The 144,179-nt window shown below is 38.4% G+C and overlaps 1 protein-coding gene and 2 pseudogenes across 2 annotated transcripts; 2 read left to right on the forward strand and 1 right to left on the reverse strand.

Moving 5' to 3' along the window:
- On the forward strand, positions 4,984–9,411 carry Gm18797 (predicted gene, 18797; annotated as a pseudogene).
- On the forward strand, positions 19,443–20,335 carry Rhoay-ps1 (ras homolog A translocated to the Y, pseudogene 1; annotated as a pseudogene).
- Positions 30,305–94,539, reverse strand: Zfy2 (zinc finger protein 2, Y-linked). Of its 2 annotated transcripts, NM_009571.2 has the most exons (9): positions 94,279–94,539; positions 74,182–74,251; positions 57,515–57,602; positions 45,409–45,960; positions 41,193–41,342; positions 40,265–40,405; positions 34,019–34,141; positions 32,621–32,761; positions 30,305–31,594 (listed from the first exon to the last, which is right to left on the reverse strand). In NM_009571.2, exons 3-9 carry the CDS (start codon positions 57,573–57,575, stop codon positions 30,429–30,431), a joined length of 2,334 nt encoding a protein of 777 aa, NP_033597.2. In that variant the 5' UTR covers positions 57,576–57,602; positions 74,182–74,251; positions 94,279–94,539; the 3' UTR covers positions 30,305–30,428. The 2 variants fall into 2 exon arrangements, with proteins under 2 accessions (NP_033597.2, XP_017174179.1); XM_017318690.2 differs by lacking the exons at positions 57,515–57,602; positions 74,182–74,251; positions 94,279–94,539 and having other exon boundaries at positions 30,306–31,594; positions 34,019–34,170; positions 40,261–40,405; positions 45,409–45,953.
- Between the last annotated feature and the right edge of the window lie 49,640 nt (positions 94,540–144,179).

The following is a 144,179-nucleotide window of genomic DNA, read 5'->3' on the forward strand; positions in this document are numbered from 1 at the left end:
TGAGGTCATTGCCCATGCCTTTTGGCTGGTGATCTTCCAGCATCATCCAATTTTAAGAAATTAAGAGTAAATATCGTAAGGGATAGAGCCATCTTTGGCGTCATAGCCTCTCTTCCCCCCTTTTGTTTTTGCAAGTATTGTTTCAAAGTACAATGGGCTCTTTCAATGATGCCTTGGCCCTGTGGATTATAGGGCAACCCAGTAATATGTTTCACTTGCATTTGTTTGCAAAATTGACTAAATTTAGAAGAAGTATATGCAGGATCATTATCTGTCTTTAGCAGCAGGGGCTTGCCCCATGCAGCCCAAGCCTCGAAGCAGTGGAATATGACATGAACTGCCTTTTCCCCTGTCAAGGGAGAGGCACGTAGGACACCAGAACTGGTATCAATGGACACATGTACATATTGTAATTTACCAAAAGCTGGGATATGTGTGATGTCCATCTGCCAAACATCTAGGGGTCGCAATCCGTGAGGATTAACACCCACAGAAGGTGCGTTAATAAATTCTACACATTTACCACACTGTAGGACAATATCTCAAGCTTCTGTTCGTGTGAGCTTAAACTTTTGTCACAATGTAGAAGCAGGGACATGGTAAAGTTGATGAAAATTCTTAGCATTTTCTATAGAACTTTGTGATTGGAAAACCATATCTCTGGTGGCTGAATCAGCAATTGCATTTCCCTTAACCATAAGTCCAGGTAATCAACTCAGAATGAAAAGCCAGTAGCTATCAACAAGGCGGAGGTGCCACTGCTAGCCCTATGGCCACAGCACCCTCACCGCAATTCTCAAGTGAGATTTAATACCTCATGAGTCAGGACTATTCCTATCAGGACATTCAGAAAGCTTTGGCCATTGCCCACAGCAACATTGAGATAGATAAAAATATCCTCCGGGAATTTGTTTCTATTTCTTTTCCTGCCCAGGTAGCCATCTAGCACATCTCTTGTTTGATAGACTAAGTGGGAAGGAAAGTACTGTTCTGTGGTTAATTGATTCTCTGACCTAACACTGGCCACTCCAAAGTGCTGTTTCTATAGGAGTGTTGAATTTGCTTTTGTTTTTTAAAGAAGTTTTAATTCTCCTAGTTACCTAATGACCGGTTTGAGATAGAGGCCTTCATATACATTCTCTATTCCCTCCAGGACATAGCCTGTAGGAGTCGGTTGCCTTGATGCCAGGTGTAGGTACTTGACTCCCAGCCACAGTGCAGCTAACTTATCAGTTTCTGCTGTGCAGAATGAGACTGCTTTTTATACAAGTTAAAGAATGGACAGCCTGCAGATAAAGTTTTAACTAATTATATTTTCCAACACGAACCACAGAACAACAATCATTCAAACATCCAAACAAAAACAAACATGAATTGACAGACATATGGACAATTTGGTGCACCAAAAATGGACAATAGACAGACAGGGAATAGAACTTGATGTCTCAAAGGGACACAGATATCCTAACCGGAGCTAAAAATATCTCCATAAGAGCCAGAGAGGAAGCAGGACGTCTCCCGTTTTCCTTCTGTCCCTAGGAGGGCTCTGAAATAGCTTATTTTCATTTTTTCTCTTTTTTGCTAAAAGATCCCAAACAGGGGATAACTGCTTTTCTGAAACTTATTTTCTCTCTCTCTCATGTTCAGACTCTAATTCTTTATCTCCTTCTTCTGCGAATTCTGCCAGAGAAGGGAGGGGAGGCACAGTGGCTGCTTTAGATAGTTATTCCTCTTTCCCTGAGAGCTATCTTTAAGCCTTTGATGAAGGCTGCCTCTTTAGTCAAAGTCCTTGAGAGGAGGGTAAATTGACTTAATTTTTTGATCTTCATTCTTTATTTTATCTTTTGAATCTCTATGTTTTGGTTTCTTTTCCTTTTCTCTTTTTATATCTCTTCCTTTACTTATTTTTCTGCGTGCACCTTCTTTTTCATTTCTCTCTGTTTCTGACATGCTTCCTGCTGCTCCTGCAAAAGTCGCTGCCCTTCCTTAACAGCTGGTTCATATTTCTTGTCCTGGATAGACTGGCCAGTATCAAGACAAGAAAGAAAACAAGCAACACAACTCCAGCGACAATTACCTGATCTATTCCGATAGAAAGCATACCTCTCAGAGACTTATATTAATTTCTTTTTACTTACCGGTACCACCGTTCCCCAGCTGAAGAGTACTGAATCCACAAATTCGAATCCTTCTCAACAGTCTGTATTGTGGGAACATTTCATTGATCACTCCTTCCCCATGATGCAGTTCTCAATCCTCCCTGTAACAGGGGGTCTTCCCTCGTGCCTGAAGATGTTTCTTTTCCCAGGTTTCAGCACCACTTGTGCGCACCCGACTCTGCAGCAAAACAGATGCCACAACAGGATCCTTCTGTACATGTTTATTGGGAGAGCTTGATTGCAGAGGTGAAAAGACCCGAGCCTCAGAACTGGCGCTGCTTCTGTAGGCCTAGGAGAGGCGTGTTTCACACCCAATTGGTTATGCTTTCAGTACCTCATTTACATGTCCACACCCAATTGATCTATGCATTCAGTACCTCATTTACATGCCTCATTTACATATCTACACCAGATTGGTCACGCATTCAGTACCTCATTTACATACCTTAGGGCAGGCAGTGACTCGGCAAAAAACTCTACTGTACATGCGCACATTGGTTGTTTACCCAAACTTATGGGTGGTGGCCAGCAGTAGCCAGTGCCAACTTTTAATGGTGTATGTGGCTTCCCACACAGAAGTTCTGGGCATGAGTAAATTCAATGACATTGGTCCCATAGAGATCAAAGTTCTGGGTATGGGAAGTCTGGGGAAGGAGGGTGAGAAGTGGTAGCACAGAATAAAGGGAAGGTTGGCTCTGTGATATGGGCTGCCTAGGAAGCCAAGAGTTCACTCTGGAACTTTTCACAGCAAATTGGGCTGGTCTCCAGCTCATCTTAGTCCTCTTGCCTGAATGCTGGGATTAAAGCCAAGATGCCTTGATAGAACAGGGCCTTACTTGTGTCTCCCACCTCCAGTGCCCCATTCCTTTCTGTGACGCTGGACTGATTCTCGACTATTGTCTGGCACACTACTTATTCCTTGGTTCATTTGACATGCCTCCACCCAGTACCCCCGTTTTTTGTTTTATTTTAGACAATTATATTTTCTCTTTTACGCTCTAAAAGGATGGAGTGACTAGGTCCTTTTAGTGTGTGTGATTGGTAAGCTGGTTTCTGGTAGACTAATGGCTGGAAAGACGGCTCAGTTTGTAAGAACCCTTGCTCTGTAAGCTTTATGGCTGAGTAAGAACCTTTGCTCTGAAAGCTTTATGACTGAGTTTAAATTTAGAATAACCATTCAAAATGTTGTTATGCAGTCAGGAAGACAGCACATGGAGGTAACCACTACACTGGGGGTTGGAGGAAGCAGATAAAGATGGATCCTGATGGGGGCTCACCTCAGTCGTACAAACTGCCTCATTGAGACAATGTATGAAGACAGTGTGGCAGTGATGGAAGAGTTTAGGAGGGGAGTCTACAGTACTTTAAAACACAGCAATTTGTGTGTGCAGTAGGCCAAAACCAGTGAGTCCCAGCAAAGGTGTGAGATAACAAAGCTTCTGTAGAGATGATATCCCTTAAATTAAGACACCTGCAGAAAACTAAAGTGAGATGTGTGAGATCAGCCACAGTCAAAGTAGCATGATGTTTCATAATCTGTTTGATAGAAGTGAGGTACTCATGAGTCTTACATATTTGATACTGGTTTCAGTTCTCTTAGCATGCCGAACTTTACTCCTAAAATATTTATCTAGATAACCCTGGTATCAACTCCTTTTTATTGTCCAGACTTGAATGAGTGTGATGCTGAGTACTCAAGGTGATACCTGTTTGCTACGAAGTCTTTCTGCATGCATGAACTGAAACTGATCAGTGATGAGAGGGGACCAAAGACTCCTTTTTTTTTTAATGTTTTGTAGCCCCTCTATAGAACCTTGAGCTCTGTCAATACAACCTGTTTGAAAGAAAGTTGTCATTGTGGATGATGGCATGCACCTGCAATCCTGGCACTCAGAAGGTAGATGCAGGAAGATTGGAAGTTCAAGCCCAGCCTTAGTTATGGAGCAAGAGGCCAGCCTGGGCTATGTGAATCCCCGTCTCCAAGTCAACAAGCTCATGAAAAAGAATTGCTTTTGTTTTCAACATGTACAGACTTTTTCTTCTCTATAGTCACTAAATATTAGTAACATATGAACATTAATATAGCAAGTCAGTTGGTTAACTTCTTGCTGTGCTCTCACAAGTTCTTGAGTTTGATCCCCAGAACCTCTGTAAGAAAAGTTAGGTCCTATGGCTTGTATCTTTACAGAGCTTGTTCGTAATGCTTGGGAGATAGAGACAAGTAGATTTCTTTTTGTCTTGTGTATTTATTTTTTTTTGTGTGTGTGTGTCTATGTTTTGAGATATGTCTGAGAGCTGCAGACATTTGTGAGCAAATTAACCAAGTTCCTACTTTCTGAGAGAGCAAGAAGCACTCATTCTCAGCCACTGAACAAGACCTGGGACTAAGGAGACATCAGTTCCCTTCCCCATTTTGTTTTTCTGCATTGAAACAGAAACCAGATGTGGTCTCACCTTCCTACCACTCAGAGTCTGAATATGAATGAGTGAGACTGTGGCCCTTTTGTTTGTTGTGGGTAGCCCTTGGCTAGTTTTGAACTCTGAATCCTCCTGAGTTGATTTCTGAAGGGCTGGGATGAGTGTTGTGTACTGTATGCCTGTGCTTTTGATGGATATGCTTTGGTTTGTTTGTTTTTCCTTTGTTTGTTTGTTTGTTTGTATGGTTTTTGGTTGGTTGCTTTCTTGCTTGTCCCTATCTGAGTAGACCTTGCAATTGAAAGAAAGCTGAAGTTTCTTAGGGTTGGACTGTGAGGTTTTTGTACTTGATCTTGGGAGGGTGGCAAAGACACAGATTGGACTGGCAGTCTTCTCCATCTTTTTCATTTTCCAGGTCCCTTTAGTATCTGTGATACCTCCAGCTTCTCTGAGTACATCCATAGAGGCATTGTCAGTCAAGTTTTCAGTACCTCAGAAGATCAGTTTTGTGAGTAGGTGGTGAGGGCCTGTGAGTAGAAGGACTCCTGCTTTTGAGATTTATAAGTTGTTTCATATCTGGTCTTGTGATGCTCCATTATCCACAGAAACCCCTAGTTGCCTTGCTGGCAGAGCCAGAGTTTGTGGTCACAGATTTTGCTAAGTGCTGTCATCCTGCTCAGCTCCACATTGGCTTCCAGGCCCTGCATCAGTTCTGTACTCAGCACAGCAGGCCTCCTTGGCCCCATAATGAGGTAAATGAGTGGGAAGCCAGCCAGGAACCTTTGATTTGTCTGTTTCCTATACCTGTTCTTACTCCAGTAGGGCCTGATAAGCTCTATCCAGGTTCCTTTTGTCCGAAAACCAGGAGGATGCTGCAGAATTGGTGACCTTAGCACAAGCTGTGAATGATCAAGCTTTGCCAGCAGTTCAGCAGCATTGCCTGGACATAGAGCTTATCCAGAAGTTGGCCTGTGTGGCAGCTGGGGATCTGGCACCCATGAATGCCTTCTTTGGTGGATTGGCTGCCCAGGAGGTCATGAAGGTGAGCCCTAGTGGGAAAGGGTGTGGCTGGTGTGTGCTTCTGATGCCATCACTGTCTTTTAGTCCAGTTAGGCTACTGCTACTGACAACCTTCTTTCCCCAGGCTTGTTCTGGAAAGTTTATGCCCATTAGGCAGTGGCTGTACTTTGATGCCCTTGAATGTCTCTCGGAGCACAGAGTAGCCTTCATGGAAGATAAGTGCCTGACAGTCAGTGCATGAGAACTGTGGGAAACTTTGGGAATGTCTTGAGGAAAGTGGTGCTCTAACCTGTCTGTACTCATTTACATAAATTCAGTACAAGAACCATTAGGAAGCACAAGTGGCTGCATTTAGATCAGACCTACAAGAGAAGCTTGGCAAGCAGAAATACTTCCTGGTGATTGACACTAATGGCCTCTGTTCACCCTTTCTGAAAGGATCTCTCTTTCTCTGATTCCTTTGGAGAGGGGTCTTTTAGTTTTTCATGTCCTGATCAAATCACCTATTCTGTTTTGTGGTGGGTGGAGGAAAGACTTCAGGTATCTCTTTTTCTTTCGCCCCTCTCAGTCACCCATAGGAATGTGCATCCCTGTGAACTAAATGTTTGTTACTACACAGTCTTGTGTTCAGTTGGTGTTTTCTTTTGGGAGTAAGGAGTGGTGGGTTAGCGTATGCCATCCCTATTCACTCAGATCAGATGGTTTACCAACTTCTAGGTAAGTGCAGGTGCCATTGGCTGTGAGCTGCTCAAGGACTTTGTCATGATTGACCTTGACTGTGGGGAGGATGAAGAAATCAGTTACAGACATGGACACCATTGAGAAGTAAAACCTGAACAGTTTCTCTTCTGTCCCTGGGTCGTCACAGTGCGTAGGATGGCATGTCTTTTTCTCTATCTATTTGATTCTAACTTAATTGGCTTAGATGTTTCTCACCTCCCCTCCCCTTCCATCTCCTCCCCTCCCCTCTTTATTTTTTTCCTTTAGTTCCCTACTGTTTTTCAGGCATTCAGGTGTGAGGTCAATAGACATTTTTACCTGTCACAATTTTTTCATTTGCCTGGTTTTCCCTCCCTACCTAAGCTTGGATGCTCAGGCATTGAACATGTGACATTGTGAGATGGGTAATAGAGTCATAGCTGGGCATTCACTACAGGTCAGTGTTACCTTGATTGTCTTGCTGAGAATTCATCTTTCCTTTGCTTTGTTTTTCATCAAGCACCCTAGACTATAGATTTAGAAAACATAAAGTAACAAAAGAAATGTTCCTGGCTTCCTCTAATGGGAAGATTGGAGCAAGTGAGATGCTTCCTGATTGCATTTTGGTGTCCTCCACCCGTAACCCTGAGTCTGTAAGACTCAATAATAACTTAAATGGTATTAAATAATATTTGTCCTTCCTCTCCCAGATTGCTCTCTCAGTGGAAAGGACAAATTTCTTCCACAATTTTAAGAAGCCAGTTCAGGGAAGCTGGGAAGCTGTTTTCTAGATAACTAGGATCTGGTTACCAAAAAAGAAAAAAAAAAAAAAAAGGGAAGAGAGCTGCACATAGTGCATATGGACTAGTACTACTAGTACACTAGGATCCCACTCATTCATACATGTACTACGCATTGTATATATGCTTGTGTGTTATACACCTGTACTTGTGTGTACACATACAGACAGACAGACACATACACTCAGCTGTTGTAAGAGAGTATGTAACCTAACACATATTTATAAAGATGTGAGTATGGTCTGAGTCCTCAGGGGTGTTATGTATTGGAAGTAATTTTGCTGGTAAATGCTTATGCTTATCTCATCTGTTCTTGACAGATGACAGTGTTAAGTGGACTAAAACTTTTAAATATTCTGCTTAAGATACTAACATGGAAAGGTGTGGCACTTATGACCTATACTCCCAAAGCTTCTTTGACCTCATTGGGCTACTGTTGCAGTAAGTGGCATATGGTTAATATTAGAATTTCAAGTGTGTAAGAGAAGTAAAGAGGAACAGAGAAGTAGCAATTGGAAAATGTCAGGAGGGTGCTTGTTTTCAGGGTTTATGAAGGCTTTCTCCTAGGGAAATGAACCTATCCATGGTGAAACAGTACCGGTATGTGGGTAGACAGTTGACCATGCAAAAGTAGTAGAAGCCTGAGGAAAAATATGACATTTGGGTGTGTGGTATTTAAAGAACCGAAGGTTCTGGTGGAGGAGGCCACAACCCATTTATATCACAAGCGAAAGTAGAACCAGAGGAAGTTTAGTCTTTCTCTGCAGATGCAGGAAATGGTCTCTCCCTTTGACCTGACAGTGCATAAACCATTGTACACTACAGAAGAACAGTGTGTGCATCTCAGCAAGAAATGTTTGTGACAATCCCAGATTTGAGTTGGCCCCAGTTTATATTTGCTGGTCATAATCCTTCAAACCGTCATTAGCTGGGGTGGTTATCAGCACACAGACTTAACACACACACAGCCGCCCTACATTCCCATGTGGAAACGTGCAATTCATATCTGAGCCTTACCTCCACAATGATCTGCTAGCAAATATGGCTGGGAAATTCAGGGAATAGTCATGGCATGATTGGTGTACCTAGTGGACATCACAACTGAGCATCTCAGAGTGTGAATACCTGCATATGTGTGTGTGTGTGTGTGTGTGTGTGTGTGTGTGTGCATGTGTGTGTATTTATAAAGTGTTTTGTTTTGTTTTATGTTTGAGTGCTTTGGATGTCATTAATTGAAAGTAGAGTAGCTTTGGGGCTATTCTGACCTCGTTTCTTGTTTCAGTACCCAAAATATTGTGTGGTGCCAAATTTCATTTATAATCCTTAAAAAAACATGATTTATTTATTTTATATATTTGAGTACACTGTCAATGTCTTCAGACACACTGGAAGAGGGCATTGGATACCACTATGGATGGTTGTGAGCTACCATGTGTTTGCTGGAACTTGAACTCTCAAGACCTCTGGCAGAACAGTCAGTGCTGTTAACTGCTGAGCCATCCCTTCAGCCCTTCCTTTATAATCCTTAAAGCAAAACAAGACAGAATTTTTATGAATAATAGAAATGTAGCTGTCATAAAAGAACATTCTAATGTACTTTATAATATCTGTTGTGGCAAGCCAGTTGGGATTGGCACAGTTAGAGCCTGGTTGACTTTGAGCCTAACCTTTTATGAGATAAATCGTGGGATACCTCTGTGGACTTTTGCTGCATCAGTGCCTGAGAAACAACTCTGTTTTTCATATAGCCCACCCAGAAATTAAAGGCTGCAGCAGTGGGTGACATAAATCCACACATCAGGGTATTCAGCCACCAGAATCGAGTAGGCCAGAGACAGAACACATCTATGATGATGACTTCTTCCAAAAGCTGGATGGTGTGGCCAATGCCCTAGACAATGTGGATGCTCATAAGTTTGGAGTTGAGTGATGAGGACAAGATCAGGGTAGAGTGTATGTATGAGGATCTTGTGTTCCCGTCTTGCCTTGGTTTTTTGAGATGGGGTTTCTCTGTTTAGCCTCGGCTGTCCTGGAAATCACTCTGTAGACCAAGCTGACCTGAATTCCTGTCTTATGTAAGCTTGCCTGCTACTCATCTGCCATTTCTTCCCATCTCCCTGAAGGATTATATGTGGACTGCCATTATGTTTACTATTTTAAGCCTCTGCTGGAATCAGGCATGATTCCACCAAGAGCAACGTGCAGGTGGTTGTTCCTTCTTGACAGAATCTTACAGCTCAAGCCAGGACCCACCTGAGAAATCCATCCCCATCTGCACACTGAAGAACTTCCCTAATACCATTGAGCACACCCTGCAGGTGATCAACTTTGGGAGGAATGGGAGGTGGAAGAGTTAGGTCATCAACCCTTTGCCAGTCTCATGCTACAGATGTCTAGTTTCTGATGTGTTCTGTGTCCAGAACACATCCCATGTCTTTATACCAATCCTATGTGTATCAGCCCACATGTATTATCTATGTATCAGACATGGTTTCTTTGGGGTCATCCATTTCTGGTTGACAGAACTCAAGATTGTACAAGTTCAAGCCAGGCAAAATCCCAACACAAAGAAGGGAAAGACCACACAAAGTTCCAGCTGTAACAAAGCTTAAAAAGGAAAACAAAACAAAACAAAACAAAACAAAACAAAACAAACAAAACAAAACATTGTCACAATGGGATGTTAATGGAATCTATCAACCACATTCCAGGGTAGGCTCCATGCCTAGAAGAAGGTGGCCAGGTGGAACTCAGGTTTTTTTCTTGTGCACTTCTGTTTTGGTATTACTTGTCTTGCTGGTGGTTTTTAATTTCTTTATTTCTTTTGGGTTTTACTTTTTATAGTGTTTTCTTGAGAGATGGCATGTGAGTTCAGTGACTGGGGAGTTTAGGAGGTTCTGGGAGGGGTTGGCAAATGGAAAAAAGCAATCTAATTTCGAAAGAGTTAAAGAGAACATCAATGTGTCTGAACAGTGAGAATGATCCATAAGCAATGCTTTTTGCTACACAAATCATCTATTGTTGTCTCTGCAGATTTTCTAAATTACCTGTAATAGTGAGTACATTTTTGGTGTGTTAAACTCTTACCCAAAGTGTTAAGTTAAACACCTGGTTTTTCAGTGTGGTTTCTGTCTGTGTTGTCAAGTACATACTCGTGTGTGTCCTCTAGCTGGACAAAATGAATGCTGCACTGGAAACTAAACCCAGAGCCTAGTTCTGCTTGTGTTCTTCCAGTCCAATGGGGCCCAGCAAGTTTGGGTAGGGGGTTGTTTGGTTTCTGTTTGCTCCTAGGCTCATACTGTCAGTATTTTGAGGCCATGCCAAGGAGGTGGAGATCAGGAAGGAATAGACTAGAGAGTTCCAACTGAATTACCTTATCCTGTTTCTTGTTCCAGTTTATAAAATGTCTCTGAGTCTGCACAGCAGGCAGAGAAGCGCAAAAGGTTTTAGAATGTGTTTGGTAACTTTGTAGGAGGAGACCTGTCAGGTCCTCAGATTCCTCATCTGTAAATGTGCATTGAAGTAATACCTACCAGCTAGATTTTATAAAGCACTTAGGCTGGATATGGGCTGTTCATATACTTTGGTAAAATTCTTAGCAGTGGGTTGGTAGTTGGCAGTATATTCAATCTTGTAGTATGCATGTGCTCAAACCCTAACTTTGATGAGTGTAAATGCTAGTTTCATCAGAGACTTAAAACCAGGTGGCTGCACTGGTTTTATTCCACTGCAATGGGTCATAAAACCAGGCAAGTATGTGTGAGAGTTAGAATTTGGAACTTGTATGTCCAGTGTCTTTATACATGCCCCAGACCGTTTCAGCAGTGACCTCCTAGTTCTCAGAAACCTTGGTGAGGGGAAAACAAAGCAAAATAAAACAACAACAACAACAAAACAAAACAATCAAACAAACAAAGAGGAATTCCTGTTGAGACTTGAGTACTGTTCTTCCCAGTACTAAGAGTAACTGCCAATGGGTCATTGTTCTCTTAAGTGTGACTTCTTCCTTTCCATCTCTCTTTCTTATTATCCAAACACATCAAACCTTTATTGCCATGAACATTCTAGGTTCTCACACATACATACTTGGCTGCAAAGTATGACCTCTGGTCTAAAACACCTGGGTACTCTCATTGTACAGGTTAATGAAGTCTTCACCCAGAACAGTCTTTACTAACTGGTTATCTCACTAATGTGTACAAAATGGTTCTGAGATTTTTGTTTTTGTTTTTGTCCACAGATCTTTGAGGTCCTCACAAATTCTGAGCGAAAGCAGGATGCTACTCAGTATCTGTGCCAGAGTTGCAGACAGGGTTTTTTTTTTTTTTTTAACGGTTGGGAGAGCCCACTAGGCTTAGTGATTCAAAACAGGCCCTGAACTACAGGAAATCAGCTCTTCCTTGAATGAGAAGGAAGGACCCTTATCCTAACTGATAAGAAAAGCCTTTGGCTTCACAGCTGCTGAGAAAACTTCTCTCAGGAAGACCCTGCACCCCTCAGAATACTAAGCAAGAATCCTAGCATCACAGACAGTAGAAGAGAGTGTGGAGACTGGAATTCTGTTCTGATGGAACAGTGTCAGGAGCCTGAAGGGGGGTGTAGGACACTGCAGCAGAGTTTACCTCTGAGATGATTGTCATACACTGAGCATTGCCCACCATTCCTCAACACAGCCATGCTGCAACCTCTGAAGCCCTTGGCATAGGGCACCTCAGCAGCAATAATTGGCAGTACTTGGGGGATTTGAAGCATCCCTAGGGACAAGGCCTTACTGCTGATGGTGGAAATTTAGGAGGTTATGGAGGTGGACACCCAAGTGCAGGAAGAGTAGAGGCAAGAAGAGGATGAGGCCAGAGACAAGGCTCAGGAAGGCCTGGGGGAATAGTCTGAGTAGTCCAATAAAACACCATTCCCCATGGAAGAACTGGAGCTACTGCAGTCCCAAATAGACTCAGTCAATGCCAAACCCAGCAGGGTGCACAAGAGGGTCAAGAGCCATGTGGCTGAGAGGAACAGTTCCCACCTGGGAAGCAGACAGGCTGTGATCCAGCAAGAATCCTAGCATCACAGACAGTAGAAGAGAGTGTGACTTCAGGGTCACATCAATATTCTTAGTGATGTTCACACTTCAGGGGAGAGCAAATGTAGAAGAAGATACTTGGGTAGGACATCGGTGGAGTTGCAAATGGGTCTGTCTCTCTCAGTGTGTGTGTGTGTGTGTGTGTGTGTGTGTGTGTGTGTGTGTGTGTGTGTGTGTGTGTGTGTGTGTGTGTGCGCGCGCGTGCGTCTGGTTATGCGTGTGTACACATGTACAACTGGGTGACTGTGATTGTCTGTCATGTGTGCAATGGAGAAAGCCAGTGTTAGTTAGGGTTGATTGCTCTGTTCACAGACACCATTACCAAGGCAACTTATATAAGGACAACATTTAATTGGGGCTCGATTACAGGTTCAGAGGTTCAGCCCATTATCATCAAGATGGGAGCATGGCAATATGTAGGCAGTTTGGCACAGGAGGATCTGAGAGTTCTACATCTTCATCTAAAGGCTGCTAGCAGAATTTTGACTTCCAGGCAGCTAGGGTGAGGGTTTTTTGGTTTTGTTTTTCCTTTTTTTACTAGATATTTTCTTTATTTACATTTCAAATGTTATCCCCTTTCCTGGTTTCCCCTCTGAAAACCCCCTATCCTCTCCCTAGGGTGAGGGTCTTAAGGCCAAACCCACAGTGACACACCTACTCCAACAAGGCCAAACCTCTAAAAGCCACTTCCTGGTTGAGTATATACAAACCATCACAGCCAGGCCAAGAATAAAGATTCAGCCTTCCCAAGGAAATCTTGGAACATCATATCGAAAATAAAGCCAGAAGCCCTCTTTCCTGATTCCTTCTCAAATTTATGCCTGATTTCATAAAATGTTCATAACTAAGCCCCTGCCACAATGGGAACTCTTCCCATCACTATATACTACGTGAAGACAGTGAACAGCACACTGTTCTGGGAGCTTCTAGGGGCCTTATGCCTTTGCAAGATGGACTTTGACTAGTTGTTTCTTCCAAGAATCATGTATCTTGGCCTCTCAAGCACCTATCTTCTGTCCTTGCTAACTCCTCCCTGTGTGTGGATATGGTCTATGGACACCAGCAATGGGCACAGGGAAGCACCTTTCAGGATGCTTGCAGGAAACTATTTCTTGGCACAAACCAAAGTACTGAAATCAGATACCACACCCAAATAAACATCTTCTTGAGGAAAAGAAGTCCTTGTCTGCTGTAAATACCCAAATCTAGAGGAATTGGCACAGGAAAGAAAACAAACATATTTATACACACACTCACTCAAAGACAGACAGACAGACACACACACACAGACACACATACAGACAGACAGAGACAGACAGACAGAGACAGACAGACAGAGAGACAGAGGGAGAAAGAGAGACACAGACAGAGACACAGACAGAGACACACACACACAGAGAGAGAGAGAGAGAGAGAGAGAGAGAGAGAGAGAGAGAGAGAGAGAGAGAGAGAGAGAGAGAGAGAGAGAGAGAGAGAGAGAGAGAGAGAGAGATTGAGAGAGGATGGGGAGGTAGAGAAGTTTTCCCAGAAAGGAAAATTTAGAGATAAACCACCATTAGGCACTCTTGGAAATTTCCTGGGTAATAATTCTTAACTTGTAAGGATTTGGGAAAATGAAGAACTCTAAAGAAAACTATCTCCAAACTGGTTTCTTTTGGGAACTTAACACAGTCCTAGGAAATTTTCTTGTATTTTGCACACTGTATCTTGAGTATTCTAAGTTTCTGGGCTGATATCCACTTATCAGTAAGTGCATATCAAGTGAATTCTTTTGTAATTGGGTTAACTCACTCAGAATGATATCTTCCAGATCCAACCACTTGCCTAAGAATTTCATAAATTCATTGTTTTTAATAGTTGAGTAGTACTCCATTGTGCAAATGGAGTACCACATTTTTTTTTTTTTGTATCCATTCCTCTGTTGAGGGACATCTGGGTTCTTTCCAGGTTCTGGCTATTTTAAATAAGGCTGCTATGAACATAATGGAGCATGTGTCCTTATTACCAGTTGGAACATCTTCTGGGTATAAGCCCAGGAGCAGTATGGCTGGATCCTAGAGTAGTACTATGTCCAATTTTCTGAGGAACCACCAGACTGATTGCCAGAGTGGTTGTACAAGCTTGCAATCCCACCAGCAATGGAGGAGTGTTCCTCTTTCCAGACACCCTCGCCAGCATCTGCTGTCACTTGAATTTTTGATCTTAGCCATTCAACTGGTGTGAAGTGGTGGAATCTCAGGGTTGTTTTGATTTGCATTTCCCTGATGATTAAGGATGTTGAACATTTTTTTCAGGGGCTTCCCTGCCCTTCAGTATTCCTCAGATGAGAATTCTTTGTTTAGCACTGTACCCTATATTTCAATGGGGTTATTTGAATTTCTGAAGTCCAGCTTCTTAAGCTCTTTGTATATATTGGATATTAGTCCCCTATCAGATTTAGGATTAGGATTGGTAAAAAATACTTTCCCAATCTGTTGATGCCCTTTTTTTCTTATTGACAGTATCTTTTGCATTACAGAAGCTTTGAAATTTTACGAGGTCCCTTTTGTCAATTCTTGATCTTACAGCACAAGCCACCACCACTGCCTGGCTCTTAGTTCGGTTCTAATCGGGATGTTGGGCACCTACTTGTTGCAGTAAATAAATCTCCAACCCCAGTAAAGCCATGTGAAGAACACACATCTCAGTTATAATATTTATAAGCTGCACAACTAGATTGGACAGATTTACCACTATTCTATTTCCTGGCTATGAGATCTCTTGCTACTTGTAGTTTCTCTAGGTCATGTGGTTCTGCTCATCTTCCTTTCACCTCCTCTTCCTCAGTCTTCCTCTGATTGCTCTGTCTCTTCATCCCCTCTCCTCTTTCCTTTCTTCTCCCTCTCCACAACTTCCAGCCCACCTTTCCTTTCCACTGGGGAATCATAGGCTCTAGCCTTTATTTGACCAGTTAAAATGGGGAGAAACTTCATATGAAGTCACCTGAGTGTGTTATCCACTCTTCCTTGAGTCAACCTATCTTGAGGAAACAGAATTAGCATCAAAATACCAACAGTACCAGGGAAATCCACAACATGCACCAACTTGCATTCCTTTTTATTGTTGTTGTTGTTATTGTTGTTGTTATTATTATTAATTTATTCACTTTATATTCCAATATCAGCTGCCCTGCTCCTCAGAGTGCCCCTCATGAGATTCTCTGCCCATTCTCCCTCCCCTTCTCCATTCCTAAGGAAGAACCCACCTCTGGGTGCTCCCCAGAGTAGCCTGCTACCTGAAGCAGATCAAGTCTCTGCAGGACTAGGCACATCTTCTCCTTCTGAAGCCAGAAAACTCAGACCATTTAGGGGAACAGGATCCACAGATGGGCCACTAGCAGACTGAGAGATAGCCCCTGCTCCAGTTGTTGAGGGACATACACGAAGCCTTGACTGCTCATTTGCTATGAATGCAGGCAGCCTATGTCCAGACCGTGTTCACCTTTTGGATTTTTGGTTTGTTTGCTTTTCTTTTCTTTTCTTTTTTTTTTTTGGCTTTTGATTGTTTCTTTGTTTGGCATTGGGAATTGATCCCCTGCCAGGGCCAGGATCTACATGAATTGACTCTGTTGGTCTTCCAGTGAAGTCCCTGTCCTCAGAGGGTCCCTCCTCCCTTCTACCACTTTTTCCATAACACTTACCAAACTCCATCTAATGTTTGGCTATGGGTCCCTACATCTGTTTCAGTGAACCATTAGGATTAACCTCCAGAGGAGAGTTATGCTAGGTTCTTAACTGCAAATGTAACGGAGAATCATTACTACTCAGGGATTGGTTCTGGTCCGCGGGATGAATTTCAAGTTGGGCCAATCATTCTTTGGCAATTCCCTAAGTCTCTGCTCCATATTTGTCCCTATACTTGCTGTCATTGGGATGAATTTGGGGTCCAAGAGGTTTTGTGGGTGGGATATTGTCCTTATCCCTCTACTGCCTCTAGTGGAAGTGGCCACTTCTGGGTACATATTCCCTACTTCTAGGAGTCTCAGCTAGTTGCCCCCATAGACTCCCTGGGGTCTCCACCCATCCCAGGTCGATGGTATATCCTATAGAGGTTGCACCCTCCCTCCACACACAGACACACACAGACACACAGACACACAGACACAGGGATACACATAAACACACACACATGGACATGGACACACACACACAGACAGCAGATTTGTCTTCTCTCTCCCCTAGTCTCCCTACATCTGATCTACCCATGACCTCCTACACTACTGTCCCCATCTCCTCTCCCGACCAGTTCCCTCAGTTCCTCGGTCTCCTATATCTGTCTTGTTTCTTCTCCAAAGGAAGATTCAATCATCCTTCCTTGGGCTCACCTTGTTACTTGGCTTCTTTGGGACTGTTGATTATAATGTGTTTATCCTATACTTTATTGCTAATATGCACTTATCTGTGAGTACACACCGTGCCTGTGCTATTGAGTCTGGGTTACCTCACTCAGGATGATATCTTCTAGTTCCATACAGTTGCCTGTGAAACCCCTGATTTTCTTGTTTTTAATGGCTGAGTAGCCTTCAATTGTGTAAATGAACCACATTTTCTTCATGTGTTCTTCAGTTGAAGGTTATCTAGGTTGTATTCAGTTACTGGTTATGAGTAAAGTTGTTATGATCATAGTAGAGCACGTGTCCTTGTGGAATGGTGGAGCAACTTTTGAGTATATGCCCAGGAGAGAATTATTCCCAATATTTTGAGAAAGTGGCAACTTTATTTCTACAGAGGTTGTACAAGTTTGTACTCTCGCCAGCAATGTAGGTTTCCCTTGCCCTACAAACTCCACAGCCTGTGCTGTCACTTTGAAAGTCTGACATAAACCCCATTGGTCTTCATATAAGGACCAGCCCTGTTTCAAAAAGGAGACCAAAAGGCACCAGCTCCAGAAACAGGTGATAAAATCCAGGAAGAAGTTCATAAAACCTCCTCCTAAAGGACAGCCTGGGCATAACCACCAGAATTGAAAAATATCTTATCTCAAGCATGGTCCATCTCTGCTTGGCAGCGCTATCTCATTCAGTGGTCTAAATGTTCATGACATTTGAATGCAGACCACTGGATTCACCTGGCACAAGCCAGTCAGAAGCCATCCCGTGTGACTGACTCCTGTAGCACCCACCAGTGAAATGTTAGATTACCTAGTCCTTCTACAAAATTCCACTAACCCATTTAAGAAGGCCTGCATCTAGAGTTGCCATATAAAAATGGTTGACTCCTGCCTGCTGGTTGTTTCTGCAGGAAACACTCTGTCTTTGCATACCATCTGAGTTTGGGGTCTTCTTTCAGTGATATTCAGACCCTGACACACTGAGTTTTTGATGTTAGCCATTCTGATGAGCGTAAGGGGGAATCTGGGTTGTTTTGATTTGCATTCTCCTGATGACTAAGGTCACTGAACATTTCTTTAAGTGCTTCTAGTCCATTCGAGATTGCTCACCACTTGGGATTTCTCTGTTTAGCTCTGTACCCATTTTTAAATTGGGTTATTTGATTAGTTGGTACCTAACTTCCTGAGTTCTTTATAGAATTGGATATTGGCTCTTTGTCAGATGTAGCGTTAGTGAAGATAGTTTCCCATCTGTAGCATGTAAATTTGTCCTATTAAAGGTGTCCTTAGACTTATTGAAGCTTTTCTGTTCGATGAGGTCCTGTTTATTAAGTGTTGGCTGTAGTGGGTTGGCCTGATTCTACTTGTATTCTAACACCTCTACTGATTCTATAAGAGGTAGTTCCCTCACCCCCACCCCAAGAGCAGACTATCTAGTACTCAAGTGTTACCATTTCTCCCCATTTTAACTGGACAACGAAACACTAGATAGAGCCTATGCTTGGGCAGTGGAATGGAAAGGAGGGATTGGAGGCTCCAAAGAGGCTTGCAGATAGAGAGAGATATGGAAGAGAAGAAGAAGAAGACAGAGTAGGGGGAAGCCCCCATGGAACAGAAACACGTGGTCAGGAGAAACAGCAAATAAAAACAGCAAATAAATAGAGTAGTGGAATAAGCTAGTATAGTCCTAGATCTGCTCAGTCTAAGCATATGGTTTACAATGAAAGTATCTAGATTGTGTGTTGTGTATGCGATCTTAGTAGGATGGCAAAGGTCTGTAACAAATTGGCACACTAAGGTCTAATTGGCACACTAAATGTCTGGCTTAGAACTGAGCTAACCTGAGATAAAAGCCTCCCACACTCCTGAATATAAACAACTAGGGTTGTGCTCTAAAGCTGCAGAGGGTGGAAATAAAGTGTGGAGTGGGTCTAAGAGGTGTACAGAGAGATAACTGTGAGGCTCCCTCCCCACTGCCTATGCTCCAATAGGAGGCAGGACCAAGACATGAGGTGGTGCCAGTGCCACAAACACAGTCTGGGGTTGCCTGGGGCTGAGAGAAAGACCAGGGACACTGGGGCCGGCTGCCTGAGATGCAGCCTTCACAGCTGAGGATCAACAGCTGTAAAATATGCAGCTAAATTTCCAATCCTTCTCACAGGCATAGGGGTCTGATCTGGGCATCTCTGCCCCTAGTCAGGCTTCAGGCTTCTCTTGCTCATTTTCCTTATCCCCAAGTTTGTGTAGGACACTGTGCAGCCAGACCCCTTCTCCCGACTACTTCTTTTCTTGTAGGCTGCCTGAGATCGGTGGTACACAAGCTGCAGGCAGCAGCCCAGACAAAAGACACGCTAAAGCTCAGATGTACAGAAGCCAAGGGTCTTTCAACAGTCAGCCTCTGGCTTAGCATAAAAAGAATCGGAAAGGACTGCAATGTCCTCAATCGAACACCAGAGGGAGGCAGACAAAGGAACAAGAAGCTCCAGGTCCAAGAATAAGAATTCCACATTGATAGGGCAGGAAGGAGGGAGTGGGTAAGTGGGTGGAAGAACACCCTCACAGAAGCAGGGGGAGGGAGGATGGGATAGGGGCTTCCAGAAGGGAAACCGGGAAAGGGGTTAACACTTGAAATGAAAATAATGATAAAAAATAAAAGGACGACCACTCGTGCTCTCACCCCAACAGCGATTCTCTCTTTAGTCATCTGTCTGCCAAAGAGGTGCTAGTCCTTGTCTCAGTACTTGTGGACTGGAGAACTGGCAGAATCGAGAACTGGTGGACTCGCTGACCCGTGGCGGACCGGCGGACTAGCTTACCTGTGGACTGGCTGACTGGCAGAATCCCGGACTCTAGGACAGGCGTCCTCAGCTCAAAGAGGCTGGACTCAGAGTAGTCGCCTTGAGCCTTGCATCTGAGACGTTCCAGGTAGTTTGTACAACTGCATCCCAGAAGCTGTGTGTTTTCAGCACCTTCATAAGTGATGGCTGCCATCTGGACGACTATTGTTGGTGATGGAGCTTGTAGAATAAGAAATGCTTGCTCATAGTCCTCAGCAAGGACCAGTTTCCAGAAGTTTATGTACCCACAGTGTATGAAAACTACGTGGCAGATATTGAAGTGGATGGAAAGCAGGTAGAGTTGGCTTTATGGGACACAGCTAGACAGGGAGATTATGACTGCCTGAGGCCTCTCTCCTATGCAGACACTGATGTTATACTGATGTGTTTTTCCATTGACAGCACTGATACTTTAGAAAACATCCCAGAAAAATGGACTCCAGAAGTCAAGCATTTCTGTCCAAATGTTGCCATCATCCTAGTTTCGAACAGGAAGGAACTTTGGAATGAAGAGCACACAAGACAGGAGTTAGCCAAAATGAAGCAGGAGCTGGTAAAACCTAACAAAGGCAGAGATATGGCAAGCAGGATTGGCACTTTCGGGTACATGGTGTGTTCAACAAGAACACCCAGTGATGGAGGGAGAGAGGTTTTGCAGATAGCCAGGAGAGCTCCTCTGCAAGCTAGACGTGAGAAGAACAAGTCTGGGTGCCTCATATTCTGAAGCCTTGTGAAGCATAGCCTCTTGCAGTTAATTGCAAGTGCTGGTTATTAATCTTGGTGTCTGCTTACTGGTCTTTTCATTTGTCTATAATTTACCTAAGATTGCAAATCAGAAGTCATCTGGCTACCAGTATTTACAAGCCAAGCATGATTATTAATGATGTCCAACCTGTCTGACTAGACAGGGTCCTTCTGACACTGCTTTAACAGCCCTCTCAGTACTCCACCTGACACTAGCCGCTAATTCAAAGAATTTTTCTTTTAATTTTTAAATTTTTCTTTTTTATTAGATATTTTCTTTATTTACATTTCAAATTTTATCCCCTTTTTTCATTTCCCTTCTGAAATCCACCCTATCACATTCCTCCTCCCCCTGCTCACCCACTCACCCACTCCCACTTCCTGGCCCTGGCATTCCCCTATACTGGGACATAAAACCTTCATAGGACCAAGGGCCTCTCCTCCCACTGATGACTGACTAGGCCATCCTCTGCTACGTATGCAACTGGAGTCATGAATCCTACCATGTGTATTCTTTGGTTGTTGGTTTAGACTCTGGGAACTCTTGGGTTACTCGTTAGTTCATTTTTTGTTCCTCCTTTGGGACTGAAACCCCTTTAGCTCCTTGGGTACTTTCTCTACCTCCTTCATTGGGGACCCTGTACTCCATCCAATGGATGCCTGTGAGCATCCTCCTCTGTATTTGTCAGGCATGGCAGAGCCTCTCAGGAGACAGCTAAATCTGGCTCCTAACAGAAAGCACTTGTTAGCATCTGCCTAGTGTCTGGGTTTGGTGGTTGTTTGTGGGATGGATCCCCAGCTGGGGCAGTCTCTGGATGTTCATTCCTTCAGTCTCTGCTCCGAATTTTGTCTCTGTAACTCCTTCCATAGGTATTTTGTTCCCCCTTCTAAGAAGGATCAAAGTGTCCACACTTTGGTCTTCCTTCTTCTTGAGGTTCATGTGTTCAAAGAATTTCTTAACTTCCTGCTTCTTTCTAGAAAGAGAAACAGTTGGTGACTTTTGTGAACTGGGCTGTAACTACTTAATAATAAACATATCCTGCCTATTTTCTGTCAGCTACAAGAACACTGGTGAGTCACTACTCCAGAGCTTTACTTCTGAACAGACTCCACTGGCAGAGCTCTGGGATGGGCATCCAATTTTTTGCAAACTTGCTCAGCCAGAAATGCCCAAGACCACTGCAGCTGTAGCAGAGTTACACAGTTCTGTAGTCTCATGTTAGTTACCTTATAGTAATGTATGTTACCAAAACATAAGTATATCTACCCCAGACTAGATGTAGTATTTTTTGTATAATTGGACTTCCTAATACTGATATTTGTCATTCCCACCGAAACTATTGCTGCTGCTGCTGTTTCTTCTCTTTCTTCATTTCTTTTTCTTCCTTCCTTCCTTTCTTTCTTTCTCTTTCTTTCTTTCTTTCTTTCTTTCTTTCTTTCTTTCTTTCTTTCTTTCTTTCTTTCTTTCTTTCTTCCTTCCTTCCTTCCTTCCTTCCTTCCTTCCTTTCTTTCTTTCTTTCTTTCTTTCTTTCTTTCTTCTTTCTTCTTTCTTTCAAGGGCATTTGGAAAAAAGTCAGATGGAAAGTTCAGTTTTAAAATTCTCATTTTGTCACTTTCTCTGATAAAATATGGCCATACCTCCCTATTCAGCCCTATATATCATTCCAGTACTCCTTTCCAGACTGGACTAAATAAATAGGAATTTGACCCCTGAAGCAATTATACTTTGGAGCTGACATAGCCCTCTAAGGTGGACTGCAGGGTCTAGCTCTAAGTCATAGTGCTCTTTTCTCCACACTATATCCAAGTTGCCTCTCAGAGGAGCCACAATTCTTATGGGTGGCTGTGGGTGGGGCTAGAGAGACCTCTTCTCTCCACCTGACTATACTTCTTTCTGAACCAGTTAATTTCTCCAACTAATAGAATAAAGGCAGTTTTCTAAAGAAGAAAATAAAAGACAGCAAAAGACAGCAAATTGCTCTTGGATTGTATGTGATGCTATTTTGAACATTTGAAAAGGGTGGATTTAAAGGAAAGTGACATTTTGCCAGCTATCATTACTACTATGTTAAGTTTCAATTGTACCTTCATTTGGTGTGTCTTCACAAAACAACAACCACGCAGAAAAACAGTGCCCTGGGGAAAAACCCAGGAGGCTTGGGAAAGGATTTAAAAGATTTTATACAACAGAATGAGAACAGTGCTAAGGAGTAGAGCGGAGAATATTAATAAATGTTTTAAGTCAGAGTGTGGAGACTATTCAGATTGCTGGGAGACAGGAAGAGAAAAGGGCTGTCCTTCTCCAGGACCAGTGACTGGAGACCAGAGGACCGCTTGAGCAGTTACCATGTTTGTCTTGTGTGTGCCTTTCTCTACTTTCTCTGACTCTAATCAGCTGGTGATCAGCTTGGTTTTGGTTCTGAAGACTCCATGAAGGAGTTGTCTGTCAGGAGTTGCCAGAAGCGGTGGATAGACGTGCCATAAGGCCATGGCAAGGAGAGTCCTGGAGGATGCTCCAGACTCTCAGCGGGAAGTCAGATCCTAGAGGGTTCAACTTCATCTAGGGTTAGTGGCAAAGAGTCCACTACCAAGTTATTCAGTGTGTCTTCTGTGGTGCTCATGACAGGAGCACACTGGTATTTTATTTTTCATTTCTCTTTTTGCGTGTGGACTAGGACTGACGTTATTTTTGGACAGATTGGGACATGGACCTTCCACCCATCTGAGATTTACTCTAGAACATTGGAAGGAGGTTAAGACTAGAGCTCACAATCTTTCAGTAGATGTAAAGAAAAATAAATGAATTACATTTTGCTCCTCAGAGTGGCCCACCTTCCAGATTAGATGGCCTCCTGGGGGTTCTTTCTCTCTGCCTCTTATATTGGCTATCAAGAGGTATATTTTTGGCTCTGGCTCTAAGCGGTACACCGACCAGAGCCCATATATCATAATGTGGAAAGATCTGGTCACTGATGCTCCTTTGTGGGTTCGCCCTTTTGTTTCCTTTTCAGGACCAACACCCACATGAATCCTCGCTCATCCTTCAAGACAGGCCCAAGAAAGAGGTTCTCCCCACTAAGGATACTGATTGTCTCCTTCTTGATCTCCATCCCCCTTATCCTCCCTCTCTCTGTCCTCAGGCTGCTCAAGCTGAAGGGCCTTCAGCCTTACCGTCCTGCCTGGGGAACCAGGAGACTTAACATCCTCGTCCCTTCTCTGGTGAGAGGGACCCGCCCAAGGGACTCAGAAACAGCAGGGTGGGGGCGGGGGGCAGGGAGGCCTGAGGGAACCCATATTCTGCCCCTCTGAGCCTAGGGTCCCCTGATGAGCAGGGTCATCAATCCTTACAACATTGGCCATTTTCCTCGGCTGATTTATATAATTGGGAAACTCATAACCCTTCATTTTCTGAGAATCCTCAGGGTCTGACGAACTTAATTAAATCACATGGGATTATTGTCAGCAACTGCTTCAGGTAATTTTTACCACAGAGGAAAAACAGCGAATCCTCTTGGAGGCCAGGAAGAATGTCCCAGGGGAGGAAGCGGCATCCTTCCGTCCTGTCTGTGGATATTAATGCAGGCTTCCCATTGATCAGACCTAACTGGGGCTTCAACACCACGGAAGGTAGGGAGCACCTGAAGGTCTACCACCAGGCTCTGATGGCAGGTCTCAGAGGGGCAGCATGCCACCCCACCAATTTGACTAAGGTAAGGGAAGTGGTGCAGGGGCCGAATGAGTCCCCCTCTGCCTTCCTAGTGACACATGGAGGCCTTTTGCCAATTTCCCCCCTATGATCCTAGCAGTGAAGATCATAAGGCAACAGTTCTGTTGACTTTATCTACCAATTTAGCAGAGAGAACAGGAAAAGTTGCAGAAACTTGAAGGCTTACAAGACAGGTCCTTAAGAGAATTAGTGCAAGTAGCTGACAAGGTATAACATAACCAAGGGTCAGAAGAAGAAATCTAAGTATTATATTTCAGGATTACAACATCTGGTGGAACAAATTGTTCACAACTGAGTGCCTTGCCAAAAGGTAAATGCTTGCAGAAGCAAAACTGCCCTGGGTAAGAGACTCCAAGGAGATAGATGGAGAACCTACTGTGAAGTGGACTTCACTGAAGTAAAACCAGGCAAGAACGGCTGTAAGTACCTTCTAGTGTTTGTAGATACTTTTTCAGGATGGGTACAAGCTTTCCCCACTAAGAAGGAGACGACCTACTTAGTTGCTAAGAATATACTGGAAGAGATCCTTCCTCGGTTTGGAGTACCCAAGGTGATAGGAGGTCAGACCTACCTTAAGGTCGGCCCTACCTTAGTTGCCAAGGAAAGTCAGGGAGTGTCCAGGAAGGTCTATTGGAAATTACATTGTATCTATAGACCTCAAAGATCAGGGCAGGTAGAAAGAATGAATAGAACTCTAAAGGAGACATTGACTAAGTTGACCATGTAGACTGGAGCAGACTGGGTGGTGTTCCTTCTCCTAGCCCTGTTTAGGGTCAGAAATACCACTTCCCATTTCAGTTTGACACCCTTTGAAATCCTGTATAGGACCCCAGAACCCCTAACTCTACTGAAGGACATTATAGAGCCAACCTTCCATAGTAATAATGATTTATATGCTAGGTTAAAAGGTCTACAGGTGGTGCTGAAAAAAGTATGGTTCCAGTTGGCTGCTGCCCACGAACCCCACATGCCTGAGGCATCACATCCATTTCAGATTGGAGTCTTAGTCTACGTGAGATGACATCATGGCCAGACCCTTGAGCCCCGGTGAAAAGGACCCTACTTAGTACTGTTAAAGTGGACAAAATCACTCACATGTGAAGCCTGTCCCCTCAACAGAAACCAAAGTTCCAGAGGACAACCTGACCTAGAAGGCCCAGACTACAGGGAACCCTCTGAAACTAAAAATCACCAGGAAGCCTAAAGATGCAAGTCCTTCTCCAGATATGGTGCCTTAACATCCTCCTCTAGTGTTTTACCAGCCCAAGTCCCCACCAGCCACATAACCTAACTTGGCAAGTAATAAATGAGGTGGGAGACACTATTTAGAGCTTATCCAAGGTCACCACTCCATCTACCTGGTAGCCTGTCCTTTCCACTGACATCTTTAAGATGGCTATAGGAGCCCCTCATGGTTGTGGCCTGGGGCGGTATTCTGATACTCAGAAGGCACCTTCAACAATTCTCTGTATGTAGACAGCATCAGAAAGACCCCTGGGGAAGTTGCTCTACCCGATCTGATAGAAGCATGCTCCAAACCCACCCCTTCTATGTCTGTCTCAGGTTCCACCAGAGGCTGTCCCTCAATCCAAAGTGCGGAGGTATGGCCCACTTCTTCTGCAAGAACTGGGGTTGTGAGGCTTCAGATGAGGCCTACTGGAACCCCACCTCAAGCTGGGATTATTATTAAAGTAAAAGCCAATTATACCCTAGAGCCCTACGTGCCTGGTGCCATCTGCTCTGTATTACTTTCACCAGGGAAGCAAGCTCTAGAATAGACAAAAGGATAGACTTGGGGTCTTAGGCTTTACAAAGAATGATGTGATAAGGGATTGTTATTCACTATCAAATTAATAATAGAGATCCCCTACACTCCTTTAGGCCCCAACGAAGTCTTGGTGCTATTTAAAATAAACCCTAGACCATCACCATTGCCCCATTTACATGGTACTGAGACTTCTTTGAAGAGAGTCACTGAGACTGATCTCCTCAACCTGACCCATCTAGTTCAAGAGGCTTTCAGAGTTACTAATATAACTAACCATGAAGGCACTAAATCATGTTGGCTCTGTTATGATGTGGCACCCTCTTACTATGAATGCATGACATTTATAAAGGCAACCAATCACTATGACGAAGCCACAACATGCCGGTGGAAACAACAGAGCACTAGGCTCACCTTACCAGTGGTCAAGGACTATGTGTAGTAACAGTTCACCCAGCTGCCCCATCTGCAAATAACCACCTATGTAATAAAACCATGTCCAATATTCAAAAGGATGGACCATCTAGAGACTGCCATATCCAGGGATCCATCTGATAATCAGCCTGCAAAGCTGACACCACTGCATATACTAGCAAGATTCTGCTGAAAGGACCCTGATATAGCTGTCTCTTGTGAGACTATGCCAGGGCTTAGCAAACACAGAAGTGGATGCTCACAGTCAGCTATTGGCTGGATCACAGGGCCCCCAATGGAGGAGCTAGAGAAAGTACCCAAGGAGCTAAAGGGATCTGCAACCCTATAGGTGGAACAACAATATGAACTAACCAGTACCCCCGGAGCTCCTGTCTCTAGCTGCACATGTATCAAAAGATGGCCTAGTCATCCATCAGTGGACCCATTGGTCGTGCAATCTTTATATGCCCCAGTACAGTGGAATGCCAGGGCCAAGTAGTGAGAATGGGTGGGTAGGGGAGTGTGGGGGAGGGTATGAGGGACTTTTGGTGTAGCATTGGAAATGTAAATGTGGAAAATACCTAGTAAAAAAATTAAAAAATAAAATAAAAGTAAATACTTTAAGAATAGAAAAAAAAAAAAAAGAAGTAATCCTTTGTCCTGCTCCTTTCCGGGACAAATACTCCTCCTTCCTTCCTTCCTTCCTTCTTTCCTTCCTTCCTCCTCCATCTTTTTCTCTTATCCCTGCCCCTTGTTTCTCTGGGATAAATTCATCTTTGGGCTGAGAACTTAATGCTGAGGATCCTGAGCTGTTACTTTCCCTATCATAGAGGAATGGTACAGGATGGAAAGATGAAATGCAGAAAATATATTAAGTGTAAAACTGGGTGATAACAAGCCAGATCCTGTTTGAATTTCAGGACAAGAGGCTAGAAGCCTACTTAACACATCAAAGTAGACCTGGCCTATAGGTTCTCCCAGAATTCTTCAGTCCCTACCCATTAATGGGTATGGCTGGCACACCCCACCCTCTATTTTGAACTCTTTTGCCTAGGTGTTAGGCTTGCTCTTCCCCCAGAAGCTCACATATGAAATACACACACATGAAATAAACACAAACACACACATCAGACATTTTGGTTACCCATTCTTTTTTTTTTTTTTTTTTTTTTTGTATTTTTTGTGTCTTTGTCCTCTTGGCTGCTGTACTTGGTTCCTCTCCCACTCTTCCCCTTTCTCTTTCTCCCACATGGCTCAGGGTCATGACTACTCTGAACTCTCCAGATGTCCCTGCCTCTGGCTATGTGCTCCCTTTTATCTTCAATAAACTTTCTTGTTCACCATACCTAGGAGCAGGTATTCCCTTTTTGTTTCTTATTTTCTTCATTCACCTGGTGTCCAAAACTGGTAGTGGCTCCACCCATCAAATTTGATTCTGGAGTCTACCTCTTCAGCTGCTTTTTCCCTCCACCTTATCTAACTCCATCTCTCCTCACCTACGCAGCAAGTGTCCTCTCTCCCTTTTATACTCTTTTTGGCTGCCCACTTCATAAGCACCTCTCATTCACCTGGCTATGGGCATATCTCTACTATATTCTTTGAGACTCATCACCTGGGCAATTCTACTTACTAAGACAATTGCACCTGTCCAGTTGTTTTCTCTACCTGCTCTGTCCTCTTTGTCTCTCATGCTCTACTGGCTGTTATTACAAATGTCCCTGCTTTGTCTACTTTCCTTATGAAAGCCACACAGGTGTACCAGGAAGCTACCTCATACCCTATCAGGTTCCCATCATCTGTAAAAGGGTGCTTTTCTTCTGTGCTTTGGGACATTTCTCCCTGACAAATCTCTCTGGGACCCAAAGATAGAAACAGAGAATTTATTCTTACAGGCTATCCCCTGTAACTTGAGAGGCAGAGGCAGGTGGATCTCTTAGTTCAAGGGCAGCCTGGTCTACAGAAGTTCTAGGACAGCCAAGAGTACATAGAGAAACCCAGTCTCCAAAAAGAAACAAACAATCAAGCAAACAAAATAAAACAATAACAACAATGACAAAATAAATGAAAACCCAAACAAACTACAAGTTGTTCCTGATCTCTAACATGTATACTATGCCTCACATACACACACACACACATGCACAAATATATTTTTCAAAAAATGACACACTTTCTTCCCATTAACTGTTGTTATTGCTTGGTATCAAATACAATAAACACTTATTAACAGGAAAATAATTTTATTTTATTTCTGTATGTTACTCTCAAGTACACATTGACAATATTACTTCTTTTAAGCATGTTGTTTTATTTCATAATGTGTAAAAGAAAAGATGGAATAGTTAACAGGCAATTTCAAATTAATTTCCTTTAAGACTTTGTATTTTTTATAAAGTTTTGGCTAGAACAAGTCTTCTATCTTTGGTAATCATTAAAACAAAATCAAACAATACTTTTATAGTAAATATATCACTTTACCAGTAAATATATTTTCTTTACCAAACTTTTAATTACTTTTCAAAAATCTAATATACTAAGATATACTAAAATAAAACAATTAAGTGTAACTATAAGAAATACAAAGTTTAAAAAGTGCTATTTTAAGTTTATTTAAACTCTTATAGTTAAGATTTTCACCCAAATGTATACTTTTATGTTACTTCAGGAAACAGCAAAATGAACAGATTCTTAGCTATAAAGAACAGAGTTTTACAGAACACTACACTGAATAGTAACTAAATTCTGAAGAGGATAAACAAAGGTGTTAGAAGGTAGGGTTGGTTCCAGTCTGGCCTTTGCTTAGCAATAACCTAATTCTTATGTAGCTAAATAATTTTAGCAGTGAACTTAAATCTAGCATATTGCAGAAGATGTCAAGCATCAATTACTTAAGAGTTCTAATCCTATGAATATATCAGTTAATAATAAGTATCACTGGCACAAAAATAAAAGTAGCAGCAGAAACAGAATATGAAGTACCATAAGAGCCAAAGGTGCTGCTTATCAAATAGGAAAGTTCTTCCCACATACCAGTAGCTTAGTAAAGGAATAAAAGAAATGTTTTCTTCAAAATTTATAATAGTCAAATCCAATAAGCTGGATTCATTTAATATGTAATACAAGTACATTAATTAATTACAAGTAATTAATGTAATTTAATGCCTTAAATTGTTATTTCTCAAAAATGAAAATAACCATTTTTTATTTTCTAGTGAATACCAATATATATGCTATCAAAGGAAAAAAGCTAAGAAAAATAAAAGACTGGCTGAAATTGCCCATTCTATATTCTTAGAGAACTTACTAAGTTTGTAAAATGTCGTAACTGCTTCTATGTTTTTCTGTCCATTAAAGAGAAGATTCAAAGAAAAATAAAGTCCTGTGTTACAGCTTTCCAAAAAAATTCAAGTACAAAGCTGAAATTGTATTAAAATATTCTATCTATAAAAAAACTTTACCTTCTGTTTTTCAACTATTAAGGTCAAGGAGAATACCATTATTTTTACTCTTTCTAATTCTCCACTTGAGTTTTAGCTATTCTGAATACTAAGTATACAAACTATATTATATATCTTTGGGTTTTTTGAGGCTATTGTAAATTAAATAATTTCATTAAAAATTTGTTATTTTAAGGAAGGGACAGATATACCTAAAATTTAAACTGCATTTCAATGCCAAACTTATAAAGTACATTTTAGTCACAATGGACTTCTACAAATCTGCAAAACTTAATCTATATTAGTTCTTGTTTATAGAACAAAACTTCAAGACAAACAACAAGTCATAACAAAACAAGAAAAAACAAATATTTTCATTAAGATTTTCAAAATGTGTTATATAGGAGGAAAAAAAATACTACAAGCCAAATGAAAATGATGACTAAACAAAAATGAAAACTAAGCCCAAATCCAGTCAATATCTTGTAATCAGCAGTGGTAGACACTCAAATAAGAGTTGCATTGTCAAAACTCTAAATATATTAAGACTAGGAAATTATTTCCCTATTTTCACAGTGAGACACATCAAAAAAAACCTCTCATTTATGTTAGCAATGTATATATTTTGTATCAATGCTACTTCTCATGTTACTTATATTACTTTCTTTTTTTTTTTTTTGTAAGAAAAATACCACCAAGATGAGTAAGGTATGGTAGCTAGGCTTCTGAGACTAAAAACTCAATACAAGAATAGGGATTGTGTTGTTAAAATTTCTCTCACTTTGTCAGTCTGTAAAGGATATATAGAATACCCTATTTAATAAAACATAAAGTCAAATCGAAGCAATATCATATTTATATTCACTTGACAAATTCATGACATTGAATGTGAACAAGGATGCCTACTTTTAAAATGAATTTCCTGCCTGAATGCCAATGTCCCCATACGTTAGGATTACACACTTAGGCCAGGCCAACTTCTTTATGATGTCGCATTATGTGTTGATTCTTTTCCGAGGGTCTCCGGAATCCTTTCTTGCAGAAGTCACAGCGGTGAGGATAGTCTTTCGTATGAATGGAGATAACATGGCGCTTAAAACCTGAGGCATCTTTGGTGCTATATTCACAGTACTCACACTGATAGACTTTTCGGCTACTGTGGGTCTTCATATGCGTTTGAAGCTCACACTGTTGTTGAAATTCCTTTTTACATCTCTTACACTTGAATGGAACATTCTTTGTGTGAGCTGAGAGAATATGGTGACTAAGCAGAAATGGATCTGGACTCTTAAAGTCACAGTGTCTACATTGGTGCATTTTTTTACTTTTATGGGTAGCCACATGCTTCTTGAGTTCTGAAGGCCTATGAAATCCTTTGCTGCACATGTCACATTTATGAGGATACGCCTTTGTGTGAACGGAAATTATGTGTCGCTTTAAATCACTTGAGTTTGAACTCTTATGGTTGCAATGTGAACATTGATGTGTTCTGCTTTCTTGGTGCAGAACGGCATGTTGCTGAGCCTCTTTGGTATCTGAGAAAGTCAGGAGACAGATGCCACACTTCAGTGGTATCTCTTTACTATGCTTAGATTTTATATGAGTTTTCAAGTTGGAAGAGTCTGCAGACTTGTACTCACAATACTGACATTCATAGGGCTTCTCTCCTGTGTGAACTCGTATGTGCTTTTTGAGTGCTGATGGGTGACGGAAACCTTTACCACATTCTCCACAAATGTGAGGAAATTTCTTCCTGTGGACCACCAAAAGGTGGTGATTCAATAATGTCTGTTCAGCTGTTTCATAGTCACAGAACTTACACTTACATGTTTTGTTGACTCCTTTTTCTGTATGCATTGTCCCAGCATGAGAAAGATTCTTCCTACAGTCATCACATTCGGTGGTCTTTTCTGTCTTAATGGTTAGCTTGTGGCTCTCCATGTGATTATGTAAGCTTATCTTCTTGTTGGTACTGTAATCACACTCAGTACAGTGATATTTTTTATTAGCAAGGTATTCAGGATGGTTTTTTATGTGTCTTTTCAAAAACCTTTTGGTCTTAAATTTTTTCCCACAAAACATGCAAGGATAGACACGTAAAGTTTGTCCATCAGGAGCAACAAATATTGCTAAGAAGGGAACAAAACAGGAAAAAAATTAAACTACATACCTTTTTGTTTCTTCACTAAGTTTAAAGTACATTTCTAAACTTTATCAGTTTTTAACATTCTTTTAACTGATTTTCAACATATATAATGTAATCATAAGAAAAGAACCTGATCCACTATGCTTGGATTACTTTCATTCCTTCCACTTAAAAAAAATCAATGAAGCTTTATCACATTAGAGGCCTATAGAAAAATAATTTTCAAATAAAGCTAAATACTTAATTAGGTTCACTATAACCTGAACCCCAAACTTTTAGTAATCTCTGACATATTCCAACAGTGCTTATAAAAATGGAATACACATAGCTATATTCTTCCTAAACACACATCTTAAAATGAATTCAACAAAGAGTCACATCTTGTTAACAAACTGCTCTCCTGTCTCTCTAAGATATGTTTGTTTAAATGCTATGTTTAGAGGCCCATAATTTCAAGTATTGAGGGAAGAGGCAAAAGGACCACAAATTCATTGCCAGCCTGACCTGCAAAGGAGAGATATGTCTTCAAAACATAGAAAATAAAGAAAAGAGTGATTGTTTTAGCTTCACATTAAGCAAACTAATAGTCAAGTATGAGGGCTCATAACAATAATCACACCTTGAGGAAGCTGGGTTGCTACAAGTTTTAAGTTAGTCTTGGCTAAAATATGAGATCCCATTAAAAAAAGGATAACATTAATGGCTTTATTTTTTGTTTAAACAAAACAACCAGGAAGTTAAGTAATTTTTCCTTAATATTTGATCTACAGTCTGTTTGTTGTTTTCCAAAGCAAGCTATTCATGACTATCAGTGAATGAAAACTTGAATTTTCAAATTCAATGCACAAAAGCTACCAGGTGGTGATTAGTCAAAACAAAACAAAACAAAACAAAACCCAAAACAAAAAAAAACAAACAAAAAAAAAACATTATACTCATGTCAACATGCAACAGCATTTCCTCATATAATTTTAGAACACTGTACACAATAGAATTATTTCTTCCTTACCTGACTGGTACTGTTTGGATTCAGGTCTTTTTTTCTTTTTTGATTTTTGTTTTGGTACTCTGTCAAGGCCACCAGATTCATCATGGTGTAACATAGCACTGGCAGTGGCATTCTGCACTTCAATTTCATCAGAATTATTATCTAACAATGTACACCAAAAACATGATAAAATAGTACAGAATATTAGGAAGTATTTATTGAGTACTACAACAGTGAAAAGTAAGATCCGATTAATAATGTCAGAAACACCTTTTTTAATGAAATGGAATTAAGAATACATTTAGTTGGTAGTTCGCCAAAACTGTAAAGTTAGATGCCAATACAAAAGAAAGCAAATTCCAGGTACAAAGTATGTGTAATTTTAATTAGGAAAAAGTTAAAGAAAATTTGAATTATATATTCTTAGTTCCCTATTTTTTTAATCACTTACTGAATTTAAAATAAGATCTTAAGATCTCAGAAACCATTTCTTTGTAAATGGGTAAGAGGCTGGAAAGACAGCTTACTTAGGTGAGAAAGTACTTGTGTGAGGCTTTGGGTTTGAAACTGATACCATGTTTTTGGCTTTTTTTTTTTTTTCTTTTTTAAGGCTGAATATAGAGGTACATTTTGTAATCCCAGTACTGGAAAAGCAGGGACAAGTGGATTCCTGGCCAGCTAGCCTACTGAGCTTCAGGTCTCAAAAAACAAGGTAGATTTTATCTCCTGAGAAACAATACAAAAGGCTGTCGTTGGTCTCCATTGTGAAGCAGTTTCTATTTTACAGAGAAGTTTGCTAAACAATGGTATGTTTTAAACAGAGGCAAAGCTTTCTAGACTGAGGTAAAGTTCTTGAAGCTCAGTACACAAAGCAAAAGCTTCAGGAAGTCCCTGAAACTGATTGTTCACACTGTGTCCCTTTTGCCTTAATCATATTTAATTAAGCAGTAGGAAAGGTAGAAAGAACTGTCAGATAGGCTAAGTGACCCTGAAGAAGTTCAGAACAGGTGTGCTACCTGGAAGTGAGAAATACTGCCTACAACAGTCTTCAGCTTGTCAAAATGTTTACACAGGTTTCCAGATTTCATTTGCCATGTTGAGATAGGTTCTAGCAAAGCAGTTTGCTGTCTTTGGATCATTTCTCTTCCTGTAAGTAACCCAGGATTCCTAAAAATAGCTTCAATAAACTGAAGGGCTCACAAATTTGGACATCAACAATATTCATATTTTGGTTTCTGTCATTGTTTCTCTATCTGGAATGATTAGACATGTCTTAACATCTGTCCTGGACTAATGCTACACAACTGGCTCTACATACATGAGCCCATCCATGCATCCACATTCATACACATCCTCATGTACTCCATACCTCCAACAAGAATAACTAAATAAGTATTAAATTTTCACGCTGTTACTTACCATAAGCTGCTGTCCATGCAATAGGTAGGAAAGCTGCTTTTATTTCACTGACATCCATCTGTTGCTCATGCTCAGGAGTATCTGCAGCTGTGCCACCAGCATCTTCATCTCCTACAATTACTTCTATAGAAAACTCATTTATTTTGCCATATCTATATACAAATTATCCTTTTTGTGACTATGTTTAGTATAATATCAGCAAAAATAAATTACTTCCAAAAATTATAGTATTCAATGAAAATGGAGTACATTCCACATTTTATACCCAATAATTTATCTTTATTTGTGATTTCAAGGAAAAATCTTACCTAATAATCCTAGGCTATTCTGAAATTCAATTTACCACAAAATTTCCCTATTTCAGTCTTTCAAGTGCTAGGATTAAAAGTGTATGCTATCAAGAAATCATCCATCCTGACCAAGTAGGTTTTATTCCAGGGATGCAGGGATGGTTTAATATACGAAAATCCATCAATGTAATCCATTATATAAACAAACTCAAAGACAAAAACCACATGATCATCTCGTTAGATGCAGAAAAAGCATTTGACAAGATCCAACACCCATTCATGATAAAAGTTTTGGAAAGATCAGGAATTCAAGGCCCATACCTAAACATAATAAAAGCAATCTACAGCAAACCAGTAGCCAACATCAAAGTAAATGGAGAGAAGCTGGAAGCAATCCCACTAAAATCAGGGACTAGACAAGGCTGCCCACTTTCTCCCTACCTTTTCAACATAGTACTTGAAGTATTAGCCAGAGCAATTCGACAACAAAAGGAGATCAAGGGGATACAAATTGGAAAAGAGGAAGTCAAAATATCACTTTTTGCAGATGATATGATAGTATATATAAGTGACCCTAAAAATTCCACCAGAGAACTCCTAAACCTGATAAACAGCTTTGGTGAAGTAGCTGGATATAAAATTAACTCAAACAAGTCAATGGCCTTTCTCTACACAAAGAATAAACAGGCTGAGAAAGAAATTAGGGAAACAACACCGTTCTCAATAGTCACAAATAATATAAAATATCTCGGCGTGACTCTAACTAAGGAAGTAAAAGATCTGTATGATAAAAACTTCAAGTCTCTGAAGAAAGAAATTAAAGAAGATCTCAGAAGATGGAAAGATCTCCCATGCTCATGGATTGGCAGGATCAACATTGTAAAAATGGCTATCTTGCCAAAAGCAATCTACAGATTCAATGCAATCCCCATCAAAATTCCAACTCAATTCTTCAACGAATTAGAAGGAGCAATTTGCAAATTCATCTGGAATAACAAAAAACCTAGGATAGCAAAAACTCTTCTCAAGGATAAAAGAACCTCTGGTGGAATCACCATGCCTGACCTAAAGCTTTACTACAGGGCAATTGTGATAAAAACTGCATGGTACTGGTATAGAGACAGACAAGTAGACCAATGGAATAGAATTAAAGACCCAGAAATGAACCCACACACCTATGGTCACTTGATCTTCGACAAGAGAGCTAAAACCATCCAGTGGAAGAAAGACAGCATTTTCAACAATTGGTGCTGGCACAACTGGTTGTTATCATGTAGAAGAATGCGAATCGATCCATACTTATCTCCTTGTACTAAGGTCAAATCTAAGTGGATCAAGGAACTTCACATAAAACCAGAGACACTGAAACTTATAGAGGAGAAAGTGGGGAAAAGCCTTGAAGATATGGGTACAGGGGAAAGATTCCTGAACAGAACAGCAATGGCTTGCTCTGTAAGATCGAGAATTGACAAATGGGACCTAATGAAACTCCAAAGTTTCTGCAAGGCAAAAGACACCGTCAATAGGACAAAAAGACCACCAACAGATTGGGAAAGGATCTTTACCTATCCTAAATCAGATAGGGGACTAATATCCAACATATATAAAGAACTCAAGAAGGTGGACTTCAGAAAATCAAATAACCCCATTAAAAAATGGGGCTCAGAACTGAACAAAGAATTCTCACCTGAGGAATACCGAATGGCAGAGAAGCACCTGAAAAAATGCTCAACATCCTTAATCATCAGGGAAATGCAAATCAAAACAACCCTGAGATTCCACCTCACACCAGTCAGAATGGCTAAGATCGAAAATTCAGGTGACAGCAGATGCTGGCGTGGATGTGGAGAAAGAGGAACACTCCTCCATTGTTGGTGGGATTGCAGGCTTGTACAACCACTCTGGAGATCAGTCTGGCGGTTCCTCAGAAAACTGGATATAGTACTACCGGAGGATCCAGCAATACCTCTCCTGGGCATATATCCAGAAGATGCCCCAACTGGTAAGAAGGACACATGCTCCACTATGTTCATAGCAGCCTTATTTATAATAGCCAGAAGCTGGAAGGAACCCAGATGCCCCTCAACAGAGGAATGGATACAGAAGATGTGGTACATCTACACAATGGAGTACTACTCAGCTATTAAAAAGAATGAATTTATGAAATTCCTGGCCAAATGGATGGACCTGGAGGGCATCATCCTGAGTGAGGTAACACATTCACAAAGGAACTCACACAATATGTACTCACTGATAAGTGGATATTAGCCCAAAACCTAAGATACCCAAGATATAAGATACAATTTCCTAAACACATGAAACTCAAGAAAAATGAAGACTGAAGTGTGAACACTATGCCCCTCCTTAGAAGTGGGAGCAAAACACCCTTGGAAGGAGTTACAGAGACAAAGTTTGGAGTTGAGATAAAAGGATGGACCATGTAGACACTACCATATCCGGGGATCCATCCCATAATCAGCTTCCAAATGCTGACACCATTGCATACACTAGCAAGATTATGCTGAAAGGACCCTGATATAGCTGTCTCTTGTCAGAGTATGCCTGGGCCTAGCAAACATAGAAGTGGATGCTCACAGTCGGCTATTGGATGGATCACATGGCCCCCAATGAAGGAGCTAGAGAAAGTACCAAAGAAGCTAAAGGGATCTGCAACCCTATAGGTGGAACAACATTATGAACTAACCAGTACCCCGGAGCTCTTGACTCTAGCTGCATATGCATCAAAAGATGGCCTAGTCGGCCATCACTGGTAAGAGAGGCCCATTGGACACGCAAACTTTATATGCCCCAGTACAGGGGAACGCCAGGGCCATAAAAGGGGAGTGGGTGGGTAGGGGAGAGGGGGTGGGTGGCTATGGGGGACTTTTGGTATAGCATTGCAAATGTAAATGAGCGAAATACCTAATAAAAAATGGAAAAAAAAAAGTGTATGCTATCATGTCTTGGTTTCTATTTTTTTTTTCTTTTTCTTTTTCTTTTTCTTTTTTTTTTTTTTTTGTTTTTTTCAAGACAGGGTTTCTTTGTGTAGCCTTAGCTGTCCTTGACCTCAGAAATCTGCCTGCCTCTGCCTCCCAAGTGCTGGGATTAAAGGTATGCTCCACCACGCCAGGCTATTTTTTTATTTTTTTAAAGCAACAATTTAAACACAGCAAGAACTTTAAGTCTCTAAAGAAAAAAAAACTAACTAAGGCCTCAGAAGATGAAAAGATCTCCCATGCTCATAGATCTGCAGGATTGACATAGTAAAAATGGCCATCGTACCAAGAATAATCTACAGATTCAATGTAATCCTTACCAAAATTCCAACTCAATTCTTCACAGAGATAGAAAGAGCAGTTCTCAAATTCATGTGGAATAAGAAAAAACCCAGGATAGCAACAACTATTCTCAATAACAAAAGAACTTTTGGGGAATTGCCATCCCTGGTTACAAGCTGTACTACAGAGCAATATGATAAAAACACCATGGTATCGGTACAGAGACAGGTCAATAAATGGAATAGAATTGAAGACCCAGAATTAAACCCACACACCTATGGTCACTTGATCTTTGAAAAGGAGCTAAAACCATCCAGTGGAGGAAGAAAACAAAAACAAAAACAACAACAACAACAACAACAACATACTCAACAAATGGTGATGGCTCATAGAAGAATGCAAATTGATCTTATCTCCTTGTACAAAGCTCATGTCCAAGTGCATCAAGGACCTCCACATAAACCAGACACACTGAAACTAATAGAAGAGAAAGTGGAAAAGAGCCTCAAACACATGGACTAGGGGAAAATTTCCTGAACACCAATGGCTATGCTCTCAAATCAACAATAGACAAAAGAGACCTCATAAAATTGCAAAGCTTCTCTAAGGCAAAGGACACTGTCAATAGGACAAAATGGCAACCAACAGACTGGGAAAAGATCTTTGCCAATCATACATCTGATAGAGGGCTAACATCCAATATATACCAAGAACCCAAGAAGTTAGACTCCAGAGAACCAAATAATCCTATTTAAAAATGGGGTACAAAGCTAACAGAGAATTCTAAACTGAGGAAACTTGAATGGCAGAGAAGCACCTAAGAGAAGCACCTTCAACATCCTTAGTCATCAGGGAAATGCAAATCAAAATCACCAAGATTCCACCTTACACCAGTCAGAATGGTTAAGATAAAAAAAAAAAAAAAAAACTCAGATGACAGCAGATGCTGGCAAGGTTGTGTAGAAAGAGGAATACTCTTCCGTTGCTGGTGGGACTGCAAGCTGGTACAACCACTCTGGAAATCAGTCTGGTGGTTCCTCAGAAAATCAGACATAGTATTACCCAAGGACCCAGCTATACCACTCCCAGGCATGTGCCCAAAAGATGCCCCAACATATAACAAGGACACATGTTCCACTATGTTCATAGCAGCCATATTCATAATAGTTAGAAGCTGGAAGGAAGCAGATGTTCTTCAACAGAGGAATGGAAACAGAAAATGTGATACATTTACACAATGGAGTATTACTCAGCTATTAAATTAAAAACAATGACTTCATGAAATTCACAGGCAAATGGATGGAACTAGAACATATCATCCTGAGTGAGGTAACCCAGTCACAAAAGAACACACACTGTATGCACTCACTGATAAGTGTATGTTAGCCCCAAAGCTCAGAATACCCACAATACAACTCACAGACCACATGAAACTCAAGAAGAAGGAAAACCAAAGTATGAAAGTTTCATTCCTACTTTGAAGGGGGAACAAAATAATCATAGGAGGTAGATACCTGGGAGGGAGAAAGGAGGGGGAGGTAAAAAGGCAGGGTCAGGATTAGGTGTGGGAGAAGATGAGGGAGAGGTACAGAGGATCAGAAAACAGAACAGACATGTGCAGTCATGGGGGATGAGGAATTGGGGGTAGCCACTAGAAAGTCCCAGATGCCAGGAAAACAAGAGGCTTCCAGGACCCAAAAGGGATGACCTTAGCTGAAATACCCAGCAAAGTGAAGAGAGAGCCTGTTTAAGATCAAATCAAGAGATTAGGCATGGCCCCCCAATTGAGGGATGGGGTCAACCACTCATCTCTAAAATATTAATCTAGACTTGCTCCTGTCTAAAGTAAATGCATAAAAAGTGTAACAGAGCCTGAAGGAAAGGCCATCCAAAGACTGCTCCACCTAGGAATCCATGCCATCTGCAGACACCAAACCCGGATACTATTGCTTCTGCTTCCAAGAAGCGCTTGCTGATAGGAACCTGGTATAGTTGTCCCCTGAGAGACTCTGACAGAGCCTGACCAATAAGACATGCAAATGCTCACAGTCAACCATCTAACTGAAGAAGGGACCCCAGTGGAGGAGTTAGGGGAAGGACTAAAGGAGCTGAAGGAGTTTGCAACTAACTGGACCCCCCCAGAATTTCCAGGGACTAAATCACCAATGGAAGAGTACACATGGAGGGACCAATGGCTCCAGCTGCATATGTATTAGAGGATGGCCTTATGTGGCATTAACAGGGGGGAACCCCTTGGTCCTATAGAGGCTCAAAGCCCTCTATATTGGGAAATGCTAGGATAGTGAAACTGTAGTGGGAGGATGGGAGAGTACCTGCAAAGATGCAGGGGGGAGAAGGGATTCGACAGTGGGTTTTTGGAGGGGAAACCAGGAAGGGGGATAGTGTTTCAAATGTAAATAAATAAAATAACCAAGTTAATTTATACATGGTGTGTGTGTGTGTGTGTGTGTGTGTGTGTGTGTACACTTAATTACTAGGTTTAAATTTTCAAACAGAAAGTTAAATAAATACACATCCTTGAAGAAAATATTAACGTACTTTGTGATATGGTAGCATAATAATCTCTATGCAGGTCTGCTGTTATACTGCTTGCTTTAAAAAGAATGAGATTTTATAGAAACAAAATCTTCTCCATTCAAAATAAGCCATGTACTTACTAGTATCTTCTTCTTCCTTTTGAGAATCACTGGCTAACATATAAATGTTGACTCTGGGAACATGAATGCTAGTCCTCTGATCAGTGACTTCAGCTTCATTGCCATTGTCGGTCTCACTCTCTACTGCTTGTATAGTTTCTCCTATAAGAAAACAAACTATGAAAATTAATTTGGGACTTGATTTATTTAATGTACTAGGTTTACCTTTTATAATATCAGCATATTATATTACAAACGTTCAAAGAAGCTTTCCAAATTTCCAAATTAAATAGCTATTAAAAAACTATGTAATATCAGGGTCTGGTGGCACATGCTTTAATTCCAATACTCTGGAGGCTGAGGCAAACATATTACTCTGAGTTTGAAGCCAAGCTGGTTCATATACATAAGGTGAGTTCCAGTTCAGCCAGGGTTACATGTGAGACCCTGCCTCAAAAACAAACACATGCTGGGCTGGGCGTGGTGGCACACGCCTTTAATCTCAGCACTTGGGAGGGAGAGGCAGGCAGATTTCTGAGTTCAAGGCCAGTCTGATCTACAGAGTGAGTTCCAGGACAGCCAGGGCTACACAGATAAACCCTGTCTCAAACAAACAAATAAAGAAACAACAACAAAAAAAGCAAAAACAAAAAACAAACAAACAAAAAAAACCCATACACACACAGAGAAACAACCACAAAGAATAATATAGAAAAAATATAAATATTTATACACATTTAAAAATTATTGGGAGGCAGAGACAGGCAGATTTCTGAGTTTGAGGACAGCCTGGTCTACAAAGTGAGTTCCAGGACAGCCAGGGCTATACAGAGGAACTCTGTCTTACAAACAAACAAACAAACAAACAAAATTATATTTATAAAATATATTAAATAGCATATATAGTTATAACAAACATATATTTATTTAAAATTAAAAGTTTCCTTACCTACATCATCCACTTCTGAGTCAGCTTTAAGAATGCACACCTTGATAACTTCTGGAGATGCTTCATCCAATTTAGAAGAATCAGTTTCTGACTCTGCATTCATGGTAACTTCAGAGGAACCTTCATGATCTGTTTTGCTAGGCTCATCCACTAAATAGGAAATGTATTATAATGTATTATAAACCTTTACATTAGATATAAAACAAAATAGGGCTTTTTTTTTCTTTTTTGAAACAGAGATAAAGAGGGGCTGGCTAGATTGCTCAATACTTGATTTAAGGTTTGCTCTGGAGTCTGAAGCCTTGAGTTTGCTTCTCAGAAAAAGTAACAGAAGAGAAGTAACTTTTAAAAGTTGACTTCTCCTCTGTAATCTTTTCCCTCTTCTCACATACACACTATACACACATTACTAGGTAAGTTTCGAAGAGAAAAAAAAATCCTTTTTTAACTCAGGCAAGAGATCTGGTTAAGAACACTCGCTGTTCTTGCACAAGACCAAGGCTCTCAAATACCCACATAGGCAACTCACAACCACCACTATCTTCATTCCAGGGGATGCCTTCTTCTAGCTTCATGGGCAATGCACACTGTGGTAAGTGTACACACACACACACACACACACACACACACACACACACACACACACACACACACACACACACACATTCTCTTTCTCTCTCTCTCTCTCTCTCTTTCTCTCTCTCTCTCTCTCTCTTTCTGAAATAGAACCAGGCAAAATACTGAAATACATAAAGGAAACTAAATAATTAAACAAATCTTTAAAAAGAAGTTTCTTAGAAATATAATCTCAACTGTGATAAATAAAATTGGATGATTTCTGGCAAATACTATATGCAAAACAACTTTTTCAGTTTTCAGGACTCTACTGGAATTTAATAACCTTAGTAGGTAAGTACTGCATCATTAGACTATGTAGTCACATGCATATACGTATAGATGTAATAAAATATTAAGAGAAAAATGATTTAGAACAATCTAAACTCATATAGCTCCAAAATATACAAAGAATAATGAAAAAGCATATTTTTTCATTTACTCATCTACAAATAAAAGTACCAACATGGTAGAGCCAACAAACATTACTCTTTAATATAATATTTTATTGGCTCTACCTAATATTTATTTTTGAATATAATTTAATTACATGTATGTCTATGAAAATTTTAGTTGAGAAATGTGTCTCAGAAGAGTGCTTGCCTAACATGAACAACGCCTTGGGCTTCATCCTTAGCAGTGCATTAATTTTGCTAGTGATTCTATAACTGCAATGCCAACACAGGCCAGTGGAGGCAAAAGGAGTAATAATCAGGAGCCATTGCTACAAAATGAGTTTGCGACCAGCCTGGACTAAAACTGACTATAAACAAACAAATGACATCTTTAAAAAAAAATCAAAGTATCATTATTAGAAAAGTACCATGCAGTGTCAAGAGAAAATGTGTTAAGTTCAGCACAGTAAATATCACTTAAGTGCAAGTATGGTAAGAGAAAAGTTTTAAATGCTTAGTCCATATTTTCCATGGTTTATATACTCCACCTCCTTTAAAAAAATTTTAAAGACTTATTTTATGGGTATGAGTATTTTGTTTGAATGTATATATTTATACCTACAGAAATCAAAAGAGGGTACTGAAACTCCTGAGCAGAAGTTATGGGTGGTTGTGAGTTATCATGTGAATTGAACTTATGTACTCTGTAAGAACAAGTGTTTCTAAACATTAAGCTATTTCTTCAGCCCCTTCATACCTTCATTTCCCTGTCCTCCCACTGCTCTGCTCATTTCTTTCTAGCTATCTTTCTTCTTTAAAATCACCTATCATATCATCCTCTCTAAAATACTTTCTCTAATTTCCCATTCAAGACACTGTTTTGTTTTCTGTAGCTCAGTTTCTAGTTTTTTTGTTTTTGTTTTTCGAGACAGTGTTTTTCTGTGTAGCCCTGGCTGTCCTGGAACTCTGTAGTCCAGGCTAGCCTCAAACTCAAAAATCCGCCTGTCTCTGCCTCCCGAGTGCTGGGATTAAAGGTGTGAGCCATCACTGCTGGCCAGTTTCTAGTTTTATAATCTACTTTCCAACTCTAACTCTTCTCTCTCTCTCTCTTTCTCTCTCTCTCTCTCTCTTTCTCTCTCGTGTATGTATGTATATTTGGTATATACATACACATTCACAGAGACAAAATATATGTTGCATATATATATATATATATGCATATATATATATGCATACACACATATATGTATTTACACGTGAAAGAAAATATGATGAACTGGCCACACACTTCTGGTTATCTTGGGCACCAGAGTCCACAGTACACAAGACATACATGCAGGCAAAACACCCAACTATATATACTAATGGAAATTAAAAAAAATTGTCAAGTTCTTTTAAAAACAGAACAAAAAAATTTCAGTGCTGATAACAGAATCCAAGCCTTGTTTTTAGTAGATAAGGACTCTAAAACTTATCTATATCTAGCCCTATCTTTGACTTAGCTGAAACAACAAACTTTGCTGAGATACTTTATCTTATTATTTATTTAAAAAAACTTTAAAATAACCATATGCTTCTAAGCTACTGAAAGAAACAATATGCCCTGTGTATTTTCATGTAAGTAAAAAAAATGCAGAAATGTTAAAAATATTATTTTGAAATAAAATTTGTAATTGTCTGCAATAATAAAACACACATATATTTATAGTGGTCATTCTATGAGCTTGTAAATCTTACCAACTTCTCAATGCGCTGCTTTCATTCTTGCAAACCCAGAAACCAGATTCACACACCTACCTGCTTACTAAAAATTTTATTTTACTACTATGAAGAATGGTTTTATGCCAACTTGACACAAACTGAAATCATCGGAAAGGGGGAACCTTTTTAAATAAAATAGATAAAACATGAGAAGGCCTACTCCATTGTGAGTGGGGCCATCTCTGTGCTTTCATAAAGGGACCATCAGGTAGTCCTGGGCCCTTTAAGAAAGCAGGCTGAGCCAAGTATGGGGAGCAAGCCAGTATGCAGTACCCCTGTATGGCCTCTGCATCAGCTTCTGCCTCCAGGTTCCTGGCTTGTTGGAGTTCCTGCCCTGATTTCTTTCAGTGATTAAAAAAGTGTTAAGTCTAAGCCAAGTAAATCCTTTCCTCTTCCTTTGCTTCTGGTCATGGCGTTGTGTCACAGAAATAGTAACCCTAAACAAATACCTAATATTATACACTATTAGCTATAATTTTTGGCCAAAACCAATAATACAAATGTAAATGGTCTCATGTTTAACTGTGTGAAAATAAACTGGTTCTAAGTAATAGCCACTTGATTTGATTTATGGAATACTATAGAGTTTTATATTTTTAAAAAATATCCATGTGCCAGAAGACAAGAAAGACATAAGATGAATAAAATGGAAAAGTAGACCCCCAAACCTACAAATGTGATTTATTAAAAACAAAACAAAACAAAACCCCATAAAACTTTAAGATGTTCAGAGGGAACAAATGTAAAGACAACATTATTTTACTGACCAAAATACAAAAAGAAATTCTGTTTTTACTGTTTTGAAATTGGGTGTTACTATGTAAACATAGCTGAACCTCAGAAATCATGATCCTCCCCTCCCTTTTTTACATCGTTAGTGCTGTAAGATAGGTGGATTCTTTAATGTTTTTGTTTTTGTTTTTGGAGACAGGATTTCTTTGTACAGCCCTGGCTCCTGGCTGTCCTGGAACTCACTTTGTAGACCATGCTGGCCTCAAACAGAAATCCACCTGCCTCTGCCTCCCGAGTGCTGGGATTAAAGGCGTGCACCACCATGCCCGGCTTCAACAGGTGCATTTTGAACTTTACTGGCCATCTAGTCTAGCAGAATTGATAATCTTCAGTTACACTGAGAGATCTTGGTCTCAGAAGATAAAGGGAGAATGATCAAGAAGAAAAATTTCTGGCTTCCACATTCATGATACACCAGTGCTTGTAAAACTGAATATTCATACACCAACAAGTAATGATATTCACATACAAAATGAACATAAAAACATCTGCTTGATAATTCAGGCATTGTTGCATATACTTGAAACCCTAGTACTTATCAGTGTCCAATAAGAGAATCACAAGTTCAAGTTCAGCATGAGACCCTGTCTAAAACAAAATAAGACAGCAAAAACAAAAACATATTTTTGATAACCATATGGTTCATGACTTACAAGACATCATTAGATAATCCTCACAGTTGATTCTGGCATCATCTTGCTGCTCCAGAGGCATCCCACTGGAATCTAAGACTGCTTCAGAAGCCCAATCTGCTACCAGTATATCTGAAATGTCGGCTGTCAAAGGATCAGTGATGATTTCTCTTTCTACTAGGCTATCATGAATCACTTGTTCAAAATGTCCTACATTAGACACATGTATAGCTTCACTCATCAAGACATGTTCAGGCATAGTCAATGAGGTTGATGTAATACTGGAAGTTAAAATGTCTGGAATTAAGAACTGTGCTAAAGACACTTCTTCAGCTGTATCTAAATCGAGAACTTGCTCAGGAATAATGACATTGTCAGATATATCTGTTTCTTCTAAAATATGTGAACAGTGAACATCTTCAATAAGAACATTTTCAATAACATCTTGAATTATAACTGAGTCTGGATCATCAGGAACAAAATTGTGCACAGTTACATCTGAATTAGATAAAAAAACAGTTTCTTGTACTTCTACAGAAATCTGGTCACTATCCATGTGTACTGCATCAGCTCCTTAAAAGATAAAAAGAATTTCAAGGTAAGTACATGTATCTCAAATAAAGTAAATGCTTTTAAATTTCTATAAGAAAAGCAGACTATTATCTCACACACACACACACACACACACACACACACACACACACATACACACACACACAATGAGTATCCACTTTTAGGTTATGTAACAAAAAGTAACTAAAAAAAACTAAAAAAAAAAAACCTTAGCTTTGGGATAGTCATAAGAAAAATATTTAAGAAAGAAATTTTAATGTATCAACATATATTTTTTATTGTGTTAAAATCTTAAATGAAATCAAGTGAAAATCTTAAATAAAACAAGCAAGCAATGCAATTTAGAAACATTTCTCATGTTTCAATTCCCTTTACCATATTTTATCACTTTAAAAACACTTATTATTTACTCTGACTGTTCTTTTTCAGTAATTTACTTATATCCTTGTCAGTGATATCTACCAACAAAAATATCATCCTTAGTGAAACTAAAATAAAACACTCATGGCATAAATGAAAAGTATACAGCTAAAGGTACACAGTTAATGACAAAAGACAATTGACTGAAAAAGGTATCTGACTGGAGAGTAAAAATGAATGAAACTTCAGTTGCCTTTTAAGGAATTTGATGTTAAGGACAGCAGAAGTGGGACCTAGACTGCAGCTTCCCTTCAACTCTTCCTTTCAAGACCCAATTTTCGATATTTCACTGAAGTTTCTCAGAATATTAAATACCTATCTAATTTGAGGTACAGTTAAGAAATGAAGTGGAAAGAGTGAATCCTTGAAAACCCACTGAGATTAAATGATTTAACTGTTTCACAAACCTGGCACACTATATGGTATTCAACAAATTTTATTCAGATTAAAAGCCACAAAATGGGACCAGGGGCAAATTGGTATGCATGCCTCCCCACCTCTGCAACTTCACAGCCTGCCTATTTCCCAAGAGGTCTGCTCTAACCAGGGACACAGCTGAGACCCCCACACAAATACCCATGCCAACTGAGACACCCCCCCCCACACACACACACAGAGCACAGTAGATGTGGGACCTATTCTGCTCTGCCTGAGCCTCCTTCTGGTCTGTCCCTCCACCTGTACCATGGCAAAGCGGCATGCCTGACCCCCACACCAATCCCAAAACCTGTTGTCTCCCAGGAAGTCTACCCTAACCAGGGACACAGGAGGTATGTCCTAACCAGAGTCAGGACTGCCAGCCTCTCAGAGGCCTGCTCCAACCCATGTCACAAAGCACTACCTGCCTACAAAGAGACTTGCTCCAGTCTGAGCCAGGTAACACCTGAGAAAACCAGATGGCAAAAGGCAAGAATATAAACAACAGAACCAGATGTAATTTAGCACAGATATAAATTAGCACAACCAGATGGCAAAAGACCAAGAATATAAACAACAGAAGCCAATGTAATTTAGCACAAACATAACCTAGTTCTCCTGGTAGAGCAAGGCTTGGATAACCTAATATACCCGAAGAAAAAGATTTGGACCTAAAATCCCATCACATGACAATGATAGACAGAAGCCTTTAAGGAGGATATAAATAACTCTCTTAAGTCAGCTATTGGATGGGTCACACGGCCCCCAATGGAGGAGCTAGAGAAAGTACCCAAGGAGCTAAAGGGATCTGCAACCCTATAGGTGGAACAACATTATTAACTAACCAGTACCCCGGGGCTCTTGTCTTTAGCTGCATATGTATCAAAAGATGGCCTAGTTGGCCATCACTGCAAAGAGAGGCCCATTGGACTTGCAAACTTTATATGCCCCAGTACAGGGGAACGCCAGGGCTAAAAAGGGGGAGTGGGTGGGTAGGGGATTGTGGGGGTGGGTATGGGGGACTTTTGGGATAGCAGTGGAAATGTAAATGAGGAAAATACCTAATTAAAAAAAAAAGAAATATTGGTCCTTCATGGCAGGGCCAGGAAGTAGGACTGGGTGGGTTGGGGAACAGGGCAGGGGAAGGGTATAGGGGGCTTTGGGGAATAGCACTTGAAATGTAAATGAAGAAAATATCTAATAAGAAATATTAATAATAATTAAAAAAATAAATATAGGAAAACATGGAGAAATCCTTAAAGAAGAAACAAATCCCTTAACCTTAAAGAGATACAAGAAAATAAAATCAAATAGATGAAAGAATTGAGCAAAAATGGTTCAAGACCTAAAAATGGAAATACAAACAATAAAGAAATCACAAATGAAGGTAACCCTAGAGATGGAAAATTTAGGAAAGAGATTAGGAGCTACAGATGTAAGCATCACAGAATACAAGAGAAGATAGAGAGATAATCTTATGCATAGAAGATACTGTAGAAAATATTGACACATCCATCAAAGAAACATCTGTCATATCCCTAACAGAAAAAACCCAAGAAATATGGGACACAATGAAAAAAGCAGGCTGAATGAAAGGGATAGAGAGAATAAGAACCTAGTTCAAAGGACCAGAAATTCATCCTCAACAAAATCAGAAGAAAACTTCCCTAATCTAAAGAAAGAGATCCTCATGAACTTAGAAGAAGCCTACAGAACACTAACCAAATTGGATGAGAAAAGAAAATCATCCCGTTACATAATAATCAAAACACTAAATATACAGAACAAAGAATATTAAAAATCTGTAAGGGGAAAAGGCAAAGTACCATATACAGGCAGAGCTATCAGAATTATACCAGATTTCTCAACAGAGACCCTAATAGCTAGAAGATCATGGACAAATATCATGTTGACCCTAAGGGAACCCAAATGCCAGGTCAAAATTTTCAAACATTATAGATGAAGAAACCAAGATATTCATGACAAAACCAAATTTAAACAGTATCTTTCCACAAATCTAGCCCTACAAAGGAAAATAGAAGGAAAAGTCCAACATGAGGAGGGTAACTATACCCAAAAATACACATGATAAATTAATCATCTCACAACAAACCCAAAAGAAAAGAATCACATACACAATGCCACCCCAACAACAAAAATAACTGAAACTAACAATCATTGTCTCTAATATCTCTCAACATCAATGGACTCAATTCCCCAATAAAAAGACAGAGGCTAACAGAATGGATATATAAACATGATCCATCATATTGCTGCACTCAAAAACACACCTTGGCAAAAAAAAAAAAAGAGAGTACCTTAGAAGTATAGGGCAAGAAAAATGTTTTCCAAGCAAATGGTCCCAAGAAACAAGTTGGAATCACTATTCTAATATCCAAAAAAAAAAAAATAATAGACTTTCACCATAAGTTTCTAAAAAAGATGGGGAATGGCACTTTATACTCATTAACGAAAAAAAATCTACCAAAAGGAAGTCTCAGATCTGAACATCTATGGCCCAAGCACAAGGGCAGCCACATTGATAAAAGAAACTTTACTAAATCTTAAAACACACACTGAATCACATACATTAATAGTGACTTTAATACCCACACTAACCAATGGACAGGTCACTGAAACATAAACTAAACAGAGAGACAGTGAAACTAAGAGAAATTATGAACTAAATGGATTTAACAGATCTCTACATAATATTTCACTTCAAAACAAGAAAATATACCTTCTTCTCAGCACCTCATGGAACTTTCTCCAAAACTGACCATATAGTCAGACACAGAACAAGCCTCAACAGATACAAGAAGATTGAAGTAATACTATGCATTCATTCTATCACATTACCAAGGATTAAGGCTGAACTTCAAGAAAAACAAAAAGAACAGAAGGCTCACATACCCATAGAAACTGAACAATGCTCTACTGAATAATACCTTGGTCAGGGCAAAAATAAAGAAAGAAATTAAGGACTTTCTAGAGTTCAATAAAAATGAAGGTACAGCATACCCAAAGTTATGGGACACAAGAAAGCAGTGCTAAAAGAATAATTCATAGCACTAAGCGCCTTCATAAACATATTGGAGAGATCCTACACTAGCAACTTAATAGTACACCTGAAAGCTCTAGAACAAAAAGAAACAAACACACCAAAGAGGAGTAGACTTAAGGAAATAGCTAAACTCAGGGCTGATATCAACCAACTAGAAACAAAGAGAAAAATACAAAGAACCAACAAAGCTAAGAGGTGGTTCTTTGAGAAAAAGTCATCAAGATAGATAAACCCCTAGACAAACTATCTAAAGGGCACAGAGACAGGATTTAAATCCACAAAAATCAGAAAAAGGAAACATAACAACAGAAACTGAGGAATTTAAAAAAAATCATTTTATCTTACTACAAAAACCTATACTCAACAAAACAGAAAAATATAGATGAATTAGATGATTTTCTAGACAAATATCATGTTTCAAAGTTAAATCAAGAGCAGGTAAAAACTATCTAAAAGGTCTAAGGAACAGTCATTAGAAATGCCCTCCCCCAAAGCTCAGTGCCAGATGGGCTTAGTGCAGAATTCTACCAGATCTTCATAGAATAGCTAATACCAATACTCCTCAAACTATTCCACAAAACAGAAACAGAAGGAACGTTAACTAATTAATTCTATGAAGCCACAGTTACCAAATCCACATAAAGACCCAACAAAGAGTTAGAACCTCAGACCAATTTCTCTTATGATTATCAATGCAAAAATACAGAATAAAATGCTTGCAAATCAAATCCAGTTATACATCAGACCCATTAATCACCATAATCAAGTAAACTTCATCACAAGGATGCAGGAAGGGTTCAATATACAGAAATCCACTAATGAAATACACTATATAAACAAACCCAAAGAAAATAATTACATGAACATTTCATATAGATGCTAAAAAAGCATTTGACAAAATACAACATCACTTCATGTTAAATGTCTTGGAGCAATCCAGAATTTATGGCACATAATTAAAAGCAATATATAGCAAACCAATAGCCAGCAAAAAATTAAATGGAGAGAAACTTGAAGCAATCCCATTAAATCAAGATCAAGACAAGCCTGCCCACTCTCTTCTTATCTATTTAATATAGTACTTGAAGTTCTAGCTAGTGCAATTAGAGGAAATCGAGGTGCTACAAACTGGAAAGAAAGAAGTCAGGGTATCACTATATGCAGATGATATAAGAGTATATGTAAACAACCCTCAAAATTCTATAGCTAATAGAATTCTATAGCTGATAAACAGCTTCAGCAAAGTGGCTGGTATAAAATGAACCCAAGCAAATCAGGAGCCTTCCTTTATAAAAATTATAAGAGGACCAAGGAAGAAATTAGGGAAACAACACCCTTCACAATAGCCACGAATAATATATTTTGGTGTAACTCTGAGTAAATGAAAAAGATCTGTATAAGCGGTAGGGCATAGTAAAAGGTGCTGGTCTAATGGCATGTAGACAAATGCAAATTCATCCACTTTTATCACCTTGCACAAAGCTAAGTCAGAGTGGATCAAAGACCTCCACAGAAAAACCAGAAAAACTTAATCTAGTAGTAGAGAAAGTGGAAAAGAAGCTCAAACTTATTGGTACAGGGAAATTTTCCTGAAGAGAACATTATTAGCTCAGGCTCTAAGATCAAGAATTGACAAATGGGACCTCATAAAAACTGAAAAGCTTCTGTAAGGCAAAGGACACTGTCAGGTTGCATTCTACAGAATGGGAAAAGATCTTCACTAACTTTATATATGATAGAGGCGTAATATTCAAAACATATAAAGAACTCAAGAAATTAGACTCTAAAAATTCAAATAATCCAACTTAAAAATAGGGTAAGAGGAAATCTCAAATGACAGAAAAGCACTTAAAGAAATGTTCAACATTCTTAGTTATCAAGGAAATACAAATCAAATCTCCCCTGAGATGCCAATTTATACCAATCAGGATGGCTAAGATCAAAAACTCAAGTGACAGCACATGCTGTTGAGAATGTGGAGAAAGAGGAGCACTCTTCCAATGTTGGTGGGATTGCAAATTTGTACAACTACTCTGGAAATCAATCTGGCAGTTTCCCAGAAAGTTGGAAATAGCTCTACCTGAAGACCTACTTATACTACTTCTGGATATATATCCAAAAGATGCTCCACCATATCACAAGGACACATGTTCCACTATGTTCATAGCATCCTTATTCCTAATACCCAGAAGCTGAAAAGACGTCCCTCAACTGATGAATGGATACAGAAAATGTAGTTCATTCACACAATCAAATACTAATCAGCTATTAAAAATGGGGGCATCCATTGGACTTGCAAACTTTATATGCCCCAGTACAGGGGAACACCAGGGCCAAAAAGGGGGAGTGGGTGGGCAGGGGAGTGGGGGTGGGTGGGTAAGGGGGACTTTTGATATAGCATTGGAAATGTAAATGAGCTAAATACTTAATAAAAAATGAAAAAAAATGGGGGCATCATGAATTTTGCAGGCAAATAGGCAGAACAAGAAAATAGCATCCCAAGTGAGGTAACCCAGAACCAAAAGAACATGCATGGTATCTACTCACTGATAAGTGGGTATTAGCCAAAAAGTTCAGAACACCCATGATACAACTCACAGACTATAGGTACCTTAACAAGAAGGCAGACCCAACTGTGGATATTTCAAACCCACTCAAGACAAGGGAATAAAATAATCACCAGAGGCAAAGGGAGGGAAGGACTTGGGTGGGAGAAGGGGGAGCAGGAAAAAGGGGATGGGCAGAAGGAGGTATGACATGAGACAAAAGAGAAGCTCAGTGGGCCAGGAGAATAAATGGAAATAAGGAGCAGTATGGGATGGGAGCAGGAGGAACCTCTAGTATGTCCCAGAGAAGAGAGAAGCTTCCAGGACTCAATGGGAATGACAATTCCTGAAATGCTCAGAAGTAAAGAGATGGGTCTGAAGAGACCACATCCAGCAGACAGAGTGGCCGCCAGTTAAGGAAGGTGCCGGGCCCCTCACCAATCTTCAAACTACATACAAGAACGAGATAAAACCACTCAAATTTAAAGATCAGGTTGTATGCTTAAGTTTGCAATCTTGGACATTTAACCTTTGAACTTCAGTCTCCTTTTTCAATGAGGATAGTAGTAACTGCCATGCATGTCATAGGAGTGTGATGATGTTCAAATGTGAATGTATGAAAGGCATCCTGAAAAACCATAAAGAGAATTTTTATTATTATAATGACGGTAAAGAAAACAGGCCCTATTATAGAGAAATAGCAGTATTAATTATCTCTACTCAAATGCCCTCCAATCTGCTACTTAGCCCAAGTTCTAAGATTACTTATGGTAAAAGAAAAAACACTAATGTTCCTTCAAAGAATCTATCTCCATTTTTGTAGTATTAATTATGTTTCAGTATGTTTTAAAGAATTAATTATAACTTTAGCTATCACAAATTAAAACCACCAAAATGAGAATCAAAGGACCATGACATATTAAGATACACAGAAAATTAAGAAAGTTAATAAAATTAAATTTATAAAATCATTGCAAATTTACCTTATCTACAAGAATTCTTATGTATTTTCTTATAAAGAATTTCATTATATTGCAAATGTAACAAGAGTAATAATTGGAAACCCCACTGCTAGAACTTCATAAGTAATTTTTCATATGCAATTTTGGGACTGAGGATCAACTATATTCCTGATGCTATCTCTTTTATAGGGGTGCATATGCATGAAAAGGTTGCAAAATTAATATGGGATAAACACAAAAGGACTTTAAAAATATCTAAACTATGGAAGGGAATAGTAGGAGAATGACAAAATCTTGATACATGATCTAAGATTAAGACTGTGTAAAAGATTTTGTTATTGTACATCCATAATGAGGTAAGTACTGAGCTATTTGTTGACAATGAAATGAGGAAATTTAGTATGGTAAGCAAACCTCCTCTACTATCTGTATCATCCAACACAATCCATTCCACATTGCAAATATGTCCACAATATAAAAATTACTACAGCTTGTGATTGTGAGAAGTTATGGCTTATCCTGCAAGAAATTTTTCAATGTAATTTCAATATTATGAATTTAAGCTGATTAGCCTAGATATGATGGGTATGTTCCGTCTCACAAGATGAACCTCAAAGTACAAACTTTCCACAGCTAATTTTAAAAAGATAATGCAAAAATCATAAAGATATTAATTTGATACTACATGAAAGAATAGGCTATGGAAATAACTCACTCAGTAAGTACTTGTTGTAAACATTAAGACCTTAGTTTGATCTCTAGCTCCTATGTAAAATGCTGTTAGTGGTATATCTGTAAACTTTTTTGTTTCATATTACTTTGGGTATTTATTTTATCTTACTGGATTTTTGCTCATACATCATGATTTCCAATTTTGTGCTTTAATAAGTTTTGTGTATGTGTGTCTCTGAGTGTGTATGTATGTTTCTTCTTTTTGATTTCTTTAAAAGTCTGGTTTGTTTAGTGGTTTTGTTTGCCTATCTGTTCTCCAAAGAGGGAGAAAGAAATCATGAAGTTAGAGAGATGGGAAAAATATGAGGAAGGGGAAACCATCATCATAATTTATTTTATTATATATTAAGATAGTTTAATAAGAATAAAATAAGATACTGTGTATGGTAGATCGTGCCTGTGTGTAGTAGACCATCTACTGCTAGAAAGATACAGGAAGGAGGATCTCTTGGCTCAATAGCTAATTAATTTAGCTAAAAAGTGGGCCTCAGGCTCAGTAAGAAACTCTAAAAAAAAAATTAAGGTGGATGGTTCCTGAGGAATGACATCCAGTGTCAACTTTGGTTTCCATACACCATACAGTGATATAGAGGAAGAAGGCAGATGTCCTATCACATTCATCTAAGATGATTTGTTTTGAGCAAAACCAGAATGTGATTATAAAGAATTTCTCCTGAAACTTCAAAAACATAAAAAGCTCAGTCAGTCTCTTTAATGAAGCTAATGTTATATGGAGATACCTCAATAAACCATGGTATTTATGAGAAAATTAAGAACACTATCTTTCAACTACATTAGTAGAAATAAAAAACTGAAACAGATTTGAAAAAGCTTTGTAGATAAGCCTCCTGGATTATACATAATAAATAACATGTAATAAATGACACAAAATTGTTGAGAAACTATGACAAAAATGGAGTTAGTATGGGCTAAAAAGGACAATGAAAGTATTAAGTCTCAAAGATATGGAGAGAATGTTAAAACTGTTCAGCTTAGACTTCACTGTAAATGGTGAAGATAAGATTGTCAAGCCTTCTAGATAAATTTGCTAAGTTAGGGAAGCTCTGTAAGGAAAGCTGGCTCTAGTTACAGTCCCTCTTAAATTGAACTCAGACCATGAAGCTAAATGAAAGCTATATGGGGGGCAGTGAGTAATAAAATTGCAAAGGAAAGGTTGCTAATCACATAGATTCTTAGGACCAGAAGAGTAACCTGCAGAAGTCCAAAGAACTACCAAGAAAGAATTTACAAATCTTCCCTTGTTATGTCACAGAATTCCAGAGAACAAAGAGGCTGCAAAGCCTGGAGGCGAGAACTGGCTTTTCTCAACCCCATTATAATATGTAGTCTGCTAGTGCCAGAGAGAGCTGAGAACTTCCTTATTTCAATTCAGGGCAGATGAATTCAGGAAATTCATTCTCTAAACATTCTTTTTATTTCTCTTTTACTATTACTCAATCTCTACTATGCACATGTGTCTCATAAAAGTTTTGCTTTTGTTTATATATGGCTTAATTAAGTTTTAAGATTTCTGTGTATGATTCTTCATATACTCCTACCTTCAGCTATCTTGTACTATACATTTCACAGTTCACTTCCACTTGTTTCTCTTTTATTACTCCTTTTAATTATACTCTTTAATTACAACCTTTAGTAGTATTAATAGTCTCTAAAATGAATATACCTTAATAGCATCTCAACTCTCCTCTTGAACCTACTTAATACCTAACTTGATTTTTTTAAAGTTGATTAATGTTTATCCCTGTCCTACATTCTTTCCCATCCCTAATTCATTAACTAAAATCGAAGTGCTCCAAGCTGTCTTTTATTATTTTCTCTCCAAGAGTTATTAAAATCAAAGGGATAACTATAGATAATTGTCTACTATAACATTGCAAAATGGTAAGTAACATCTAGCAGCCACTGGTGTTTTTGTGATTAATATTCTAATTCAGGATAATACAGCACACATTTGAGCTCTTGGTCTAAGGGAAAGTTTTCTGAATTACGTACTTCAACTCTGCAATCAATATCTATTCCCCATATCCACAATGCAATTACTTCAACTGAAAAAAAAAGTCATATAAAAAACAAATAAAAAAAACAAAAACCCAAGCAATCTAACTGTTCTAGAATTACCAATTCTACAGTTATAGATTAATTTTAGTTATCTAAAATCTCAAGATAGTCAATTCAAAAGATTAGAATATGCAACAAAGACACTCCTCATTGAAAATACAACTAGCTGAGTGAAATACAGAAGATGATGGTAAGATATGACAGAGTAACTCAATAAAGAGGAAAAATAAAAATCAACCAGAAATATTTAAGAATAAATTTAGTGGTCAAATTAAGAGCTGGGTAAAGAGTCTCACCAACAGAATGGAATAAAGAGAGGCTACTAAATGGTTTTTCCAAAGTGTCTATATTAACACTATATGTATGTGTGTGTGTTAATATACATAATATGTTTATATATATTTATATAGTATGTATTTATTTATAAACATCTGTATATAACATATACATATGGATTTTCCTTCTTTACATTTATTATATATAGAATATAAAATGAAAAAAGAAGCTTGGTTAATGTAATTAAGATACAGACCTAAAAAAGAATTTTGAATTACTTATTTGATCCAATCTAATCAGATCAGTTCTTAGAATTGTAATCATGAGATAAGGTCCACTTCCTTTCCAAAGCAAGTAACGGAATGAGGGCTTCCTCTAGAAACAACCAGCTGGATGTTAAATTGGAAAGAAATAGGACTTGTTTCATAATCAACTACTATAAATGATCAATGTCTGTTCTTCGTAGTTCTTCATCTCTCAAGTTTCTTGGGAAGAATGTTGATATATTGTTTAAAATGTCTTAAACTACCATTAAGTTATTTGCCAACTACAACTGAAAGTTGTATTTTCAACTCAGAATTCTACAATAAATTTCCTTTGTAGGATAGCAAATTGTAGAAATTTATCACTGCAACAAAATAAAGCACCCAAAATCAGAACTAGTAGGATTGAGTTGTATAACTTGGACATATCAGAGTAAATGAAACTGAACCAGTTAGATTGACTAGCAGAGAAAAGCATCAGATACCAAGCTTGATTACCTGGGATCCTTGAGACCCACTTGGTAGAAGCAGACAATCCTGCTTCTTCTTTTCGCTCTACCACACATGCCATGGCATACCCATAGTAAGTAAAGAAAATTAATGAAAAAACAGAATAACTAAAATCAGCAGTAAGACTTGGATACTGATATCAGTGTAACTGATAGAATTAGCAATAAAATTTGGCCAGACACTAAGGTAAGTTTGTATGAAATGATATGAAATCTGACAACACATTTTGTTGAAATAACTCTAAATCTAGTAGGTAAGAATGAGAATAATCAAGAAATATTATACCTATTCCATCAAATAACGACTTTTCTTCTTCTGGGGTCAATTCAATTTCATCTTCATCCATGGCCTTTAGTTCTTACTAAGTCAGCTCCTAAACCAGGGAACAACAAATACTAATTTATATTAAATATTAAAATGTCATCATATTTGCATCTCTGAGGCACTCATTTCCCATAACCTATCAATTTCAATAAGAAGGAATAGATAGGAAACACTATAATTAAAAGTGAAGATAAATTATTCTTTATGGTTTTGTTCTTTCAACATTCCAGGAAGTAAGTTCTGAGATTTTTTTTCACTTCAAAACTAAGTAAACTTTAAATTTTACACAGAAACTAATATTACATTTTCCAGAATAAGTTATACAAACATCTAGACAGAGGGAAGTTCCTCTTGTCTACTTATAGCATCTCAGTCTTAAACCCACTTTGTATATTCCCAGGAAACTTTGGAAGGATGTTACTACAACAATAAATTTACAATATTTTTTATTTTATCTTGCTAAATTATAAATTCAATTATAAATTTCACATTATAAAATGGTAAAATTCAAAATTCCTAAATAATTAAGGTATGTGTACACAAATGATCCATCCTAGTTGACCTTCTAATTACACAAAAAGTTTGTAAGAGACTATGGTTTTGCTTTAATTAGCTGGACAAAAAATGAACTGATACCAGGTATAATAAATATAAATTCATGTCTGAAACAGAAAGACAAGAAAGTCCTATTAACACCTATTAACATAAGAGTCACTTTAATGTTTCAAGTAAATTTCTTAATTTGCTTTAGACTTGTATGAGAAATAGCCAGTTTACCTAATCAAAAATTAAACACATTTTTTAATATTTTGTTTTAATATAAAGTAGATGTCTTTATTTTTATGCAAATACATTAACTTTTTTATATGTACCCAATATTAAGCTTAAATTGTTTTATTTCTATATGTCTTACATAAGCATAAGTACCAAAGTATTAATGTTCAGGTTAGAGGACAACTTGTAAAAGGTGGTTCTCAATTTCTGTCATGTTAGTGCCAGGAACTGAACTCAGGTTGCCATGGTTGGTATCAAGGGAATTTATAGAATGAGCATCTTATAAAAACCTTCAATAATATATTAGAGTCAGGTCTTTGTTGTTGTTGTTTGGTTTTATGGGATAGTGTTTTATAAATCTAAGGCTATCATCCTATTAGTTACATAGTGACCAATTACTTTGATTTTCTCATCCTCTGGTATTGAATTCTGTGGTACAGGAATTTTCAGGCATAAGTCATTACTCCCAGGGCCTTATGGCTGCTAGGCAAGCACTTTACCAAATAAACTGCATCACAGTTCAAATGTATGTTTCTGTTTAAAACTGAAAGCACAATAATCTTTGTGTCTGAACTACCAATCCTTCCAGAAGACCTTGTTTTTAAAACTAGGACTAATTTTTAGAGATATCAAACACTGTTATTACACTTTTGTTACACATAAAATGTTCTTTGCCTAACTTACCTAGAACCAGATTTTGTTTTTCCTTTTAAGACAGGGTCTCTCTGCAGAGCCCTGACTGTCTTGGAAGTTGCTCTGTAGATAAGGCTGGCCTTGAACTCACAGAGTTCTATCTGCCTCTGCCTCCTGAGTGCTGGGATTAAAGACATACACCACTACCATCTAGTTTTAGAGACAGATATTTAATATTTCTAGAGACTGTAGCACAAAGTCTGAAAAAAAAATCAAACTATGGAGACTCAGATTTATTCACCTACTTTTTCTCATTCATTCTGTTCTCTAAAAACCTAAGAGACTTGAACTATCCTCTCCTTTATAGTGCCTCATGACTATCCCTTGTACTTTCTCATAAGATCTTATCTAAAATACTTTGTACTTATTTGGGGGAGGGGATTTTATACTATTCTCCATGATAATTATTTCTACCATGGAACTTGTCAATTCCATATATAGTATAATGTAAAATACATGTAAAAATGAGAGAATTTTCTAAAACAAAATTTAAAGAATGACAATTTTTCATTTAAAATGTATAATAGTACCCTGAATAAGTTAATTCACCCTCCGACTCATAGTTCCAAGAACTGTATTTTGTTGCCTTCTACTCTTCAGAGAAACAGAAAAGAAGATAAAAGAAAAAAAATGCAGGTATCAAGGAGTGGCAATAAAAGAAAAGGAGAGGGACTAATAAGATTGTTCAGGGTATAAGACACTTACTGTTATTCCAAGTATGAAGACTCAAATTTGATCCCAAGACCTACATGATAAAAAGGGAGCTGACTCCTGTATGTTACCCTTTGACCTTCACATGCATATTTAAGAAGGCGTGCACAAACTTATATGCAACACATGGGTATGTGTGAACATTTTCATACAAATAAATGTCAAAATAAATAAGGTGAATTGAAAAAGGATCAGTAATAAGAACACATACTGCTTTTGCAAAGGACATGACTTAAGTTCCTAGTATGCAAACTGCCTACTAATTTTATTTCTAAGGGATCTGATTCCACCTCTGGCTTCTGCAGAAATATGCACTTATGTGCAAATGCTCTTCAATAACAGATAATTAAAAATAACATAAATCTTTTAAAAATTGAAATATACAGTCTCTCTAAATTCACAATTCTTTTTCTAATAAAACATCTGCGTTATCATATGACATTAGTTCCCATCCCTCAACATGTTTTTCCTCCTCTACACAAACAATAAAAACTGCTAATAAAATTTTTCTTTCTTCTATGTTTCCACAGCAACTAACTGTGTCTTAGTTACAAACAAACAAACCTATATAATCAACCTGCTAGTTTATTGTATACTCAGTAGATGTTTAACCTGCCTTGGATTTCCCATTCAACCAACTTTTCTAATTAGGTAAATGCATAGCATTAATTTTAAACTATCACTCTTCAATGCCCATTACTCATTTTAATATATGTGTTTGTGGTAGTCATTTGTTGGAGACAGCCAAACGGCTGTAATCAATTTTAAAACAAAACAAATTTCCCATAAATGCTGGAAGGGCCATGGATATGGGTTAATAATATCTGTTTTAAAATGTGCATTAGTCTCAATCAATAACTTCTCTTGAAAGACTCTGTAAAGATTTCTGTAAAAAGTATACCCATCCTTTTCCCACACCATGCCTTCTGTGCTGTTCAATAAATAGACCAAAGGGTCACACATATACACAACAGATTACAGATGAGGTTACAAACCACAATTTATAGACAGAAGAGAAAAACACAGAGAAATAAGAGAATTCAAATTTGGGGTTACTCTTGGTCACAACTATTTGAACAAAGCTCTTTTTTCATTTCTTAACATGGCATCAACACAAATGGTCCTCAAGAAAATACAACAAAATTAACAGAACAAAATTAACTGTAATTTATATAAGAAAGGGGTTTTAAAATATTGATTTTATTCATTTTTCAGAAAAAAATATGGTTTTTGCTATCCAATTCCTTCAAATAAAAAGTTCTGGATTATAATATTAAGATTTGTTGCAGCTAGAAGAATGGCTCAGTTAGTAAGAACATGTACTGCTCTTGAAAGTGAGCCACTTATTAGGAGGCTCAGAAGCACCTGTATGATGATTTGGACTGCAAGATACACATGTACACATATAGAAAAATTATATGAAATCTTTAAATATATTTTTTCAACAACAAGAAAACTCCAAATTACTGGTATTTCCTTTACTTTGTCTTTTAAGATGTTACTCATACAACAAAAAACCAAATTTATCTTCTCAGTTTGCTCAACTTACTTAAATAAAAATATTATTAATTTCAGATAACTAATGTAACAAGTGTCACTGAGTTCTTTAAGGGACTTAAAAGTAGAGTAGGGAATGTTGGTATACTCCTGTAATACCAACACTTAGAATGGGGCAGAAGAGAGATATAGTTGCTGAAAAAAATATGGGTACATAGCAACTTCAAGGCCAAACTCAATTACTCAAGGAGATCCTATTTCCATTAACAACAACAACAACAACAACAACAACAACAACAACAACAACAACAACAACTAGCCAACTACATGAACATGATCGCAAAGTCCTAATATCGCCAATAGAATGCTAAAGATTTCACTTGAATAAAAGCTAGCTTTTCCTCCATCTCTACTACTTGAGTTGGCAAATTGTATTAAGTCCTTCTTTACAATTTCTCTTTTGTTTTATTATCATCAGTACCATTTGCTTTCCATTTCTCTAGAGAGATCATCTCTCAAAATTATCCTTTTCAATGACATCCTCAAGTAATTAAGGATCCTATGAACGGTATAAAAAAGATATCTTTACACTTTATAGGCAGATTAGTCCTTCAAAATCATAGGAAGGAATCTACTGTTCAGAAATTTCAGCATTTCTTAACTTTTTATTCTAAGTATATTATTATTCCAACAAGATAGTGTACTTCCTTCCCACTCTACTTTGGCACAGACTTGGTAGCTGATGACTGTAAAGAGAAGTTTGGCATACATATTTGTCATTACTGTGTCTATAACTACATGAAGGTTCTGCGGGTATCTGTAACCAAGACATGTATCATTAGCAACCTATTGATGGAACTAGATAAATGAAGTTTCAGATTAATATTTATTCATTAGTAAGTGCCCAGATAGCTTAATACTTATTCATGTAATAAAAACACAGAAAGATGAACTTCAGAAAGATACCAATTACTACTACAAGATTTTATTCAGGAAAAAGACCAACTATCTGAAAATTTAAACTTAAGTCAGCAATAATTGTACTTTATTTGCATACATGCTAATACACATGCTAGTGTGTGAAATTATTGCTATGTTATTTTTAAAAGCGAAAGCAGGAATGCATTTTATTAGTTACTTTATTTGCTATTTCAACAGAAAACAGGAACTAGAAATGTAGACTACTAGAAGTTATACTTACAGGACAGAATAATGTCAGGAACATATTATAACTTAGTACAGATTATAACATTATTCAGATAATCTAAAAATAAGATAAAAATACTGCTTAATTTCTCTGAAAAAGTATAAGGGGAAAAAATAAGGTCACTTAATGTAGCTTAGTTGAAAATATCTGACTAGTATATGCATAAGATTCATGGATCCATCTCTACTACTACAAGTTAGATGTTAATATATAAGAGAAATACCACAAAAATAGTTAAGCAAACAGTTAATTAAAATAATTAAGTAAAATTATTGTACAGCCAGGATTGGAGAGATGGCTCAGCTGCTAAAACCTAGACTCATGATTGTAGAACCAAAGAACAATGTTGATTTTTTGTTTGTTTGTTTGTTTGTTTGTTTTTTCTTAGAAACACAAGGTCATAGTATGTTTGTCTGGTTGGCCTGGAACTTGGTAGGAGATTAAAAGTGGCTCAAATTCACAAAAATATGCCTGCCTTTACCTCCCAAGTGCTAAAATCAAACCTGTGGAACACCATATTCTGCCCAAAAAAACTTAAAAACACTGATTTGTTTGCTATGATATTCCCTTTTTAATTGTCAACAATCTTACTAAAAAAGGAATATAACTAATCTGGTCTGCAACATTTAAATGGTTTGTATATATTTGAAATAAAACTTATCTATTTTGAAACCTATTGGTATATTTACTTATGTCTGATATATTTACAATTTTTGGAAGAACACATACGGAGGTTAATGTAACCTCTATTTCTTACTAGGGATGTGATCTTTTCACAATGTCTATTATTCAATTTATTATTTACTATTCTTTTAGATATGACCTCTCATGGTTTTATGATAAGATTTTTTAGAATTCTCTAGGAATTTATTTAGATTTATTTCTAAGTACTGGGTGTTTTATTTCTAAAGTCTAAAAAAAAAATGAAGAGTTTTCATCTTGTGGCTATATTTCAAGGTATATGCTTTCACCTAAAAAAAAAAAAACAAAGAGCTACAGTTCCTTATGTGCTACTCTAATATCCCACTTGATACAAGGACTTTCCACTCCATCATTTAGTGTCTAGTCTGGTGATTACCACAACCTCATTTTTTTTTTCTGAAACCTATCAGATATAGGTTCGGCTCCATAACAGTGCCCCTGCAATTTTGCCACATTCATCTGCAGCAGGCAACCTCTAAGCTTCCATGGGGTCCTACATCCCTTTCTCTAGCCCAGACTGACAATACTCACTAATGCCAGGCCCTATTATTCTATCAAGATGTGCCCTATCTGCAACCACCCATAGGTTCCTTCTGGACCTAATCCACCATCCCACTCTATATCTAAACCTCCCATATCCTCCTCCAATGTCTATTTTGAGGAACACATCCTCTGACCAGTCCATCACATAACCTGACATTCCCTGCATGGCTGGTAAGGAGCTCAAGTCTTGGGCGAGGATTCTCCACAACAATTCACTTAACCACAGGACTCTCCACATTTATACACAACCAAACAGATCTACCCACACACATGAAGCCCAGTCTCCTCTGTTCACTTGACTTTAACACCCAAATCATTTCAAACCTGTTCAATATCGTCATCATTATTATATCCCTACACATTTGGCTCTGTCTATAACAAACTCAGAATGAACAAAGGAAGTCACATGCCCAGTTCTCATTGCAAGAATTCAAACAATATGAAAATTAAAGCCAATACTTTTCTCCAAATCCTGTAAGTTCTGTAAACATGATTCATAGTAAGAATTACCTAGATGAACCAGACTGCAGAACTGAAAATAAAACATTTATAAACCTCACCAAAGATATCAAGAAATTTATAGAAGACATAAGAAAACAGCTAAATGAAATTGAGGAGAAAGGTTTAAAAAAAACAAATGTCTGGATGATGCTAAAGAAAAGACAAACAACAATAAAGGAAATGATGAAGACAGTCTAATAATTAAGTACAGAATTTAATGACATGAAAACATTGAAAAACCTACTAGCTCTACTAGAAAATGAAATATCTACGTAAAAATAGACTCAGACAGAAAACAGAATGTCACATTACAAAGATAAAATATCTATATTGAGTAAGGAAGAAACATAAAAATTAAAAAAAAACAGAAAGGGAACACATGAAATGTGAGACACCATGTAAAATGTAACCTTCAAATAATTGACACAGATGAGGGAGATGTATCTCAACTCAACAGCACAGAGATCTTCAACAAAGCAATATAAGAAAAGCTCCTCCAAAAAAGGAGAGACATACCCAAGCATACAAAAAAGCAAACTGTCAATCAAGATCAGATGTGAAAATACGCACACAAATTATCATTTAAACACTAAGTATATTTAGCAAGAAAATGTATTGAAAGCTGCAAGAGGAAGAAAAAAAACTGTAGGGAAGCTAATCAGAATACCATCTGATTTTTCAATGGAAAATTTGAAAGCTAGAAGAGCCAAAAAGGATGCATAAAAGACAGCCAGAATGGACTAACATATATAGTTAAATGATCTGCAATGACTGAAAGCTAAAGAAAATTTTTCCATGGCATAAACAACCTAAAAAAATTCTATCAAACAAACAAAACCTAAAGAAAATACAAGCAGCATTACCCTGGGCTAAAGAAAGCTTGGAAGAGAAACTCTCAAAAGAAACAGGAAGCCATAATTTTTAAAACACAAAATAACAAATACACAAAAACAGCACCAAAATCAACAACACAATGACTATAATTAACACATGCATTTCAGTAGCAACTTTAAATATGAATAATCTCAATTCTCCAATGAGAATAGGTAAAGAAACAAAATCTATCTACTATTGTCTCCAAGAATAAACATCTTAGTTTTTTAAAAAAGGAATCATATTAATTTTTAAAAACTGGACAAGAGTACTCCAATCAGACAACACCAGGAAGGAAGCAAGATTCTCTATCTTAGTATTTGATGAAACAGGCTACAAACTAAAATTAATCAGAAGAAATAAAGAGGGATTTAATCAAGGAAACACTAAAAAAATATTATTATAATTAAAGGCATATATTAATATTAACATCATCAACTTACTACGAAAAGGTTATTTTATTTCAATATCCCTTGAAAGACAGGTCATCTGAACAAAAAGAAATATAAAAATCAATTGATATCATAATCAAATTGAATTAAGAAATATCTAAGACCATTTTACCCAAAGTCTAAAGAATACACATTCTACTCAGTATCACTCAGAAGCTATTCTAAACTTGATCATATTTTGAGGCTCAGGATAAATTTTCACCAATTCAGAATGGCTGAAATCATTCTTTGTATGCTATCTGGCCAACACTGCTAGCAAAACATTTCTAATAAATTCACAAAACCTTGAAGACTAAACAATTCGTTGCCTAATGATAAATGGGTCATGAAAAAAATCTAGAAGGAAACAAAATATTTCTGGATCTCATGAAAATAGCACAATGAATTTTGGAATACGTTGAAATAATTTTTATAAGGAATTATGTGTCAATACTTAAAAAAAATCAGACATCACACAAATAAATAGCTGATGGCACAACTAAAAAGTTTTATAAGAACAAACCAAAACCAGTCAATCACAAGAAAGAATAAACTTGAGTGCAAAATTAACAAAACAGAAACAAAGAAAACAATATAAAGATTTGATGAGTCTTCTGAAGCAAGCTAAGCTGCCCTATAAACAGTCTGCTATTGCCTTCTGGACCTCCACTCACCTGCCACATCTCCTCCTACTTTCATCACACCTGTGTATCCTAAAACATACAAGTAAGCTTCCCCTACCCATTACACATCTTCCGTGCTCCCTGAGTCCTCTGGAGCAAGCCAAGCTGCCCTGAGCAGCCTGCTATCCCAGGGGGATACCCATTATTCCACCACCACCACCTATCTTCGACTGCTCGGGTGCGCGTGCACACACGCGCACGCGCACGCACACGCACACGCACACGCGCACGCGCACACGCACACACACACACACACACACACACACACACACACTAACACCACAAACATCAAAATGACAGAACGTAACAATCACTGTTCATTAAATAGCTCTCAACATCAAATGACTCAATTCTGAAATACAAGGCACAAGCTAACAGAATGGATGTGAAAATAGGATCCATCATTCAGCTGCATACAAGAAACACAGCTCTACAATAAGGTTAGGCATTACCTCAGAATAACAGGTTAGAAAACAGTTTTCCAAGAAAACAGACCCAAGAAGCAAGCTGAAGTGGCCATTCTAATATCTAGTATCAGATAAAATAGACTTTCAACCAAAACCAATCAAAACATACAAGGAAGGACACTTCATACTGAGGAAAAGTTTAGCAAGATGATATCTTAATTTTGAATATCTATGCCCCCAAACATAAGGGCACCCAAACTGAAATCACATATCAAACCTCACACATTAGTACTGGGAGACTTCAACACCACATTCTCACTAATCAGCAGGTCACCCAGACAAAAACTAAACAGAGAAACAATGAAACTAATAGACATTATGAATCCAAGGACTTAACAGACATGGACAGAGTATTTCACCCAAACACAAAAGAATATACCTTCTCCTCAGCACCACATAGTTCCCGCTCCAAAATAAACCATAGATAGATGGTCTCAAAGCAAGCCTCAAAAGATACAAGAAATTGAAATAACACCTTGTATGTTATCAGACCACTATGGATTAAAGCAGTCAGGGGAAAAGGCAAAGTAACATATAAAGACAGACCTATCAGAATTACACCAGACTTCTCACCAGAGACCATAAAAGCCAGAAGAGGCTGGACAGAGGCCATACAGATCAGAAGAGAACACAAATGCCAGCCCAAGCTATTATACTATGCAAAACTCTCAACCATCATAGATGGAGAAAAAAGCCATTCTACGACAAAACCAAATTTAAACAACTATCTACCAATCCAGTCCTATGGAGGATTCTAGAAGGAAAACTCCAACACAAGAAGGGTATCTACACCAAAGAAAAAGCAAGAATGTAATCATCTCACAGCAAAACAAAAAGGAGAGAATCACATATAGGTAACACCATCTACAACAGCAAACTTGACAGAGACCAACATTCATCTGACTTTAATATTTCTCAATATCAACAGACTCAATTCTTCAATACAAAGACATAAGCTAATAGACTTGTTATGCAATCAGGATCCAGCATTTTGCTGCATATAAGAAACCCATGCCAATGACCAATACAGACACTACCTCAGAGTAAAAGGCTGGAGGAAAAAAAAAAAAAAGAAAAAAAAGTCTTCCAAGCAAATGGACCCAAGAAAAAAAGTGGAAGTTGCCATTTTAATATCCAATAAAATAGACTTTCAACAAAAAGTTATCAAGCAAGGTGGGGAAAGGCACTTCAAATTCATCAAGGGGAAAATCCACCAAGAGAAAGTGTCAGTTCTAAATATCTATGCCTCAAATGCAAGGGTATCCACATTCATAAAAGAAACTTTACTAATGTTCCAGATGCACATTGAAGCACACACAATAGTTGTGGGGGAGTTCAATACCCAACTCTCATCATGGAAACAAAATAAACAGAGGCAGAGTGAAACTAATAGAAGTTATGGACCAAATGGACTTAACAGATATATACAGAACATTTCACCCTAAAACAGAAGAATATACCTTCTTCTAAGTATCTCATGGAACAGTCTCTAAAATTGACCATATAATTGGACACAAAGCAAGCCATAACAGATATAAAAATATTGAAATAACACTATGCATCCTACCAGATCACCACTGAGTAAGGCTAGACTCCAATAACAACAGCAACAGCAACAAAAACAAAAACAAAAACAAACGATAGAAAGCCCACATACACTTGGAACTGAACAATACTCTACTCAATGATAACTGGTCAGGAAGATGTAAAGAAACTAAAGACTTTCTGGAATTCAATGAAAATGATGACACAGCACACCCAAACTTATGGGACATAATGAAAGCAGTGCTAAGAGAATATTCATAGCTCGAAGTGCCTTGGTGAAGAAATTGGAAAGATCTTACACTACAACTTAACAGCACTCCTAAAAGCTCTAGGAAAAAGAAAAAAAAAGAATCAAACACATCCAAGAGGAGTAGACAGCATAAAATAATCAAACACAGGGCTGAAATTAACCAAATAGAAACAAAGAAAGAAACAAAGAATCAACAAAACCAAAAAGCTGCTTTCCTTGAGAAAATCAACAAGATAGATAAACCCCCAGGCAAACTAACTAAAGGGGACAGAGACAGTAGTATCCAAAATCAGAAGTGAAAAGGGAGACATAATAGAAACTGAGGAAATTAAAAAAAAAAAAGATCAAATCCTACTACAAAAGCCTATACTCAACAAAACTAGAAAATCTGGAAGAAGTGAACAATTTTCTAGACAGATACCAGTTACCAAAGACAAATCAAGAGCAGGTATACTATCTCAACAGGTCCATATCTCCTAATGAAATAGAAGCAGTCATTAAAGACCTCCCAACAAAAAAAAAAAAAGCCAGAGCCCGATGGCTTTAGTGCAGAATTTATTCAACAAAGAGCTAATACCAACACGCCACAAACTATTCCATAAAATAGAAATAGAAGGAACATTGCCTAATTCATTTTATGAAGCCATGATTACTCCGATACCTAAACTATATAAAGATGCAACAAGGAAAGAGAACTTAAGACCAATTTTATTTATGAATATCTATGGAAAACATTCATTAAAATTCTCAAAAAACCGCACCCAAGAACATAGCAATACCATCGTTCACCATGACCAAGTAGGCTTTTTCCCAGGGATGCAAGGTTGGTTCAATAGAAGAAAATCTATTAACATAATCCACTATATAAACAAACTCAAAAAAAAAAAGAAACACATGATCAGTAGATGCTGAAAAAGCATTTGACAAAATCCAACACCCCTTCATGTTAAAAGTATTGAAAAGATAAGTAATTCAAGGCCCATATTTAAACATAATAAAAACAATATACAGCAAATTAGTAGCCAACGTCACACTTAACGGAGAGAAACTTGAAGCAATCCCACTAAAATCAGGGACTAGACAAGGCTGCCCATTCTCAGCCTATCTATTCAATATAGTACTCAAAGTTCTACCTAGAGCAGTAAGGCTGCAGAAGGAAATCAAGTGAATACAAATTGGCAAAGAATAAGTCAAGGTTTCACTACTTGCATAAAATATGATCATACAATTTCAAAATTCTACCAGAGGAGTTCTATAGCTGATAAACAAATTCAGCAAAGTGCCTGGATATAAAACTAACTCAAGCAAATCAGTAGCTCTCCTTTATACAAATTATAAACTGGCTAAGAAAGAAAATAGGGAAACAGCACCCTTCCTTTCCTCATCTCCCTCTCCTATAACGACAGGGTGTCGCCTCGGGGTCCCCGGTTGGGGGCTGCCCCTTCTCTACTCCCCACCGAGTGGGTTAGAGGCTTGGATCTCCACCCAGAGCCATGTGGAAAGCGCCTGGCAGTCTCCCCACATCTGCCTGCCCAAAGCACAGGAACTCTGGCTGGACATGGCATATTTCTCCTTCTCTTTCTCCCCCAGGGACTCCCCAGGGCCCACTTCACCCCCCTTTTATTTTGTTCCCTACAGAGGATCAGTTCTGAGTTTGCTCAGAAATTGTGTCTTCTGGTAACATAAGAAGCTACACCTATAATGTGTCACCAACATGACTGCCCAATCATGAGCCGAACAAGGATGACATCAATGGCCACGCCAAAGTGTCTGGGTATAAGGCATGAAGTCAAAACCAAACCCAAATAGCTACAGGAAACAGACAAAACCTAAGAGTGGGATAGGTCTTCCCCAGTGAAAAGAATTAGTTGTCCAGTGCCAAATAGTCAGCCTTGAACACCTACATACAAGGAACATTATACAGACTGAACTGGTTTTAAATACAGACACATAGACACACAGACACACACGTGCAATAACAATGAAAAATTAATTTGAAAGATAACAGGTGGGGTAAATGTGAGAGTTTGAAGACAGGAAAGAAGGAGAAATGTATATATAATATTAAAAAGAAAAAACAGCTGTCATTTATTTTCTATGTGGAAAATCTGTATTAATATGCATAAATTCTATCTTTCAATTTTCACCTAAGATATTACCAATTCAATTTTCAATTAAAGGTATTAAAGCTTTAAGGGCTAGTAAATATGATTAAGTACATGGATATAGTAAAATACCAAAAGTACATAAGTTGATCTTCTTTTATACATTTAAACTAAGTAACATGTTTAACTCTCTTGTTTTAAATCCTACACAGTATCTTCTATTGATTTATTTTATACTGTGTAAATGTCCATTTAAGTCCTGGAAGTTTAAAGGTTGTAGAGGAAAGCAAAATGCTTATGAAAAATACTTTCATCGTATCAGAGGCAGGAAAGCCTCAACTTTGAGACCAGCTTGATTTACATAAAGATTTGGAGCCAGCAAATCCAAAAACAAATATAAACAACTAAGAAGGTCAAATAATTGTTAGTTTCTTTCTCATTATTAATTAATTAAACCTTGGCAATCAGGAGAGGTCTAAATATAACTGAATGGCTCTCCAAGTGAAAGTAAGTAACCAAACAGGTAATAGAGACTTGAAATATTTACTTGCTAATCATATCCAATTTCTGTAGCCATCTAATGAAAACAGGTTACCTCCTTTTTCTGCTTCATATGACCTCAACTACATAATGCTGGAGGATATTTTAAGTTGGACCAAAAGTAAGTAAGTAATAAAATTTAGATGTTGTTTAATCAAATATAGGTTGCTTAACTATAACTAACAATTACTAGGTTGTAAGGGAAATTTCCCTTTATCTTCCTAATTTTTGAAGCTAGTCCCAAATTTTGCTTTTCAAAAGAAGGACTTTAATTAGGGATATATAGAAAAGTAATGGTCTTGAAATATATTTTAAGAGTTTGTGTGTAGGCCATTATAAAAAAATCACAAATCACTTCAAAACCAGTAAATGAGCATGTTTTAAAATAATCTAAACAAAAAGTGAAAAACAGCACCTGGAGAGATCACTCAGTCCTTAAGTGCTTGCCTTTAGTTTGAATCCTAGATCTACTATAAAATAATAACGGGCTACATGGCACACACTTGATACCAGAGCTGGAAAGGTGGGACTTAAATTAGCTAATCTGGTCTACTCGGAAAGACTATAAGAGATTCTGTCTCAAAAAGGAAGATAGATAAGCACCTATGAAACAACACCTGAGTTATACTCTATCACTCCATACATACAGACCATATCCATTTACATATTTCCATGCACATAAGCACCTGCATATGCATATACATACAAATCACCAATTAATACGATCAATGTCTAATGAACTACTCCATCAATAATTTCTCCCTTTTATTAAGGCCCTTCCAACCTGATTAAAAAAAAATAAACAAAAACAAAAACATAATTTAAACAACAAAAAACAAATTCCTTAGAAATCTTTTAAAGCTTACTCTTACCTTACATAAAAAGTATGCTTCCAATTTTATATTAACCTTGCATACTCATAATGGCTGTACTGGAACACCTTTTGCTTCTGTATTGTGCAACATGTAACCCTTCTGTTTAAATTTCTTCAGCTGCCAAGATATCAAGAAACTACTTCTACAGTCAACAAACAGAATAAATTAACAAGTGTCAACAAGTAACACATGTGTAACTTGCTTCTCGTTTGCCTTTTGCAATGTCCTCTTATAAACCATGGTCTTAATGACTTAAGAATTTTGTTTTACTTGAATATTTCATAAAGCATCACTACTTTAACCTTGCAACCTAAGAAGCCAAATTTTTTTAATTACAAATACCTATAAAATAAGCACTCACTCACATTATTTTTTTGAAACTTTGACACCTAGGTAATCCTTAAATTAAAGCATGAACTCTAAAAGTATTGAAGAAATAAAAGATTATATGATCAGTGAGACTTTAAGGTACAATAAAACATATTGTGTTTTCTACATTATTTTTCAACAATTAAAGAAACTTTCCAAAGTATCCCTGTATTTTCAACAATGATAAACTCTTACTGTTTCAAGTATGATACACTTATGCTGCTTTACTTTGTTATTTTAAAACCCTCTAAGAAAGATTACCACTTTAAAAGCAATATTCTTAGCAAAGAAGAAAAAAGAAAAAGAAAAGGAAAAAGGAAAGAAAGAGAGGGAGGGAAGGAGGGAGGGAGGGAGGGAGGGAGGGAGGAAGAAATTAACAGTAATAGCAATTTACTATCAGTTCCCATTATCACTCAACTTTGTCACACCTGCAATAGATCCAGAACTAGTTTTAGTCTGGACTATGAGAATAAAAACAAGTCTGCTGATATTAAGTCTTTCATAACTACATACTTTTCTGGTCTAAATTTATACAGTACTCCTACCTATAAATCAACTGTAGACAAACTAGATTGTTCTCAGAAGAGATTTCTGTGGTTAAAGTATTTCCTCCATTCCTCTGCCTACTTGGTAAAACCTTCCCATCCTTTAGTAACCTTATGAAAAGGCCATCCTATTTCAAAACCATTTCCTTGATGGGATATTTCTTTTCCGATGAAATTTCAGCACAGAACTTTCAGAAGACAGACACATGCTGAATCTTTTTTCATAGTGAACAAACACAGGATTCCTATTTTCCAGCAAAATATGTAAGTATGTAAAAGAAAAACAAATGCTTTGAGTAAAGACTTTTCAAATGAAAATAAACAGTTTAGTATTAAACCACATACATATGCATAACTTTGTTCTTAAAATGCATGTATTTCCCAAAGACTTCCTTAAAATAGTAAGAGTTTAAGCACACCTATTGAAAAATTGTTTCGAATAAATTGGAAAACTGGGTTTTACTCTCTCCCATCTCGTGCTTTCCTGTCTGGGTGTGTGCTTTTGTTTTACAGAACAAAAACAGCAACTTCTTTCCATAAAGTTCTACTTTTAGTGTTAGTAGCTACATATACCTAGTAGTAAACACACTGAATCAGTAAGACCATGCTACTGTAAAGTGACCAACTGACCCATTCACTTGTACAGTACCTGATGTACAATATCACTTGTTACAGCAAGCTCTACTACATGTAATCACAGCCTACACAGGGGTTTTCCCTCTTAACACGACATGAAAAATGGCTTTCTTTAACCTCAACTCTTTTCTTTATTTTTATTTATTTGTTTGTTTGTTTTTTTGGTTTTTCAAGACAGGGTTTCTCTGTATAGCCCTGGCTGTCCTGGAACTCACTCTGTAGACCAGACTGGCCTCGAACTCAGAAACCTGCCTGCCTCTGCTTCCCAAGTGCTGGGATTAAAGGCGTGCGCCACCGCCACCCCTCAACTCTTATCTCTGGCAACGGACGCCAAACAGCCGCCATCTTGCCTCGTGACCACGGATTTCCCACCCCCTAGGAGTCATACGGGGCCTGGGGTCTTTACCTCCTTCCTGGCAGCCTTCACCAGGCCTCAGTACCGCAGCATAACTGGGAAAGCGGGACCCCTCAACATCTACCGGACCTATCTTGCCCCAACACCTGAATATTTACTAAGCACGGTGATTGCGGCTGCGGCGCTGTTCCCTACGGCCTAACTGCGGCCCACTCCAGCTCACACAATTAAGAGGCCTAGTAGGGAATGACAATTTATGTACTACGCCATTGAGCCGGTCAAAAGTTCACACTAGACCCAATACTGTGACCACACTCAGAACTCACCAGACCAGTGTAGAGGGGTAGGCAATGACGACAAGTACTGCAGACTTCAGAGTACTGGGCCGGTCTCTGGCTAATGGAAGAAAGAGGGACTTAGAAGGTAACAAAAAGCAACACCACTCTCAAGAGTAGGAGCAGACAACCGACTGTTAACACTTAAAACTCACCTTACAGCCCAGAACGCCTGAAAACCCAGAACACCTGAAAATGAGTAACGACCGTTTGATGCTCACCAGTCTTTCCGTTCCCAGAATGCCTGAAATTGAGTAACGGCCGTTTGATGTTCACCAGTCTTTCTGTTCTCTCTACAGGCCCCACCCACCTACAGACCCCTGACACGCAGCATGCCACGCCCCACGCCACGCCCCCTCCTGCCCTCCCTTGCCTTATAGATTCTTTCCTCCCTGCATTGTGCGGCAACTTCAAATGCAGGGCAGGAGCAGGAGACTATTAAGCCCTTACTCTTAAATACCAGTGTACCAAAGGGTTCTGAGTTTTCTTCTGCTTCTGAAGGCATAAATTTATTACATGTATAATAATTTATTAATATACAAATATTCTGCCATATCACTTAACCACTGCTTGTTCAGTGACTATATGTAAATATTTATTAAATATATACATTATAAAAGCACGTATGTATATATTATATTGAAATAAATATATAAATATATACAGTATAGATATATTTAAGTAAATATATAACAAAATATATAAATATATACAGTAAAGATATAACAAAATAATAAAAATAATTATATAAAAGTTATATATATTAAAGGTAGTTAAGTGAAATGACAGAAGCAAAATGAGCTTCTGCTTAATATTTTAGAAAAACAATTACATAATAGGGAAACAGGACTTTTTTTTCCCTTTTTTCTTAGATATTTTCTGGTTTGTTTGTTTTTGTTTTTGTTATTGCTTTTATTTTTTATTAGACATTTCATTTATTTACATTTCAAATGCTATCTCGAAAGCTCCCTATACCCTCCCCCCACCCTGCTCACCCACCTACCCACTCCCACTTCCTGACCCAGGCATTCCCCTATACTGGGGCATAGAACCTTCACAGGATCAAGGGCCTCTTCTCCCATTGATTATGACTAGGACAGTCTCTGCTGCATGTGCGGCTGGAGTCATGAGTCCCACCATGTAGTTGTTGCTTTAGTCCCTGAGAGCTCTGTGGGTACTGGGTGGTTCATAATGTTGGCCTTGATCCATTTAGACTTGAACTTTGTACAAGGAGGTCAGAATGTATCAATTTGCATTCTTCTACATGCTGACCACCAGTTGAACCAGCACAATTTATTGAAAATGCTGTCTATTTTCCACTGGATGATTTTAGCTGCTTTGTCAAAGATCAAGTGACTATAGGTGTGTGGGTTCATTTCTGGGTCTTCAATTCTATTCCATTACTTTCCTGCCTGTTTCTGTACCAATACCATACAGTTTTTATCACAATTGCTCTGTAGTACAGCTTGAGGTCAGGGATGGTGATTCCACCAGAAGTTCTTCTATTGTTGAGAATAGTTTTCACTATCCTGGGGTTTAATAGTTTTCACTACCCTGGGGTTTTTGTTATTCCAAATAAATTTGCAAATTGCACTTTTTAACTCTATAAAGAACGGAGTTGGGTTTTGGTGGGGATTGCATTGAATCTGTAGATTGCTTTTGGCAAGATGGTCATTTTTACCGTATTAATCCTGCCAATCCACAAGAATTGGAGATCTTCCCATCTTTTGAAGTATTCTTCAATATCTTTCTTCAGAGACTTGAATTTCTTGTCATATAGATCTCTCACTTGCTTGGTTAGAGTCACACTAAGGTATTTTATATCATTTGTGATTATTGTGAAAGGTGTTGTTTCCCTAATTTCTTTCTCAACCTGTTTATCCTTTCAGTAGAGGAAGGCCACTGATTTGGTAGAGTTAATTTTATATCCAGCTACTTCACTGATGCTGTTTATTAGATTTTGGAGTTCTATGGTGGAATATTTAGGATCACTTATATATACTATCATATCATCCGCAAATAGTGATATTTTTACTTCTTCCTTTCCAATTTGTATCCCCTTGACCTCTTTTTGTTGTCTAATGGCTTTGGCTAGGACTTTGAGTACTGTATTAAGTAGGTAGGGAGAGAGTGGTTAGCCTTGTCTAGTCCTTAATTTTAGTGGGATTGCTTCATGTTTCTCTCCATTTAGTTTGATATTGGCTACTGGTTTGCTGTATATTGCTTTTACTATGTTTAGTTATGAGCCTTGAATTCCTGATCTTACCAAGACTTTTATCATGAAGGGGTGTTGGATTTTCTCAAATGCTTTCTCAGCGTCTAATGAAATGATCATATGGTATTTTTCTTTGAATGTGTTTATATAGTACATTGTGTTGATGGATTTTCATATATTGAACTATCCCTGCATCCCTGAGATGAAGCCTACTTGATCATAATGGATGATGGTTTTGATGGGTTTTTTGGATTCAGTTTGTGAGAATTCTGTTGAGTATTTTTGCATCAATATTCATAAGGAAAATTGTTCTGAAGTTCTCATTTTTGGTTGGGTTTTTTTGTGTTTATGTGTAAGTATAGTGTGGCATCATAGAACAAATTGGGGAGTGTTCCTTCTGTTTATATTTTGTGGAATAGTTTTAAGAGAATTGGTATTAGGTCTTCTTTGAAGGTCTGATAGAACTCTGCACTAAACCCATCTGGTCCTGGACTTTGGTTTTTTGGGGGCGGGGGGTAGATTTTATTGACTGCTGCTATGTCTTTAGGGGTTATGGGACAGTTTAGGTGGTTTAGCTGATCTTGATTTAACTTTAGTACCTGGTATTTGTCTAGAACATTGCCATTTCATCCAGATTTTCCAGTTTTGTTGAGGGTAGGCTTTTGTAGAACTTTGTGATGATTTTTTTAATTTCCTCGGTTTCTGTTGTTATGTCTCCCTTCTCATTTCTGATTTTATTAATTTGGAGACTGTTTCTGTGCCCTCTGGTAAGTCTGGCTAAGGGTTTATCTTTCTTGTTGATTTTTCTCAAAGAACCAGCTCCTGGTTTTGTTGATCCTTTATATAGTTCTTTTGTTTTTACTTGGTTGATTTCAGCCCTGAGTTTGATTATTTCCTGCCTTGTAATCCTCTTGGGTGTGTTGGCTTTGTTTTGTTCTAGAGCTTTCAGGTGTGCTTTCAAACTGCTAGCATATGCTCTCTCCTGTTTGTTTTTTGAGGCACTTAGAGCTCTGAGTTTTCCTCTTACCACTGCTTTCACTATGTTCCATAAGTTTGGGTATGTTGTGTATTCATTTTCATTAAATTCTAAAAAGTCTTTTCTTTCTTTCTTTCTTTCTTTCTTTCTTTCTTTCTTTCTTTCTTTCTTTCTTTCTTTCTTCTTCCTTCCTTCCTTCCTTCCTTCCTTCCTTCCTTCCTTCCTTCCTTCCTTCCTTCCTTCCTTCCTTCCTTCCTTCCTTCCTTGACCCAAGTTATCATTGAGTAGAGCACTGTTCAGCTTCCATGTGTATATGGGCTTTCTGTTATTTTTGTTGTTATTGAAGACCAGCCTTGGTCTCTGGTGATATGATAGGATGCATGGGATTATTTTAACATTTTTGTATCTGTTGAGGCCTATTTTATGACAAATTATATGGTCAAGTTTGGAGATGGTATTGTGAGGTGCTGAGAAGCAATTTTCTTTTGTTTTAGGATAAAATATATATCTATACATATCCCTTAAATCCATTTGGTGTGTCATTTCTGTTAGTTTTACTGAGTCTCTGTTTAGTTTCTGTTTCTATGACATGGCCATTGGTGAGAGTGGGGTGTTGGATTCTTGCACTATTATTGTGTGAGGTGAAATGTGTGCTTTGATCTTTACTAAAGTTTCTTTGAGAACTAAGTCCACTGATATTAAGAGATATTAAACAATAGTGATTGTTGCTTACTGTCATTTTTGTATTAGAGGGGGGATTATGTTTGTGTGGCTATCTTCTTTTTGGTGTAGTTCCCCTCTTTATGTTGGTGTTTTCCATCTATTATCTTTTGTAGAGCTGGATTTATGTAAAGATATTGTGAAAATTTGGTTTTGCCATTTAATATCTTGGTTTCTCCATCTACTGGTAATTGAGAGTTTTTGCTGGGTATAATAGTCTAAGCTGGCATTTGTGTTCTCTTAGATTCTGTATGACATCTGCCCAGGATCTTCTAGCTTTCATAGTCTCTTGTGAGAATTCTGGTGTAATTCTGATAGGTCTGGCTTTATATGTTACTTGACCTTTTTCCTTATTGTTTTTAATATTCTTTGTTTTGTGCATTTGGTGTTTTGATTATTATGTGACAGGAGGAATTTCTTTTCTGGTCCAGTCTGTTTAGAGTTCTTTAGGCCTCTTGTATGTTTATGAGCATCTATTTCTTAAAAGGGAAGTTTTCTTCTATAATTTTGTTGATATTTACTGGCCCTTTAAGCTGGAAATCTTCACTTTCTTCTATACCTATTATTTTTAGGTTTGGTCTTTTCATGTTTTGGATTAGGAGATTTTTGTATTTTGCATTTTCTTTTTTTTGTTGTGTCAGGTTTTTTTTGTTTGTTTGTTTGTTGTTGTTGGTGGTGGTGGTGGTAGGTTTTTTTTTTTGTTTTTGTTTTTGTTTTTTTGAGACAGGGTTTCTCTGTGTAGCCCTGCTGTACTGGAACTCACTTTGTAGATCAGGCTGGCCTCGAACTCAGAAATTCACCTGCCTCTGCCTCCCAAGTGCTGGGATTAAAGTCATGTGCCACCACTGCCTGGTTGTGTCAATGTGTTCTATGGTATCTTCTGCACTTGAGATTCTCTCTTCTATCTCTTGTATTCTGTTGGTGATGCTTGCTTCTATGACTCCTGATCTCTTTCCTAGGTTTTCTATCTCCAGAGTTGTTTTTCTTTATTTTTTTCTTTATTGTTGGGATTTCTTTATTGTTCCTACTTCCATTTTTAGATCCTGGATAATTTTGTTCAATTCCTTCACCTGTTTGTGTTTTCTTGTAATTCTTTAAGCGATTTTTGTGCTTCCTCTTTATGGTCTTCTACCTGTTTTCCTGTGTTCTCTTGTATTTTTTAAGGGAGTTATTTATGTCTTTCTTGAAATCCTCTATCATTGTCATGAGAAGTGACTTTAGATCCAAGCCATTTCCACCATGATAGTGTATCCAGGACTTGCTATGGTGGCAGAATTGGGTTCTGATGATGCCAAGTGTCTTAGTCAGCATTTCTATTCCTGCAAAAACATCATGACCAAGAAGCAAGTTGAGGGGTGGGGGGTGGGGGGCTATTCAGCTTACTCTTCCACATTGCTGTTGATCACCAAAGAAAGTCTGGACTGGATCTCAAACAGGTCAGGAAGCAGGAGCTGATGCAGAAGCCATGGAGGGATGTTCTTACTGTCTTGCTTCCCCTCGCTTGCTCAGCTTGCTCTCTTATAGAACCCAAGACTACCAGCCCAGAGATGGCACCACTCAAAAGGGGCTTTTCTCCCTTGATCACTAATTGAGAAAATGCCTTACAATTGGATCTCATGGAGGCATTTCCTCAATTGAAGCTCCTTTTTCTGTGATAACTCCAGCTGTGTCAAGTTGACACAAAACCATCCAGTACACCAAGTAACCTGTTGCTTATGTTCTTACACTTGCCTCCTACAATGTGAGTATTTCTAGTGCTTGCTGTCCTCACTTTCTGTCTGGAGCTTGTCTTTCCTGGTTGTGCCATAACTCCTCATAGTCCAGCTGTCTCTGTGATCCTATGATTTGGGGATTCTGTGATCCTGAGATTCTGGGTGTGTCAGAGTTACTGGGAGTTACCCTGAGATCCTGGTATGACAAAGCTCCTAGGATCCTGAATGTGTTAGAGTGCCTGGAATTTGAGCCTCCTTTTAGTGCTGTAGGACTGGCTGCAGAGTTTGTGCCCAAGGTAAACTGGCATAGACTGGAAAGAACCTGAGCCACTGGTCAGGCGGGGGGTTCCTGTGTCTCTGGATCCCAATGCTCCTAGTTATTCCTGTGGTTTGGAACAGATGTTGTGTCCTACTAACAATCCCTGATCCTAAGATCCTGGGCATGCTAGAGCACCTGGGAGTAGAGCCTCCTCTCTCATTACTGTTTCTTTTAAAAAAAAAGTATTTGGTTTCCTCCAAGCTTCTGACCTATCTAAGAGCTATCTAGTCTCAGGTTATTAGCCACCAGAGCAGTATCAGCCACCATTTGTTCTACTATGAACCAACATATCATACAGTTAGGTAACTTTGGGTTTTCGAAGTGGGTTGGTTTTCAGTGCACCTCACTGGTAGCAATATCATAAACTCAAGTCAGTTCAGATTAAGGCACTAGGTAGTTACCAGCTCAACTTTCTGTTTTTAATAAATTGTGTAGGGGCTGTCTCCATCAATAGGACTATACCAGCAGTTTGTGGAAACAATTCATAGCCTTGGAAATATCCCCAAGTTCTTTGGGGGTTCTCATGGTACCAAACTTAACTGAATGTAACCCATTCTAGAACTAAAGGTTTCAAATAAGTGTGGAGATATCCAGTTGAGGCTTTTTTTTCCCCCATTATTTGGTGATTCATTTTTAGATTTTTTTCATGTATCTATTTATTTTTAAAAGCTTCTATTGTGTTTGATTTCCATTTGAGTCCTCAAATAATCCTTAGTTTTGGCTGTCTTTCACTGAATTCTTTCCCTTACTCTCTTTTCCTTTCTTACTTCATTTAATTCCCATTCAATTTCCCCATCACCTTGTAATTATATGCTTCTTTTTCTATATTAAAAGCTTCTTCCTTCCTCACTATTCCATTATAGCTTACCTATCAAAGGTGTAAAAATTACTATTCATATACAAAAATTGCATACCGTATTTGTTTTAGGATGTTATCTTGCTTAGGGTTGGCTTTTTGTAGTTCCATTTATTTATATTTCATTCATTTCATGCTTACTTTTATGCAGCAATTAAAATGGACAACTGTCTTTCTCTCTGGTGGGATGTAGAGCCCTTTGGGAATATGCCAAGAGTGGTATAAACAGATCTTGAGGTAGATTTACTCCCAGTTTTCTGAGGAACAACCGCAGATTTCTATAGTGGCTGTCTAACTTTGCACTCTCACTACCAATGGATGAATGTTCGTCTTACTTCACATCCTCATCAGCATGAGCTATTACTTTTTTTAGTGATCTTAAATTCTGACTGATGCAAGATGAAACCTCTAAGGAGTTTAGTTTATATTCCCCTACAACTAAAGTTGTTGTTTATTTACACGTTTTTCAACCATTTGTTTTCCCTTTTGAAAATACTATTCAGACCTACACCCCATTTTAAATTAAAAAAAAAAACCTTTTTATTGATTCTTTGTGAATTTCACATCATACACCCGAATCCCACCAATCATCTTCTTGTCCTTTTGTATTCACCATTCACCTCTCCTTCAAAACAAAAACAAAAACAAACAAACAAAACCTACCAAATATATATATATACACACATATGGACAGTCAGACAGAAAGACAGACAGACAGATTGGCATCTTCTGGTCCACACCTGCAATCCTAGATCTTCACTCCACTTCCTGGACCACAGCTCTTGTGTCCCTGAAGACCTTCAGCCAACCTGGTAAACCAGGCCAAAGTCATCAGGTACCACCAGTTCTATTGCATCTTTGGAGGGCTGTGACTACCTGGCACAACGAGGTGAGGCACTGGTGGGCCCCATTTTCACCCTGGATTGGGCCTTGAGGACAAACTTGAACCTGGCTGGAGTTTTGAGAACCGTCTCAAATCACTTTAGTATCGGGGTGACTCAGCAAGATCTGTTTGGCCTTGCCTCTGTCACTACCATTGCTTGTGTAGAGAGCCTTCCCATTGCTGTCAGTCAATCCATACCCTCCATCACTCTTCCTTATTTCCTACATCATCTTACCCTACCCAAAATCCCCCTCCCTAAGTTCTGAACTTATACAAGTGAGAGGCTGATGCCATAAAGTTGAGCTGCTGCTTTGACAAGATTCTTGGCTCAGAGTTTTTCTTTTGGGCCCTTGACACTCACCAACCTTCTCAGCCCTGGAGAGACCCCGCTGGGATGAGGACCTCTCTCTTCTCACCTGGACCTGCTGGCAAGGATCTGGCAAGGCATCCACACCCCAATCCCTATCTCCTGAGTCCCTGCAAGTCTAGCAACCATGAAGTCTGCCCTGTCTGCTCGACAATTCCATCTTCTTGTCTATATGTACAATCCAGAATTGGCACCCCATTTCCCCAGGCTACAACTCTGCCAGGATCCTTGGAGGACTACTCTCACCCAGAGAACCAGCTCTACCTGCAGACACAGAAGACTGCTGCCATCAGGAAAAACCAGGCCTGCCTAGAGACAACAGATGAATAAAGTCCAGCATAAGAACACAATTAACAAAAGCCACGGCAATATGGCACTATCAGAACCCAGCTCTCTTATTAAACAAGCACTGAAGATCCTAATACACTGAAAGAGGAAGAAAAGGACCTTAAATTTAATCTTGTAGATACATTAGGAGGCCTTTAAATAGGAAATAAGTCTCTTAAATACAAGAGAATACAATTTAACAGGTAAAGGCCCTTAAAGAAGAAATCAACAAATATAAAGAAGTACAAGAAAATGAATAAAATTGCTCAAGACCTGAAAATGGAAATAGAAACAATAAAGAAAACACAAACTTAGAGAATCGTGGAGATGGAAAACTTAGGACAGAGTACAGGAACAACAGATGCAAGCATCACCAACAGAATATGAGAAATGGAAAAGAGAATCTCAGGTGTAGAAGATACAATAGAATAAATTAATACACCAGTCAAAGAAAATATTAAGTCTAAAAAATTCCTGAGATAAAACATTCAGGACATTTGGGGCACTGTGAAAAGATGAAAACTAAGAATAAAAGGAGTAGAAGGTTTCCAGTTGAAAGGCCCAGGAAATATCTTCATCAAAATCACAAAGGAAAATGTTACTAACTTAAAGAAAGATGGCTATAAACATACTGAAAGCTTACAGAAAAGAGTGAACCAAAAAAGAAAATCCTGTTGCCACATAATAATCAAAACATTAAATGTATAGAACAAAGAAAATTAAAAGCTGCAAGGGAAAAGGCCAAGAAACATATAAAGGCAGAAATCTTCAAAATATATGCAACTTTTCTAAGCAGACACTGTAAAAGCCAGAAGCACCCAGAAAGATGTCTGACAGACACTACAAAAGTATGGATGTCAGCTAAGACTGCTACTCCACCAAAACTTCAAGCACCATACATGCTGAAATCACAATAATACATGAGAAATCCAAATTTCACCAATATCTTTCCACTAATCCAGCCCTACAGAGGATACAAGAAGGAAAACAACAGAAGGAGGCTATTTACACCCAAGCAAATACAAGAAATGAATAATTGCGCAGTAACAAAACTAAAAACAAATAAAATAGAACTTGAATCTCTCTGTCTATCTGTCTCTTTGTCTCTGTCTCTCTGTCTCTCTGTCTCTCTGTCTCTCTGTCTCTCTGTCTCTCTGTCTCTGTCTCTCTCTGTCTCTGTCTCTGTCTCTGTCTCTCTCTCTCACACACACACACACACACACACACACACACACACCACCAATGTCAAAATAACAGAAACTAACAATCACCAGTCATTGAAACCTCTAGACATCAATGGACTCAATTCCCCAATCAAAAGTCATGGGATAACAGACCAGACACATAAAACGAATTCATACAATAATTAGACCTCAGCAGCAAAGGTAGATTTTGCCTCAGAATAAAGGGCTACAAAAAGTTTTCCAAGTAAATGGACCCAAAAGACAAGCCTTAGTGGCCATTCTAATATCTGATAAAATAGTCTTCCAACTAAAATTAGTCAAAAGTGATGGGGAAGAACACTTCATACTCATCAAAGGAAAAATCAACCAATATGACATCTCAATTCTGAACATCTATGTCCCAAATGCAAAGACACCAACATTTGTAAAAGAAACATGACTAAAATTTAAATTACACATTGAACCCATACATTAATAGTGGGAGCCTTCGACATTCCACTCTCACAAATGAACAGATGATTCAGACAGAAACTAAACAGAGAAATAAGGAAAGTACAGAGGTTAGGATTCAAAATGGACCTAACAGACATCTATAGAATACTTCACCCAAACATTAAAGAATACACCTTCTTCTCAGGACATCATGGAATCTTCTCCAAAATTGACCATATACTCAGTCACAAAACAAGCCTCAGAAGACACAAAATAATGAAATAAATAAAACCTTGTGGTTTTTTTTTTCAGAAATGTTAACAGTTATTTGTCATTTGTGATTCTTCTGTTGAGAGTTCTGTTTTTAGAACTGTATGTAGTTTGTCGATGTCTAGTTTCTTAAGTTCTTTATATATTTTGGATATGGAATTGGTGAAGATCTTTTCTCATTCTGTAGGCTGCCATGTTGTCCTATTGATGATGTCCTTTGCCTTCAGAAACTTCACAATTTCAGGAGGTCATATTTATTCATTGTTGATCTTTGTGCCTGAGCGGTTGGTATTCTGTTTAAGAAGTTGTCTCCTGAGCCAATTTGTTCAAGGCTATCACACTTTTTCTTCTATCATCTTTTTTTTTAAATTAGGTATTTTTCTCATTTACGTTTTCACTGCTATCCCAAAAGTCCCCATACCTTCTCCCCCACCCCCTATCCACCCACTCCCACTTTTTGGCCCTGGCGTTCCCCTGTACTGGGGCATATAAAGTTTGCAAGTCCAATGGGCCACTCTTCCCAGTGATGGCCGACTAGGCCATCTTTTGATACATATGCAGTTAGAGTCAAGAGCTCCGGGGTACTGGTTAGTTCATATTGTTGTTCCACCTATAGGGTTGCAGTTCCCTTAAGCTCATTGGGTACTTTCTCGAGCTACTCCAATGGGGGCCCTGTGATCCGTCCAATAGCTGACTGTGAGCATCCACTTAAGTGTTTGCTAGGCCCCGGCATAGCCTCACAAGGACAGCTATATCTGGGTCCTTCCAGCAAACGCTTGCTAGTGTATGCAATGGTGTCAGCATTTGGAAGCTGATTATGGGATGGATCCCTGAATATGGCAGTCTCTAGATGGTCCATCCTTTTGTCTCAGCTCCAAACTTTGTCTCTGTAACTCCTACCTTGGGTGATTTGTTCCCAATTCTAAGAAGGGGCAAAGTGTCCACACTTTGGTCTTCGTTCTTATTCAGTTTCAGTGTTTTGCAAATTGTAACTTATATCTTGGGTATTTAAAGTTTCTGGGCTAATATCCATTTATCAGTGAGTACATATCATTTGATTTTTGTGATTGGGTTACCTCACTCAGGATAATGCCCTCCAGGTTCAACCATTTGCCTAGGAATTTCATAAATTCATTGTTTATATAAGCTGAGTAGTACTCCACTGTGTAAATGTACCACATTTTTTATATCCATTCCTCTGTTGAGGGGCATCTGGGTTTTTCCAGCTTCTGGCTATTATAAATAAGGCTGCTATGAATATAGTGGAGCATGTTTCTTTCTTACGAGTTGGAACATCTTCTGGATATATGCCCAGGAGAGGTATTTTGGGATCCTCCCCTAGTACGATGTCCAATTTTCTGAGGAACCGCCAAACTGATTTCCAGAGTGGTTGTACAAGCTTGCAACTCCACCAACAATGGAGGAGTGTTCCTCTTTCTCCACATCCTTGCCAGCATCTGCTGTCACCTGAATTTTTGATCTTAGCCATTCTGACTGGTGTGAATGGAATCTGAGGGTTGTTTTGATTTGCATTTCCCTGATGATTAAGGATGCTGAACATTTTTTTTCAGGTGTTTCTCAGCCATTCGGTATTCCTCAGATGAGAATTCTTTGTTTGGCTCAGAGCCTCATTTTTAATAGGGTTATTTGATTTTCTGGAGTCTACCTTCTTGAGTTCCATATATATATATATATTGTATATTAGTCCTCTATCTGATTTAGGAAAGGTAAAGATACTTTCCCAATCTGGTGGTGGCCTTTTTGCCTTATTGACGGTGTCTTTTGCCTTACAGAAGCTTTGCAGTTTCATGTGGTCCCATTTGTCAATTATTGATCTTACAGCACAAGCCATTGCTGTTCTATTCAGGAATTTATCCCGTGTGCCAATATCTTCAACGCTTTTCCCCACTTTCTCTTCTATAAGTATCAGTGTCTCTGGTTTTATGTGGAATTCCTTGATCCACTTAGATTTGATCTTAGTACAAGGAGATAGGAATGGATCAATTCACATTCTTCTACATGATAACCACCAGTTGTGCCAGCACTATTTGTTGAAAATGCTGTCTTTTTTCCACTGGATGATTTTAGCTCCCTTGTCGAAGATCAAGTGACCAGAGGCATGTGGGTTCATTTCTGGGTCTTCAATTCTATTCCACTGATCTACTTGTCTGTCAATATACAAGTTTCATGCAGTTTTTTTTTTTATCACAATTGCTCTGTAGTAAAGCTTTGGGTCAGGCATGGTGATTCCACCAGAGGTTCTTTTATCCATCAGAAGAGTTTTTGCTATCCTAGGTTTTTTTGTTATTCCAGATGAATTCGCATATTGCTCTTTCTAATTCGTTGAAGAATTGAGTTGGAATTTTGATGGGGATTGCATTGAATCGGTAGATTGCTTTTGGCAAGATAGCCAACTTTACAATGTTGATCCTGCCAATATATGAGCATGGGAGATCTTTCCATCTTCTGAGATCTTCTTTAATTTCTTTCTTCAGAGACTTGAAGTTCTTATCATACAGATCTTTCAATTCTTTAGTTAGAGTCAGGCCAAGATATTTTAAATCATTTGTGACTATTGAGAAGGGTGTTGTTTCCCTAATTTCTTTCTCAGGCTGTTTATTCTTTGTGTAGAGAAAGGCCATTGACTTGTTTGAGTTGATTCTATATCCAGCTACTTCACCGAATCTGTTTATCAGGTTTAGGAGTTCTCTGGTGTTATTTTTAGGGTCACTTATATATACTATCATATCATCTGCAAAAAGTGATATTTTGAATTCTTCTTTTCCAATTTGTATCCCCTTGATCTCTTTTTGTTGTCGAATTACTCTGGCTAGGACTTCAAGTACAATGTTCAATAGTTAGGGAGAAAGTGGGCAGCCTTGTCTAGTCCCTGATTTTAGTGGGATTGCTTCCAGCTTCTCACCATTTACTTTGATGTTGGCTACTGGTTTTCGGTAGATTGCTTTTATCATGTTAGGTGTGGGCCTTGAATTCCTGATCTTTCCAAGACTTTTCTCATGAATGGGTGTTGAATTTTTGTCAAATGCTTTCACCACATCTAAGTAGTTGATCATGGGGTTTTTGTCTTTGAGTTTGTTTATATACTAGATTACGTTGATGGATTTCCATATATTAAACCATCCCTGCATCCCTGGAATAAAACCTACTTCGTCAGGATGGATGATTGTTTTAATGTGTTCTTGGATTCGGAAGCAAGAATTTTATTGAGTATTTTTGCATAGATATTTTTAAGGGAAATTGGTCTGAAGTTCTCTATCTTTGTTGGATCTTTCTATGGTTTAGGTATCAGAGTAATAGTGGCTTCATAGAATGAGTTGGGTAGAGTACCTTCTACTTCTATTTTGTGGAATAGTTTGTGCAGAACTGGAATTAGATCTTCTTTGAAGGTCTGATAGAACTCTGCACTAAACCCATCTGGTCCTCGGCATTTTTTGGCTGGGAGACTATTAATGACTGCTTCTATTTCTTTAGGGGATATGGGACTGTTTAGATCGTTAATTTGATCCTGATTTAACTTTGGTACCTAGTATCTGTCTAGAAATTTGTCCATTTCGTTCAGGTGTTCCAGTCTTGTTGAGTATAGCCTTTTGTGGAAGGATCTGATGGTGTTTTGGATTTCTTCAGGATCTGTTGTTATGTCTCCATTGTTGGTGGGATTGCAAGCTTGTACAACCTCTGTGGAAATCAGTCTGGTGGTTCCTTAGAAAATTGAACATAGTACTACCGGAGGATCCAGCAATACCTCTCCTGGGCATATATCAAGAGGATGTCCCAACCGGTATGAAGGACACATGCTCTACTATGTTCATAGCAGCCTTATTTATAATAGCCAGAAGCTGGAAAGTACCCAGATGCCCCTCAACAGAGGAATGGATATAGAAAATTTGGTACATTTCCATAATGAAGTACTACTGAGCTATTAAAAAAATGAATTTATGAAATTCCTAGTCAAATGGATGGACCTGTAGGGTATCATCCTGAGTGAGGCAACCCAATCACAAAGGAACTCACACAATATGTACTCACTGATAAGTGGATATAAGCCCAAAACTTAGGATACCCAAGATATAAGATACAATTTGCTAAACGCATGAAACTCTAGAAAAAGAAGACCAAAGTGTGGACACTGTGCCCCTTCTTAAGAATTGGGAACAAAACACCAATGGAAGGAGTTACAGAGATGTGGAGAGCCATGCCGCGAGCAATCGAAATTTGGCTGTCCATGCTTAAGACCTAAATTGCATCTGAGTTCTCTGCTCTTGCATCCCACGGATTTGTGGATACATTGCACTGGGATGTAAGAGACTCAACACTCATTGATCAGCACTTACACCTCGCTGAGGTTTACTAATTCGTTTTTTGGCTGGCCTCTTTTATAGAGTCTGCCCTAGGTCATTTAGCAGTTACTGTCACACAGTACTGCGGTATCCAGAGATTGGCAACTTTCCTCATGCACAGACCAACCTAAGACACGGGACCCGGTGGGGATAGGGTTACCCTATGACAGGAAAGGCTGTGACAATGGAGGAATGACCTAAGATAGGAGCCACAGCAGGCGGACATGACTGCAGAGGCCTAGACCAGCCTCAAATTTTAATAAAATAAAAAGGGGGAGATGTGGAGAGCTGTGCGGGGAGCAATCGCATGCGTGCTGTGAGCAATCGCCATTATAAGATGGCGCTGGCTTCCACTGAGCCTAACTAGTAAACAAGCCTTATGAGCAAGTGCAAGAGTGAACTCATGCCTAGTCACTGTCCATCTCGCGGCGTAGTAATGGGGTGATGGGCGAGCAACAAATCAGGACCTGTCATGCCACATCAGGTGCTGAAACTTCACGCTGTGGGCTATATAAGCAGCGCCATTTTCCTGGTTCGGGGTCTTCCCTCCTGACAAGTAAGCAATAAAAGCTTTGCTGCAGAAGATTCCAGTTGTCCTGAGTGTGTTCTTGCCGGCGGGGACAAAAGCTCGGGATACTTAGACAAAGTTTGGAGCTGTGACGAAAGGATGGACCATCTAGAGACTGCCATATCCAGGGACCCACCCCATAATCAGCTTCCAAATGCTGACACCATTGCATACACTAGCAAGATTTTGCTGAAAGGACCCAGATATAGCTGTCTCTTGTGAGACTATGCCGGGGCCTAGCAAACACTTAAGTGGATGCTCACAGTCAGCTATTGGATGGATCACAGGGCCCCCAATAGAGGAGCTAGAGAAAGTAACCAAGGAGCTAAAGGGATCTGCAACCCTGTAGGTGCAACAACATTATGAACTAACCAGTACCCCTGATCTCTTGACTCTAGTTGCATATATATCAAAAGATGACCTAGTCAGCCATCACTGGAAAGAGAGGCCCATTGGACACACAAACTTTATATGCCCCAGTACATGCGAAGGCCAGGGCCAAAAAAAATGGTAATGGGTGGGTAGGGAAGTGGGGGGTGGTTTTGGGAGACTTTTGGGATAGCATTGGAAATGTAATTGAGGAAAATATGTAATAAAAAAAAGAGTGGGCTCAGAGTGACATAATGAAATAACCTAGCTAGTTCTGCCAGTTGAGGCCACCAAGACTTTCATGAATGTTGTTCTTTCTTACTTTTAATTTTGAAAACTTGCCATTTTTACACTGCTGTAGAGCATATCATACAGATAATGCAGACTATGACATCATACCTATACTTGTAATAGTCCTATCTAAATTTAGGGATAAACTATTTCCACTTCCATGAATCTTTATGTAGAACATAGGCATCTCAAGCATAGATATGAAATAAATAATTTTAAATAAAATGTAGTCTAATGTACAAGTTAGGAATTGTAGCTTGAGAGAACAAATAAGGATCTACTTTGTGAAGCAAATAAAATGTTTGTAGCTAAACATTGATTTCTTCTGTTATCAAGAGAGATCTGTTATACCATACTGTTAATGCATGCAAGTGATTTAAGGATGGGTACGCTGGAAAATCTGGAGACAAGCTGTCTTCAAGTGTAGGTGAAACTGGGGATATAGTAAATCATGATGAAAGTGAGTATAATGACCTGTGTTTCTAATCTCATCTCAAGGGTGAAGGGGGAGGATTTTCGTTCTTGATTGTCCTGGGAAATATAATGTCACTTCTCATTTAAAGAAAGAAAAAAATAAGAGAGAGGGACAACTCTATCCTACTGCTGCAGGATTCAAGGAACATTGAGAAAGTGATGGAGGAAAGAGTGTAAGAGGATGGGTGATGAACAATTAATGCTTTTTATCTGACTTGGTACAGCCCTTACAATGATGCACACTGCTGCTGTAGATATTAGCACATCAATTCAGAAATTGAAACTTTAACATTTCTTCAGGGATGAGAGAGGCCAATGTAGACTCTTCCCTGGGGAGCTTATTGGCAGTTAACAGTTAATAAGGAGAAGCTCAAGAATCTAAGCCCCTCCCTGAGGAAATGCTATCAGTTAACTGTTTGAGGGAAAGAACACATACTTTTCTTCAATGGGGTAGATAAAAATTTGCCCCTACTCCCTACCCCAGCAATAATTTGCCAAGAAGTTCTTAATTAAACTCAGTAACTCACACAGAAGTAGAAAGTCCAAAAGAAATGAGATCTATTAGGAAGAGGGTTTCAGCAGAAGAAGCGTGGATTATGGGAAAAATCAGATTGGCAAAAGAGTCGATATATAATCTATGAACATGTTAAACAAAAGAAAGACTAGAGAAACAAATGTGTGAGTGATGAATAGGTTTTACACCAATAGAGTGGAATATTATTTACTGGAAGCAAAAAAAAAAAAAAAGAAAAGAAAAAAAGTGCTTTACAACAAGCTAGTTTTACATACAACTTGAATAAATTTCTTTAGGGTTTTCTGAGGAGAAGCATGTGGGTGGAGCCCTTTAGGTCCATGCTAAGAAGTGATATAGAGATATCTCTCAGCCCTTTTCTTTACTTTTTAAAACTTTCTGCTCTTGTCTCAGGTCATAGGATGTTTTATTTTTGATTCTTTGTGTTTTCAGTGTGAGACACAAATTCCTTTCTATGATTATCCCTTAATTCCAATTAGACTACTACTAGATACTTCTAAGACAAGTCCTTTTATTACATCCTTGAGTACATCTTGCCATGCTCATCACTGCTGTGGTTCATTGGTTTTACACCTGGCCATGTCTACTGATTGCTGGTCTCCTCTGACAGCTTAAAAAGCACTTGTATAACAAGGAGAGAGAGAGAGAGCTAATCCTCTTGCCTGAGACTTCCAGAAGAGTTTCAGGTCAACTTCTCTAAGTCCTATGTCTACCATTTATATTGTCCTTAGTAATGGAGCCTTATTTCTAACTCTGGGAGTCAATAAAGAACAATAGCATTAGCCTGCCTTGTCTCTGAAGTCTCTTGGATCAGTAAGAAAAAGGTAGGATTTCTATGCCAGCTACTAGAGTTATTGTTAGCTAGGCTATGACTTTTGGGGAGGTGCACCTCTATATGTCAAGGTACTTTAAACCAGGTGCTGGGGCAGGGAATATCAATAGAACAAAGTCAATTCTTAAATATAAGTGCATGAAAGTATAGCTATCTGATATCTGACAAACACCCATTTCTAGAAGAGACAGCATCTTCAAAAAACAATGCTGGAGGCCCATTGGACACGTAAACTTTGTATGCCCCAGTACAGGGGAACGCCAGGGCCAAAAAGGGGGAGTGGGTGGGTAGGGGAGTGGGGGTGGGTGGGTATGGGGGACTTTTAGTATATCATTGGAAATGTAAATGAGCTAAATACCTAATAAAAAATGGAAAAAAAAAAGAAAATAAAATGTTAAAAAAAAAAACAATGCTGAGAAATCTAAATTGCTGCTGTCCTGGAACTTGCTCTGCCTCCCAAGTGCTGTGATTAAAGCCATTTGCTTTACATATTTGGATGATGTCTATAGTTCCTTCCTATAGACTGCACTCTTAGGAAAAAAAATGAACCCCCCCAAAGAAAAACTGTTGAAAGAAGAAAACTAAAATATATACAGAACAAAATATTAGCAAAATATTAACCCATACAGTTGCTATAAAACTGTCTTGTAATTTTAAACAATGAAAATATAAAGGACATGATTTTACCATAAAGATATAATTCCATTTCATTATAGACATTTGGTGAAAAATCTAAATGTGACAAGAGATATAACTCAGTATTAAAGAGCACTGGCTGCTCTCCCTGAGAAAACACATGGTAGCTCACAAGCTCTCTAACTACAGTACCAAGGGATCTGACACCCTCTCCTAGCCTCTGTGGGTATAACATACATATATATTTCACAGACAACAAACACAAATATACACAATTTTCAAAAATTCAAATAAAGTGTAGATATTTTCCAAATTTTCCCCTTATACATTTCTTCAATAATTTGATAAATTAGCTGGCCTGTAAGGTAACAAAATGAGAGCAGATAGGAAAGTAACATAGTTTAGCCATTTTATTAGCACTCACCATGTTAACACTGGTTATTTGAGTATTGGAATACATATGTAATAGATATTACAACACAAGAAATAATCCTTGGAAAAATGTTTTGTTTATTTTTGAAATGGCCTCACCATAAAATAAGGGATGTTCTGGACTCCCTGTGTAGACCAGGTTAGCCTTGAACTCACAGAAACTCATCTACATCTCCTTCCCAAATGCTGGGATCAAAAACTTGGGCCATCATGTTCAGCTTGATCATTAATTATAAAAGTACAATGCCAAGAATATGAGATGAAAAGAATGATGAGTTTATGAGGATGGAGAAAATGGTGCTAAGAGGCCAGACATAAAAGTGTGCATATTTTAATATTTTGTAGTTGGTTTTAATTGTCTGCTTGAAACACCCTAGAGTCATCTGAGATGAAAGCATCGTTTGAGGAACTGGCTCATGGGCACATCAGAGTGTGGTTTGTCCTCATTGAACCTCTTAAGTTCAGTCCATAATATCACCTGCCTAAAGATATAGGGAATGTTCTTCAAAAGATAGGGCTCTTGGAGGGTGGTGATAAGCACAAGGACACCAAAGTTCAAGTTTACAACTGATGGTGTCTTGGTAGTGAAGCTTTTAACACAACAATTCTGACCCATGCCCACTTTCTTTAATCTCTTGACTTGTGATTTTTCCCAACCTCCAATCTTGATGCCATGACTAGCATATTGAAGCCATTACATGTGCTATAACTCTGGAAAAGCTTTTAACTTACCTGCTATTGTTGTGACATTGGTTATATCTAGCCAACTAGTCATTATTGGAGCTTGCATGATTCACAATGACATTTAGATGACATTTCTATCCTAGTAGCCTGGCATACAGTTTTCTGATTAAATTTAAGGCTATACCATAGGAAAGAAATCCTAATGGGCACGGTAAATCACTCAAAGAACTAATGCCTTGGAAGGTCATATACTCAATGGGAGGACTTATGCTTTACTACTACCATGTTGAACTTCCTGTGCTCAGACAAATTGGCATTCTCATGAGAGAACAATGCCACTGTAATCTTGCTTGGCTCTAAAGCCATAGTCGGTTCCAATTTCGAACAGCTCCAGTTGGCTCTGCTCCAGTTGCCTCCGCACTCTTGATTTGTCTCCTAATTCTCCTTTGAAGTAATTTCTCCCCCTTCTTCGTAATCTGAAAGAACTACAGTCATAAGGGCCCTGGTTTGGGGAAAAGATCGGTAGAATGTGGATGGGGGTTCATATAAAGGGACAGAGGTAGAAGAGAAGTTGATTGTAGGCTTGAGAAAGTCTTAGGGGAAAGAATGACTGAAGAAGGGAGGGAATGAGCTTAGCTTGGGATCTCTTACCTTTAATGTATTTCTGCTACGAGAACCACAACAGCAACAACAGGAACGAGAACTGGAACGAATTAAAGAGGGACAAGATCTCTTGGGAAGCTAAATCTAGGGTTTCGCTTCTTATTAAGCTTGAATCTTTTGCTGGAGGTCTTAAGCTTAGATCTTTTGGCTTTGGTGGCGGTGGCTGCTCCTGTTGCTGCTCTAGACCAGTGGACTTTCTTGGCCACTGGAGCAATAGCAGAGCTCTCCAGAGACTGGCCCCATAGTTCTGACCACCCTGGTTATATCATTGTCAGAACAATGGTGGGCCACACCCCTCAGCCTTGATTGGTCAATACAGGTCTCCCTAGCCAAAGGCAGCTAAGGAGTGGCTGAAACCTCACAATGCCCTACCTCTGACCACTTTGAGCTTGAAGGGAGTCCAGATTAGACTGCCTGAGAATCTCAGATATCCGTTATTCATCAAAAAGTGTCACTTTCATACATTTTCTAGGGGGTCAACATACTAGAATTACAAAGTCTCCTTGAAAGTAGGAGGCTTTACTTAAACCTCTGGAAGATAAATGTTTTAAGCTCACTCCCTTCTTCTCATACTAAATTAGACCATGCTGAAATTCTGTGCGAGTTTGCTACTTCATTTAATCCCTACTCTGTACTTTTGCTTACACTGACTTTCCCTTTGTCTTCTCATTGTATTTTAAATATTATACCTAACCACTACTCAAAGTATTTTGAGTACACTGATATGAGAATAATCTACAAGTAATAACAGCAAAAAAAAAGTGTCCTATAAAGATATATCCTGACTCACAACAACAGCAAAAAACATATGTATTCCATATTGGCATCACCTTACCTATAACAATTTCGCATCTAAGACTGCCTTATTTTTAAATTCCTAGTTTAAAAGAGATGGACTTTTTTTTCTACCAGCACTGTCACTTATTGACAGGAAGTGGAGTGAGCTGCCTACTGTTGAAGGTTATATGTTCATTTGCTTACATTATTGAAATCTATCACACTAGTTTTTAATTTAAGAGCTTCTAAACTTCATATTTTATTCTGTTTTTCCTTTTCACTAACACTATTTCTTTTCTCATCAGGTGACATTGGATATTATATCTTGAATTAACTAGATCCTTATATTTTTGTTCTTGTATAATATATTTGTGTTTAACTGAAGTACAATGTACTGTGACAGTCTGTGCTCTGTTCTCTCTCGTTTACTGTTTTTAACAGTGCAAGGTATTTCAAAGGAACACACACCACCTTTAGTGTGAACTTTTCTATCTTCTTTTGAGGGAAACCTATGTTAGTTCAATATCCCATGCCAGAAATATTGATTTCTGTACATTGTTATTTATGGCCCTTTTGGTTTTCTAAATATACACATGCGGCCAGGAAGAGGCTGTCTTGATCTCAGATTATTGTTAATTGTCTCATTTATAGTTACTATAACAGACTTCTATACATTGTGTTCTTTCTACAACACAGACATCTTACCATTATCAAGGATACAGCTGATATTAGAGTGACAGCAAGGAAGGACCAGTTACGATGAACACCTTCTTCCTGATCATGCCTTAGTCTAGTCTTCTTATTTGAGCTTTTAGACAGTTTATATGAGGTGAACTTCTGCATCCTCCTGCTTCAAGAAGGCATCATAGCTAGGAGAAATAATGAATTTGTAGCTTTACTTTCTTCCTTCATTTCTTTATGCCAGCTCTGAGGAGTGGGAGCTGAGCTGATGTTCCCACCAAGCAAAATTAAGCCACATGAATCGGTTCTCCACTAACCCCTCCCTGGATTTCTCAAGACCCAGAAGGAAGGTTTTCTCCTACTACAAGCAAGGTGTCCTTGCTAGTTTGTGTATCCTCTAAGCAAAGAAGATGAATAGTTTATCCAGGGCAGTAGTGGAGCACACCTTTAATCCCAGCACAGAGGAGGCAGAAGCAAATAGATCTATGCAAGTTCCAGGACAGCCTTATCTACAAAGGAAGTTCCAGGACAGACAAATCTATAAGAGAAAGCCTATCTCAAAACAAAAAACAAAAGGCAAATTCAGAAACAAAAAGAAGAAGCTTAGTAGTGACTTAATCTTGCACTTCTTTGTTGTAGAGGTGTATTGGATACATACAGCATTATCAGAAGCTTACATGAGATTAATCATAGGCAGAAGATAACTATAAACAGTTCAAATCCTGTTACACAAATATTTTAACAAGTAATTACAAATTTGTCCCAGAATTCAACAAAGAGATATTATTAATTAGAAATTATAGAACTGCAAAAAGTAAAAGTAAAATAACTTGAGTGGCTTTACCCAGGGTGAAGTATACAGAGAAATGATCAGTGCACTTGAGGAAACTTGAGTATATTTCATCTAATGTGACCAGAGATACTATGAAATTTTAAAATATCATAGCATCTTATGTATGAATAAGAAAAATTTGACTTTCTAATTTTGAGTGTCAGAATGAAATAAGAGTCAAAGTGAAGCTAATGTTTTAGTTTGTTGTGATTGTTGCTATCGCTGCCGTGATAAAACTCTATGGCCAATGAAACTTATAAAAAAAGAGTTCATTTAAGGTTTATTGATCTATAAATTTAGAGTCCACAATGTCAGGGATAGTATGGCAGCAGATAGCTAGAACAGGAAGCTGAGAAATCTCAGTTTTAGTGACAATCATGAAGCATATGGAAGTTGGATGAGGTTATGCAATCTCAAAGCCTGCCTCTAGTACTGTACCTTCTACAGCAATACTGCATCACCTTCCCTAAACAGTGGCACCAAGTGGCAACAAAGTGTTCAAAATTCTATGTCTATGAATTCTCTTTCAAACTACCACAGTTCACTCTGTGAACCTGAATTAAAAAAAAAATATGTTATGTCCTAGGACAGGGGAATGCCAGAGCCAGGAAGAGGGAGTGGGAGGGTTGGGGAGCAGGGCAGGAATGAGAGGGAGGGCAGGGGACTATCTGGATAGCATTTGAAATTTAAATGAAGAAAATATCTAAAAAAATACATATTTCCAACATACAATGCCACCAAAAACATATTATCATTAAGGGGGGGGGTAAAAAAATGGGAGATGGTGGAGAAATACTGGACAAGAGTAATATTAAACCCTGTATACTTCAAACTCCAAAGCCTATAGCTTCATGTCTAATATCGAAGACTCTAATTTCAAAGGGATCTACCCCTCTAGCTTTGCTGCCTACAATCTACATCTCTCTCATGGGCTGGTTAATCTTCCTATATGCAGCTTTCCTTGACAGATATCTTAGGCTTCTGGCATTTTCAACTTCTCAGAATCTCCACAGTAACCCAGATTTTACTTTCACAGCTTCGTGTGAAAAGGGCCCCTTGTTTTTTTTTTTTTTTATTTCTTTCTTTCAGGAACTCCTCTGTTGTCTGTTGTCTGGTCTCACCCACTCTCTGAATCTATAGAGAACCTATGACTTCCTCATACTTCCAAAATTTTTTAAGTTGCCACATTAGTATGTACTCAGATTCACTTCAACCACATTACCATCAGCTTTTGTATGTTGAAGTAATTGCTTTCTAAGAGCATAAAATTCTTAGACTCTCTTTCATAATTTGGATGTGTGGATGGATGATGTTCTTTTGAACTCTGCACACCTTTTTTATTGATCCAGTACAAATCTATTCTTGATGCTACCAACCTTTGTAAAAATTAGAATCCCTCTTGCAATACATACCTTGGCAGTAACATTACGTTTCATAGTCCTCTTTTTTTCTCCAAATTTTATTTCTTTCTTCCCCACTTGCTCTATTTTTCTTTTGTATACTCAAATAAGGAAAATTAGAAGTAACTGAGCAATAGATTAAATGTAAGGTGTATTGACAGCTCCACCAAAGAAATTAACCCACTGTTTAAAAAATGGCATCAGTTAATTTCTCAGGACATGGGAAGACAACAGCCAGAATCTATGCCAAAATATTATAGATAAAACCTTTAGCATTTATGCCTCCACTGTCCACATTCATATCAATAATACTGCCTCTAGACTTCTAATACTATGGCCCTTTAAGTTCTGTTTTTAGTTTTTAACTGTCTTTCCAATTCAAAGTTCTATACTCTTCCACCATTCTTCCACATGCAAAGTCAGGTATATCCCAACAACAGTCTGCTTTCTGGTACCAAATTCTCTATCCATTACTTTTCTGTTACTGTGATAAAACTCCATGAGTAAGATGATTTAAGGAAGACTTTACTTGAGATTATGGTTCTAAACAGAATTTATAATCATAATCGTGGGGACAGCATGAGAGCAAAGAGCCAGTGTTGGAAAACTACTGACCTCAAATCTTTAATCACAGGGACTTATGAGGGAAAGTACACTGTATGTAGAGCAAATATGAACTTTCAAAGGCTATGCCCAATGATATATATTTCCATATTATAATTTATGTTGGCATATGTAGTGACAAAAATTTATAAGCAAGTTTTCATGTATGATTCAGAAACTTGCACAGTAAGAGTATAAACAATGTAGCAGAAGTCATTTAGTCTAGGCAAATAGTAGTGATACTTATCATGGCCTATTTAAGCAAGGAAGGCAAGAATATTATGGTTGTGTCAATTCATAGTGAATAGCCAGAAATGACTTAATCATCAAGTATAATGGCTGTATTTTTTTTTTTACTGACCAAGGAGTAGGAAAAAAAGAGAGGTTATGAATAGATTTAGAGCAACAAGAATATATACATTTATTTTTAGTGTTTATTCAAATTTCTGTTTAAAGTAATTCACTTAAAAAAAAGAGTCCAAGACCTAATTTAAGAAAACTTGCCTTAATATGAAAGTATACAGTTTCTTTTCCCTTGTAACAACAACTAGGGAATGGAAGAAATTTTGAAACTAATTTTAAAACAGTAATATATTTATGAATTCCTAGAAACCAGTGAGTTCTGTTCATTTTTATTTAAGCCTTATTCTGTGTCAAACAAATTGGGGCATGGTACAGACGAAGAAGGGGAAGTAATAATAAACCAGAGTGTTCATCAGTGAGACTTAGATAGATATAAAAATACATGTTGACATAAAAATGTTCACCAATACTCAGATAAATATAAGTAAAGGCATTTGCAAGAATGTCTTACAGAAACAAATGAGGAAAAAACAAGTAAATGAACAATAAAACTAACTTTAAAATACTAGTGAATATTGCAAGAAGCTATAAACCTATGGAATTGCTATTGGGAATATAAAATGGTACCACCAACATGAAAAGGCATATGGCAATTTTTATTTTTGTAAATGGTGTGTACACATATGTATTTATGCCTGTAAAAGACGAAGATCAATGTTGGGTGTCTTTAATCATTCTTCACCTTCATTTTTTGAGATAGGATTTCTCACTGAAACTGAACCCTGTTGACTCAGCTAGGATACTTGAAACACTTCTAGGATCCTCCTTTCCCCTTGACCCATAAGCTGTTGTTACAGGTGCAAGCCATCTTGATATTTTTTTTAATGAGTTTTGGGGAAATGAACTCATGTCCACATGCTTTTGTGGTAGGTACTTTACATATTGAGCCATCTCCCTAGCCCCATACTGGTATACCCAGTGTGAATCTCTCTCTCTCTCTCTCTCTCTCTCTCTCTCTCTCTCTCTCTCTCTCTCTCTCTCTCTCTCTCTCTCTCTCTCTCTCTCTCTCTCTCTCTCTCAACTCTGCATGTGTGCAATGTATATGGGTGAGCATGTCCACAGTACAAATGTGAAAATCAGAAGATGATTTGTGGGATTTTGTTCTTTCCTCACACTCTAGGATCTGTGCTTTGAATTCGGGTCATAACATTTTGGTGGCAGGAACTATGATGCATTATCTCCTAGACCAATGGTGCATTCTTATCAATTCTCCTGTCATTTCCATTTTGGAGATGTTTTCATATGTGTCTATAGGTCAAGTCTAATTAAATACTATTAATATTAGTTTATGTGTCCTTTTTATATGTCTTTTACAGTTCAATACAGATGCTTAAAAATCACAAGGCATATTCAATACCAGGGACAAATCATGAAGAAAAACACTCTCACAATTAAGAGATTAGTATAATCAAATTGAGCACAGAGTGGGAAATGGTCCTCCTGAATAGAACATTTTTAAGTAGAATCATGAAGTTAAATCACAGTTAATGATAGAAAATTAGGACAAAACAATATCTTTTATTGAGATATAAATATATATCAACACTGAAAAAGTAAGTTTTTTTTTTTAAAGAACAAGATTTTTTTAAAAGCATGGTTTGATAGTAGCATGTCTTACTTGGGATTAGAAAATTACATTTTTGATTCATATTAGAATCACTGCTTTGCTGGGTGTGTTGGCCTGTGCTTTCAAATCCCAAAACTCTGAAAGCAGACCTAGGTAAATCTCTGTTATTTCAAGGCTTGTTTGGTATATATTGTGAGTTTCAAGCAAGCCAGGGTTGCACAGTGAGACGTACACTAAATGAGGAGGAGAGAGTGATGGAAATGAAGGAAGGGAGGGAGGTATGGAAGAAGAAAGGAAAGAAAGATCAAGAATTTTGAGGTGGTTAACTTTGATACTGCATGACTGTTTCTCAAGGGAGATATTATATGCCTAGAACTGAATTTTTTATTTGGCAACCTATGGCTTCTAGGAGGAGTATTATGCTCATATAAGCTAATTCCAGCTAAACCATTTATGTTTTATTTTTTAGGATATGTTTTATATATATGTATATATATATATGTGTGTGTGTGTGTGTGTATGTGTGTGTGTATATATATATATATATATATATATGTATGTGTATGTGTATGTATATGTATATATATACACATACACATATCAACTGTCATATATATGATATAAACATATATATATACACATATACACACAAATATATATGTACATATATTTATATATGTGTGTATGCATATAACATATATATAAACTATATTTATATGGGTGTATACATATAATATACATATACACTTATACCTGCACAGGCACACGCACACGCACATGCACATGAACCTGCACATATACATACACACACACACACATGCAGACACACACATAAATATATATATTAATACAGTTTGAACACCAGACGTGATTGTAAGAATCTGTTGCTAAAGATGTCACATGCTTTGACCACATGTCTGGGAGAAATTAAGCTGATAATGATATGTGAGTTTCCTCCATGTTGGCTAGCTTTTATAGTGCTGAAAGTTCAGGCCCCTGGAGGGGAAAAGTCAACATCAGTCTTATCCATCTGTGAACAACATGAGCTTCAAAAAAAAACTATCATGACAAGATATGAATATGGGTTTACTAGTGATTTAAATGTTCTGTTGATAATCAAATTTTTTATGATTGATTTAAGGACCTATCCACAGGAAGAAACACATGCTTCTTACCATGAATCAGGCAAAGAACCCATGGCTGGGGAGTTCTTAGGAGTTCTAGGGGTAAACCTACTACTTTATTTTGCAAACTGTAGATAGTATCAAGCTACCTTATATATATATATATATATATATATATATATATATATATATATATATATATATTTTATACCCACGAATTACTACAACATTCAAACCTCATCAGAGAAGCTTCTTCATGAAGTGGATAATGGTTATTACAGAAACTTCCAAGTGGTCAAACACTACAACTATTGGTGAATTGCTCAGTAATCACTCAAACATCCACCTCACACCTCTCCCAACAAAACTCAAGGTATACCATGGAAGAAAGGGCGTAAAAATTGTAAGATTCAAAAGTAGGTGAAAACTGGAATGAAACTGTCTTCTGAACATGACAAGGACTACTGCACTCATGAACTAAGGTAGCTGTGATTGCCTACTTAAGAACAAGCCAGCAGGCATTGCAGTATGAATGGGGGAAGGGCGTATGAGCCCCTAATGCTACCAGATGAGCCAGTGACAGTTGATGGCTGTTAGAGGAGAATCAATTTCCTTTATGGACATGAATCCAGATTGTTGACCGTGCTTTAGCAGATTGTACCACAACCAATTAGTATACGGAGTAGCTTTAATGAAACTGGTGGATTATAAGGGGAAAAAGGAGGACATGACATTAGTAGGGAGACATAGGACAGGGTCTGGGTGTAATTAGAGGGGGATGAACATGATTGAAATATATTTTAAGAATTTCTCAAAGAAAATATTTTTATAACAGAAAATCAAGAATACATGCAAACATAACAATTTTGTCTAATAATTCATACAGTTGATATAATTTTATAATCCCTATATTGCCCTGTGCTTTTAAAGTAAACATTAAAATTTTTAATAATAGATTTTCTTCTTGAAAGTAGTTTAACTTAAGCAAAACTTTTGTTGAAGTTAAATAATATGTAGGACTATTTCTATCAAATATTTGTATTTTTTCATTTGTACTTTGTTTCACTTGCATAGAGAAAATTATACACTAGATATTGTGTGAAGTGACAAAATAAGAATTCAAAACAACATAGTACTGAGTTGAGAAACATCTCTGTGAATAATACTGCCTACCACCAAATCCTATGACCTTTATTCAAAGCCTCGATCTTAGGGTGTTAAGAGAGAACAAATTCCTCCAAATTCTCTTCTATTTCCAGGCTTGTAATGTAGACATGCTCATACACATGCATTGCACACAAACACACAAATAAAATTTAAGAAAAAAGAAATTAACATTACATATTCTTTTGTTTTCTTTAATTTTTATTTGAAAATTACATACATGACTACTGCATCTTTTCCCCCTCCTTTCCCCTCCAACTCCTCATATGTGCTCCTAATCTCTCTCAAATTCATGGTCTCTTTTTCTTATGATTACTGTTACATATATTATGCATATGTATATAAATGTGTATGTATATATGAATACTATCTAAGGAGTCTATTTGGTGTTGTTTATATTAGTATGTATTTAGGGATGGACACTTGAGAATGGATGACCTCTCCAGGGATAATCTTGGCGAACACAAATTTTGCCTCTCTTATTAGTCATTAATTGCCTGTAAGTCTTCATCTCTGTTTGGGGCCTTATGGGATTCCCTCCATCAATACTGGCATGGCATCTGCTGTTGTTATTGTGTGGGTCTCATTTTAGTGACCATGTTTTTGAGATTTTATGAGTGAAACTTCCCTGTCATGTACTCAAGACAGTATTATTGGAAAACACATCCTGGTTCTCTGACTCTTAAAATACCCCCCCCTTTTGCAATGTTCCCAGAGTATTAGAGGTAAGGATTATGCTATAGGTGTATTATTTGTGTTTGGGCACCCCACAGGAAAGTCGTCCTCTGGATTTTGATCAGTTGTGACTTTCTGTAATAAACTCTGTCTGCTAAAAAGAGAAGGTTTTTTTTTGTTTGTTTGTTTGTTTTGTTTTTTGTATTTTGATGAGGACAAAGGCTATAGTTATCTGTGGATATAAGAAAAAGTATAATAAAAAATTTTAGAATGTAGCCAAGAATTATACTGGCATACTGGCATAGAAAATTGGCAGAAGTAAGTTTTAGTCTGGGGTCCAAGATCTTACCAAACACTTGTAATTAGCCTGTGTACAGTATCAAATATGAATTACCTTCTACTAGGCAGTCCAATGCCTGCTGGTTACTTCTAAGACAAAGTGCCACTACTGATTCCTTGTTTATTTTGCCATGTTTGCAACTTGCTTCATAGATTTAACAGCTTACTTTGACTATTGATTGGTTTTCTTTCTTGACAGCTTTCCAAAATCCTCTTACCTTAGGATCTTGAGAGCACTTTCAGGTGCTTTGAGAGCCAGTGCTCAGGGAGGATGCTAACAAGGTCATTTACTATTTACTTTCTGTTAGACCTGTGTGTACTATCTTCAGCAATAGGATCTTATCTTCATGCTTCATGTTCTGGGAGGCAGCCAAGGACAATAGCAATTTATATTATTTTAGGAGACCCTTCAACAATCTTGATATATATGTGTGTATATATATATATATATATACATATACATGTATATGTATATATGTGTGTGTGTGTGTATGTATGTATGTATGTATGTATGTATGTATGTATGTATGTATGTATGTATGTATGTATGTATGTATGTATCAAGGTTTCACTATGGCTTTCCCCAACACCATTAGCATTGTTTAATCTATCCTCCATTCCTTTCTCTCCATATTGCCCTCCCCAACTTCCCAGTTCAGTTTCTCTGCCCCATTCTTTCTGTTTCCCATACTATATCATCTGTGTCCTCTAGCTAGAGCTCACTATTTCTGCACATATAATATTGTTTTTTGTAACCTGTTACATAATTATAAATAGAGAATGGTAATCTCTCCATCAGTGATCTTTTATCTCAGAATTGCCTTGGCTATCCTGGGTCTATTTTATTTTTTCCTACTTCTCTGAAAATCTTGGAAATTGTTTTGGAGGTCGATGCAATGCTATAGATTAGTTTTGGTATAATGCTCATTATCATAATATTATATCAATCCATAAACATGACATGTCATTTAAATTTCTACTGTCTTTCTCAATCTCTTACTTCAGAGATAAAAAGGTTTTATTGTAAAGATCACTCACCTCCTCTGTTAGGATTGCTTTTAGATATTTCTGAAACTACTGGAAAGAATTTTTCTATGGTCTCAGTTAGTTTTTATTGGAGTATAGAAAGACTCCTAATTTCTGAGACTTTTTTTTAACCTGCCACTTTGGTGAAAATGTTGATCATTTTTAGATATTTTCTGTTGGAATTCTTGATCTGCAGAGTCATAATTTGACTAATTTTTCTATTTGTACCAATTTTAGTCTGTCCTTATGATTCTGGATATTGCTTTTAGCACTGTCTTGAAAAGGAATGGAATTGGTGGACATGCCTGTTTCATTCCTGATGGGATTACTAATCGAATTTAATTAGATTTTTTTCTCTATTTGATTGCTCATTGGTCTTAATACCCTTACTATCATTGATAATTTACAAACTCATATATGGACACTAAAATGTATGTGAAAAAAAAACAGACCTATTTCAGAATTATATTGTCTTCAAGGAGAGAAATATTCTGAAAAAAAATGAATAACATGGTAGGGAAGATATATACTTATAAAATGCTTGAAGTACAATGTTTACTACTTTTGGCCAGAAATAAAGACAGACCACATCCTCCCGGAACATGTTCAACTTTAAAAACCTTATTGAATCACATTAACCATTACTAGAGTAGTGAATTCAAATCTCATTTAAATTCCCTGGGGAGTACAGGAATCTTTGAATAGACTTGGACTATCCTGAGGCCTTTAAGTGAATGATGTCACAATGTGTAATACAGCAAACATTGGAAGGAGGGAGGAGTCCAGTGAGTCCAACAATGGTCCTGGTATTAGAATGGCTACTCCAGCTTGTTCCTTGGGACCATTTGCTTGGAAAATTGTTTTCCAGGCTTTTACTCTGAGGTAGTGTCTGTATGTGACACTGAGGTGTGTTTCCTGTATGCTGCAAAATGCTGGGTCCTGTTACTGTAGCCAGGCTGTTAGTCTAGGTCTTTTTATTGAGGAATTGAGTCCATTGATGTTAAGAGATATTAAGAAATAATGATTGTTGCTTCCTGTTATTTTTATTGGTAGTGATGGAATTATGTTTGTGTGGCTATCTTGGGTTTGTTGAAAAATTACTTTCTTGCTTTTTCTAGGGTGTAGTTTCCCTCCTTGTGTTGGAGTTTTCCATCTATTGTTCTTTGTAGGGATGGCTTTGTGGAAAGATATTGTGTAAATTTGGTTTTGTCATGGAATACTTTGGTTTCTTTATCTACGGTAATAAAGAGTTTGCTGGGTATAGTAGGCTGGGCTGGCAATTTTGTTCTCTTAATGTCTGTATAACATATGCCCAGGATCTTCTCGCTTTCATAGTACCTGGTGAGAATTCTGGTGTAATTCTAATAGGTCTGCCTTTATATGTTACTTGACCTTTTCCCCTTACTGCTTTTAATATTCTTTCTTTGTCTTGTGCATTCGGTGTTTTTATTATTATGTGATGGGAGGAATTACTTTTCTGGTCCAAACTACTTGGAGTTCTATAGGTATCTTGTATATTCAGAGGCATTTCTTTCTTTAGGTTAGGGAAGTTTTCTTCTATAATTTTGTTGAAGATATTTACTGGACTTTTAAGTTCAGAATTTTTATTCTTTTCTATACCTATTATTGTTAGGTTTGGTCTTCTCAGTGTGTCCTGCATTTCCTGGATCTCTAGTGTTAGGATCTTTTTCTATTTTGCATTTTCTTTGATTATTGTGTCAATGTTTTCTATGGTATCTTCTGCACCTGACAGTCTCTTCTTCTTCTTCTTCTTCTTCTTCTTCTTCTTCTTCTTCTTCTTCTTCTTCTTCTTCTTCTTCTTCTTCTTCTTCTTCTTCTTCTTCTTCTTCTTCTTCTTCTCCTTCTTCTTCTTCCTCTTTTTTAATTAGGTATTTTCCTCATTTACATTTCCAGGTCAGGAAGAACGACGCTGCAACAGGATCCTTCTGAACATGTTTATTGGGAGAGCTTGATTGCAGAGGCGAAGAGACCCCAAGCCCAGAACTGGTGCTGCTTATATAGGCCTAGGAGAGCCGTTCTCTCTCATCTGATTGTTTAACTTGTCTCTCATCTGATTGGTTGTCTCTCATCTGATTGGTTAACTTGTCTCTCATCTGATTGGTTAACTTTGGTTAATTCTCAAAACCTCATCTTGGCAAAAGAACCTTTACTGCCTATGTATGTGTGGTGGCCAGCAGTAGCCAACTGCCACTCTGCAACTGCCGCTCTGTAACTGCCACTCTGTAACTCCCACACTGCAACGGCTTCCCACAGGTATTTTCCTCATTTACGTTTCCAATGCTATCCCAAAAGTCCTCCTTACCCTCTCTCCCCACCCCCCTACCCACCTACTCCCATTTTTTGGCCCTGGCGTTCCCCTGTAATGGGACATATAAAGTTTGCAAGTCCAATGGACCTCTCTTTCCAGTGATGGCCGACTAGGCCGTCTTTTGATACATATGCAGCTAGAGACAAGAGCTCCGGGGTACTGGTTAGTTCATAATGTTGTTCCAAGTATAGGGTTACAGATCCCTTTAGCCCCTTGGGTATTTTCTCTAGCTCCTCCATTGGGGGTCCTGTGATCCATTCAATAGCTGACTGTGAGCATCCACTTCTGTGTTTGCTAGGCCCTGGCATAGTCTCACAAGAGACAGCTATATCAGGGTCCTTTCAGCACAATCTTGCTAGTGTATGCAATGATGTCAACGTTTGGAGGCTGATTATGGGATGGATCCCTGGATATGGCAGTCTCTAGATGGTCCATCCTTTTGTCTCAGCTCCAAACTTTGTCTCTGTTACTCCTTCCATGGGTATTTTATTCCCAATTCTAAGAAGGGGCACAGTGTCCACACTTTGGTCTTTGTTCTTCTTGAGTTTCATGTATTTTACAAATTGTATCTTATATCTTGGGTATTCTAAGTTTCTGGCTAATATCCACTCATCAGTGAGTACATATCATTTGAGTTCTTTTGTGATTGGGTTACCTCACTCAGGATAATGTCCTCCAGGTCCAACCATTTGCCTAGGAATTTCATAAATTCATTCTTTTTAATAGCTGAGTAGTACTCCATTGTGTAAATGTACCACATTTTTTGTATCCATTCCTCTGTTGAGGGGCATCTGTGTTCTTTCCAGCTTCTGGCTATTATAAATAAGGCAAATACCTGAAAAAAATGTTCAGCATCCTTAATCATTAGGGAAATGCAAATCAAAACAACCCTGAGATTCCATCTCACACCAGTCAGAATGGCTAAGATCAAAAATTCAGGTGACAGCAGATGCTGGCAAGGATGTGAAGAGAGAGGAACACTCCTCCATTGCTGGTTGGATTGCAAGCTTGTACAGCCACTCTGGAAATCAGTCTGGCAGTTCCTCAGAAAATTGAGCATTGTACTATCAGAGGATCCCACAATACCTCTCCTGGGCATATATCCAGAAGATGTCCCAACCGGTAAAAAGAAACATGCTCCACTGTGTTCATAGCAGACATTCTCTCTTCTATCTCTTGTATTCTATTGGTAATGCTTGCATCTATGACTCCTGATCTCTTTTCTAGGTTTTCTATGCCCATGGTTGTCACAGTTTGACCTTTCTTTATTGATTATATTTCCATTTTTAGATCTTGGATGTTTTTGTTCAGTTCCTTCACCAGTTGGTTGTGTTTTTCTGTAATTCTTTAAGGAATTTTTGTATTTCCTCTTTAAGGGTTTCTGCCTGTTTACTTGTGTTCTCCTGTATTTCTTTAAGGGAGTTATTTATGTCCTCCTTAAAGTTGTCTATGTCCTTCTTAAAGTCCTCTATTATCATTAGGAGATGTGACTTTAAATCAGAGTCTTGGTTTTCTGCTCTCTTGGTGTATCCATGGTGGTCTTGCTTTGGAAGGAGAACTGGGTTCTGATAATATCAAGCATCTTTGGTTTCTGTTGCCTATGTTTTGCCCTTGCCTCTTGCCATCTGGATATCTTTGGAGTTAGCAGAATTGCTGTCTCTGAGTGTGGCTTGTCCCTCCTGTAAACCTCTGTGTCCATACTCTCTTGGGAGACCAGTTCTCTCTGGGATGAATTTGGGTGAGCAATGCTGTGTCACAGATTCTGCTGTGAGGTGCAGACAGAACCCTGAAGAATCCTGTCTCCAGCTGTTCTTTCATTCCTATGTCCTGATGACTTTGGGCTGTCCCTCTTGGGCCAGGAATTTGAGGAGAATTGGTGGTGTTACGTTTGCTCACAGGTGTGCCAGGACTCATCATTAATTATATATTCAATTTATTTATAACACTGAATGTTGCCCAATCCCACCACTCCTCACACAGTTCTGCCTCCTTCTCCCACCCCATCAGCTCCTCCATCCCTAGTATCCCCTTTCTCTGGGCCATCAAGTCTCTACACATTTAGACCCATCCTCTCCCATTGAGGCAGACAAATCCTCCGTCTACTACATATGTGCAAAGGGCCTCACACCAACCTGTGTATGCTCTTTGGTTGGTGGCTCAGTCTCTGGGTTCTCTCAGGGGCCCAGTTTGTTTGACACTGCTGGTCATTCTATGGAGTTTCCATCCCCTTCAGCTTCTTTAGTCCTTCCCCTCACTCTTCTGCAGGAGTCCTAGACCTCAGTCCAACGTTTGGCTAAAAGTATCTGCATCTGTCTCTGTCAGCTGCTGGTAGAGCCTCTCAAAAGACAGCCATGCTATGTTTTTGTCTATAAGCACAGCATAGCATCAGTAATAGTGTCAGGGACAGGTGCCTGCCCATGAGATGGATCCCATTTTGGGCCAGTCACTGGGTGACCATTTGCCTTAGTCAGGGTTTCTATTCCTGTACAAACATCATGACCAAAAAGGAAGTTTGGGAAGAAAGGGTTTGTTTAGTTTATACTTCCACATTATTGTTCATCATCCAAGGAAGTCAGGACAGGAACTCAAGCATGTCAGGAATCAAGAGCTGATGCAGAGGCCATGGAGGGAATGTTACTTACCTGCTTGCTTCCCCTGGCTTGCTCAGCTTGCTTTCTTATAGAACCTAGGACTACTAGCCCAGGGGTGATACCACTCACAATGGGTCAAATGCCTTACAGCTGGATCCTATGGAGGCATTTCCTCAAGGGGGGAACCTTTCTCTCAGATAACTTCAGCTTGTGTCAACTTGAAATACAAAATCAACCAGTACACCATTCCTTCAGTTTCTGCCCCAGTTTTTGCCCTGTTTTTCTTTCTTTCTTCTTTTTTTAATTTTAATTTTTATTTATTTATTTTTTTCTTTTCCAGAAAGGTGCAATTTTGGTTTGAAAGTTTTGTAGGTGAGTTTATGTCTCTGTCCCTCCACTTATGGGGGTGATTTCTTAAGGTTCGATATAGTCATCCACGTTGAGTTTTGGGATTCTCCCCGCTTCTCATGTCTCTGGGTCTTCCTAGAGGTTCTCCCCACCTCCAGCAGCTGCATATTTCCATAAATTCTCCTGGCTCTCTGGGCCTCTCTTCTGTCTCCACACTTTCCCTCTTTCACCAACATCTCTCCCCCCCCCTCTACCTCCAGTGATTATTTTGTTTCCATTCTAAGTGGGATTAAAGTATCCTCACTTGGGCCTTATTTCTGGTTTAACTCCTTAGGGTCTTTGGGGTGGTACCATGGGTACTCTGAACTTTTTGGCTAATATCTACTCATCAGTGAGTACATGCCATGCATTTTCTTTGGGTCTGGATTATCTCACTCAGGATAATATTTACATATTCCCTCTATTTGCCTGCAAAATTTCTTGTTTTTAAGAGCTGAATAATTTTTCATTGTTTAAGTGACATGAAACCACACTTTCTCTATTTATTCTTTGGCTGGATTACATCTGGGTAGCTTCCAGTTTCTGGTTATTATGTAAAAAGGTGTGATGAACATTGTGGAGCACATGTCCTTACAGTAAAATTTTAACCATCATAAAGGGAGAAAATAAAATGTTCCATGATGAAGTCGAATTTTAACTATACCAATCTACAAATCAAGTCTTACAGAATGTGCTAGAGTAAAAACTCTAAGGAAATTTACTACACCCACGAAAACACAGGAAATAAATATCTCACACTAGAAAAATCAAAAAGGGGAAAGCAAATACCACCAACACCAACTCCACCACCTCCACCACCAACAAGATAAAATTAACAAGAATTAACCATCATTGGTCATTGATATTTCTCGATATCAGTGGTCTTAGTTCCCCAATTAAATAACATAGACTAACAGAATGGATATGAAAATAGGATCCATTTTTTTTTTGCTGCATCCAAGATGCAAAATAGAATAAAAGTGTTCAAGATGTGAATTTGGAAATAGAATAAGTAAATAAAACCTGAGAGAATTCTGGAAATGAAACATTCAGAATTTTGAACAGAATTACAGAGGCAAACTTCACAAACAGAATAGAAAAGATGAAAGAATCTCAAGCTTTGAAGAAATGATAAAATAAATGAATATATTAGTCAAAGAAATTATTAAATCCATCATCTTGCTACATCCAAGAAATATACCTCGACATCAATATAGAAATTATCACAGAGCAAAATTGGTTGAAATATATATTCCAAGCAAATAGACCCAAGAAGCAAGCTCATGTATCCATTTTAATATCTAACTAAAGAGAATTCACTCAAAACTAATTAAAAGAGATAGGAAGGGCACTATATATTTGTCAAAGGAATATGTTTACCAAGAGGACATCTCATATCGTAACATTTATGCCCCAAACACAAGGGCAGGATATATTGTATGAGAAAAATCTGTTTTCAATATAAAGGAAAAAAATGGAAATAAAAAGCTGATATATTAGATGAGACAAATATTATTTATATCCAGGTAATTTTTCATTATTATTTTTGTTTTGACCAACAAGCTTGCTGTTCTATGATATTGCTATATTAATAAGCTTTCTATCATGTTAACAAGTTACCTGAGATATCAGTTTAAAAAGATAAAAACAAAAATATCTTGCATCACAGTGTAGGAGGTTTTAGTTGATTGTAATTTAGCCTTTTATTGTTGGGCTTATAATGAGGTAGCAGGAGTGATATACGAAATAAAGCAGACACAGAATGCTATGTCATTTGGTAAGGAATCTAAGCAAGCTAAACTCAGAAGTGGATGGTTGCCTGGAGAGTGTCTAAGAGAAGCATGGGAAGATTTTGACCCAAACTACAAAGATTCTGTTGCAACAGATAAATTAGAGGGAGTTCTTATCCTCATCATGACCACAATTAACAATGTACATTTAAAAACTTGTAAGGAAATCAATCTTAGGAATTATCCCCAGATATATAATGTGAGTATATGAGTTGATGATCATGTTAATTTACTTGACCTGATAACTTTGCAATGAATACATATCCTGAAGCATCACACTGCATACTGAAAATAGATACACTTTAGTTTCTCAGTTATGTGTTAATAAAGCTGAAGACATTTTATAAAAAAAATGTGCAAAGGTCAGACTAAAGTAAAGATGATGTTGTAAATGATCTTGAAGACAAAATTATGATAATAGTGTCACTAAGGCCCAGAAATGAGGCAGCCATTTCTGCAGAATTCATTCAAAACTGTAAATAAACAGAAGCATATGTGTTAGTGACATTCTATCCTGAGAGATAGTGCTCAGGGAGAGATACAACCTCATGGAAGCTTTTAGAAGATTATTTCTTAGAAACAGAATTATTCATAGCTTTGTATTTGCAAACTCACTTTAAAAAGAACATTAGGGAGGAAATTGTAACAAAAACATTATCTCAAAAATAACATTTTTCATGATATCCCTATCTTACACGAGTTCGCTACCGGCCTGGAAAGACGCAACAAACAGGAATCTTCTGCGGCAAAGCTTTATTGCTTACATCTTCAGGAGCCAGAGAGCAAGAGAGCAAGAGCTCTATTGCTTACATCTTTAGGAGCCAGAGCACAAGAGAGCAAGCAAGAGAGAAAAAGAGAGCAAGAGTTTTATTGCTTACATCTTTAGGAGCCAGAGAGCAAGAGAGCAAGAGAGCAAGAGAGAGAATGGCGAAACCCCGTCCCTTTTAAGGAGAATTATCCTCCGCCTAGGACGTGTCACTCCCTGATTGGCTGCAGCCCATCGGCCGAGTTGTCGTCACGGGGAAGGCAGAGCACATGGAGTGGAGAACTACCCTTGGCACATGCGCAGAATATTTGTTTACCACTTAGAACACAGGATGTCAGCGCCATCTTGCAATGGCGAATGTGAGGGCGGCTTCCCACATCCCTAGATGCTAAGAAACAAGAATTACCCAGATGTTCCCTTATTCTATATGAAATTTTTATGACAATTAAAACACCAGCCCAAGAGGGTCTTTTGACACACTGTCACATATTTTTAGGCTAGTATAGGCTAACAAATTAGAATAAAATTATGCAACAAACTTTATACTTAAGACATTAATTTATGTTTATGGCTATACTCAAAAAATATTGGGCTTGGTTGCCAATGAAACATAATTAAGCACACTGGTCTTTAATATGTGATTTTAACTTTTCCTTAATTATTTCTTTCTTTAAGACATGGTGAACAAGATTTATTTTCTGCAGGATAGTGAGAATTTTAATGGCAACTGAACTCATTTTATATGCTTTGGTCTGACTCTGGTAATATTTGTACATAAATAAACCTAGTCCTACCCAAAAACAAGGAAACTTTGAGCTATGGACATGCACAGACATGAGGTCAATAACTAAACCTGTAACACTATGAATTTAAACAAGTTTCTTACATTTTAGATGCATTCATTTACTCATTTTATAAACCGAATAAATAAGCAAGTGTAATGGATTGATCTAAATAAAGCATGTATCCTAGTAGCTCACTCATGGCAAATACTGAAGAACCTGTAAAGAAAGAGGCCTTCAGATTGTAAATGCTGAAAGCCTCACAGTATCAGTCATGCTGAAGCTTACCTTCTCTATGCCTACTACCTGTAAAGACATATGAGGTTATGATTTTCATTGCTGTAAAGAGACACCATGACCAATGCAACTCATCAAATGGAAAACATTTCATTGGGGCTAGCATATTATTTCAGAGGTCCAGTCCATTATTATCATGGCAAAAGCATGACACTGTGCAGGCAGACATGGGGCTGGAGGAAGTGAAAATTCTACATCTTGATCCAAAGGCAGACAGAAAATGATAACTGTCTTCTTTCAGCAGCCAGGATGAGGCTGGGTGGAGCCGGAGCATAGGGGCCTGAAAGCCCACCTAGTCAGGGACACATTTCCTTCAAGAAGGCCACACTCCTCCAATTAGCACACACCTCATAATTGTGGCAATCTCTATGGCCAAGTATTCTAACCACCACAAATACTGACTTGCCAAATTAGGAGTTTTACATATAATTTGGGAAAAGTCTTGATGCTTTCCTGGAAATCTGACCAAATTCAGAAAGGACACTTCCTACCTCTTCCTCAAGTAGTATGGATCTGGATACCTGGGCTTTCAGAAGAACTAAAAGAGATAAATGGTGATCTTCTCCTTACATATATATCAGACACTGTCCTTAGTTCTATTTTACCATGGAGTTATAGCAGAGACAGTCCATATCCTGACAACTTTGTCATATCTTCCATGTAATAAAGCTAAGCTTCATTTTTTTGAAAAGGAAATTTAAAAACAAGAAAAAATAGCTAATGGTTTTGTTTTCCCTGAAATCACTCTTTTTTTTTTCTTCTAAAAACTCCTTGCTAGTTGATCTAATTTGCCTATTCATGGTTATTATCTCTCTTCAATACCAACCTTCATGGACATACTTTCCATAGGTGGCAATTTTTCAAGTAATATGGCTTTTAAAAATTTTTCTTCTCATGAAGTTATTTTTCTACATAGCAGGCACACTATCAGGTTGTTTGTTTTGTTTTGTTATTTTGTTTTGTATGCTACCATGAGATCAGACATTTACAGGCTGTTCAGTAGTTTTGTTATATAACTGTGCTGCTGAATACAACCCCCACCACAAACTTTAGAATGTAATCTGAGACCCATCCCTAGTCACACTGAGGTATAATCTTCAAGGTCAGAAACCTAGGACCTATACTTTTTAATAGTTTCCCAGGCAGTTATTATAAAGATGGTCCATTATCAGTTGACTCCAATAGTAAACAAGGTTTACTTAGACAAGTAGTATTTAAGCCAATAGTAAGCAAAGGTTATCAGTGTGTTGTTCTACTTCCCTACTTGAAAAATGCAGAAATGCTTCACATACTTCTCTCATTCATCTCAACTTCACATTTTCAGAGGGATATGTCTAATAAATACACAAACCCAAGAAAATACAAAAAAGACACCCTCCACATATTTTAATGTACTACATCCAATTTTATTAATCTTCAGTCTAACATCATGCTTTCTTGCCATTACTATTTTCAGGTACAGTGTAAGTTTTAAAGTCAGTTAAGCTGGAATAGATCAAACAACAGAGGCTGCTCAGATGTCTCTTCAGTAATACTGGTAGCCACTGATGTGACAGGGTTTGGGAGGCCTCCTCACATTTATAATACCTCTTCAATACCGACATTTCCATATATATTTCCAAATCAATAACCCACATGTAAGTAGCAATTTTCCAAGCAATGTGAAGTTTCATATTTTCTTTTTTTCCTCAGAAAGTTCTTTTCTTCCTAGCGGGCACACTGACATTAAAAAGTGGTCTGTAAACAGCCTTACAGGAGATGAAGTTTGCTAAGTGTTGTGTATCCTATAAAAGTCTATTCCACATGTTCTTCTGGGCCCTTTACTAACTTCACTTTTTGTCATTTTAAAGGAAAAAGTAATAATACAGTGATTGAACAAGGCATATCACTAAAAGCCCATGCCCATAGCCCAGCAGAAAACAACCAGCCATACAGCAGGGACCAGTTTGAATTCAAAAACTGCATCAACTCATATTTAATAGAAAGGACATGCCAGATCTAATATCTCTTCTTGTTAGGCTATCGATATTCCTAGAAGTTCAGGTATAATGACAAAATAAAGGCATACTCTTTTAACTTCTCTAACTCCCACATTTTTAGTTTTTATTCTGTCCCTTAATGTTTAAAGGGAAGGCTTGATAAGTCTTTCCAGGGCAGATAATGATAACACAACCATTCAGAGAGAAATTTAGCCTTTTGTGGGAAGCCACATGTGCCATTGCTGAGTGGCACTGACTACTGCTGGCCACCACGCATAAGATTGGACAAACAACCAATGTGTACATATGCAGTAAAGTTTTTTGCAAAGACACTGCCTGGCCCAGGAATGATAATGAGGTTCTGTAAGGTACTGAGAGTATAACCAATCAGATGTGAGACATGCAAATGAGGTATGATAATGAGGTTCTGTAAGGTACTGAGAGTATAACCAATCAGATGTGAGACATGCAAATGAGGTATGATAATGAGGTTCTGTAAGGTACTGAGAGAGAGTAGCCAATCAGATGAGGAACATGCAAATGAGGCTTAGTGCATAACCAATCCAGGTGTGAGACACGTCCCTCCTAGGCCTATAAAAGCAGCACCAGTTCTGGGCTCGAAGTCTTTTCACCTCTACAATCAAGCTCTCCCAATAAACATGTGCAGAAGGATCCTGTTGCAGCGTCGTTCTTCCTGGCCAGTCGAGCGCTCGCAAGAGCCTTTCTCTATGTTTCAATTAATAGTGATTCTAAAATATAACGTTATCGTTCCCTTTTAAATAATAATAAAAAGTGAAATTAGTAAAAGGCCCATAACTACATGTGTAAGGCCTTTTGGCAGGATATAGGACACTTCTCAAAGACTGTCTTGTACTGGGCTGTTTCAAAACCAGTAAATTTGGAGACATAAACTCTGTCTGCATTCTCATTGCCCAGATACAAGAATTAATCATTCTAATATACTTACAATAATTAGTGGTTGGGAGGATTTTTTCTTTTTGGGGGGTTTTTCGAGACAGAGTTTCTCTGTATAGCCCTGGCTGTCCTGGAACTCACTTTGTAGACCAGGCTGACCTTGAACTCAGAAATCCTCCTGCCTCTGTCTCCTGAGTGCTGGGATTAAAGGCATATGCCACCACAACCGGCTGCTTGGGAGGATTTTTAAACACCATAGATTTTTGTTTGTTTGTTTGTTTTATTTTGTTTTACGAGACAGGGTTTCGCTGTGTAGCCCTGGATGTCATGGAACTCACTCTGTAGACCAGGCTGGCCTTGAACTCAGAAATCCACCTGCCTCTGCCTCCTGAGTGCTGGGATTAAAGGTGTGTGCCACCACTGCCGGGCCACACCAAAGATTTTTAAGACTACTGAGAATATTTTTTGAAAAGATAGGAAGAAAGGACCTATAGGACCTGTAATGAATGAAAAAAAAAAGAAGGGAAAATTAAGCAATGAAATAAAGAAGAAGCAATTGGAAGGGAGGAAGAGGAGTGAAGATAGGTTGAAAAGAGAAAAAAAAGAAGAGGGAAGGAGAAAATGGCAATGTGTTAGTGAAAATAACAAAGCAAGCAGAGGGAATCATCAACAGTAGAGCCATACAAACAGCCATCTATGTGTTCCTCACATTAAATGGCTGTGTCCTGTAAGAAAATACTTGGTCTGACTTCTTGAGCCACAGCCAAGTCTAAGATGCTCTTCCTCTCCTAAGAATGGAGTATGTTATAATAATCCCATGGTAAAATGAAAATCTTATCAGAAATGCAGTGAACATTCCAAACTTCCAAAAATCCCAGAATACAATTCTATGTGCTGAATAATATGAACGGTTTCCTCTTGGTGACCAGGGAGCTGACTGATACCTATGGATTGTGCAATTACTTAGCATCACAAGAAATGAAGGATTAGGATCCCTATATCAATAGGATCCTTATTCAAACTTCAAAGTGTAGTTTCTACTGAATGTACATTACTTTCAAGCCATTTAAAAAACAAAACAAAACAAAACAAAACATTGTAAGTCAAACCATCCTCTGTTGGGGACAATGTTCAACGTTATGAATAGGGCTAATAGGGATATATGGGTAGACAGCTATGGATGATAAAATAGATGATATGTAGATATCTTAAATACAAATATATAATTTAGAACTTGAAGGAGATAATTTATGTTCATTTTCTTAATAAATTCATATAGGGATTTAGAGATGTGTCTCAGTGGTAGAGTTCTTGCCTGGCATCCATGGGACCTTGAGCATGATCCCCAGAACCATAAGAAAAAAAAAGGAGAAGAAGAAGAAGAAGAAGAAGAAGAAGAAGAAGAAGAAGAAGAAGAAGAAGAAGAAGAAGAAGAAGAAGAAGAAGAAGAAGAAGAAGAAAAAGAAGAAGAAGAAGAAGAAGAAGAAGAAGAAGAAGAAGAAGAAGAAGAAGAAGAAGAAGAAGAAGAAGAAGAAGAAGAAGAAGAAGAAGAAGAAAATTCAGATAAATGACCCATTTATTTTTTCTGATAATTATGTTTTAAAGTTCATTTATTGATAATCTCATATATGTATGCAATTGTATGCATATCCATCAACCACTCCCATTTCCAATTCTTCCTGGACATCTACACTATGTTCCCCTTCAAACATCATAGATTCATTTTTTTTAAAATAAATGAATAAATAAATGTGTATGGTTGTCTTGATAGCACATGTGTCTGTGTACCATGTGCATGCCAAGTGCCTCTGGAAGCCAGAACAGTTCATTGTAGATCCCTTGGAACTGGAGTTACAGATGGCTGTGAACAGGTGATAATCAAACCCAGGTCCTCTGGAAAAGCTACCAGTACTCTTACTGCCAAGCCACGTCTCCAGGTCCTATTCTTCCTCCTATAACACCCATCAACTGCCAATAGCTTTTCCTTTAAAGATAAGTCCCTCTTCCACATTCTAGAATGTTGATTGACTTAAACCTCTACAGGTCTAGTTCAGTCAACCATAGTTGCTGTGAGTTCATGAATACAATGGCCCTGTCATGTCCACAAGAACTAATTACACATAAGATTCCCCAATTTTTGAGTATTTCAAAATCTCTGCCCTTTCTCCCCAGTATTTCCTGAACTTTGTGGGGAATGGGTATGTGTTAGTTACTTTTCTGGTTATGTGATTTTTTTTAAATTAGGTATTTTCTTTATTTACATTTTCAATGCTATCCCAAAAGTCCCCCATTACCCACCCCCACCCCTACTCCATGACCAAAGGAAACAGTTTGGGTTGTGCTTTCAGAGGTATCAAAATCTGTAATGGTGTGGTAAATACATATCAGCAAGTAGCAGGCATATAGCAGGAACAGGAAGCTAAGAAACCACACCATTAACAGTAAACACAAAAAGGAGGTGAACTGTCAATTTGACAATACCTAGTTATCTGGGAAAAGAGCATGAATTGAAGAAATGCCTCCAACAGATTTCATGTAGGTAAACTTGTAGGGTGTATTGGTTAATGAGCAATGAAGGAGGCCCCAGCACAGTCAGAGACAATGCCATTTCTGGACAGATGATACTGAATTGTATTGGAAATCAAGCTGAACAAGCAATAAGGAGCAAGCAGTGTTCTATCATGACTTCTGTTACAATTCCTGCCTTCAGCTTTCAACTGCCTAGAGCAGTTGCTGCTCTATCTTTCTTTGTAAAGGAATGTAAACTGTAAGCTGTGGGGTAAAATAAACCCCTTCCCAAGTTGCTTTAGGTCATCATTTGGCATAGCAATAGAAAACTAATTAAGATAGGTAAAGATCCTTTCCCAATATGTTGGTGACATTTTATCTTATTGATGGTGTCTTTTGCCTTACAGAAGCTTTGCAATTTTATGAGGTCCTATTTGTCTATTCTCGAATTTACAGCACAAGCCATTGCTGTTCTATTCAGGAATTTTTCCCCTGTGCCCATATCTTCAAGGCTTTTCCCCACTTTCTCCTGTATAAGTTTCAATGTCTCTGGTTTTATGTAGAGTTCCTTAATCCAATTAGATTTGAACTTAGTACAAGGAGAAAGGAATGGATCAATTCACATTCTTCTACATGATAACCACGAGTTGTGCCAGCACCATTTGTTGAAGATGCTGTCTTCTTTCCAATGGATGGTTTTAGCTCCATTTTCTTTTTTTTTTCCATTTTTTATTAGGTATTTAACTCATTTACATTTCCAATGCTATACCAAAAGTCCCCCATACCCACCCACCCCCACTCCCCTACACACCCACTCCCCCTTTTTGGCCCTGGCTTTCCCCTGTACAGGGGCATACAAAGTTTACATGTCCAATGGGCCTCTCTTTCCAGTGATGGCCGATTAGGCCATCTTTTGATACATATGCAGCTAGAGTCAAGAGCTCCTGGGTACTGGTTAGTTCATAATGTTGTTCCACCTATAGGGTTGCAGATCCCTTTAGCTCCTTGGGTTCTTTCTCTAGCTCCTCCATTGGGAGCCCTGTGATCCATCCATTAGCTGACTGTGAGCATCCACTTCTGTGTTTGCTAGGCCCCGGCATAGTCTCAGAAGAGATAGCTACATAAGGGTCCTTTCAATAAAATCTTGCTAGGGTATGCAATGATGTCAGCGTTTGGATGCTGATTATGGGGTGGATCCCTGGATATGGCAGACTCTACATGGTCCATCCTTTCATCTCAGCTCCAAACTTTGTCTCTGTAACTCCTTCCATGGGTGTTTTGTTCCCAATTCTAAGGAGGGGCATAGTGTCCACACTTCAGTCTTCATTCTTCTTGAGTTTCATGTGTTTAGCAAATTGTACCTTATATCTTGGGTATCCTAGGTTTGGGGCTAATATCCACTTATCAGTGAGTACATATTGTGTGAGTTCCTTTGTGAATGTGTTACCTGACTCAGGAAGATGCCCTCCAGGTCCATCCATTTGCCTAGGAATTTCATAAATTCATTCTTTTTAATAACTGAGTAGTACTCCATTGTGTAGATGTACCATATTTTCTGTATCCATTCCTCTGTTGAGGGGCATCTGGGTTCTTTCCAGCTTCTGGCTATTATAAATAAGGCTGCTATGAACATAGTGGAGCATATGTCCTTCTTACCAGTTGGGGCATCTTCTGGATAAATGCCCAGGTGAGGTATTGCTGGATCCTTCGGTAGTACTATGTCCAATTTTCTGAGGAACTGCCAGACTGATTTTCAGAGTGGTTGTACAAGCCTGCAATCCCACCAACAATGGAGGAGTGTTCCTCTTTCTCCACATCCACGCCAGCATCTGCTGTCACCTGAATTTTTGATCTTAGCCATTCTGACTGGTGTGAGGTGGAATCTCAGGGTTGTTTTGATTTGCATTTCCCTGATGATTAAGGATGTTGAACATTTTTTCAGGTGCTTCTCTGCCATTCGGTATTCCTCAGGTGAGAATTCTTTGTTCAGTTCTGAGCCCCATTTTTTAATGGGGTTGTTCGATTTTCTGAAGTCCACGTTCTTGAGTTCTTTATATATGTTGGATATTAGCCCCCTATCTGATTTAGGATAGGTAAAGATCCTTTCCCAATCTGTTGGGGGTGTTTTTGTCTTATTGACGGTGCCTTTTGCCTTGCAGAAACTTTGGAGTTTCATTAGGTCCCATTTGTAAATTCTCGATCTTACAGCACATGCCATTGCTGTTCTGTTCAGGAATTTTTTCCCTGTGCCCATATCTTCAAGGCTTTTCCCCACTTTCTCCTCTATAAGTTTCAGTGTCTCTGGTTGTATGTGAAGTTCTTTTATCCACTTAGATTTGACCTTAGTACAAGGAGATAAGTATGGATCGATTCGCATTCTTCTACATGATAACAACCAGTTGTGCCAGCACCAATTGTTGAAAATGCTGTCTTTCTTCCACAGGATGGTTTTAGCTCCCTTGTCGAAGATCAAGTGACCATAGGTGTGTGGGTTCATTTCTGGGTCTTCAATTCTATTCCATTGGTCTACTTGTCTGTCAGTATACCAGTACCATGCAGTTTTTACCACAATTGCTCTGTAGTAAAGCTTTAGGTCAGGCATGGTGATTCCACCAGAGGTTCTTTTATCCTTGAGAAGAGTTTTTGCTATCCTAGGTTTTTTGTTATTCCAGATGAATTTGCAAATTGCTCCTTCTAATTTGTTGAAGAATTGAGTTGGAATTTTGATCTGGATTGCATTGAATCTGTAGATGGCTTTTGGCAAGATAGCCATTTTTACAATGTTGATCCTGCCAATCCATGAGCATGGGAGATCTTTCCATCTTCTGAGATCTTCTTTAATTTCTTTCTTCAGAGAGTTGACGTTTTTTTTTTTTTTTTCTTTCCATTTTTTATTAGGTATTTAGCTCATTTACATTTCCAATGCTATACCAAAAGTCCCCCATACCCACCCACCCCCACTCCCCTACCCGCCCACTCCCCCTTTTTGGCCCTGGCGTTCCCCTGTTCTAGGGCATATAAAGTTTGTGTGTCCAATGGGCCTCTCTTTCCAGTGATGGCCGACTAGGCCATCTTTTGATACATATGCAGCTAGAGTCAAGAGCTCCGGGGTACTGGTTAGTTCATAATGTTGATCCACCTATAGGGTTGCAGATCCCTTTAGCTCCTTGGGTACTTTCTCTAGCTCCTCCATTGGGAGCCCTGTGATCCATCCATTAGCTGACTGTGGGCATCCACTTCTGTGTTTGCTAGGCCCCGGCATAGTCTCACAAGAGAAAGCTACATCTGGGTCCTTTCGATAAAATCTTGCTAGTGTATGCAATGGTGTCAGCGTTTGGATGCTGATTATGGGGTGGATCCCTGGATAAGGCAGTCTCTACATGGTCCACCCTTTAATCTCAGCTCCAAACTTTGTCTCTGTAACTCCTTCCAAGGGTGTTTTGTTCCCACTTCTAAGGAGGGGCATAGTGTCCACACTTCAGTCTTCATTTTTCTTGAGTTTCATGTGTTTAGGAAATTGTATCTTATATCTTGGGTATCCTAGGTTTTGGGCTAATATCCACTTATCAGTGAGTACATATTGTGTGAGTTCCTTTGTGAATGTGTTACCTCACTCAGGATGATGCCCTCCAGGTCCATCCATTTGGCTAGGAATTTCATAAATTCATTCTTTTTAATAGCTGAGTAGTACTCCATTGTGTAGATGTACCACATTTTCTGTATCCATTCCTCTGTTGAGGGGCATCTGGGTTCTTTCCAGCTTCTGGCTATTATAAATAATGCTGCTATGAACATAGTGGAGCATGTGTCCTTCTTACCAGTTGGGACATCTTCTGGATATATGCCCAGGAGAGGTATTGCTGGATCCTCCGGTAGTACTATGTCCAATTTTCTGAGGAACCGCCAGACGGATTTCCAGAGTGGTTGTACAAGCCTGCTATCCCACCAACAATGGAGGAGTGTTCCTCTTTCTCCACATCCTCGCCAGCATCTGCTGTCACCTGAATTTTTGATCTTAGACATTCTGACTGGTGTGAGGTGGAATCTTAGGGTTGTTTTGATTTGCATTTCCCTGATGATTAAGGATGTTGAACATTTTTTCAGGTGCTTCTCTGCCATTCGGTATTCCTCAGGTGAGAATTCTTTGTTCAGTTCTGAGCCCCATTTTTTAATGGGGTTGTTTGATTTTCTGAAGTCCACCTTCTTGAGTTCTTTATATATGTTGGATATTAGTCCCCTATCTGATTTAGGATAGGTAAAGATTCTTTCCCAATCTGTTGGTGGTCTCTTTGTCTTATTGACGGTGTCTTTTGCCTTGCAGAAACTTTGGAGTTTCATTAGGTCCCATTTGTCAATTCTCGATCTTACAGCACAAGCCATTGCTGTTCTGTTCAGGAATTTTTCCCCTGTGCCCATATCTTCAAGGCTTTTCCCCACTTTCTCCTCTATAAGTTTCAGTGTCTCTGGTTTTATGTGAAGTTCTTTGATCCATTTAGATTTGACCTTAGTACAAGGAGATAAGTATGGATCGATTCGCATTCTTCTACATGATAACAACCAGTTGTGCCAGCACCATTTGTTGAAAATGCTGTCTTTCTTCCACTGGATGGTTTTAGCTCCCTTGTCGAAGATCAAGTGACCATAGGTGTGTGGGTTCATTTCTGGGTCTTCAATTCTATTCCATTGGTCTACTTGTCTGTCTCTATACCAGAACCATGCAGTTTTTACCACAATTGCTCTGTAGTAAAGCTTTAGGTCCGGCATGGTGATTCCACCAGAGGTTCTTTTATCCTTGAGAAGAGTTTTTGCTATCCTAGGTTTTTTGTTATTCCAGATGAATTTGCAAATTGCTCCTTCTAATTCATTGAAGAATTGAGTTGGAATTTTGATGGGGATTGCATTGAATCTGTAGATTGCTTTTGGCAAGATAGCCATTTTTACAATATTGATCCTGCCAATCCATGAGCATGGGAGATCTTTCCATCTTCTGAGATCTTCTTTAATTTCTTTCTTCAGAGACTTGAAGTTTTTATCATACAGATCTTTCACTTCCTTAGTTAGAGTCACGCCGAGATATTTTATATTATTTGTGACTATTGAGAAGGGTGTTGTTTCCCTAATTTCTTTCTCAGCCTGTTTATTCTTTGTGTAGAGAAAGGCCATTGACTTGTTTGAGTTAATTTTATATCCAGCTACTTCACCGAAGCTGTTTATCAGGTTTAGGAGTTCTCTGGTGGAATTTTTAGGGTCACTTATATATACTATCATATCATCTGCAAAAAGTGATATTTTGACTTCCTCCTTTCCAATTTGTATCCCCTTGATCTCCTTTTGTTGTCGAATTGCTCTGGCTAATACTTCAAGTACTATGTTGAAAAGGTAGGGAGAAAGTGGGCAGCCTTGTCTAGTCCCTGATTTTAGTGGGATTGCTTCCAGCTTCTCTCCATTTACTTTGATGTTGGCTACTGGTTTGCTGTAGATTGCTTTTATCATGTTTAGGTATAAGCCTTGAATTCCTGATCTTTCCAGAACTTTTATCATGAATGGGTGTTGGATCTTGTCAAATGCTTTTTCTGCATCCAACGAGATGATCATGTGGTTTTTGTCTTTGAGTTTGTTTATATAGTGGATTACATTGATGGATTTTCGTATATTAAACCATCCCTGCATTCCTGGAATAAAACCTACTTGGTCAGGATGGATGATTGCTTTAATGTGATCTTGGATTCGGTTAGCGAGAATTTTATTGAGGATTTTTGCATCGATATTCATAAGAGAAATTGGTCTGAAGTTCTCTATCTTTGTTGGATCTTTCTGTGGTTTAGGTATCAGAGTAATAGTGGCTTCATAAAATGAGTTGGGTAGCGTACTTTCTACTTCTATCTTGTGAAAAAGTTTGTGCAGAACTGGAATTATATCTTCTTTGAAGGTCTGATAGAACTCTGCACTAAACCCGTCCGGTCCTGGGCTTTTTTTGGCTGGGAGACTATTTATAACTGCTTCTATTTCTTTAGGGGATATGGGACTGTTTAGAAGATCAACTTGATCCTGATTCAACTTTGGTACCTGGTATCTGTCCAGAAATTTGTCCATTTCGTCCAGGTTTTCCAGTTTTGTTGAGTATAGCCTTTTGTAGAAGGATCTGATGGTGTTTTGGATTTCTTCAGGATCTGTTGTTATGTCTCCCTTTTCAGTTCTGATTTTGTTAATTAGGATTTTGTCTCTGTGCCCTCTAGTCAGTCTAGCTAAGGGTTTATCTATCTTGTTGATTTTCTCAAAGAACCAACTCCTCGTTTGGTTAATTCTTTGAATAGTTCTTCTTGTTTCCACTTGGTTGATTTCACCCCTGAGTTTGATTATTTCCTGCCGTCTACTCCTCTTGGGTGAATTTGCTTCCTTTTTTTCTAGAGCTTTTAGATGTGTTGTCAAGCTGCTAGTATGTGCTCTCTCCCGTTTCTTCATGGAGGCACTCAGAGCTATGAGTTTCCCTCTTAGAAATGCTTTCATTGTGTCCCAAAGGTTTGGGTACGTTGTGGCTTCATTTTCATTAAACTCTAAAAAGTCTTTAATTTCTTTCTTTATTCCTTCCTTGACCAAGGTATCATTGAGAAGAGTGTTGTTCAGTTTCCACGTGAGTGTTGGCTTTCTGTTATTTTTTTTGTTATTGAAGATCAGCCTTAGTGCATGGTGATCTGATAGGATACATGGGACAATTTCAATATTTTTGAATCTGTTGAGGCCTGTTTTGTGACCTATTATGTGGTCAATTTTGGAGAAGGTACCATGAGGTGCTGAGAAGAAGGTATATCCTTTTGTTTTAGGATAAAATGTTCTGTAGATATCTGTCAGATCCATTTGTTTCATCACTTCTGTTAGTTTCAGTGTGTCCCTGTTTAGTTTCTGTTTCCATGATCTGTCCATTGGTGAAAGTGGTGTGTTGAAGTCTCCCACTATTATTGTGTGAGGTGCAATGTGTGCTTTGAGCTTTACTAAAGTTTCTTTAATGAATATGGCTGCCCTTGTATTTGGCGCATAGATATTCAGAATTGAGAGTTCCTCTTGGAGGATTTTACCTTTGATGAGAACAAAGTGCCCCTCCTTGTCTTTTTTGATGACTTTGGGTTGGAAGTCAATCTTATCAGATATTAGGATGGCTACTCCAGCTTGTTTCTTCATACCATTTGCTTGGAAAATTGTTTTCCAGCCTTTTATTCTGAGGTAGTGTCTATCTTTTTCTCTGAGATGTGTCTCCTGTAAACAGCAAAATGTTGGGTCTTGTTTGTGTAGCCAGTTTGTTAGTCTATGTCTTTTTATTGGGGAGTTGAGACCATTGATGTTAAGAGATATTAAGGAAAAGTAATTGTTGCTTCCTGTTATTTTTGTTGTTAAAGTTGGCATTCTGTTCTTGTGGCTGTCTTCTTTTAGGTTTGTTGGGGGATTACCTTCTTGTTTTTTCTAGGGCATTGTTCCCGTTCTTGTATTGGTTTTTTTCTGTTATTACCCTTTGAAGGGCTGGATTGGTGGAGAGATAATGTGAGAATTTGGTTTTGTCGTGGAATACTTTGGTTTCTCCATCTATGGTAATTGAGAGTTTGGCTGGGTATAGTAGCCTGGGCTGGAATTTGTGTTCTTTTAGTGTCTGTATAACATCTGTCCAGGCTCTTCTGGCTTTCATAGTCTCTGGTGAAAAATCTGGTGTAATTCTGATAGGCTTGCCTTTGTATGTTACTTGACCTTTTTCCCTTACCGCTTTTAGTATTCTATCTTTATTTAGTGCATTTGTTGTTCTGATTATTATGTGTCGGGAGGAATTTCTTTTCTGGTCCAGTCTATTTGGAGTTCTGTAGGCTTCTTGTATGTTCATAGGTATCTCTTTCTTTATATTTGGGAAGTTTTCTTCAATAATTTTGTTGAAGATGTTTGCTGGTCCTTTGAGTTGAAAATCTTCATTCTCATCCACTCCTATTATCCGTAGGTTTGGTCTTCTCATTGTGTCCTGGATTTCCTGGATATTTTGAGTTAGGATCTTTTTGCATTTTCCATTTTCTTTGATTGTTGTGCCGATGTTCTCTATGGAATCTTCTGCACCTGAGATTCTCTCTTCCATCTCTTGTATTCTGTTGCTGATGCTGAAATCTATGGTTCCAGATTTCTTTCCTAGGGTTTCTATCTCCAGTGTTGCCTCACTTTGAGTTTTCTTTATTGTTTCTACTTCCCTTTTTAGGTCTAGTATGGTTTTGTTCATTTCCATCAACTGTTTGTATGTTTTTTCCTCTTTTTCTGTAAGGACTTCTACCTGTTTGATTGTGTTTTCCTGTTTTTCTTTAAGGACTTGTAACTCTTTAGCAGTGTTCTCCTGTATTTCTTTAAGTGATTTATTAAAGTCCTTCTTGATGTCCTCTACCATCATCATGAGATATGCTTTTAAATCTAGGTCTAGGTTTTCGGGTGTGTTGGGGTGCCCTGGACTGGGCGAAGTGGGAGTACTGGGTTCTGATGATGGTGAGTGGTCTTGGTTCCTGTTAGTAGGATTCCTACGTTTACCTTTCGCCATCTGGTAATCTCTGGAGTTAGTAGTTATAGTTGACTCTGTTTAGAGATTGTTCTTCTGGTGATTCTGTTACCGTCTCTCAGCAGAACTGGGAGACAGATTCTCTCCTCTGAGTTTCAGTGCTCAGAGCACTCTCTGCTGGCAAGCTCTCTTACAGGGAAGGTGCGCAGATATCTTGTTTTTGGACCTCCTCCTGGTCGAAGAAGAAGGCCCAAAACAGGGCCTCTCTCAGAAGCTGTGTTGCTTTGGCAGTTCCCAGAAGCTGTCAGCTTCTGTGGTGCAGACTCTCACCTGTGCAGACTAAAATCCTAAGTTCCAGGGAGTCCTGGAACCAAGATGGTGACCGCTGCTCCTGAGGCCGAGGCCGTCTCCCGAGCCAGGCGGACACCTGTCCTCTGGTCCGGATGGTGGCCGGTTATCTGCGGCCCGCCCAGGCTGCTGCCTCAGCGGCTCTGTGCTTCTGCCCGTCCCAGAAGCTGTCCGGTTCTCTGGCGCACCCTCTAACCTGTTCAGACTAATTTCCTAAATTCTGCTGAGTCCCGGAACCAAGATGGCGACCGCTGCTGCTGAGGCTGAGGTCGCTTCCCAAGCCAGGCGGACACCTGTCCTCTGGTCCGGATGGTGGCCGGTTGTCTGCGGCCCGCCCAGGCTGCTGCCTCAGCGGCTCTGTGCTTCCGCCCGTCCCAGAAGCTGTCCGGTTCTCTGGTGCACCCTCTAACCTGTTCAGACTAATTTCCTAGGTCCCGAGGAGTCCCGGAACCAAGATGGCGACCGCTGCTGCTGATGCTGAGGTCCCCTCCCAACGAGAGTTGACGTTTTTATCATACAGATCTTTCACCTCCTTAGTTAGCTTTACGCCAAGATATTTTATATTATTTGTGACTATTGAGAAGGGTGTTGTTTCCCTAATTTCTTTCTCAGCCTGTTTATTCTTTGTATAGAGAAAGGCCATTGACTTGTTTGAGTTTATTTTATTTCCAGCTGCTTCACCGAAGCTGCTTATCAGGTTTAGGAGTTCTCTGGTAGAATTTTTAGGGTCACTTATATATACTATCATATCATCTGCAAAAAGTGATATTTTGACTTCATCTTTTCCAATTTGTATCCCCTTGATCTCCTTTTGTTGTCGAATTGCTCTGGCTAATACTTCAAGTATTATGTTGAAAAGGTAGGCAGAAAGTGGGCAGCCTTGTCTAGTCCCTGATTTTAGTGGGATTGCTTCCAGCTTCTCTCCATTTACTTTGATGTTGGCTACTGGTTTGCTGAAGATTGCTTTTATCATGTTTAGGTATGGGCCTTGAATTCCTGATCTTTCCAAAACTTTTATTATGAATGGGTGTTGAATCTTGTCAAATGCTTTTTCTGCATCTAACTAGATGATCATGTGGTTTTTGTCTTTGAGTTTGTTTATATAATGGATTACATTGATGGATTTTCGTGTATTAAACCATCCCTGCATCCCTGGAATAAAACCTACTTGGTCAGAATGGATGATTGCTTTAATATGTTCTTGGATTCGGTTAGCAAGAATTTTATTGAGGATTTTTGCATCTATATTCATAAGAGAAATTGGTCTGAAGTTCTGTATCTTTGTTGAATCTTTCTGTGGTTTAGGTATCAGAGTAATAGTGGCTTCATAAAATGAGTTGGGTAGAGTACCTTCTACTTCTATTTTGTGAAATAGTTTGTGCAGAACTGGAATTAGATCTTCTTTGAAGGTCTGATAGAACTCTGAACTAAACCCGTCTGGTCCTGGGCTTTTTTTTGGCTGGGAGACTATTAATAACTGCTTCTATTTCTTTAGGTGATATGGGACTGTTTAGATGGTCAACTTGATCCTGACTCAACTTTGGTACCTGGTATCTGTCCAGAAATTTGTCCATTTCATCCAGGTTTTCCAGTTTTGTTGAGTATAACCTTTTGTAGAAGGATCTGATGGTGTTTTGGATTTCTTCAGGATCTGTTGTTATGTCTCCCTTTTCATTTCTGATTTTGTTAATTAGGATTTTGTCCCTGTGCCTTTTAGTAAGTCTAGCTAAGCGTTTATCTATCTTGTTGATTTTCTCAAAGAACCAACTCCTCGTTTGGTTAATTCTTTGAATAGTTCTTGTTTCCACTTGGTTGATTTCACCCCTGAGTTTGATTATTTCCTGCCGTCTACTCCTCCTGGGTGAATTTGCTTCCTTTTTTCTAGAGCTTTTAGATGTGTTGTCAAGCTGCTAGTATATGCTCTCTCCCGTTTCTTCTTGGATGCACTCAGAGCTATGAGTTTCCCTCTTAGAAATGCTTTCATTGTGTCCCAAAGGTTTGGGTACGTTGTGGCTTCATTTTCATTAAACTCTAAAAAGTCTTTAATTTCTTTCTTTATTCCTTCCTTGACCAAGGTATCATTGAGAAGAGTGTTGTTCAGTTTCCATGTGAATGTTGGCTTTCCATTATTTATGTTGTTATTGAGGATCAGTCTTAGGCCATGGTGGTCTGATAGGATACATGGGACAATTTCAAAATTTTTGTATCTGTTGAGGCCTGTTTTGTGACCAATTATAAGGTCAATTTTGGAGAAGGATCTGTGAGGTGCTGAGAAGAGGGTATATCCTTTTGTTTTAGGATAAAATGTTCTGTAGATATCTGTTAGGTCCATTTGTTTCATAACTTCTGTTAGTTTCACTGTGTCCCTGTTTAGTTTCTGTTCCCACTATCTGTCCCTTGATGAAAGTGGTGTGTTGAAGTCTCCCACTATTATTGTGTGAGGTGCAATGTGTGCTTTGAGCTTTACTAAAATGTCTTTAATGAACGTGGCTGCCCTTGCATTTGGAGCGTAGATATTCAGAATTGAGAGTTCCTCTTGGAGGATTTTACCTTTGATGAGTCTGAAGTGTCCCTCCTTGTCCTTTTTGATAACTTTGGGTTGGAAGTCGATTTTATCCGATATTAGAATGGCTACTCCAGCTTGTTTCTTCGGACCATTTGCTTGGAAAATTGTTTTCCAGCCTTTCACTCTGAGGTAGTGTCTGTCTTTTTCCCTGAGATGGGTTTCCTGTAAGCAGCAGAATGTTGGGTCCTGTTTGTGTAGCCAGTCTGTTAGTCTATGTCTTTTTATTGGGGAATTGAGTCCATTAATATTAAGAGATATTAAGGAAAAGTAATTGTTGCTTCTTTTTATTTTTGTTGTTAGAGTTGGCATTCTGTTCTTGTGGCTGTCTTCTTTTTGGTTTGTTGAGGGATTACTTTCTTGTTTGTTCTAGGGCGTGATTTCCGTCCTTGTATTGCTTCTTTTCTGTTATTATCCTTTGAAGGGCTGGATTCGTGGAAAGATATTGTGTGAATTTGGTTTTGTCGTGGAATACTTTGGTTTCTCCATCTATGGTTATTGAGAGTTTGGCCGGGTATAGCTGGCATTTGTGTTCTCTTAGTGTCTGTATAACATCTGTCCAGTCTCTTCTGGCTTTCATAGTCTCTGGTGAAAAGTCTGGTGTAATTCTGATAGGCCTTCCTTTATATGTTACTTGACCTTTCTCCCTTACTGCTTTTAATATTCTATCTTTATTTAGTGCATTTGTTGTTCTGATTATTATGTGTCGGGAGGAATTTCTTTTCTGGTCCAGTCTATTTGGAGTTCTGTAGGCTTCTTGTATGATCATGGGCATCTCTTTCTTTACGTTTGGGAAGTTTTCTTCAATTATTTTGTTGAAGATATTAGCTGGCCCTTTAAGTTGAAAATCTTCATTCTCATCAATTCCTATTATCCGTAGGTTTGGTCTTCTCATTGTGTCCTGGATTTCGTGGATGTTTTGAGTTAGGATCCTTTTGCATTTTGTAGTTTCTTTGACTGTTGTGTCGATGTTCTCTATGGAATCTTCTGCACCTGAGATTCTCTCTTCCATTTCTTGTATTCTGTTGCTGATGCTCGCATCTATGGTTCCAGATCTCTTTCCTAGGGTTTCTATCTCCAGCGTTGCCTCGCTTTGGGTTTTCTTTACTGTGTCTACTTCCCTTTTTAGTTCTAGTATGGTTTTGTTCATTTCCATTACCTGTTTGGATGTGTTTTCCTGTTTTTCTTTAAGGACTCCTACCTGTTTGGCTTTGTTTTCCTGCTTTTCTTTAAGGGCCTGTAACTCTTTAGCAGTGCTCTCCTGTAATTCTTTAAGTGACTTATGAAAGTCCTTCTTGATATCCTCTATCATCATCATGAAAAATGTTTTTAAATCTGGGTCTAAATTTTCAGTTGTGTTGGGGTGCCCAGGACTAGGTGGGGTGGGAGTGCTGCGCTCTGATGATGGTGAGTGGTCTTGATTTCTGTTAGTAGGATTCTTACGTTTGCCTTTAGCCATGTGGTAATCTCTGAAGCTAGCTGTTATAGTTGTCTCTGTTAAGAGCTTGTACTTCAGGTGACTCTGTTAGCCTCTATAAGCAGACCTGGGAGGGTAGCACTCTCCTTGGTTTCAGTGGGTAGAGTATTCTCTGCAGGAAAGCTCTCTTCTTGCAGGGAAGGTACCCAGATATCTGGTGTTCGAACTGGACTCCTGGCAGAAGTTGTGTTCCACTCACTAGAGGTCTTAGGATCCCGTGAGGAATCCTGTGTGGGCCCTTGCGGGTGTCAGGCGACTCTGCTGGCAAGGAAGCCCGGGGCTCGAGTGGAGCGGAAGGGGCTTTTGTCCCGGGTCAGGCCCGGGCAGTCTGCTTCCCTATGTACAGCAGTCTCAGGTTCCACGAGATTGGATTGGGGCCGGCGCTGTGTTCCACTCACCAGAGGTCTTAGGATCCCGTGGGGAATCCTGTGTGGGCCCTTGCGGGTGTCAGGCAACTCCGCTGGCCAGGAAGCCTGGGCTCGAGTGGAGTGGAAGGGGCTTTTGTCGCTCCCTTTTCAAAGATCAAGTGAACAAAGACGTGTGAGTCCATTTCTGGGTCTTCAATTGTATTCCACTGGTCTACTTGTCTGTCGATATACAAGTTTCATGCAGTTTTTATCACAATTGCTCTGTAGTAAAGCTTTAGGTCAGGCATGGTGATTCCACCAGAGGTTCTTTTATCATTGAGAAGAGTTTTTGCTATCCTAGGTTTTTTTGTTATTCCAGATGAATTTGCAGATTGCCCTTTCTAATTCGTTGAAGAATTGAGTTGGAATTTTGATCTGGATTGCATTGAATCTGTAGATTGCTTTTGGCAAGATAGCCATTTTTACTATATTGATCCTGCCAATCCATGAGCATGGGAGATCTTTCCATCTTCTGAGATCTTCTTTAAATTTTTTCTTCAGAGACTTGAAGTTCTTATCATACAGATTTTTCACTCCCTTAGTTAGAGTCATGCCAAAGTATTTTATATTATTTGTGACTATTGAGAAGGGTGTTGTTTCCCTAATTTCTTTCTCAGTCTGTTTATCCTTTGTGTAGAGAAAGGCAATTGACTTGTTTGAGTTAATTTTATATCCAGCTACTTCACTGAAGCTGTTTATCATGTTTAGAAGTTCTCTGGTGGAATTTTTAGGGTACTTATATATACTATCGTATTATCTTTAAAAAGTGATATTTTGGCTTCTTCCTTTTCAATTTGTATCCCCTTGATCTCCTTTTGTTGTCGAATTGCTCTGGCTAGGACTTCAAGTACTATGTTGAATAGGTATGGAGAAAGTGGGCAGCCTTGTCTAGTCCCTAATTTTAGTGGGATTGCTTTCAGCTTCTCACCATTTACTTTAATGTTGGCTACTGGTTTGTTGTAGATTGCTTTTATCATGTTTAGAGGTGGGCCTTGAATTCCTGACCTTTCCAAGATTTTTATCATGAATGGATATTGGATTTTGCAACAAATCGTGAAAGAATCTTTACCTATCCTAAATCAGATTGGGGACTAATATACAATATTTACAAAGAGCTCAAGAAGGTGGACCCCAGAAAATCAAATAACCCCATAAAAAATGGGGCTCAGAGCTTAACAAAGAATTCAAACCTGAGGAATACCAAATGGCTGAGAAGCACCTGAAAAAATGTTCAACATCCTTAATCATCAGGGAAATGCAAATCAAAGCAAACCTGAGATTCCACCTCACACCAGTCAGAATTGCTAAGATCAAAAATTCAGGTGACAGCCGATGCTGGCGAGGAGGTGGAGAAAGAGGAACACTCCTCCATTGTTGGTGGGATTGCAAGCTTGTACAACCACTCTGGAAATCAGTCTGGCAGTTCCTCAGAAAATTGAGCATAGTACTATCAGAGGATCCAGCAATACCTCTCCTGGGCATATATCCAGAAGATGTTCCAACTGGTAAGAAGGACATATGCTCCACTATGTTCATAGCAGCCTTATTTATAATAGCCAGAAGCTGGAAAGAACCCAGATGCCCCTCAACAGAGAAATGGGTACAAAAAATGTGGTATATTTACACAATGGAGTACTACTCAGCTATTAAAAAGAATGAATTTATGAAATTTCTAGGCAAATGGATGGACCTGGTGGGCATCATCCTGAGTGATGTAACCCAATCACAAAAGAACTCACATAATATGTACTCACTGGTAAGTGGATATTAGCCCAGAAACTTAGAATACCCAAGATACAAGATACAATCTGCAAAACACATGAAACTCAAGAAGAATGAAGAACAAAATATGGACACTTTGCCCCTTCTTAGAATTGGGAACAAAACACCCGTGGAAGGATTTACAGAGATAAAATTTGGAGCTGAGACAAAAAGATGGACCATCTAGAGACTGCCATACCCGGGGCTCCATCCCATAGTCAGCCTCCAAACGCTGACCACCATTGCATACACTAGCAAGATTTTGCTGGAAAGACCCAGATATAGCTGTCTCTTGTGAGGCTATGCCGGGGCCTAGCAAACACAGAAGTGGATGCTCACAGTCAGCTATTGGATGGATCACAGGTCCCCCAATTGAGGAGCTAGAGAAAGTACCCAAGGAGGTAAAGGGATCTGCAACCCTATATGTGGAACAACAATATGAACTTACCAATACCCCCTGGAGCTTGTGTCTCCAGCTGCATAAGTATCAGAAGATGACCTAGTCAGCCATCATTGGACAGAAAGGCCCATAGGTCTTTTAAACTTTATATACCTCAGTACAGGGGAATGCCAGGGCCAAGAAGTGGGAGTGGGTGGGTAGGGGAGTGGGGGGGGCAGAGGGTATAGGGGACATTTGGGATAGCATTTGAAATGTAAAATAAGAAAATACCTAACTAGAAATAATAATAATAAACTTAATTATGTAGATGTTAGTCAAAAATTAAATTAAAAAATTAAAAAAAAAAGAAACAGATACTGATGTAGCCCAGGCAGCTTTCCAATATTCATAGATGGTCATCAAAAAAATTGACAGAGTGTAATATAAATCAGTTGGTGTACATAAAATAAGCTATTGAAAGCTTGATTTGCTAATATAATCTGTAAAAGAAATATCTAAAACTCATTATCAGTATGTGTAGATTTTTTGTCTTAGATGCCATCTTCTATGTGCAGTGCAGATTATGGTCCTGAATTCAGAAGATTGTCGAAGTAGGAATGGTGAGTCTCCTGTTTTGTGCACAGTTCCTGCCCTAAAAATGAAATTTCTAATGAGACAAGTGAGTGTTTGTTGCTTTGATATATCTTCCAAATAGCTATATATTGTATCACACTCGAATTATGAAGTCAACTAAAAGGCAACTGAATGTTTAAAATATATCACTTTTGGGATAGTATTGGAAATGTAAATGAAGAAATTACCTAATTTAAAAAAAAACTTAAAAAAAAACTAAGTAAGAAAAGAAATCAAGGAATCTCTTAATTATAATCCACTGTAAAATCAAAATATGTTATATACTTCCAATATATAGCAGCACAGATTATACATTGGCATTCCAAAATAGAGAAATGTGGTATAGAGAAGACATAATCAAGAATAATACACAGCAGGGAAAACGCTGAAATCTAAGGCTCTATGTCAAAGGATTTAGATGACTCTGTTCCTCTAGTTTTGGTGCCTGCAATATATATGTATTTTGAGCTTGGTCTTGTTCTATTTCTTGTATGTAACTCTTCTTGAAAGCAAACTCATGGCTCTGCCATCTTCACCATCTTGCTGTCTTCACTGCAAATGAGACTGCACTTTTGCAGTTTCAATCAACATTATCTTAGGGTCCCTGTCTTTTCAGGGTACAGAGATTCTTTTACCACATGCTATCTGGTATTAGCAGCTCTTAACCCAAAGAGGAAGATTCCACAATCCCATGCTTTTGTATCCTTCATGCCCTTGAAGCCAATGCCAGATGGATAATACTGTCAAGTTCAGCTTGGGATGAGCTCTCACCATCTTGAATTATACAGATTTTGTTTGCAGTTGCTTCCTAGAACAGAGATCTCCTTAGGGCTTTTCTTTTCACATGTTGGAATCTTAGAGTCCTAGTTAGGATTACTATTACTATGATGAAACACCATGACCAAAAACCAGTTGTGGAGCAAAGGATTTGTTTGACATACACTTCCATATCATAGTTCATCATTGAAGGAAGTTAGAAAGGAACTCAAACAGGACAGGAATATGAAGGCAAAAACTAAATCAGAGGGCACGAAAAAGAAAAAGGCCAAAGAAATCTATTACATATTTTTTTTAAACTAGTGTCAGACAAATTATTAGGACAAGAGTAGTTGCTGTTAGTCTTCGATTCCTTCTCTGGAGGTTTGTGCTGGGCTTCTAATGTCCATTTTGCTGTCAGCACTCCTGTTTTCCAGTCTCCTGTAAGGATGGCCTATTAAGACATCCTTAAATCATTCAGTCTCTTTTCTAGTCCAAAGTTTCAAGGTCTTCTTATTTCCTTAAAGACAAAACAAAACAAAACAAAAACAAACAAACAAACAAACAAACAAAACATGGTTAGGCTCTTCACAGCAACAGTTGCATGGCCAAAGACAATTTAAGAAAGATAGATCTCATTTGACTTATAATACCAGAGGAATAAGAGTCCAGGATAGCAGTAGGGCATGGCAGCAAGTAACAAGCATGGTAGCAGGATCAGGAAGCTAGCTGAGACATCACATTTTTAACAAAACGCAAAAAAAAAAAAAAAAAAAAAAATTGGAGAGAAAATTCTAAGTTGGAGAAGACTTTAAACTCTCACATTTCACCCCACAAATGTACTTCATTCAGCAAGACTGTAGCTCATCATAACCTCCTCAAAACAGTGCCACCAACTGGATACAAAGGATTTAAATGCCTGAGCTGCCACAGCTTGTGATGTAGATGTCTCATTTGGGACTGAGCACTCCACAGTTGTGTATTCTCTGCATTTGGCCAGTTGTTAGTCTCTGTTTTAACTACAGTCCACTACATAAAGAAATTTCTCTGATGAGGCCTGAGAGCTGCAGTAATTTATTATTATCAAAATAATCCAAGACTGATCTGTTTATAAAAATCATAGTAATAGGCTATCTACTGGGGCTTCTTACTTCCTTGACTGTGGCTTCTTTGCTAGGTTTACAATACCAGGCATGAGTAAGTAATTTCCAATGTGAGGACTGTGGTCCAATGTTAGGAGAGAAGGATGGCGGGTTGTTGAAAAACAAAGGGTTAAAGGGTATTCAAGGATTTACAAAATGATATTACATATGCTATTCACTCAGGGGAAATGTCCCAATACAGTCCACTATTTAGGCAGATGTCAGAACATCCTTAAATTCCAGCACCAACATGGTGGCTGTGATGGTTTGTATATCCTTGGACCAGGGAGTGGCAACATCTGGATTTGTGGCCTTGTTGGAATAGGTGTGACCTGGTTGGAATGGGTGTGTCACTGTGGGTGTGGGTATAAGATCCTCACCCTAGTTGCCTGGAAGTCAGTCTTCTACTAGCAGCCTTTGGATGAAGACATAGAACTCTCAGCTCCTCCTGTGCCATGCCTGCCTGTATACTGCCATGGTCCCACCTTGATGATAATGGACTGAACCTCTGAAACTGTAAGCCAGCATCAATTAAATGTTGTTTTTTTTATAAGACTTGCCTTGGTCATGGTGTCTGTTCACAGCAGGAAAACCCTAAGACCTAAGTTGGTACCAGGGAATGGCCTGACCGTGCTTTTATTTAAAAGAATGTGGATTTTGGGACTTTGGATTTGGAAAGCAGTGGAATGCTTTAAATGGGGCTTAATGGATCCCCCTAGTAGGAATATGGAAGACTTTGTTGCTGGGAGTAATTTGAATTGTGTTCATAGGTCCCAAGAGATTTCAAAGGAGAAGAATTTCAGGATGTGCCATTTTGTGGTATTTTGGTGAAGAATGTGGCTACCTCTTGCCCTTGCCTGAAAAGTCTGCCTAAGGCTAAAGTGAAGAGACTCAGATTAATTGCACTGACAAAGGAAGTTTCAAATAAGCTCAGCAGAGACTTTATTCTTCTCTGGTTAAGTCTTATGAAGAGAAGTTTGAACAAGCATAGCAATCTTAGAAAGGAAAAATATAAAATATATGGTTTGAGTATTAAAGGGGTACCAAGAAGTGAAATGGAGCAAAATTCTATGTTCTAGGAGATATCAGATTAACAGAGCGGGGCAAGATCCTACTCAGCTAAATTTAGATCCAGGCATGGTGGTACTCATCTTTAATCCCAGGAGACAAGCATGCTGATCTCTGCATTAAAGGTCAATTTACAGAGCAAGACCCAGCATAGCCAAAGCTTAGGCAGTGAAGGATTTGGGAAACAGAAAGCCAGTGACAATATAATAGTACAAACTGGTCATGTTATAATTCCTGCAAGAAGCAGAACTTGGCAGCTTCAGCCATGTGGCTCTGGCTCTAGAGTTAAGAATGGAAGGGACTTTTGGGACAATTGATGCTGGTTAGCTGGAGCTAAGAAATTAGCAGTGATTATGAAGAGACCAGCATCACTGAGGTGAAATCTTCTGGAAATTGTTTTCTGGGAACACAAAGAAGCTGTGTTCCATAGATAACCAAGGTTGCACCTCATGATGCATCTGGACTTGATAATGTGTAAGAATCACTCAGGTTTTGAAGGCAAGAAGGGGTCATGAAGAACAGCTGAGGCTTGGCACTGTGAAAGGTCATGGAATGCCACTGGAGAAGGTATAGCCTCAGCTGTAGTTGATGGCCCAGGACTGAAGGGGTCATGCAAAGGATTTGAGGCTTGGCACCATGAAGAGAGCCTATGAGAGGCTATTGGTGAAGTCTAGTTGGAGTGGAACACCACAGTGTATTGGAGATGTCAGTACCATCAGATGATCACCAAGTGCTACAGAGGGCAGAGCTGGAGAAGTGATGCCAGCTCTTAGGAGGAGTCCAAAAGATAAAGTGGAATCCCAGACATTGAAACAAGAAGCTGTAACATTGAAATTGCCTTGGAGACTCAAAGATGTTAAAGATGCCAGAGCCATGAGATACATGCTGAGGAAAGTTGCTAACAAGGAGTGGAAACAGCCAGGAGAAAGCATTTTGTTGCATATGTGTGTGTGTGTGTGTGTGTGTGTGTGTGTGTGTGTGTGTGTGTGTGTGTGTGTGTGTGTACACATAGCCTGTACCATTGAATGCTGGAAGCACGTGATGTGCCTTTTATATTTTGATTTTACAAGTTACAGTAAGAGATTTCATGAGTCGCAGAAGAGACTTTGTGTTTAAGCAGTCTTGAAACTGTGAAAAACTATGGGGACATTTGAAGTTGGACTAAATGCATTTTGCATTAAATTTTGGCTAGAAGCCTATGGGGTTAGGAAGTAGAATATTGTGATTTGAATAAGAATGACCCCTCCATAGTCTCATATATTTAAATGCATAGTCACCAGGGAGTGGCATTATTTGAATGATTAAAAGGATTAGGAGATGTGGCCTCGTTGGAGTAAATGTGTCAATGGGGTTGGGCTTTCAAGTTTCAAGCACAAAGTCTTTCTCTTGACCTACAAATCAGAATGTGATGTACCTACCTCCCTGGTTCAGAGCCTGCCTGCATGTTGACATGTTGTCTGTCACAATAATAATATACTAAATCTCTGAAATTATAAGCAAGCCTCCAATTAAATATTTGTTTTATAAGAGTTGCCTTGGTCATGGTGTTTCTTCACAACAGTAGAACAGTGACTAAAATGACACCATACCCTGCTTGTACTGGAGTTCTCTATAAAACCTTGAATGACCTGGAACTCATAAATCTCTGTCTGCTTCTGCTTCCTAAGTAATGAGATTAAAAGAATGTACCACCAAGTCTAGCATTATATTTCTTTTAAACCTTTGAAGGGTGGTGTTGCTCGAGGATTCTTTGGACACTAAAGTCTATGAACCAGACTAGAAGACTTTTCTAGGTATTTGTAGCCATTATCCAGGGTTAATGACCTTGGGTAGTAGTTATTTTATATCACTGTAGGTATTTTTGCTATAATTGATACTAATTGGTGGTTTGGATGAGAAATGTCAACTGGAACCCAGTTAATGGTACTGTTTGTGAAGGTTTAGGACATGTGGCCTTGCTGGAGAAAGTTTATGACTTGTGACAGGTTTTGAGAGATTTTAAGGCCTCCTTTGTTTGCAGTTTCCTCTCTCTGCTTCATGCTTGTTGTTCAAGACATGAGCTCTCAACCTGTTTGTCCAGCTGCCTAGTCTAACCTGTTTTTTTTTTCCTACATTTCCCTGCCATTATGGATTCCAACATTCTAGAACCATAATCCAAAACAAACTATTTCTTTCATAAGCTTCCTCGTACATGGTTTTTTCTCACAACAGAAAATTCCCTAATACAGAAGTTCTTATCAGAGTATAAGCTCTTGCTGTGAAGAACTTGACCATGTTGAATTTTAGAGAAATGTAGAAGACTTTATAATTTTGGTCTAGAAAAGTAATTAAAATGCTATAAACAGAGCTTAATGGTCACTCATACAAGAAGCTGAAAAGATAGTAGCATTGAGAACAATGCCAACTCTGGTGGCCTAGATTAAGAGGTTTCAGAAAGGTACAAAATTAGAATCTAAGTTAGAGTCTGTTCTTGTGATGTTTTCCCTAAGAAAGTGATTGATTTTTTCTTGTGTCCTAAAAGCAACTTATCTGAGACTAAATTTTAAAATTGTGAACTAATTTCTTTGGGAGAAGAGATTTGATGACATCCTAATGTTGCCTGTCCCATGGTTATTAGTAATGACTCTTGTGAGAACTACAAAAAAAAAAAAAAGCAAAGAAGGCAGAGAGATATACTAAGTTTTAGAGAAAAACAGTACAATGAATCTGAATGAAGTAAAATTAATACAAATGTGTATTTTGATAAGAAAACAAACCCTGGCAAAGTTAATGTTACGGTGGCAGCTTGTGCTGAAAGGCTATAATTGTTAAGGATAAGAGAACCAATAAGGAGAGATTGGATCTGTACTGGCCTAAAAGGAAGGGTGTCCTTTTTTTTAAATTTTTATTTATTTATTTATTTTTAATTAGGTATTTTTCTCATTTACATTTTCAATGCTATCCCAAAGGTCCCCCATACCCACCCTCCCAATCCCCTACCCACCCACTCCCCCTTTTTGGCCCTGGCGTTCCCCTGTACTGAGGCATATAAAGTTTGCAAGTCCAATGGGCCTCTCTTTGCCATGATGGCCGACTAGGAAGGGTGTCCTTAGGGCAAGATCTTACCCAAATAAGCTTCTCTTTTGTAAAAGAGACACTAATATTTTTTTCTATTCCTTTAAAGCAACAAAAACATGTCCTGCTACAAATGCCAAGGCCAAAGGACAATTCTGTGTTGGCAACCTATTGGATGACATTCCCTCCCCTTTAGTCTTTAGCACTTGAATTCTTAATTCACAGTTGAGGGCAGGCACTGTTTGGGTAGGGTTAGAAGATGTAGTCTTGCCAGAGGAAGTATACAACAATGGACAAGCTTTGAAGTTCCGAAGCTTTACCATATTTTGAGTATTCTCTCTTTGGTTCCTGCTTTATGGTTGAAGATATGAGCTTTCCAATGCTGCTTGGGCTTCCATACCTTCAGTCTGATATCATGGACTCTGTCTTTTTGGAATCATAAGACAAAATAAATTCTTCATTAAATTTCCTTGGCCATGTTGTTTTACTAGAGCAATAGGAAAGCAACTAATAGAAATGTTGACACTAGGAGTAAGATATTGTAGTGAAAAGCCTGTAAAAGAATTTGGGACTTTAGACTGGAAAAGTGATCAGATGCTGTAAACATGACTCAATAGGCCATCTTAGTAAGAGCCGGAAACACAGAGCAAACAGCAATACAGATTGTGTTTGCTCAGCTTAAGAGATACCAGAGCAGAACAACAGAGTGTGTTAGCAAAAATGTGGTTGCCTTTTTGCCATGTCCTAATAACTTCCCTGAAGCTAAATTTAAAAGTAAGGGACTAATTTCTATGTTAGCATAGATTTCTAGATGGCCTATTATTGATTCTATCACATGGTCAGTCATTAATAATCAGTTTTTTAGATCTACAATAAAAAGATGAAGTGGGACAAAAATAAAAATGAAATATACAGTTTAAAAAGAAAAAGAGCACCAGGAAACCTAATTTTGCAGGCAAAGCTTGTGCTGAAAGTGACAAGTTTAAAGTGAGGCTTCATCTGCACTGGAAGATAGGAAAGTGTAATCTCAGGGCAGGAGCCCACCCAGCTAATTCTCCAATTGTTGATGAAATGACCTTAGGAATTTTATGCTCCTCAAAAAAGGACAACTAACAAGCTGCTGCAAATATGATTAGGGGAAGGAACAAGATCTTTCTCAACCTGGTAGACAAACTGGTAACTGTTATCTATGTCATTCTGACGTTAGAGTCATTAAGTGTATTAATCAGGGTTCTCTAGAGTCACAGAACTTATAGATAGTCTCTATATAGTAAAGGGATTTATTGATGACTTACAGTCTGCCGTCCAATTCACAACAAAGGTTCAGTAGTAGCTGTGAATGGAAGTCCAAGGATATAGCAGTTTCTCTGTCCCACATAGCAAGCAGATGAAAGAGTGAGAGTTTGACTCCCTTTTTCCAATGTCCTTATATGGTCTTCAGGTGAAGGTGTAGCCTGGATTAAAGGTGTGTGCCACCACATCTTTAATCCCAGATGACTTTGAACTTGGAGATCTCTCTGTCTTAATCTTTTGGAAACCATAGCCACAATGCTCAAGATCTCCATACCAAGATCCAGGTCAGAAATTTCTATCTCCCAGCCTCCAGGTTAGGGTCTTTGGTGAGCTTTCCAATTCTGGCTTGTAGTTCATTCCAAATATAGTCAAGTTGACAACCGGAAATAGCCACTATTTTAATGATAAGAGAAATAAGAGGTCATGAAATCTTCTAGGGTTTCAGAGAGCCAATGAGGTATGCAATGCTTAGAAGGAGAGTAACTACATGGAGGCCTGAAAGTCTATTTCATAAAGCTGTGAAAGTGAAACTTGGATTGCAACTGAAACTGCAAGATATTGGAGATGCTAGATCTGTGGGCTATCTAAGAAGTCCAGCTAAGTATATAAACTGAATACAGTTCAAAGGAAAAATTATATTACAGGAAACAAACTAGAATGGTAAAACCATTGAAGAATTTGGAATTAGTTTTCTGGACATCAAACATGGGACTACGGGTTTTGGTGATTGTTCTGCTGAGATTCAGTCTGCTTTGGTCCAGTATTTTCCCACCAAATCTTCAGTCATCTTCTTTACAATGGCGATTCATATGCTATGTCATTAAATGGAAGAAGTTATATGATTTTTTTTTATACTTATGAGATTGCCTTGAGTCTCAGGGGAGATTTTGGACTTTTAAACAGTATTGAGACTAAGAGACTGTCGGACATTTTTTAAAGAATAACTACAATATGCCCAGAGTCTTTAAGGGAACTAGAATATATTGATTTGATTGAGATGTCTCGCATAATTTTGGCATTTGAATTCTTAGTCCCCAGCTAATTGCAATGATTGAGTAGGTTTAGGAAGTGGCTTTACTAGAGGAATTTTATTACTGGGGAGGGCTTAGAGGTTTGAAAAACATTATGGCATTTCCAGTGTTCACTCTGCTTTCTGCTTGCAGTTCAAGATGTGAGCTCTCAGCTGTGGCTCTGGTTTGCATGCTTTGCGCAGCCATCATGGACTGTAGCTCTGGTGTCATAAGCCCAAATAAACTTTTTCTTGTATAATTTGCCATGCTTATGGAGTGTTCTTAGAGATGTGCAAAAGAGGTGCTACTAATAGTTCTATTTTTTATTTCTGGATTTAGGGGCATGGAGGATGAAAGAACAATGGGTTCATATAATCATCCTCCACTCTTTCAAGAGAGCAGCTGAGGCCAAAAAATTTGTGGCAGAACCATGTCTGCATGAAGGTCTATAGAGGGTATATAATAATACTTACTATTGTATATATGCTTTTAGCAAATACCATATTTAATATTATTATTATTATTATTATTATTATTATTATTGTTATTATATAAAACTATGAAGTTTGTGTTACAATGGAGACACCAAGA

Source organism: Mus musculus, chromosome Y, assembly GCF_000001635.26.
Source record: "Mus musculus strain C57BL/6J chromosome Y, GRCm38.p6 C57BL/6J".
Classification (NCBI taxonomy): domain Eukaryota; kingdom Metazoa; phylum Chordata; class Mammalia; order Rodentia; family Muridae; genus Mus; species Mus musculus.

Excerpts from the sequence above, each read along its gene's own strand:
- Zfy2 (NM_009571.2), bottom strand. The coding sequence starts at position 57,575 with ATGGATGAAGATGAAATTGAATTGACCCCAGAAGAAGAAAAGTCGTTA. Across the intron at positions 41,343-45,408 it reads GGATTATCTAATGATGTCTT|TGGATGAGCCTAGCAAAACA; the intron begins GTAAGTCATGAA and ends TTTCCTATTTAG. Across the intron at positions 34,142-40,264 it reads AAAGGAAGAAGAAGATACTA|AAGTAATTGTAGGAGATGAA; the intron begins GTAAGTACATGG and ends AGTTTTCTATAG.